The sequence below is a fragment of the Anolis sagrei genome, chromosome 1, assembly GCF_037176765.1.
Source record: "Anolis sagrei isolate rAnoSag1 chromosome 1, rAnoSag1.mat, whole genome shotgun sequence".
Lineage (NCBI taxonomy): Eukaryota > Metazoa > Chordata > Lepidosauria > Squamata > Dactyloidae > Anolis > Anolis sagrei.
This window is the reverse complement of record NC_090021.1, coordinates 325161564-325298930: the sequence shown is the minus strand read 5'-3', so window position 1 is coordinate 325298930 and position 137367 is coordinate 325161564. Positions and strand designations below refer to the sequence as shown.

Sequence of the window (137367 nt, the reverse complement as noted above, 5' to 3'; positions counted from 1 at the left end):
ACTTGGCCATCCTATAAGTAGACCAGTGAATATGATGGTTCATGGGTTCATTGTGGTCAGCATGATCTGACTCTCTATTCTACTTGATAGAGTCAAACAAAGACAGTTTTAAAACAAAATAACAAACATGTGGTAATGTTTTAATACACTGAAGACAATAGATTAAGCCTTGAAAATCCTATTCATTCACAGCTCCCCAAAACCAAAGACAGTTCTCCTTTTGGACTGACTATCTCAGCTGTTATAGGTCTTGAGTTTTAGCATAAGAGGCTGATACAACACACTTATGGCACCTTTGCTTGGGACTTATTGCACAACATTGTGTTGGTCTTGTAGTTGTATTGTGTTTTAATCATAATTAATTTCATTGATGGGAAAAAACTCATAACTGAATCCATTATTATTGTTGTCCCACCACTATTTATTGTACAGTAGTCTCCTTTTTCATCCTACTTGTAGTTTCCCATTTTTCATCCTAATTGAGATAACTGCGTGTAGCTTCTGGTGTAAGGGAATTCTGGGCAAGATCTGCAGAGATCTTGCCCAGGGGACGCCCAGAGGTGTTACCATCCTGTGGGAGGCTTCTCTCATGTCCCTGCATGGGAAGCTGGGGCTGACAGATAGGAGCTTACACCATCTTGCACATTCCAACTGCTGACCTGAAGGTCAACAGTTCAGCTGGCACAAGGCTCCACTTGTTTTTTATTTGGCAGGGTAAAGGGGGGGGGGGGAATTCGCTGGTTGAAATCTTATAAGGTGGCTCAAGATAAATAAACAAACAATGAATCTGTTCTAATAATTCAGATTAAACACATTGAATGATGAGAACAATAAAACAGTGATAACAGCTTGAATTAACCAGCAATAAAGGAATAATAAAAGTGAAAGCCTTAAAAGGGAAATAGTCAATTAAACGCTTTGGCCAGCTATATTATTCTTCATAGGATAAATTTATTAGAGTGACTGCCAAAACAGATCTATTTGAATACTACCTTCCATCTTCTTCAGCTAATAATAATAATAGTAATAATAATAATAACGTGACAGCAGAATTGATGAGAAGCAACTGGAGATACTTACATGATATGAGGATGTAAAGATAGAACTGCAAAGACTCTGGCACAAGTCAGTAAAGGTGGTCCCAATGGTGATCAGCACACTGGGTGCAGTGCCTACGACCTTGGCCTGCACTTAAAAACAATTGGCACTGACAAAATTACCATCTGTTAGCTGCAAAGGCCACCCTGCTTGGATCTGAACACATTAGTCGCCGATACATCACACAGTCCTAGACACTTGCGATGTGTCCGACGTGCATCAAATACAAAAACCAGCAGAGTGATCTTGTTTGCTGTGTATTTATTTATTATTTATTTCTGCTGCTTATACCCCGCCCTTCTCACCCCCGAGGGGGGACTCAGGGCGGCTTACAAAAAGAAGGCACAATTCGATGCCCTTATCCAAATACATACAAATATAAAAACAATTACAATAGTTAAACAATTAACAGATTGTACTAATCTTGTTGTGTATCAAATGATGATGATGCCTTATTATTATTAGTCCTTCTCTCCCCAGAAGGACTTAGGTGTGGTTTACACATAAACAACTAAACATTCAGTGTCTCAAATAGGTACAGACACATCAAATAATATAGAATAATGAAAAGTAACAACAGCTACTCTGAATAAATGTAAGCCATACCTAAAACGGCTTTCACAAAATAGAGAGGATGTTATATTCCAAAGTGGATGGTTGCTGTTAGGGGACTGTGCTCTAAACTGAGGCCCATATTAGGATCTGAAATCAATCATTCCAAAGATCTCTCTTTCCTCTGCGAATGTATCTGATTGATTGATTGTATTTGTATGCTACCTTTCTCCCAGAGTGGGACCCAAAGTAGCTTCCAAGACAATCACCAACAAATCAAACAGGATATGGTGTTCTGAATTTAAATGTTTGGCCACTGATGGTTTGCATGTTATGTCCGGATTGTAGACCTGTCTTGTGATTTCTGAAATTCATGTGCATGCTTATTGTCATTATACCGACTGACACTGTAGATTGGATCGTTGATTATCACATTTCAGTGACACAAATCTACAGAATTTCTACAGGAAGAATACCTAAGCAAAACTATATTCTTGGCATACATCGCTTAAGGTAGCACGATACAACTGCAACATGGAATTCTTCTATTTATCTTAGATGGCTCTTCATAGTTACTATCCCTTAATAATACCCAAGTTCTGATCAGATCCTTTCAGTGACATCTCCTTTTTGCCGTGTTACTATTTGGAAGCACTCTATTACCTTTGGCCCCTTCTACACTACAGTATAATCCAGATTAGAAAAGCAGATAATCCACATTTGAACTGGATTATATGAGTCTACACTGCCATACAATCCAGTTCAAAGCAGATAATCTGGATTTTATATGGCAGTGTAAAAGGGGCCCTAATAATTAGGCTATGATAAGAAGATTTGAAATTGAGAGGTCATATTTGAAATTGAGAGCAGGGAAAATGGAGTCCATAGGATGAGGAGTGAGATGAAGTGAGGAGGGAAATTACGCATCAGTAATAATGTAAGAAATCCCACTGATTTTTTCTCTGGTTCCCCATTTCTCATTTGTATTTAGTTCCTGATTTTGAGAGAAATAATGGTTCTTCCTCCAACACAACACAAAGGCATCAATAAACTCTTTGATTCTGTAGACAAAATCGAAGTAAATATATGGAAGGGGAGGGTGGTGAGATGGGAATGGGAAGTAGATCATATTGTATGGTGTACAGACTGGTTCTCCAGCTCATGTGGAAAAAATTACAAAGGTTTCTCAAAGTAAGAAGTTAATTTCAGAAATCCCCCCCTCCTCCCGAGGTAAAAGTTCACATTGCTTGTGTGTATATGTATGTCTCTTCCCATTGCCTGTGGATATACAATAACCCCATGAATTTTATAGGGAAATTACTCTGAACTAACATTAAAAGTTCAGGAGAGCCCTCAGTGGCGCAGTGGGTTAAACCGCTTAGCTGCTAAACTTGTTATACAAAAGGTCGCAGGTTTGAATCTGGGGAGTGGCGTGAGCTTCTGGTGTCGGCCCCAGCTTCTGCCAACATAGCAGTTCAAAAACATGCAAACGTGAGTAGATCAATAGGTACCGCTCCAGTGGGAATGTAACGGCACTCCATGCTGACCACATGACCTTGGAGGTGTCTACGGACAACACCAGCTCTTCGACTTAGAAGTGGAGATGAGAACCAACCCCCAGAGTCATTCATGACGGGACTTAATGTCAGGGGAAAACCTTTACCTAACCTAATATTAAAAAATATTATTGGACCACAACTCCCAGAATTGTTATCCCATATGACCATTGTAGATATCATCCTCAAAAATGTAGCCTTTGCTACCTCTGTTTAGTAGTTATATATCTTTAGATTAAACCAAAATATACTGACCAGCTTCCATGCAGTTCAGAAAGACTCATGGCAGAGGAATATGAGAATATGAGCACACGGTTTAACCTCAAGTGGCAAGGGCATAATTGTGGAACTCATATTTTGCATGCAAAAGCTCCCCTGTTAAAAAATATTAGGTAGGACTTGTAATTCAACCCTTTCAAATGTATTTAGTTGGAAGGGCTTTTCTTGAGCTTCACCACCTCCCCTCCACCCTATGGATCATTTCAAACTATCTTTAGTATCTTTTCCTTCTTGGCAATGGACTGTAACCAGAAATAGAACGTTCCAAATGTGGGATCGTCATAGGCGATACAATGGGACTGCAGTATGTTTTCTCTGTTAAAGATGACTTGTTCCAAAATGATTCTTGGGTGTGGTGGAGTCTTTTTCCAGGCTGGATCTGCAATCCCAAGCTTGTCACTCTCCCTACCGTTTCCCCACTTAATCCCTTTTAGGGGACATGGGCACCTGAGTGACCTCCTCCTATATGTACACCAGTGGATATGATGGCTCGTGGATTCATTATGGTCAGCATAATCTGACTCTTTATTCCACTTGATAGAGCCACCCAGAGACAGATTTAAAACAAAACAACAAACAAGTAGAAATGTTTTAAGACACCAAAGATAATAGATTAACCTTTGAATATCCTATTCATTCACAGCTCCCTAAACCCAGAGTCAGTTCTTCCTTCTGACTGACTGTCTTGATATCTTGGGTTTTGTCATAAGAGACTGATATAGCACACTTATGGCATCTTTATTTGGGGATTATTGCACAACATTGTGTCTGTCCTGTATTTGTATTGCGCTTGAATTGTGATTAGTCCATCTCTTTTCATTGATGGAGAAAGCTCATAACTGAATCCATTATCATTGTTCCACCACTATTTCCTGTGCAATAGTCTTCTTTTGCTGCAGCTCCAATATTGCAAAGCGGAGCAGAATCTTGTGAGAATGGCAAAACTGTGTGGCTGCATTGTTGTGAGAAAATAAAAGAAAGCACAGCTCACATGCTCTGTGTGGGGCAAACACTGGTAGGAAGGAGGCTGAGTGTGGGACTTCGCATCACTAAAGTGTCAGTATATGTAACTGGAGCAAGTGTGAAAGTGAGCATTTCAATAGTGGTATGGTTTCTATTTGCTTAAACCAGGGGTCCTCAAACTAAGGCCCGGGGGCCGGATATGGCCCTTCAAGGTCATTTACCCGGCCCTTGCTCAGGATCAGCCCTAAGTCTGAAATGACTTGAAAGTACGTAACAACAACAATCCTATTTTATCAGCCAAAAGCAGGCACACACTTCCCATTGAAATACTAATAAGTTTATATTTGTTAACATTGTTCTTAATTTTAATTATTGTATTGTTTTAAAGTGTTTTTTGCACTACAAATAAGATATGTGCAGTGTGCATAGGAATTCATTCATGTTTTTTTCAGATTACAATCTGGCCCTCCAACAGTTTGAGGGACTGTGACCTGGCGTTTAAAACGTTTGAGGACCCTTGGCTTGAACAATGCAATTATGATGAGACTATCTTAGATTATTTTAGGAAAAGAACATCTAGAGGTAGTTTGCCATGCTTTCCTCTGAAACACAGCCTTCAACACTTGCCGTTACTTGTTTGTCATTCATCTAAGTATGAACAAAGTCTGACCTTGCTTAGTTTTCAACAAGATGAGAAGAGATCTGGTACCTTTAAGTATTTAGACATCTAAAACATACCTATGTCAAAATATGATTAAACTATTGTTGTATCGAAATCCTTTGCACAGGAACTACTCATAATTTGGCTTGTTCCCAGCAGCTGGAAGAACACCAGAACACCATCCGAGAATGCTCTTATGTGAAATAAAGTATTCCCTATGCTTACTCGCCAACATTTCACAGCAAACATTTACACTAACTGCTCAATCACCCCTCTCCTTGATGCTTGTGTGGATGACCCACGTTTACATCAACAGAGGTGAAAGCAGCTGCAGGGACCTAGGATGACCCACCCCCTTCTCCTCTGTTCAGCACAGGGATGGGGTGATGGCAGAGTCATTGGGACAGTCAGCACTGTATTCAAGATGAATCCGGGTTTTCTTGTATGTGTAGACGCAAATGAAAATGGGAGAATGAGAGAGAAACTGGGACATTTGAAAAGAAGCTGAAAAAGTAGGATAACAAAGGATTATTTGGAACAGTCTTCCAAACTGGCACAGTTGGAGAGTATATCACTCTATGCAGCAAGCTTCTGTTAATAACTGAGGAAATAATGCATCTGGACTGATATCTGTAACATTTCAATTCCTTCTTTCTGTCTGATAATTTTCAAAGCAATACAATCAAAAATAGTAATAATTTGAAAAAAAAAGAAAAACACCAGAAAAATGTGATTGTGGATCAAAGTGGTTCTTGTTATCTCCAACCTTCCATGCTTCTTTTTTTTTCAGTCCATAAGCTAAAGTCTCTAGGGTAGGATTAACCCTCTAGTCTGCATGGCTCCCATTATATTATTTAACACACACACACACACACACACACACACAATTTAAAAACAGAGGATAACTTCTCGATTCTTTAACTCCCATCCTCACTTTGAGAAATCTGAAAGGTTTAAAGGACAAAAAACAAAACAACCCTGGGCCCAGGAACTGCCCAAGTTGGTCATCCAACTGCCATAAACCAGTGAGCCCAGAAACACTTCCCAGTCACACAGCTTCCTGTACACAAAAACTATAACAAAAACTAAAACTATAACAAGTCATTTAGATTCATGATTTTGTACTGCACAGCTGTTAAGGTCAAAACATGCCAATTATACACTTAACAAGGACAGATGCACAAACAGAGGTAAAGGAAGTTTTTCTGGCATCTTGGAGGCTGTGCTCAACTTCAGCCATGGGGGGTGCTATTGTTCCATCTTCCATGCTGAGGAGCTTTCATCTGATCGATCAATGTCCTTAAGATCACTTTTATTACTTCCCCGCTTAAAGTAGTGCCTATCTGATCTACTCGCATTTCTGCTTTTGACCTGCGAGGTGGGCAGATAAGCTGGGGCTAACAGCGGGTGCTCACCCTAACTCAGGCTCAAACTGCTGGCCTTTCAATAAGCAGGATTTTTCTGCAGCACAGCGATTTAGCCTGCTGTGCTAAGCCCAGTTTAGCTAGTTTTCAAAATCAGTCTGCCAAATTGTTTCTGCCCCGTTTCCCATCAGCCCAAGGACAAATGAAATATAAACCATTGCCTTACCTGGTAGAGCCTCATTTAATTGGTTTAATCATCTTATTTGGTGAGTATAAATGGCGGAATTGTACAAAAATGTCTTTCATTGCTAAGACAATGCCATCTATGTTCTTCCAAAAAGCCCCTAGGCTACCTAGAATAGTCTGATGCTTCAGGGGTGTGGACTTCTGCTCACAATAGGAAGGGATTATTGTCTTCTTCCTCCCCTTCAGAAGAAAAACCGATAATGATCTGCAAAGACGACATGGTTCTAACTGGAATGGAACAAAGCCGCACTGTAGGCTTTGTATAAATTGTTGCCTTTTCACCTTGCATTTTTGACTACTTGTCACTTAAAGAAGGTTTGTTTTTTTTCAGTTAGAGGTATCTGAAGGCCCTTCCACACAGCCATATAATAGGCCTGGGTAACAACGGAAAAATTTGTTTGTAAAATCGATTCGTTTTTTGGGGGTTTTTGCGTTTCGTTATTTAAAATAATTACAAATTTTTCCTTTTAAAAAGTTCAATATTTACAAAATTTCGTAAATGTGAAAACAATTACAAAACATTAACGAATCAATTTCCGAAACAATAACGAATCGATTCGTTAATGGCGGACGCGACCGCAAAATACGCTAAAAAACCTCCAAAAACTTCTGAAACTTCCCTCTCCCTCTGTTGTTGACTGTTGGTGTGATATTATAATTTTTTTCACTAATTAAACAAAAAACAACCATAAAACTTGCCCCAGACATGCGGAAATAATAACGAAACGACCTCAAAACAATAACGAAACGAATACAATAACAAAATACGAAGCATTTACAAAACGTATTTAAAAATTCGTTTTTTTAAAAAAATTGCTCCAGAATGGTTCGTTATCGTTTTGTAATTAAAAAAATTAATGAATTATTAACGAATTACGAATTAACGAAATGAAACCGCCCAGCCCTACCATATAACCCAGAAGGTGGATAATCCACAATATCTGCTTTGAACTGGGTTATCTGAATTCACACTGCCATATAAACCTGGGGAACATGAAAGGAAAAAGGAAGAGGGGCCAACCAAGGGCAAGATGGATGGATGGTATCCTTGAAGTGACGGACTTGACCTTGGAGCTGGGGGTGGCCATAGTTGACAGGGAGCTCTGGCTTGGGCTGGTTTATGAGGACATGAAGAGTTGGAAGTGACTGTACATTTATTATTTATTAGAAACATTTATATTCCACCCTTCTCACCCTGAAGGGGACTCAGGGTGGAGCACAACATATATACTGCAAACATTCAATGCCGGGACATAATACCATAAATATATACAAACATTAAAATAACTTATATCCACTTTAAAATCAATTGCTTAAAAAACATGTAAAAGCCATGCTGTAGTTTCTTTCATTTCTATCCCCAAAATATGTAATGATTAAAAATACACGCACTTCAAATTCTGGATAATATATCTTGTACCTAAAAGTGGACTCTATTAGGAAAGCTTATGCTATGATACATTTTTTTAGTCTTAGAAGGGGTCTTTATGGTTCATCTGAGCAACCAGTTCTTACATGGCTTCCCATTTGGAGAATAGTTCCTGCAATGATCAATGAAAATATTCAGTCCTCCTTGGGATGTCAGAAAGCTGTCAGTCAATTTCCCATGCCTGGAATATTTTGTGGACACATTTCAATCCCCTCCAAGGCATTTCAGAGTGGAACCATCTGCTTGCACCCTCCCAAGCTCAGAATGTACAACTGTGATATAGAATGTGCAAATGTCACAGTACAGCACTCCCAAACTTGGCACCTTCCTAGATATGTTGGACTGCCAATTCCATCATCCTTGGCTTGCATGAATGGGGATGAGCAGATTTGTGGTGGATATATCAGGGTGACATTTAGGGGAGGAAGATTAGTTGAGTGATGTCTATGAAATCACTTATGAGTTAGGGTACGTTTACCTTGTAGTGACATAACATTTTTTAAAAGAAGTTTGTATTTTTTCAGTCTTTTTCAAATTTCCTTAGGAAATGAATCTCCTTGACTGTTATCAGCCCATTAAATATATAATGTGAAGGCAGGCTACTGATGTGGTTTGCTAATATATGTGTGTGTGTGTGTGCATATGTGTGTGTGTGTGTATATATATATATAGAGAGAGAGAGAGAGAGAGAGGGAGGGAGGGAGAGAGAGAGCAGTGGTTCTCAACCTGGGGTCCCCAGATGTTTTTGGCCTCCAACTCCCAGAAATCCTAACAGCTGGTAAACTGGCTGGGATTACTGGGAATTGTAGGCCAAAAACATTTGGGGACCCCAGGTTGAGAACCACTGAGAGAGATAGAGATAGAGAGAGAGAGAGAGAGTTATGAGAGTGAAAACTGGAAAGGGTTCCTGGTTGTGTGTGCCAAGCAACAGCCACTGAAATTCCTTCTTCTACAAGAGCATAAAAGCATTCTAACATTTTTAGTCTGGCAGCACTAACCAACATGAGTACCAACAAACTCCAAATCCAGTTGCTAGTTCCTCTGGAGTAGACATTTTCTATCAGGAGGAGTTCACGTAATAGTTGACTTACTCATAGCCTCCAGTATTTCACAAATGAAAATCTGGAACATCGGTAACATCAGTATATGGCCAAGAAGGCTTAAATTACACAAGCCAACAAAATCAAACTTTTTGTAATCATCAGAAATTAGAGTAGCATAGTTTAAATCAATTTTTGTGCTGATTTTAAATATGTCTTTTATTCCCACCACATCAACTTTTAAAAAACATGACAAGTGGTGCATTACAGTGGACTACTGTAAAGTCTGCACATTTTACATCATATTCATGTAACACAAGATAATAAGTATTTTTCTTCAGATATAATTTTAGATCATCTTATAGAGTTTTTTGTGTGTGCTGAATTCAGATCTGTGTTTATTTTTTCTCTCTCACATGTAGCTTTTGTGAAGAGGCTAATTAAATAATTAATGCATCTATGCAGTGATATTAATAGAATCTAATTAACCACAATCCAACAAGTAATTTTCATCAGATATAATTTTAGGTCATTCTTATAGAGTTTTTTGCACTGAATTCAGATCTGTGTTTATTTTTTCTGTATCACGTGTAGTTTTTGTGAAGAGGCTAATTAAATAATTAATGCATTTATGCAATGATATCAATTAGATTCTATTGATATCAGTGTGTAAATGCATTAATTATTCTATTAGCCTCACAACAGTGACATCTTTCTCTTCTCAGTAGCTTCTCCTCCTTTTTAAAACCAACACACGGATACTTATCCACTGCTGTACTGCTGTTTATGTAACTATCAAAGCTTGCTTGGCTTGCAAAGAGAGGAAACCTAAATTTAGAGCTGTCAGAATCAAAGCTTGGTTCAGAAAGGTCATCGTATCCTGTTTGGGCTACAACTAGGTTGGGGAAAACCTACTGGAGGGACGCTGGTATTCTGTGCAGAAGCATAGCCACTGTTCTTTTGAACTATTAGAATCACCATGGAAAGCAGGCAGAGGGTGGTAAATAATAATGAGAAGTGATAAAAGATTGTTGGCAAATATAAAATAATCCTTTAGTAAATTAAGCTGACCTCAGAGCTAGTTCAAAATATGCTTGTTTGCAGTGTTGAGTGGCAACTGCCCTTGGCATGCTGAGTGCAATGAATACATTAATTACATTTGTGTTCTGGAGAGCAGTGTGTGCTGAGAATGAGAATGGAAAAATTCGCCATCACACGTGAGGCAGCCAACCACATAAAAGAATGGAATTGTTAGTCATAACAGGACAAGGAGAGGACCTGAGGCCACTGCCTACAATGGCCACTTAATCAGAGGCCAGTCTGGACCATTATGCTCTGGTTTGGCCCCAGATCAATAGTGAAAGTGGCCCATGCACTAGGCCAAATCCCCTGTGACACCATGTCGGTGGCCAGCCAGTTTAGCCGGGCCAAGTCCACGTTGGCTTTGCTGGCTTATACCTTGTCCTCTGATACTGCCACTGCGCTTCACTAGTCATTGTGGTCATGAATGCTGAGGTTATAACATAGTCACAATGCAATCAGCAAGGAGGCAGTAAAGCAAACCTCTTCTTTCTGTTGCTTGAACAGGACTAATTTCTGGCCATGGTGGTACATGACTTAGTTAAATCCTGCTGCTCTACATGAGGCTGCCTCTGAACAGTGCTCGGAAACTTCAGCTGGCCCAAAGAGTTGCAGCCAGTTTGCTAACTGGGGCTTGTATAGGGAGTGGACTCCCCCCCCCCTCCATTGCAGCAGTTCCACTGGCTGTTACTGGGCACAATTTAAAGTGCTGGTTATGACCTTTAAAGACAGTTGAGGTTCAGGCTATATGGCTGACCCCATCCCCTTTTATGAACCTGCCCTGAGATCTTCAGGAGAGGGCCTTCTCTCAGTCCTACCTCCATCTCACTTGGTTAGTGGGAATGAGAGAGAGAGAGAGCGGGACTTCCGTCTCAGGGGCTGTCCCACAACTCTGGAGCCCTCTTCTTCCCATGGAAGACAGTATGGCAACCCTCTCTGCTGTCCTTTGAGTGACACGTTAAAACCTTTTTCTTCAGACAGATTTTTAAAGATGAAAGCTTTTAAGATCAATTCAGAAGGTGTTGTAGTTTTTAACTTTGAATAACTTTCCTTAAATTGCATGCTGATGCTTTTATGTTAAGCCACTTTGTGTCTCCTTTGGGAGAGATAAAGTGAGGTATAAATACATTTAATAATAATAATAATAATAATAATAATAATAATAATAATAATACATCCAATATATAACATCCAATAATATATAACTACCCTATATACTCATCTAGAAATTTTATTCAAAAAAATCAAGCCAAAAAAACCTGGATAAACTTATTCAAGGGTTGATCTGAGTAGTTCACTTTAATTCTTATTTTTTTAAAAAGCGAACTGTTTCTGTTCTGACCCCATGCTTTCTTAACTACCTGGAAGGTGAACTGGCTGTGCAGGGAGCAGATCGAAGACTATACAGTTGAATCAAACAAGAATGTATTAACTGACGAGAATGTTAGACCTTCTCTCCTCCTGAGTCTCACTACAAAGTATTTATGAGTAAAGGTCAAATCTTTGAGAGATAGACACAGTTCTGGCCAAATGGAGAATCTTGAATCTTATTTCTTCTTATTGTCTCTTTCTTGTATGGTGTTCAATTGTCTCTAAGATCATCTTAATATTTAACTTTGACTGGACTTGAATACAGCTCCAACTGGACTTGAATGCAGCTCATACAGCTCCGACTGGACTTGCTCTTTGTAGACCTTCAGGCTTTCCGCTCTCTTCACCTTCCAGTCACTAAAAGGCTGACTCTTCCGAGAACCTGAAGTGCCTTGCCTGAGGCTTCACTCCTGAGGGGATACTTAATGGGGCAGGGCAACAGAGGCTTCAAATGTGTAGAGGCTGTCTAGACTGACCCCCCAGAAACTGTACATAAAATATTAATCCTTCTAACTAAAAACGTCTTAACTAGGGATAAACAGTGAGGATATTCATGGGTCACAACAGTCTCCTTTTCTGAGTTGAGTGGCAAAAAGGCAAGCACTTAGTCCATCCTGGGAGAACCCACAAGAAGCTCCGTCCACCTCTACTCTCTCTACCATGACACTGTTTTTGGTCTTTTTGAATGTCTGGATGGGGAAATGGCAGCAGTGAGCCTTGGTTACCCGATCCTCTGCTGGGTCTTTCCCTTTTCTACAGAAAAACCCTTGAGTTAGCCACAACTCTCATCAAATTACACAATTTGGGTTCCAAAGCCTGCCCTCAATTTATGCATGAAGCTGAGTTACACATGAGTGTAAACAGTAATTCTCTCCATACTAGGAACAGCTGTATTTATTTGTTTGTTTTCTTTTTCTAATGAATTTGGTCAGGCAGATGGCTGTGAATTTTTTTGCCTCATTTTTGATAAAAACTTAGCAAGATTAGAAAAATTCTTCACAGATTTGATGATGAGAACCATTTAAAAGAATAGTGAAGACAGAATTAAGAAAAATGAATGGATGAGTCTTTCCCTGAAAGGATCCTATATTTGAAAAAATAAAAATAAAGTTTCCATTCTGCTTTTTAATTGACATTCAGTTGTGCTAGATATTCAGCCATCATTTCATTTAAATCTGCATTGGATTTAAATATTGACCCTGGGATCAATATTATGATCTGCATATAAATGCCTTTTACAAATATAAATAAAATAAATTTTAAAGAATACTGGCAGAAAGTTTGTCCATAGCATGAACAGGTTAGGGTTACTGTCAATCGACTATTAATGTGTGCCTTCAAGATGTTTCCCACTTATGACAACCACAAAATGAATCTATCACAGAGTTTTCTTGGCATGATTTGTTCAAAGGAGCTTTTCTTTTGCTGAGGCTGAGAGAGTGTGACTTGCCCAAGGTTGCCTAGTGGGTTTCCTGGACAAGCAGGAATTCATTCCCCCATCTCCAAAGTCCTCGTCCCAACGCTCAAACCATTACAGTAAGAGTAAATGAATGAAAGCCCCTAATAGCAGGAAAACACTTTCCAGTTCCACACAAAGGCATCCTGCTCTTTGCTGTAGATATAAACAGGAGAGTTTACATCCGAGAAGTTTCTGTTCATCTTTTAAATATCTGTTTTTCTTGATCACATTCCAAGAGCTCTACAAAAGCTTGCCAGGAAATTCTGCAAACATATTGACGGTAGTCTCTGATTTCACTTATATGCGTTTCCTTTAGATTACTGGGATGTGTTGACTACATTGGTTCCTACGGTTAAGCTATGAACAATTTCCTCTCCATGATGCATTACTAGCTTAATCATCAATACTAATGAGAGATTGAAAGAATATTTTAAAATATTCAGGAAATTATTGATTAACATATTTTATTGTCAAAAAACTAGATGAGCAAAACCCTGGAAAAATAAGAATTTGTGTAGTTCAGCACACCGAGGTTGTTTTGTGCAGGGAAGCACACATTGGAAACAATTTTTTTTTATCCAGAAATATTGTTTCTTGTGTAGGAAGAGCTGTTTCTTCTGTAAATTTGCATGTGGTAGATTTATAGAAGAAAGCATTCAATGTGCAAGAAATGGCCTTCTCTGCTATTTTGCCTTATACAGAAAATGCTGTTTCTGGCGTAGAACATGCTGTTTTCTGTGCAAAACAATGTGAATTTTCCAGTGTGGGAAAGTTATTCATAATATATCTGGCTCTCAGTTGTGTAAGCTTCTGTAGACAGAGGAAGAACCTTGAACATGAGCTGGTATCTTCAATGGAGACCATCACTTTGAAGAAATGAGTTTACTCCTCTAGAGGGAAAATCTGGACATTCTTCTGGAAAGATTCATTATTTTCTCGCGAACCCATTTGCAAGTCCTCCCTTCATTAGACATGGGGCCTCTACAGACCAAAGAAGTGATTCATCAATTTCAGCTTTCTGTTTAATGATTGACAGCAAAATGCAGCCGCTGGTTCTGAGGCAAACGGGCATTTTACAAGAGCAGTTTTTCCTTTCATTTGTAAATTTCCCAAGGTCAAATATATTTCAGACATATATCTGGATTCTTGCCTAGTAATCACTAGGAAGGAGGTTGACACTGCTTCATATAACTGGGAAAGTTCTGCAATTCCGCAATACCAACTATTTCTCATTACTACCTGTCTTGATCATGTAATATATGTGTTGAAGTAAAAGGAAACATAAAAACCAATCAACTGTGTAAGCTCCATTTTGGTTAGGGGTGAAATTGACCATACAACAGGCATAGGTATTATGTGAACTCCAGGACCCTTCATGTTATACAAATGTTTGTGTAACTTTGAAATCTATTTTTCTTACTCTAGGCCTCCAGTGCAATTCTATGGCAAACCTCTGGCGGAACTTTCAGCAATTTTGTTAGCTGTCTTGCCAAGGGCTCCCCATGGCTACTCCCTCTTTCTGTTCATAGACAGCAAAAGACAAAAACAAAAATTCGACAAATGTCAAAATCAACAGCTTAAACCAGAACTGGATACATCATGGACCATCATCAACCTGATAGATAGATAACTCTCAGAATTTCCCAGAAGACATCACAGCCCTGTTTCACCATTGCCCTCCACAAGCTACTTCCAGTGGGACAATTAATTCTATGAACAGAAAGATGGCGTAGCCATGGGGAGCCCTCTCAGCCCATTCATAGCAAATTTCTACATGAAACATTTCAAAAAAACAAGTCCTGGAAACAGCAACAAAAAACCCATGACATGGTTCAAATATGTGGATGTTAACTTCACTATTTGGAACCATGGAGAAGAAGAACTCAACAGGTTCCTGGACAACCTTAACAGCATCCACCATGCAATTCACCATGAAAATGGATACTCCACCACAGGCATCAGAAGAACTGTAAGACCAAGAACAAGCCACAAGAATAAAGATAAAGATCCACTCAGAGGAAAAGTATTGTTACCATACATCAAGGGAACCACTGATCGCATAGGGTATGTCATTTATGAACCAGGACTGAGCAGCCCACTAAGCAGAATGCTTTGATCCAGAAGCACTCTTGTTGTTTGAGCAGATGGATTGCCAAATGTCATATCCTAGGGCCAGTTCTCCAGTTCTCAAGACAAGGGGAGGAAATTCAGAGCGAGAATGCAGCCTTCAAAAGTATGTGTTCCTTGTTTGTTAGAATTATTGTTTTGATTTGAATGGTGTACTATGTGCAGCTGTGGTTATGCTTATGGTATCATGCTCAATGGCATCACCAGGAACTGTCCCTTACAATATCAACCTTGTAACCTTGCAGGGGGCTGCTGTGATATCCCAAGGGATTTTCCCTGGGTTTAAGGTTTTGGCCCCAAAATCTCAGGGCCTGGGATAATCCTGACTAGCAACTTTACATGAAACACTGACTACCTTATCACTATACCCTTCTCAGTCAACAAAAAGATATAAGGTGTATTATGCCCAAATGCTCATAATAATACATCTTATATCCTTTTGTTGACTGGGAAGGGAATGGTGTATTATGCCCAAGTAAGGTATATTATGCCCAAATACTAAGGAGCGCCCGGTGGCACAGTGCGTTAAAGCGCTGAGCTGCTAAACTTGTTGACCAGAAATGTCACAGATTTGAATCTGGGAGCAGCATGAGCTTCCACTGTCAGCCCCAGCTTCTGCCAACCTAGCAGTTCAAAAACATGCAAATGTGAGTAGATCAATAGGTATAGCTTAGGTGGGAAGGTAACGGCACTCCATGCAGTCATGCCAGCCACATGATCTTGGATGTGTCTATGGACAATGCCGGCTCTTCGGCTCAGAAATGGAGATGAGCACCACCCCTCAGAGCCGGAAACAACTGGACTTAATGTCAGGGGAAAAACTTTACCTTTACCTATGCCCAAATACTAAGAGAGGATATTTGGTAGCAAGGTCTGTGTAGTTGAGTGAACCTCTGGTGAGCCATTGGCTCTGCCTTTGGTGACATCATTCTTCACCTCTGTAAACTCAATGGGAATGAACAGAACTTGATCACAAACTAAGGGCCAGCTTAAGTGCTTAAGTGGCTGAGGAGGGGAAAGGAAAGTGTTGAGGCTGTTAGGAATGGTGGGAGTTGAAGTCCAAAACACCTGGAGGGCCCAAGTTGGCCCATGCCTGATCTACACTGTAAAACTAATGCAATTTCCTGATGGAATTCCCCCTTAATAGCTGATGACTTGGTGATCTCTCATTCCAGAAGTCACTGTCAATGTGACAGTTGACAAAACAGCAAACCAGAGATTACTTGGGGTGTATGTGTGTAAACACCAGTAAACTGCATCCAGAATGACACAGAATCATACACGCACTGTTTCACACATTCATTGCTACTGCTGTTGCCAGTAAGTGGAGACTGGGGGATTTTTGTAGTGCAAATTTATTCCTAGAAAGAAGGCATACATAGGGATTGCGACTATAAAACAGAGAGAAATGTATAATTTTTGGTTATGTATTTGTAATTGCTCAAGTAGATTCTGTCTGGGTTGAGTTTTCCGGGCTGTATGGCCATGTTCCAGAAGCATTCTTTCTGATGTTTCACCCATATCTATGGCAGGCATCCTCAAATCCAGAACAAAACGTGAGGATGATAAAAAGAGGTCATAAGAAAAATATATCGAGCTATTTCTGTAAAAATGTTAATGGATTACAAACATTGAGGCTATGCCCCATGCAACTGTCTTAGGGGTCAAAACCTAACATTTCAATGTTAATAATATATTTTAAAAGATGGTCTTCTTTATAAATATCACTTAGTCTATTATGGCCCCTTGGTTTGTTGGTGATTAGCTGGCCCTGATTGTTTCTTGTTTGGACTTCCCCTGTTTTTGAGAGTAGTTCTTTATTTACTGTCCTTATTTTAGAGTTTTTAAATACTGGTAGCCAGATTTTGTTCATTTCCATTTTCACCTCCCAACAAAGGATTCTCCCAGGAAGGAAGCAGTCAAGCTTTCAATCTGCAAGGCTATTCAATGCTAATCAAGGTGATCAATTGCAACATTCATTCTTGACTCAAACAGACAAGATTTCTTTCTCCCACCCTGGACAATCCATAGATGTATAACACCACTTTCCTAGTTTCCAACAAACCTCACAAACTCTGAGAATGCCTGCCTTAGATGTGGGTAAAACATCAGGAGAGAATGCTTCTGGAACATGGTCATACAGCCTGGAAAACTCACAGTAACTCAGTGATTCTGGCGATGAAAGCCTTCGACAGCACATTGGATTCTGTCTGTTGTTTGGATACTAAAGAACCCTAAGAACTACAGTATCAAATACCACAAACTCCTGACACATTTGCTCCATCTGGAGGTGTACTCCGATGACACTTTACATGGCTATAACTACATTCTACAAAATTCTGTAATCTGTACAATTGCATTTAGAATTCCCAGCTGGAAAGCTCTAGCATCCAAAATGATAAATCCCTGGACACAGTTAGAGCAGTTAGTCGTATGAATGGGTAGTATGTTGTGTGAAAGAATCCTTGAAATTAAATGAAATGCTGGAGGAAAGATCGGAGCACTTTTTTTCTTACATTCTGTGAAAGAGGAACTCAGACAACTTCCTCAGTATGCTTGTAAGTTTAAGCAGAAGTGCTTTATGTGATGTGGGAAAGCACAAGCCTCACAAAAACAGGAAAACAAGGGTGCTTTGATCTTTGGAAAAAGGGTGGGGTTTGTGATTGTATTAATCAGGTGCCTTTAAAAAAAGAATCCGGTTTTAAAAAATAATAATCTGTTTTCAAAGCATGTCTGCACCTGTTGTGCATCATCTCTGGAGCACTGAAAGTCTAAAAGGTGATTAACAAATATCGTGGGCCCTTGGTATCTGCTGATGTTTTGTTCCAGGTACCTGGATTATCAAGGTCCTTTTTTCTGGGTCATGGACAAAATTCATGCATTTCAGGGTCAAAGCACTGTTTTTTCCCCCCACACTTCTTCCTCCTCTCTCATGAAAAGGTGTTTTATTAACTTGCGTAAATTCCTTTTTCTTGAAACTTAGGTAATTATTTGTCCAGTGTTTGAAAGGTGGAAATTACAAAACAGTATGTTTGTGTGTGTGGTGGGTTCTGCTTTGGGACTTTACAGACCCACCCAGAGATCATTGGAGGTTGGGTAGCTCAGCAGAGAGCTCAACACAATGGTTCTTGCTGCATCTACTGCATTTCCTGGAAGGGAGTTAGGCAATAGTTAAATCAAGACAGCTCATTCTGTTGATCTATGTGGAAATTCTCTGGTTGTCACAAAAAGTGATTTAAAGCACTCTGTTTAAAAAGATTGTTTATTATTACGGTGAGCTAATAGGGAATTCCCAGTCAAAGGTGAGCTTAGTCCTCACAATGTTGGCTTTTAGAAAGGCAGTTAAAATGCTTAGCTTTGAATGTTTTCTGATGTTTGATTAAAGGTTTTAAATCTGTAACCAAGACTACTTGATGCTTGTCTTGGTAGTCTTTATTTGTCTTTATATATTTGTGTGTGAGCAGGCCCGTAGCCAGGATTTCGTTTCGGGGGGGGTGTGTGTGATTTTTTTTGGGGGGGGGGGGGGGTTGGGAGGGGCTGAGGTTCGGGGGGGGGCTGAGTCTGAGTGAAAGAGGGTCTACCCTAGCAAACCTTTTGTATCATTACCCCAATACCCCCATGCATATGGGATATATTGAGTAGGGTGATCAGATCATGATATGAATAAACATAACAGTTTAAGTAATGCACCAGTAAGGCCTTTTCGCGAACCACCATGAGAATTTCGGGGGGGGGGGGCTGAAGCCCCCCTGAGCACCCCCCCCCCCCCGGCTACATACCTGTGTGTGAGAGAGAGCTTTGTTGGATTTTAAAGGTCTTTGTAAGTTAGGAAAAACAGTAACTTCAAGCATAAATTTCTACTTAAATAAGTATTAACTACTGCCTACGTAGAATCCAAATCTTCCATAGCCCAAAGATACAACCATAACCGCTGTGGAGTTCAGCCTGTGATTGTGTCTAATGATAAGGGTACTCTGGATGTTAGGAATTGCAATGAGGTTCATGTATCCAATTTATTTATCATGACAGGAGCACCCAGACAGTTGTATTACATTTTTAACAAAACAAACAGACAGACAAAACACAAAGCTTGCAAGCTTGGTAGTTGATTAAATGTCCTTTGACCAGTATCTGGCCACTTGGAGTGCCTCTGGTGTTGCCGCAAGGAGGTCCTCCATTGTGCATGTAGCAGGGCTCAGGTTGCATTGCAGCAGGTGGTCAGTGGTTTGCTCTTCTCCTGTATCCAATGATGAGGTTGCTATTGATGCAGAGAATGACAATGGGATTCCTGTTCAAAGTGTCTTTTCTGATGAGAATGTTCTTGAAGGGTTTGGGGATGATGATATGGTCCCTGGAAGAGGGCCTGAATTGCTACCAGAGAATTCCCATGACTTTGAGCCTGAGAATAGCTTGGCACCTGGGCCAGCTGCAGAAATTAATGAGTCAGTAGGTAGAAGGAATGTTTTTAGTCAGCATAGGCAAACAACTCAATCTCTTAGGCGTTCTGCCAGTCTGAGAGAGAGATGGATAACAGAGTCAAGGCTGAAACGAAATCTGTTCCTGGCTGCTTGGGACAATGAGTAGATTAGGGGATAAAAGTGCCAAGTACAGAATTTGTAGTTCAGACGAAGCAACATTGAAATTGAATCAAACCTCTTTCCTGGTCCTTGGAAGCCTTGGCTTTGGATAGACTCATGTGTTAAGTGCCTTTTTTTATTCATGATCCAAGTTTTGGAGTTTTACCTTGGAAGTTTCTATATTTGTTTTTCATGAACACTGATGGATTAATTTCCTGGACTATTTGTTCCTGCTTATCTTTCTACCTAATTGGATTTACCTATTTTCATGGAGTGTTTTTACTGCTACTGCTTTTAAAGTATCTTCAATAAACTGCTTGCATTTCTACTCAGCTGTGTGGTGCACACCTGGCCTGGAGTGCAACAACGCTATTATAAAGTTAGGTAGGAGTGAAGGCATTCATAAGTAATTTCCAAACCCCTAGCTGAGGAGGGACCCAGAAAGCCTTTTATCCCAGAAGCATCCACATTTAAAAAATGAAGGTGTTTCTGGGAGGCTGTCTACACCCACCCCAGAAAGCATGTGCTTTCTGGGTGTCCAGATGTTCTCTCAGGACTAGCCTGAGAGAACGTCTGGAAGCCCTCCCCCCCCCTCACCCCAAGCCCCTTAGAAAAGTAATGGAAACTTACCCGTTCTCCATTACAGGTTTCAGCCAGCTCTCCTGGCACATAGAAATGACATGTCAGGAGAGCGGGGTGGGGGGGGGGAGTGATTTTCCTCCCTCCTCCCCCCCCTCCTGGTGCATCATTTCTATGGGGCGGGAGAGCTGGCCGAAACCTGTACTGGAGGATGGGTAAGTTTCCATTAGTTTTCAAAAGGGCTTGGGTGGGGGGTGGGGGGTGGGTAGTCCTTCAGTTTAGCAGGCTGATTTAAACTGTGCGAATACTGTCTGGACTGCAGTATTCTGCAGTCTAGAACCTGAAATAGTGGGTTTAGAAGGTGTGGAATAAACCCACCATCTAATTAATTCACTACAAACCAGGATTGTCTGGACATCCCCTTCTTTATTGCGGTAGATACTGTATGGATGAGCCTTGCGAGAGGATGGACATAATCATTGTAGTTCTTGTTTATAGCTTAATCCCTTAATCCCATCTCAATCCCTTGTGCAATGAAATCCGGGGTTCTGTGGTGGCACCCACTCCCTCTTCTGCAGAAAAAAAAAGTGTTATCATGTATATCTCACAATTGTGAACTGCCTTTAAAAATGAAAAGATAAAATTTAAAGGGGGATAAATGGCATAGTGGGAGGGTAGAATTACACTGTTCATCCAAAGTATGGCTTAGCACACAGCTGTGGTGTTGCAGTTGCATGATGACAGCAGTTGTGCAATTGGAGTTATGCAATAAATAGATGCAATCTTGCATCACAGGAATGCTGTTGGATAGCAGCTTGCATGTAATAATGCCCATAGACACACAAGCACATTAAAGAGGAATAAACAACTGACCTTCACATAGAAGGTAAGAATACCCAGGTATTGTTTTTCTTCTACAATTGCTTTATGTTTGATATTATTTATTTGTATTGCTAAATTTTTTGTATTGTATGACATTGAATATTTGCCTTTTTATGCTGAGTCCCCACGGGGAGATAGGGTGGGATATAAATAAAGTTTGTTGTTGTTGTTGTTGTTGTTCTAGTTAGTTGGTAGCAGTGACTAGAAGAATGGGAATGAGGAACAGCAAGGATCTCTCATTCACGTAGCCTTCGTGACCCTACTCATAACTTTGTAGATATCTCGAAAGTTCATTTATTTTTTCCCCCTGAAGTCCTCAGTTAGATAACAAGCACTTGAAAAATTAATGGGAAAGGTCAATGTCCTTCAATCAAGTAATTATCAAACACAACAAAACAAACACTTGTGACAATGGGGAGGAAGTTCGTCTTTACCAATTGCGTAAGAATTGGATCAGAGATAACCTAGAAGTTGGCTTTTTTCTTGCTATAAAACTTCAATGCTCTTGACCTGCTTCTTCCCTTCGGAACACTAATTGCATTGTGGACGAGCGACATAAAATTCATTCTGTCCTTAAATTTATTACGGCCATAGGAAGGGCAGTGTTACTCTGATCTGGGAACAAGGTGTCCTGTCCTGGCTTTGGACCATTGGCTTTTGTGTTTAATGCAACTCTTTAACTTCACAAACATGTACCATATATACTCAGGTATAAGTCGAGTTTTGCAACCCTTTTTTTGGACTGAAAAAAACTTAGAGTCAAGGTTATTTATTATTTCACTCTGTTATTATTATGATTTTTATTACATTTATTATTTTACTCTGTTACATTTATTATTTTACTCTTTTTATTATTATTATTATTACACTTGCAAAATTTTCTTCTATTATTATTACATTTATCATTTTGCTCTATTTATTATTATTACATTCATTATTTTACCCTATTATTATTACATTTATTATTATTTTCTATTTATTATTATTATTACATTTATTATTTTACTCTATTGTCATTATTTCATTTATTATTTTACTCCATTTATTATTATAATATTTATTTTACTGTATTTTTATTATCACCTTTATTATTTTACTCTGTTACATTTATTATTTTATTCTTTTTATTATTATTATTATTACACTTGCACAATTTTCTTCTATTATTATTACATTTATCATTTTGCTCTATTTATTATTATTATTACATTCATTATTTTACCCTATTATTATTATTACATTTATTATTTTATTCCATTTATTATTATTATTACACTTATTATTTTACTCAATTGTCATTGTTACATTTATTATTTTGCTCCATTTATTATTATTATATTTATTTCACTGTATTTTTATTATTACATTTATTACTTTACTCTATTTATTGTTATTATTACAATTCCATCATTTTACTCTATTATTATTATTATTATTATTATTACATTTATTATTGTACTCTCTTTATAATATTGGAAGGATACGTAAGCCCATTTACACTGAAGAAAGTTAGAATAATGGTTTAATCAGAATTACACAGTCTTATTTTAAATTACATTTAAAGCATTTAACCTCCTGATGCCTCAATTCATGTAATTTTATTAATAACTATTTTTATTTTGAAATTTACCAGTAGCTGCTGCATTTCCCACCCTTGGCTTATAATCAAATCAATATGTTTTTCCAGTTTTTTTTAGTGGTAAAATTAGGTGCATCTGCTTATATTTGGATCGGCTTATACTCGAGTATATACAGTACTCTTCAGGGTAAGTTAGAGGGGTTTTTGAACACTTATTAAGAATCTGAGATCTTTTGCACAGATTAAAATGCATCCGACTGTTTGCTTGTTGCTTAGCTTTCTACTTACCGTTTTATTAATGTGGGATTATATGACTGTGGAAAAAACAAATTTGCCATTCTTGGGAATTGAGCAACCTCTTTTCAGACCAAAAGATATCCTTGGCTTTTTATTTCTTTCTGAGAATCAACCCACCCATCTATTACTTTATTTATATTCCATCTTTCTTCCAGACTAGGACTCAAGGTAGCTTTAAAAAAGGGAGAATATGAAAAAAACAACAACATTTAGTTACTCCAGTCAGAATTAACAATTAACAATAACATTGTAGCCATTGAACAATGGGAATGAATTACTAGTTGTGACCAAATGAGAACCAAATGATTTTGCCTTCAAGAGCAAATCATTCTGTTCATGTCTTTTCACCAGCAAGTGTATAAACAAATGTGGTTTTTACATATTTATTTATTTATAGTATTTATTTTGTGTCCTTCTCACCCCAAAGGGGACTCAGGGCAGATCACTGAACATACATATGCAGCAAACATTCAATGACCTTTTTACATAAACAAGACAGACAATTGTGCATAGATAGAGGTATATATCGTTTCCCCCCATATTCAGCATCTTGAATGCTTCGTGCTTGGTTCTGGCCATGGGGGGGGGGGGGGTGTATTGCTGTCACTCCATCACTCTTTATAACTTCCTCCTTTGAGTGAATCAATGGCATTCCTTATATTCAGAATACCTCCCCACTTTTAAGCAGTAGCTATTTATCTACTCACATTTTGCTCTTGAACCGCTAGGCAGGCGGAAGCTGGGCTAAAAGCTGTGTCACAGCTAGTTAGTATCCAGCTGCATTAAATCACTACTGACTGAGAGATCATGAGTTCGAAGCCAGCCCTGGTCGGAGTAAGCTCCTGAACATTAATAGTCTAGCTTACTGTCGACTTATGAAGCCCAAAAGACAGTTGCATCTGTCAAGTAGGGAACTTAGGTACAGCTTTATGTGGAGAGGCTAACTAATTTACCATGCCATAAAACCTTCCAGCAGCATGCAAAAGAATAAGGAAGTACTCCATCAAAAGGACTTGGTGTCACAAGTGGACTGTAAAGCGGCAGCTCCCAGGGCCGTAGCCAGAAAAAAAATTCGGGGAGGGTTGACAATTTCAGCGGGGAGGGGGGTTGAAAATTTCGGGGAGGGGGTTTGAAAATTTCGGGGAGGGTTGAAAATTTCGGGGGGGGGGGGTTGAAACCTGCCTCCTAGCTCACGCTGAAGCAAAGAGCACAGCAGGGGGCAGAGCAGCCTTCCATAGCCTGCATCTCCGCCCGTCAACCACCTCCACCAAGTCTGGCCTCCTTAATGAGAGCATTCAACACACACACCCCAACTTGGTTGCTTCACTACATTGGCTATTGCTGCAAGTAATGACAGTGTGAATAAATTGTCAATATTTGCCTGAGATAGTGCTTGCAGTTCTGGAGGGACTCTTAATTTTTTGCATCTCATAGACTTAGCATGGGGATTGGGTTGTTGTTGTTCATTCGTTCAGTCGTCTCCGACTCTTCGTGACCTCATGGACCAGCCTACGCCAGAGCTCCCTGTCGGCCGTTACCACCCCCAGCTCCCTCAAGGTCAGTCCAGTCACTTCAAGGATGCCATCCATCCATCTTGCCCTTGGTCGGCCCCTCTTCCTTTTGCCTTCCACTTTCCCCAGCATCATTGTCTTCTCTAGGCTTTCCTGTCTCCTCATGATGTGGCCAAAGTACTTCAACTTTGTCTCTAGTATCTTTCCCTCCAGTGAGCAGTTGGGCTTTATTTCCTGGAGGATGGACTGGTTGGATCTTCTCGCAGTCCAAGGCACTCTCAGCACTTTCCTCCAACACCACAGCTCAAAAGCATCAATCTTCCTTCGCTCAGCCTTCCCTAAGGTCCAGCTCTCACATCCATAGGTTACTACAGGGAATACCATGGCTTTGACTAGGCGGATCTTTGTTGCCAGTCTGATGTCTCTACTCTTCACTATTTTATCGAGACTGGACATTGCTCTCCTCCCAAGAAGTAAGCGTCTTCTGATTTCCTGGCTACAGTCTGCATCTGCAGTAATCTTTGCACCTAGAAATACAAAGTCTGTCACGGCCTCCACGGTTTCTCCCTCTATTTTCCAGTTGTCAATCATTCTTGTTGCCATAATCTTGGTTTTTTTGACGTTTAGCTGCAACCCGGCTTTTGCGCTTTCTTCTTTCACCTTGATTAGAAGGCTCCTCAGCTCCTCCTCGCTTTCGGCCATCAGAGTGGTGTCATCTGCATATCTGAGGTTGTTAATGTTTCTTCCAGCAATTTTCACCCCAGCTTTGCATTCATCCAGCCCCGCACATCGCATGATGTGTTCTGCATACAAGTTAAAAAGGTTGGGTGAGAGTCTGCAGCCTTGCCGTACACCTTTCCCAATCTTGAACCAGTCTGTTGTTCCGTGGTCAGTTCTTCCTGTTGCTACTTGGTCCTTGTACAGATTCCTCAGGAGAGAGACAAGGGATTGGGTTAACCAGTTAAAATTAATGAGTAAACCAGGTTTTTAAAAAAAATCTGAAACATTTCGGGGGGGGGTTTGAACCCCTAAAACCACCCCCTCACTACAGGCCTGGCAGCTCCCCCTGTGGCTGAAATCAGGCATACCCTCATGAAGCGGGAAAAGCTGGAATGCTAAATTGCCTCTATGTCTGTCTATCTATGTAGTATGTCTAAATGGCATTGAATATTTGCCATGTATATGTGCAATGTAATCCGCCCTGAGTCCCCTGCTGGGTGAGAAGGGTGGAATATAAATACTGTAAATAAACAAACAAATAAATAATAAAGGCCAGGATCTTATCCTGACCTGGGCTTCAAACTGGCAGCCTTTTGACTGGCAAGATTTACTGCAGCTGGTGGTTTAACCTGCTGTGCTAAAGCCCGGCATCTTTTAACTGTTGTATGTTTTAATTGATTTTAAAATGTATGATATTATTTTCGGAAGTTGCCTTGGGTCCCATCTGGGTGAAAGGTGGCATATAATAATACATGGATAAATAAAAATAAAATTCATCTATCACAGGGTGTCTAAATGCTGCAAGAGCACAAGACTGCTGTTACACGGAACAGCAGAGAGAACACATTTTATGCAGGTTAGCTGGATAAACATGCAAAGTAAGGAAAGCCCAGCTCCTGATGTGGTTGAAATCCCCCTTTAATGCTACAGGCATTCTGCATTGTATGTGATCACTATGGTAATGGACTTCTCTCCTGTCCTGATGAAAGCGCAGGAAATCCTACCTCAATTTATTATGAAAGATTTCAGGAAATCCCCCTGAGAAAAGCTCTTTTTCACTCTTTGTGACCATGTATAACCTCTCTCAAAGCCCTTTTGGAGCAAATTTGGAAATCACCATCGACCAAAAAGGGAGGAAGGGGGAACTGGTGACAGGAGGGACATCAAAACAAAATTATTCTCACTTTTTTTGTCATGAAATAACACAAGTCCTGACTCTTAATGGATTGACTCAATAAAGGAAGCCATGACCTTCAGTTTGAAAACCCTGAACAGAGTGGTTCATAACAGGATCCTTCTGAGGTTTCTCTTTCATAGAATTGCCATATGCAAAAAGGTTTTTTAAAGTTGTGTCAGAAATAAATTGAGAATGTTTTGCAAGCTGCTTCTGGTGTGAGAGAATCGGCTGTCTACAAAAGCATTGCCCGGGGGATGCCTGGATGTGTTACAAAGACATTGCCCAGGGGATGCCCGGATACCATCCTGTATGAGGCTTATCTCATGTCCCTGTATCTGAAGTTGGGGCTCACCCCATCTTGCAGATTTGAACTGCCAACCTCCAGCAGTTCAGCCGGCACAAGGCTTTAACCTATCACACCACTGTGAGCTAAAGTTGACTAGACAGCACATAACAACAACAGCAGTAACAACAATTTAAGATCCGACTCGTCCTATAGTTAAGATTATTCTTAGTACCCCAAGTTCATCAGATTCCAGGTATATGGTACCCAATGCCAACAAAGTTGTTTGTGTTCATGAAGCAAAAAATATCTCACAAGCATATCTTCTTCTAGCTGGCAATAAACATGCAACAAATAACTAGATATTTTCTAACTCTTTCAAGATATCTAGAATTTAATGCCTCAAGCAGCCCATTTATATATTGTTCTTAATTCCAGTGCCAATAGTTACAATGGAGGAATATGTTGAATTTCCTTGGATTTTTTTCTATGTGGACCAAATTGTTTATTTGTTAAGTTGATTACGGTCTCACTCTGATCAGCAAACATTTCATCAGAAGAATCTTGGAATCTCTTGGTGTGTCTCTCCAACTCAAGGGAGAGGGGAGGTGAGAGAAGACGTGCTCGGAAACTGGAAGTGTCATCTTACAGAAGCCAAAGAAAACACAAAAAGAGAACCATGAGATAGTTTAGTACATTGGAGGATCTGATATGGTTTGTGTGGTCAGGTGCAAGATCTGCTCTGAATACAATACAAAAACCAGAATGAACCTCATGACTTGGAGAAAGAAGGACACAATATTATGTGGTTACAACAATGACTGGCCCACATATGGGTTTGGATCCTGTACTTATGGTCAGGATGTGCTGTATTCAAACCCATATGCTGGCTCCAGACCGACTGATCCAGCCTGGTGCCTAACCCAATAGGGATAGCTGAGGAAATGTATGCTGGGTTGTCCCATAGCAGGTAACATTCTCTGTCATTGTTGGCTTTGAGTTTATTATTTCTCTCTCAAGTTTCAGGGCTTCTTGGCTGTAAAGTATGAGCATTTATTGTCTCTGAGCAGATCTTTTGGCTGTTATGGTGAACAGTTTTGTTGTTTTATGTTAAAATCCATGCTCCATAACTGAAATGTGGCTTTGTAGTGGCATATCAGAAAGAAATTTTTATTATGCAAGCGTTGACCAGGCTCTTGTCCATACAATAACATCTGCTGCTGCAGCAAACAAAACCCCCAAACAAAACCATAATATGAAATATCACACACACACACACACACACACACAAAGAGTTGGTAGAAAATTGTCAATCAAAATTTAATCTAAAAACTCTGAAAGCTGATGCTAACTTTGGCAGCACATGTCCTTGTATAACAGAGTTGGAAGAGGTTTGACCTTCTGGGTGTTTTTGGACCACAATCCATATCACACCTCTCTTGTCCACCCTCGCTAATACTAATGGGAGATTAAAATCTTTCATTTGGAGGGTTATACATTTTCCATTTGTGTAGATTATTGAAGAACCCCCCCCCCCCCTTTTTGAGGCTTCTAGTAGTAGTCACTTGACAGAGCTTGGTGAGCTTCCTTTTTTTGCTCCAGTTAAAAGGTTGTTAACTGCAGCAAGTTACAGGGAGCAGTTAACCCCCCTGTTTAAACAGCTTCACTGGCTGCCGATAAGTTTCCGGTCCCAATTCAAGGTGCAAATTATCACCTATAAAGCTCTAAACAGTTCAGGACCTGCCTATCTTAGTGACTGCATCCTCCCCTACGAGCCCACACGTTCCATAAGATCTTCAGGAGATGCTCTTCTCTCGCTCCCACCCCCGTCTCAGGCATGGTTGGAGGGGATGAGGGAAAGGGCATTCTCGGTGGTGGCCCCTCATCTCTGGAACTTCCTCCCCAGGGAGATTAGGCTGGCACCCTCCCTACACATTCCGTAAGGAATTGAATACGTGGATGTTTCATTGTGCATTTGATTGACGATTCCTTGATAGATTGTCCTTAACCAGGATCTGAACTCAAGTTCCTATATTTGATTACTACATATTAGATATTTGATTACTACATTTTTATGTTAAGCTGAAATAGGCCTGTTATAATTGCTCTATTCCTATGCTACTATTTATTCTATCCACCTTTTGACCAGCCTATCCTCTAACTCGTTTGCATATTGGTCCCCCCCCCCCCCCCCAAAAAAAAAAATGAGACAAGAGGTATCTATGTTGTTGCTTATGATGCTTGGTTATCTTTTGATAGAGGACAAAATACAAACAAAATCAAAAAACCAAAATCAAAAACAAGACTAAATAATTACTTGGCATTGATAGTTAAATCATTAAAAAAAAGCAATTGCTGTTTCTCATACAATACCCTGGGCCACATCAAAACGTGACTCTTCTGTGCTCTTATAGGCAACTTTAAAAAATTTTCTTTCACTGCCTCTTTATGTCTGATCACATGTTTTCCTCTCTTCCTCAAGGAAACCCCACTGTCATATGCTGTGCATGTATTTTAACCTCAATGATTTCTTCTTCCTCTGTCTTTGGAAATAACCTAGGAAATAAAGACACCAAAGTCACTATTCAGACATGTTGGGGAATTGAATGCTTGCACACAAATACTGCCAAAAAAAGGGAGAATAACTGGAAGCATTTGATCAAGATCATTTCTTATACCTGATTCCAACCTGTACTCCAACATGTGAGGAGCCTCCCTATAAAGAAAGGGTCCAGGGTTCATGGCATTTTAAGTTAGAGAAAAGATGAAAAAAAATAGGACAAATTATTTCTGATTTACAGCAACCCTACAACAATCCTATCATGGGATGTTCTTTGCAAGATATGACATTGTTTTCTTCTGAGGCTGTCCAAGGCTGACCACTGGGTCTCCATAGCTGAGCATGGATTTGAACCCTGGTCTCTTGAATCATAGTCACAACATTTTGTTGTTTATTCATTCAGTCGCTTCTGACTCTTTGTGACCTCTTGGACCAGCCCATACCAGAGCTCCCTGTCATTGCCACCCCCAGCTCCTTCAAGGTCAAATCAGTCACTTCAAGGACAACATCCATTCATTTTGCCCTTGGTTGTCCCCTCTTCCTTTTTCCTTCCATTATCTTTTCCAAGCTTTCTTGTCTTCTCATTATGTGGCCAAGGTACGTCATCTTTGCCTCCAACATCCTTCCCTCCAGTGAGCAGCCAGGCATTATTTCCTGGAGTATGGACTGGTTTGATCTTCTTGCAGTTCATGGCACTCTCAGAATCTTCTTCCAACACCGCATTTCAAAAATGCCTATCTTCCTTTCCTCAGCCTTCCTTATGGTCCAGCTCTCGCATCCATAGGTTACTATGGGGAATACCATTGCTTTAACTATGTGGATCTTCATTGTCAGTGTGATGTCTCTGCTCTTCAGTGTGATATCTCTACTGTTCTTTGAGATTGGTCATTGCTCTCCTCCCAAGAAGTAAATGTCTTCTGATTTCCTGGCTGCAGTCTGCATCTGCAGTAATCTTCACACCTAGAAATACATCTGTCACTGCCTCCACGTTTTCTCCTTGTATTTTCCAGTTATCTGGTTGCCATAATCTTGGTTTTTTAAATGTTTAACGGCAACCCAGCTTTTGCACTTTCTTCTTTCACCTTGGTTATCAGGCTCCTCAGCTTCTCCTTGCTTTCAGCCATCAAAGTGGTATCATCTGCATATCAAAGGTTGTTAATCTTTCCTCCAGCAATTTTAACTCCAGCCTTGGATGCATCAAGCCCTGCACGTTGCCTGCTATGTTCTGCATACAAGTTGAATAGTTAAGGAGAGAGTATACAGCCCTGCCATACACCTTTCCCAATCCTGAAGCACTCTGTTGATCTATGGTCTGTTCTTACTGTTGCTACATGGTTGTTATACAGATTCCTCAGGAGACAGACACCATGACTTGGTATCCCCATACCACAACATAATCAAGCCAATATACTTTTCTGGCTTTGGGTAGGAAATCCATGCAAAATGTGGAGGTATTGGAAAGAGATTTTTTTCCTTTTCTTTCTCATGATACTAGAACCCAACCCATGAAACGGAATGATAGGAAACTCAAGTCAGCCAAAGGGAGGTGTCTCTTGTAACAGTGCATAGTTTAGCTTTAGAATTTGCTATTACTAAATGTAGCTTTCATAGAGAATTTGGAAAAAAAAATGTGGCTTGTAATCGAAACGGGTATGGAGCTAAAGTCCTCATGTCATTTGAGAGCTTTATAGCAGAACCTAATTGGCTAAGTTGGAGCTTAAGGCTGGGCTAAAAGGTAATTTGGTATGAGACTCATCTTGGATTTTTATCAAAGACTGTTCCAAGCGTGAAGGAGTCTTGGACATGCTGACTTGTGATGTTCCTGCGGCTTAACCAGTTACAGTGTTGAGCAACTGTATCCATTTTAATGGGTTCCAATGTCATATTGTTATTGTGTACCTCCCATCCTTTTTCATCCTGTGGTAACCCTAAGGACAGGAGCCCCCGGTGGCGCAGTGGGTTAAACCCCTGTGCCAGCAGGACTGAAGACCGACAGGTCGCAGGTTCGAATCCGGGGAAAGGTGGATGAGCTCCCTCTATCAGCTCCAGATCCTCATGTGGGGACATGAGAGAAGCCTCCCACAAGGATAGTAAAACATCAAATCATCCGGGCGTCCCCTGGGCAACGTCCTTGCAGACAGCCAATTCTCTCTCACCAGAAGAGACTTGCAGTTTCTCAGGTTGCTCCTGACATGACAAAAACAAACAAACAAACAAAAAACCCTAAGGGCAATCCAATATTAATTTTTCTTGGCAAGATTTGTTCAGAAGAAGCTTCCTTTGGGGCTGACTATCACTTGCACAAGGTGGGTTTCATAGTGGAGTAGGGATTTGAAGCCTAGTCTTCGGAGTCATTGTCTAATTGTCAAACTGCTTCATCATCCTGCAAGGCAATGTCAAATTGTGAAATAGCAATCTTGGGGGCCAGATACCTGTACAAGAGGGTGCATCTGGGTAGATGCTAGCAGTGGCCATGGCAGTTCCCCAAGGATACCATAATCTGACACAGAGTTTCCTGTGGAGCAGGTGTAACGCAGAGCTTTGAAAACTGATTTTGTAGGAAACAAAACTGTCATTTCCTTCAATCACCCTGCTTATTAAAAAGAGTGTTTTTGAAAGTCTGGCGTGTAAGAAGCAACAGTTTTTAATTTTTCTTGTTTTGCATGATTAATTAACAAATGACTCACTTGCTGACACTTTGAACTTCCTTTCCTGAAAAAGTATGCGATCTCAATGCACATGATCATGAGAAAGTGAAATGAAAGCTGTGTTGCTTGGTCGACTACACCACAGATTTGGCCCCACCTAACTGAAATTACTAGAATGATGTTGGTTTGTGTATTTAGAGTTCTTGCTGGAATGTACCACTGCAGACATAAAACAGTACTACTGATTTCTTCACCACACAAACCAATGCTTCTCGTAAGTTACTACATCTGGGGGACCAGCAATGACTGTTTGCAGTGTACCTGGATCTGGGACTAGATTTGTACCTATCAAAATTGTTTATTTTTTTCTTCTTCTTGAAAATGCAATAGCTTTGTGAACCAGAGCCAGTGTAGTGTATAGGTTTGAGCGTTGAACTTTGGACGCTAGGGTTAAAATCCCTGTTCAGCCATAAAATCCTGTTGAGTGACCTTGGGCGAGTAACACTCTCTCAGAGAAAGATAGAGACAACCCCATTCTGTACAACCTGGATCAACATGGATTTATCAAAACAAAAAAGTCATGCCAGATTAATCTGATCTCTTTTTTTTATAGAGTTGCAAGCTGGGTAGATGCAGGGAATGCTGTGGATGCAGCATATCTGGATTTCCATAAGGCCTTCGACAAGGTCCCCCATGACCTTCTGGCAAACGAGCTAGTCCATTGTGGGCTAAGCAAAACTATGGCTAGGTGGATCTGTAATTGGTTAAGTGAACGAATCCCGATGGTGCTGGCCAATGCTTCTTCATCCTGAAAAGAAGTGAGGAGTGGAGTGCCACAGGGTTCCACCCTGGGTCCAGTTTTGTTCAACATCTTTATTAATGACTTAGGTGAAGGGTGAGAAGGCATGATCATCAAGTTTGCAGATGGCACCAAATTGGGAGGGGGGATAGCCAATACTCCAGGATACACAAACAGAATTCAAAACAATCTTAACAGATTAGAGAGATGGGCCAAAACTAACAAAATGAAGTTCAGCAGAGTCAAATGCAAAATACTCCATTTAGGCAGAAAAAAAATGAAATCCAAAGATACAAAATAGGGTATGTCTGGCTTGCCAGCAGTACATGTGAAAAAGATCTTGGAATCCTTGTGAACAACAAGTAAAATATGAGTCAACAATGTCATGCATCAGCAAAAAAAGCCAATGGGATTTTGGCTCGCATAAATAGGGCCTCCTTCCCTCCCTCTCCTTTTCTCTCTCTCCCTCCTCCAACGATGGCATGCATCCCCAGCCACGGACCTTATTTTAGGTCTTGCAGCCCATGAATGGGCCATGGCCCACAGGTTGGGAACCACTGGTATATAAGGTACATACACCAGTAGACCGGTCATTTACATAATCCTGGCCTTTATATTCTACTCTTCTTCCAAAGAGCAAATGGTGGTATACTTGCTCTTCTTCATTATATCGTCACAACAATCTTATGGGATAACTTTGTTGTGAGATATATTGAACAGCCTAAGGCAAAAAGCATACTTGATGAGTAGAATGTGGACCAGTCTCATTTTTTTTTAAAAAAAACTGTTATTTCACATAAAACACTCTTCCCAACCACATACACGGATTGGATTTCAACTCAGTTTAAGAATCAGGTCGTTTCATTTTTGTTTTTTCAAATGTTATCAGTGTCTGACTCACGCAAGACATGCAAATGCATCTAGAAATTATTATAATTACTAAATTCAAGAAGGACTATAGTTTTAGCAATAATATACATGCTTTATTATGTATTTATCATTCCTGGAATCTTCTACTAAGAGTGTACTGAAAAGTAGAATGTAAATTACCTTCTATCTGGGTGACTAAATCAACAAGAATCACAATGATCTGTGTCCCCTTCCCTTTGTCACTTTCTTTGCATTGCATATCTTTTAGATTGTAATCAGGGACTGAGTAATTATTTATTTTAGTAAATTGTCTATTGAAAATCTTGCTGTTTGTTTTTAGTCTGAAGAGCAGGATAAAAGAGTAGGAATAATTCAATAATATTTTAAGTTAATAAGATATTTACCAGAACTTATTGGAGTGCAGAGCCTATCATCCCCCACTCTTGCCCATGCTTACTGAGAATGATGGGACAGACCTTGAAGGAGCTGGGGGTGGTGACGGCTGACAGGGAGCTCTGGCGTGGGCTGGTCCATGAGGTCACGAAGAGTCGGAGATGACTGAACAAATGAAAAACAACATAGTCCAATATATACTGAGAGTACACAGTTAAAGAAATTTAAGACCATATACATTTCCTGTATTGACAAAGGAATTCTGCAATAAGCACATAATGATTTTGAGCTATAGATTTGTACTTATGTGCTATAGTTTCATACTGCCCAATAATCAAAGTTCTTGTGAATCACAACGTAGAAGCATTGAGTCATATCATCTTAGTGCTGTAAAGTACCACAAAGGCCATCTAGTCCAATCCCTGCCATGAAGAAATCCACTACTAAAACAGTTCTGAAGATGCCCATGCAACCTTTGTTTGATCATTTTGAAGGAGAATGCACCATAGTCTAATAAATAACAGTATGGAGTGCTTCGGTTCATAGTTGTCCAGCTGGAGGCCTCGCTGTACCAGGAAAATCTGTCAACATGTTATGGTTTGCTTTGCATAAGTCTGCATTTTATGCCAACTCAATGTGCTTATCATTGATTTATTATGTGGTACCTTTTCCCCTTGAAGGAATTTTTCTTCTCAAGAATCCTTTTCTATATTTCTGAAAATCTCATCAGGGTTTCTCTGAACCCTTTGATACTTTTTGCCTTTGCAGAGATGGTGCCATTTCAGCTACATATAGAACATTTCTTGAAAAACTAAAGTCATGATTACCATGTATTAAGAAAAGAAACATACAGTGATTTTAACTAGCTCTTTCTTTCTGATCTTTTTTGCAGACAAAGTAAAGAGGGCCCCTTTACATGTTATGTATTTGTTGGAGTCACTTAGCAAAAACTGATAATAACCTTTGTCCTGTTTCTTATCTTCTCTGAAGGTACTATTCTGTACATTTTATACCTTGCTGCCATGGTCTTGCGATTGAAAAATAAAATTATTTGCTGTTGAAAAGAAACTTAGTGATACATTTCACTGCGTATGTGAAATTTTTTAAAAGCACCGGATGGTATTTTGAAGTTCAATTTCAGCAAAGAGTATTTTATCAGATGCATTTTCTAATTCTTCTGGAGGTCCATCCATTTGGTCAGTAATTGAGTTTCTCTTTTTTCTCCCTGTTCCTCGGAGGGCAAGAATAGCTGAGATGTGTTCCTTTCTGCAAAGTACAAGAAAAGCTTGGGTTTTTTTTGTTGTTGTTGCTCACAAGGAAACAAAATGGACATGGAAAACAACAAACACAAGTAAACTGAATAATACACAAGATACCTCCAACATTTCTTGGCAAACATCTTCCAAATTATCATGGGACAAAAATGAGCATTGACCCTCAATAATTTTCTTTTGCATGTCTAAAGAAAATCTTGCAAAGATTGTTTCTCTAGTCTCACATCCTTCCGAGATGAAAGATGTCTAGGAGCTGTCAACATCGTTCAAGAACTGATGATGTGTACAATATCAGGGGCTCGTAAGAAGTATCCTGAAAAAGAATTCAGCAACTTGCTTCCTAAAGAGGTGATTTGAGAGGAGTGTATGCAAACTATATAGCCATTCCTCATCCCACACCTGCAGTTATGACTTCATAGATTTGATTAACATGTTATCTCAAGAAATGCATAGGTTCTCCAGCATGATGTTATGACTTCCTTAGGTAATTCTGGAGGATCTAGTGATTTCTAGAGAGAACATATGTTCCAGTGTGATTTTGAGGTCAGCTTTCACTGGGAGGTGAGCATAAAGTTTGCTGAGAAACCTAGAACTTTCTAAAAAGGTGGTCTACTGGGTAAAAAAACTTAGCAATTTCATTGTATTATTGAAGGCTTTCATGGCCAGAATCACTGGGTTGCTGTGAGTTTTCGGAGCTGTATGGCCATGTTCCAGAAGCATTCTCTCTTGAAATTTCACCCACATCTATGGCAGGCATCCTCAGAGCTTGTGAGGTCTGATGAGGATGCTTGCCATACATGTGGGTGAAATGTCAGGAGAGAATTCTTCTGGAATATGTCCATACAGCCCAGAAAACTCACAGTAACCCAGTAATTTCATTATTTGCAGTTTTCATTTTCATGGGAGACCTGTGCTTCAACCCCAGCGAATGTGAAGGAATGACTGCCGAGATTTGATAGAACAGTCCCAATTAATCCACTGTCACCCCTCTTTTCTGATTTTTTAAAAAATGTCATAGTTTCTTTCTCTTCTTCAGATAATTTCAGTTGCTTCAAACTGATTTTGAAGTGCAATCTAGCTTGCAGAGTTAACTCAGCAGGGAGAATTAACAGTTTCTCCTAGTTTGCATGATCTTCCTAATTCATAACTTGTCACATCTTTTGTGCTTACCCCTTTGGAGTTGAACTACTTTTGTACTTTAAACTCAGTTTGTATCAACTGAAATAATCCTGTCTATTTTCATTGGTGAAATGTTGTAGGATTTCCACTAATGTAGCTTGCATTACTTATGGATTGTCTACAGGGGCAGACATCTATCTATCTATCATCTAATCTATTACACTCATTCAATACTGACACAACACACAATGGTTTTGAAGATTTCAATGTGATATTTTAACTCAAATTGAAACTCACTCAAAGATTTCAAGTTACTTCAAAATATTGATCTATCTTTTGCACTTTGGGGGGGGGGGTATTATTTTATGCGTGCAGTCCAAGTCAGCCCCAGCATTAGGTAGGTTTTTGGGTGTGTGTGTGTGACACAAGTAAAGTTCCCTTATTTCTTCCTATCATGAAATGCTATAGATTTCCATTTTTCCTAGACACCCTACTTTATGAGCAGGAATGGTGTAGCACCACACTTATAATCTGTCACTAGAAAGACAGAAAACACACACTTCCAGCTATTCTTTTTGAAGAAAGTTAGGACAGCATACCTCATGTCTGGATAATTCTGTGACAAGTCCTTAAGACAGTCTTTGATTTTTTGCTTCTTCTTCTCCGCAATGATGTTAGCAATGCATGGAATGGCAGGAAGGAGCCAATCAGCAGCTGAACCCTAGGCAAATGTTAAATTACATGGTAAGGGCATTTCATTTAATGATCTATATTTAAGATGAAAGTGTTTAGGTCTCAAAGATAGAGACGTATTCCTGTATCATTTTTTAAAAACCCATTATGATACACAATATGCCGATGATGACTTAGTCTGTGTGCATTCAGAGGAAGACCTACAAGTCACTCTAAACACCTTTGTAGAAGCAAACGAGAAGCTCAGCCTCTCAGTGAACACTGAGAAAACCAAAGTGCTCTTCCAACACACCAGCCAATCCCTCTGCAATGCCAGAAATTCAGCTTAAAGGTGTAATGTTAGAAAATGTTGACCATTTCCACTACCTTGGCAGCCCCTCTCCACAAAAGTCAGCATTGACACTGAAATATAACACTGCCTGAGCTCTGTGGGCGCATCATTTTTCCGAATGAAGCAGAGAGTGTTTGGGAATTGGGACTTCTGTAGGGATACCAAGATGATTGTTTATAAAGCAATTGTCCTCCCAACCCTGTTATATTCCTGCAAAACGTGGACTGTCTGCAGACATCACACTCAACTCCTGAAAGGATTCCATCAGTGTTGCCTCCAGAAAATCTTGCAAATTTCTTAAAAAGACTGGTGGACAAATGTGAGCATGCTGGAAGAAGCAAAGACCACTAGCACTGAAGCGATGCTCCTACACCATCAACTCTTCTGGACTGGCCACGTTGTCCGAATGCCCAATTACTGTCTCCCAAAGCAGTTACTATACTCCCAATTCAAGAACAGAAAACAAAATGTTGGTGGGCAGGAAAAGAGATTTAAAATGGGCTCAAAGCCAACCTTAAAAACTGCTGCATAGACACTGAGAACTGGAAAGCCCTGGCCCTTGAGTGCTCTAACTGGAGGTCAGTTGTAACCAGCAGTGCTGCAGAATTCAAAGAGGCACAAATGGAGGGCGAAAGGAAGAAATGTGCCAAGAGGAAGGCACCTCAAGCCAATCCTGACCGGGACCGCCTTCCACCTGGATGCCCTCACTGTGGAAGAACATGTGGGTCAAGAATAGGGCACTACAATACTTATTAGTGTTTGCCTTCTCTCAATTCTGGAAAACGACAGGCATCCCATTGAGCAATTACAAGAACACATGCTAAAATTATTTGATGTTGCATTAAGGAATGAAAGGATCAAAGATATACATCTCTACACCAAACACAGCTCTTCTCAGCACTTTTCTTCTGATTTCAACCACTCCAGTGTTTTCATTTCAAGCATTTCTGCATCGCCTTTCCCACATACAGGTTAGGGTGTGTGATGTACAAACATAATAATATTTAAAACAATCAAAATAGCAGCCTATATGGGAAAGGATTAATAAAAGCAAGCAATAAAATAGAATCATAGAATCATTGAGTTGGAAGAGACCACTTGTTTGGAGTCTTCTTGTTGTCCATGAGGACTACAAAAAACAAACAAACTGTTATTTGCAGTGGAATGGAAATTATGTGACTTGGATAACTTGGTTAGACATCTTCTCTCATCTTCTTTAATCTCAGCATCTTTACTCAATTCTCAGTTTCCCCATGAGTTAAAATATTATTCTTAGCCAAATTCTCCCTTCCCTTGTGCAAACTGGATTACAAACTGTTCTAGACATTCCGAGCTTTCACATTCATTCAGCCATTCAATTGCATAGACTTTGCTGCTAGAATCAAAATTATATAGACAGCTGGAAATTAAAATTGGTCTGAAATGTCTCACCCAATTTCTTTGGAAACATTCCATTTAGAAGTGTAATGCCTGGTAATAATATCAGCACTGACATGATAAAGCTGGAGTAATTTGAGGAAGTTGAGAAGAGTTGGCAGAGACAGAACTGATTGTCCTGAAATATTGGAGGAGACACCCTCCTTTGGCTTGGTTCACAACTCACTTGGACCTCATCACATTGGCTTCTTAGAATCATAGAGTTGGAAGAGATCTTGTGGGCCATCCAGTTCAACTCCTTGCCAAGAAGCAGGAAAATTGCATTCAAAGCACCTACAACAGATGGCCATCCAGCCTCTGCTTAAAAGCCCCCAAAGAAGGAGCCTCCACCACATTCCGGGGCAAAGAGTTTCACTGCTGAACAGCTCTAACAGTCAAGAAGTTCTTCCTTATGTTCAGATGGAATCTCCTTTCCTGCAGTTTGAAACCATTGTTCTGCGTCCTAGTTTCCAGGGCAGAAGAAAAGAAGCTTGCTCCCTCTTCCCTATGACTTCCCCTCACATATTTATACATGGGCCTCATCATGTCTTCTCTCAGCCTTTTCTTCTGCAGGCTAGACATGCCCAGCTAGACATGTGATGAGGTCCTAAGTGTATGAAAGAGGATGGTGAAGAATAAAGGGGTGCTTGTCTGATGCTTCATCTCACTCCTCTATTCTGTATCCTCCACTTTCTTCCTAGAATGTACTCAGCCCTTCCTAAGCCAGGCTTATCTTTGGTATCAGAGCTACAGTTTAAAGCAAAGGGCCCATCTACATTGAAGCTGCACGTTATGGTCAGTGTAGACTCATATGATGCAGCTGCATCATATGAGTCTGCACTGAACTGCATTATATACGTTTACATTGCACTGAACTGCACTGAACTGCATTATATACGTTTACCTTGACCACATAATGTGTAGATAGGGCCAAAGATACAAGAAAACATCACTGCCAACACTAGCTAATCCAGGAAGTGGTCATCATATAGCCAAAATTTCACAAGAGTAAACTGTTAGAAAGGGAACTCCCTTGTTTGCAAAAGTACAAAGTGAAACAAAACAGCTTAACATTGACTCCGTTTTTGCATCACCCATGTACATGCAAGCTAATGAAAACCCTAAACCTTTTAGAAGTCCAAAAGAAAACCCTTGAAAAGCCTTAAAGGATCAGACCCACTTAATCAACAGGAAGTTTGAACAGACAAACTTTAATGTATTGTCGAAGGCTTTCATGGCCGGAATCACTGGGTTGTTGTAGGATTTTCCGGGCTATATGGCCATGTTCTAGAGGCATTTTTTCCTGACGTTTCGCCTGCATCGATGGCAAGCATCCTCAGAGGCAGTTTTCCTTCGTTTCCTTTTTCCATGGTGAACTGGATGTTTGGGTGGATGCTGTTAAGATGGTCCAGGAACCTTTAACATAAACTGAATTGATTTACACTTATATTGATTCCATGTCACCTTGTCGTGGTGAGGGGGCTTGCGCGTTCCGATGAACCTGTAGGCACAACAACTGGAGTCGTGCACTCCCAGGAGTGGCCGCGGGGGAGGTTCCAGACCAAGCACAGTCCGAAGACCCAAAGACCTCAACGGCGGAGCAGGCGGAGGATAACATGGTACATGTTACAACGGCTGCGAAGGCGGAAGAAGGCTGCAACAGACTGAGAAGCCACGGTCATTGTGTTAAACTACATCACCAGTGGAACCTCACTCTGTGAAGTCTGTGTGTTGATCAGTTGTGCACTGACCTCCACACATTAAAAAAACCCACGCACAGGCGTCTTCCAAAGAAAATAAAAACAAACCAACCAAAGCCCCATGGCGATCAGCGAGTGGCGACGGGGGCAGGACTGTGAAATCTGGAAGCCCCTAGTCACAGACTGGCACATGGGCGGTGGGTACAGACTCAGTTGTTCTACCTCAAGGTCCGAGGCAGTTGAGTAGTTCGGCAGCTGTATCCGCGACTGAGCAGCCCTTTTGAGGACCCACTCTGCTCACCCCACATGGGGAGGGTGCTAGAAAAGGTGCCCTAAACATAGTCTGCCTCACTTATCCCTGACTGGACTGCCACGTCCAGTGGGGTCACCACCCTGCGGCCAAAAAAGGAAAATGAACTTTGGTACGTGGAACGTACGGACTCTGATGGACAACAGTGGCAGTGAACGCCCCGAACGCAGAACTGCCATCATCGCAAGGGAGCTGGGACGCTTCAACATCGACATAGCAGCCCTTCAGGAGACCCGGAGAGCAGGAGAGGGACAGCTGAAGGAAGAAAAAGGAGGCTACACCTTCTTCTGGAAGAGACTGCCCGAAAAAGACCAAAGAATGCACGGAGTTGGCTTCGCTATCAGAAATGACCTGATGAAACATCTGTCCGAAGCACCCTCTGGCATCAACGAACGACTCTCAACCCTCCGAATCGATCTTGCCAAAAACCAACGGGCAACCATCATAAGTGCCTATGCACCAACACTAGATGCTGACGAAGACATCAAGGAGAAATTCTACTGTCAGCTGGATACCGTCCTATCGGGGATACCTAAGGAGGACAAAATCATCCTCCTGGGGGACTTTAATGCAAGAGTCGGGCGAGACTTCGACCTGTGGCCAGGAACCATCGGAAAAGACGGGGTTGGAAACAGCAACTCAAATGGCATCCTGCTTCTCACCAAATGTGCGGAGCACAACCTTGTCATCACCAACACGCTCTTCCGCCAGAAAAACAAGTTCAAGACATCATGGAAGCACCCCCGGTCAAAGCATTGGCACCTCTTAGACTATGTAATCACACGTGCCAGAGACCGCCGTGATGTGCTCCTCACAAGAGCCATGACAGGTGCTGACGACTGCTGGACTGACTACAGGCTAATTCGATCCTCGATGGCTATCAAGATCGCTCCCAAGCGCAGACTCCAAGGAAGGAAGGCAAGGTGCAAAATGAACACCCAAGCCCTTCAGGAGCCCTCCAGACGAGCCCATCTCCAAACAGCACTCAAGGACCATCTACCCACAGTACACCACGAAAATGTTGAGGAACATTGGAACAAACTGAAGACCCCCATCATTCAAGCCTGAGAAGAAACTATTGGATACCAAACCAAGAAACATCAAGACTGGTTTGATGAAAATGACATCGAGATCCAACAGCTAATTGACAAGAAAAGGAAAGCCTTCCAAGCATGGCAGAGAGACATCAACTGTGCTGCTAAGAAAAAGATCTATGCCAGTGCAAAAGCTGAGGTCCAAAGAAGGACAAGAGAACTCAAGAACATCTGGTGGACAAAGAAGGCCGAAGAAATCCAACACCTGGCAGATACCCATAATGCTCAGGGATTTTTCAAAGCCACAAAGGTCATCTACGGACCAAGAAACCATGGCATACAGCCTCTACGCTCATCAGATGGACCAAACTCCTGAAGGACCAAAACTCAATTGCACTACGTTGGAAAGAACACTACCAAAGCCTCCTGAACCGCAGCTCCAATGTGGCCGAAGAGGTCCTCTCACAAATCCCACAACAACAAACCAGGGATGAGCTTGCAGCACTGCCTAGTTTGGAAGAAGTCAGCAATGCCATCAGCCAACAGAAGAATAACAAAGCCAGCAGACCAGATGGGATCCCTGCTGAAATCTTTAAAGAGGGAGGACCCGAGCTGACACACCAACTCCACCAGCTCATAGAAAAAGTGTGGGTGACCGAGAAAATCCCAGCAGATTTCAAGGACGCCACCATCATCACCCTCTTCAAAAAAGGGGAAAGAACACACTGCGGAAACTATCGAGGTATCTCCCTTCTAACCTCCGCTGGGAAAATCCTCGCAAGAATCCTTGCAAACCGCCTTCTGCCCCTCTCAGAAGACACCCTCCCAGAATCTCAGAATGGCTTCCGCCCCTCCAGAGGAACCGTGGACATGATCTTCACTGCACGACAGCTCCAAGAAAAATGCAGGGAACAAAACCAACCTCTGTACATGGCATTCATCGACCTTGCAAAGGCATTCGACACAGTGAATCGCAGCGCTCTCTGGACCATCCTCCACAAAATCGGGTGCCCTAACAAAATTGTGAACATCCTGCGGCTCCTCCATGATGACATGATGGCAACAGTCTTGGACAGCAATGGCTCCCAAAGTGACCCATTTAAAGTGGAATCCGGTGTCAAACAGGGATGTGTTATTGCCCCAACTCTATTCTCCATCTTCATCGCTATGATACTTCACCTTGTTGATGGGAAGCTTCCCACCAGAGTGGAAATAATCTATCGGACAGATGGCAAGCTATTCAACCTCAGCAGACTGAAAGCCAAAACCAAGGTTACAACAACAGCTGTTATAGAACTCCAGTATGCTGATGACAATGTCGTCTGTGCGCATTCAGAAGAAGATCTACAAGCCACTCTAAACACCTTTGCAGAAGCATATGAGAAGCTTGGCCTGTCACTGAACATTGAGAAAACCAAGGTGCTGTTCCAGCAATCACCAGCCAATCCCTCTCCAATGCCAGTAATACAGCTTAATGGCGTAACATTAGAAAATGTGGACCATTTCCGCTACCTTGGCAGCCACCTCTCCACCAAAGTCAACATCGACGCTGAAATACAACACCGCCTGAGCTCTGCAAGTGCAGCATTTTCCAGAATGAAGCAGAGAGTGTTTGAGGACCGGGACATCCGTAGGGAGACCAAGGTGCTTGTCTATAAAGCTATTGTCCTCCCAACCTTGCTATATGCCTGTGAGACGTGGACTGTCTACAGACGTCACATGCAGCTCCTGGAACGTTTCCATCAGCGCTGCCTCCGGAAAATCCTGCAAATCTCCTGGGAAGACAAGCGGACAAACGTCAGTGTGCTGGAAGAAGCAAAGACCACCAGCATTGAAGCGATGGTCCTCCAACATCAACTCCGCTGGGCCAGCCACGTTGTCCGGATGCCTGACCACCGTCTCCCAAAGCAGTTGCTCTACTCCGAACTTAAGAACGGAAAAAAGGAATGTTGGTGGACAGGAAAAGAGATTTAAAGATGGGCTCAAAGCCAACCTTAAAAACTCTGGCATAGACACTGAGAACTGGGAAGCCCTGGCCCTTGAGCGCTCCAGCTGGAGGACAGCTGTGACCAGCAGTGCTGCAGAATTTGAGGAGGCACGAGTGGAGGGTGAAAGAGAGAAACGTGCCAGGAGGAAGGCGCGTCAAGCCAACCCCGACTGGGACCGCCTTCCACCTGGAAACCAATGCCCTCACTGCGGAAGAAGATGCAGAGCAAGAATAGGGCTCCACAGCCACATACGGACCCACAAGGAAATCCATAATGGAAGACCATCTTACTCGTCCAACAAGGGATCGCCTAAGTAAGTAAGTAAGTAACTCTAATGGGGACTACTAATTAAATTTTGGCAGAAAATCGAGAAAACCTTTTTAAAAACCAAACCAAAACCTGCCTAATAAAAAGTGAACCAGTTCCATGACAATAAAATGCTGATGGGGTGCCATGGGGAGAGCAGGAATTAATTGGAGCATCTTGAATACTGGATGGAGATACTCTGTGTTGCAACATTAGCCAAGATACTGGAAGTTTGAAACCTAAAGTTCTGCTGGGAAAACAATGCCATGTCTCCTGTGTCCATCCTCCCTGAAACCAATCTTTCATGCTATCTCACGAATACATCCATGGAGTGGCCAATGGAGAATCAAGGACAGTGACAATAGCCAGATGAACAACAATGACATCATCTTCTAAAGCAGAGGTGTAAAATATGAGGATAAAGGAAGGCAGCTTGAAAAGGTAAATTTTTAGGGGAGTTTGGTCATTGTGTGAAGGAGCCTCCATAAGGAATGAATCTCTCTAAAACTTACACAGTATATAAGTTACACTTAATGCCGCCATATCCTTAACAAAATATATCTGGACAGTTGGAGGGTATGTTAATGCAGTCATACCTCCACATTTGCTGGGGTTGAAGCATGGAAATGAAAACTGCAAATAATGAAATTACTTACTTTTTTTTACCCAGGAGACCACTTTTTTTTTTAGAAAGTTCTAGGTTTCTCAGCAAACTTGATGGTCACCTTCCAGTGAAAGCTGACCACAAAGTCACAGTGGAACACATGTTCTCTCTAGAAATCCCTAGATCCTCCAGAATTACCTAAGGAAGTCATAGAATCATAGAATCAAAGAGTTGGAAGCGACCTCATGGGCCATCCAGTCCAACCCCCTGCCAAGAAGCAGAAATATTGCATTCAAATCACCCCTGACAGATGGCCATCCAGCCTCTGTTTAAATGCTTCCAAAGAAGGAGCCTCCACCACACTCCAGGGAGGAGAGTTCCACTGCTGAATGGCTCTCAGTCAGGAAGTTCTTCCTCATGTTCAGATGGAATCTCCTCTCTTGTAGTTTGAAGCCATTGTTCCGCGTCCTAGTCTCCAGGGAAGCAGAAAACAAGCTTGCTCCCTCCTCCCTGTGGCTTCCTCTCACATATTTATACATGGCTATCATATCCCCGCTCAGCCTTCTCTTCTTCAGGCTAAACATGCCCAGCTCCTTAAGCCGCTCCTCATAGGGCTTGTTCTCCAGGCCTGTTATCATTTTAGTCGCTCTCCTCTGGACACATTCCAGCTTGTCAATATCTCTCTTGAATTGTGGTGCCCAGAATTGGACACAATATTCCAGGTGTGGTCTAACCAAAGCAGAATAGAGGGGTAGCATTACTTCCCTAGATCTAGACACTATGCTCCTATTGATGCAGGCCAAAATCCCATTGGCTTTTTTTGCCGCCACATCACATTGTTGAATCATGTTTAACTTGTTGTCCACGAGGACTCCAAGATCTTTTTCACACGTACTGCTCTCGAGCCAGGCGTCACCCATTCTGTATCTTTGCATTTTGTTTTTCCTGCCAAAGTGGAGTATCTTGCATTTGTCACTGTTGAACTTCATTTTGTTAGTTTCGGCCCATCTCTCTAATCTGTCAAGATCGTTTTGAATCCTGCTCCTGTCCTCCTGTCATGCTGGAGAACCTATAAATTTCTAGAGAGAACATGTTAATCAAATCCATGAATTCATAACTGCAGATGTGGGGGGAGGAATGGCTGTAAAGTTTGCATATATTTCTCTCAAATCACCTCTTTGGGAGGTAAGTTGTTGCATTCTTCTTTTAAGCAGAGGCAGGATGCCATCAGTCAGGGGTGTTTTGAATGTGATTTCCCTGCTTTTTGGCAGGGGTTGGACTTGATAGCTCTGTGATTCTATGATTCAATTGTTTCAAGTCCCATCAGTCCATGTCAAAGTGGGCAAATTGTGTTAATGTAAAATTATTATTTTTATTTGGCCACCTTTATAAAACAGGAACAATTTAAGAACACACAAAGAGCAATGCTGGATCAGGCTACATAACTAGAAAAAGACTGGAAGAAAGCCATGGAATGAGAGACCACCCTTGATAGGTGGATTAATGAAGAACATATGAAAGAAACAGAACATTCTGCCTTTAAAAACTTCCCCACCGCAAAATTACACTTGAAAACTGAAACTTATAATCACTATAATCCATATATTTATTTCTCCTCATTTCCTTTGTTGTGCTCCCCATTGTGCTCCCCATCTCCGGAGTCCTTCTTTTCTTCATGGTTGTATTTTGTAATGAAATGGAATAGAAATGTAAAAAAAAAAAATAATAGAGAAAAAGAACAAGAAAAAAAAGAACACCGAGATCTTATCTTTTAAATGTCTTTCTGGCTATAAAATAATAGAAAGCAAATACAAAAGTCAACACAAGATTTTTCTCTAATAACTCTAATAAGAGGTTGCACTTTGTTTCTTCCTGCTTTTAAAGCCAAATAACCTATGGCCTCTTTTTCAATTAAATATGGGCTGACAGCTCCAGCAAAGACTGTGGCCAGGAAATCAGAAGACGCTTACTTCTTGGGAGGAGAGAATGTCCAGTCTCGATAAAATAGTAAAGAGTAGAGACATCAGACTGGCAACAAAGATCCGCCTAGTCAAAGCCATGGTATTCCCTGTAGTAACCTACGGATGTGAGAGCTGGACCTTAGGGAAGGCTGAGCGAAGGAAGATCGATGCTTTTGAGCTGTGGTGCTGGAGGAAAGTGCTGAGAGTGCCTTGGACTGCGAGAAGATCCAACCAGTCCATCCTCCAGGAAATAAAGCCCGACTGCTCACTGGAGGGAAGGATACTAGAGACAAAGTTGAAGTACTTTGGCCACATCATGAGGAGACAGGAAAGCCTAGAGAAGACAATTATGCTGGGGAAAGTGGAAGGCAAAAGGAAGAGGGGCCGACCAAGGGCAAGATGGATGGACGGCATCCTTGAAGTGACTGGACTGACCTTGAAGGAGCTGGGGGTGGTGACGGCCGACAGGGAGCTCTGGCATGGGCTGGTCCATGAGGTCACGAAGAGTCGGAGACGACTGAACAAATGAACAACAACATAGGCTGACAGATTTATGTCATGGATGGATACCAAGAAGAATGCTTGGGCATAACAATTTATTTCTTGTTTGCTTGATAGCCCACAATTGAATGGTACTCCACAATTAAACTAGATATGAAAGAATTCCTGTGTAAATTTTATTGCATTTAGTTACCATAGGCATTTAAATAGGAGTGAATTAGTGGATGTTGTAGACTGCCAAAACTAAAATAAATGAGTGTGAAAGAAATTCAAGCCAAAACTCTTACTTACACTGAGACGTACCATGAGAAAACAGGTGTGTCTGAATGTGCCTTTAAATCCCCTGTATACTTGTGACAACCCCATGAATTTTATTGTGTTTTCTTAGAACATGAAGAGCAAATTCCAGGTGGACTCAGTCAAGAAAGTCATAGCCCTGAGTAGGGCTGTTGAAGATAGGGTGACTTGAAGGTCTGTCATTCATTGAATTGTCACAAGTCAAAGTTTGCTTTATGGCAGTTAACGACAAACACCCAGTCCCAACATGCAAAAGTTCCAAAATGTTACCAGGAACAAACCATTTTGTATAATTTTATGTGAAACAAAGGATATGGTCTGATGGGTGCTGGTTATCTCTCTCTCTTTCTTTTGATGCCTTATGTTGGAAATAGTAACCTTCTCAAGCCTCCACTAGTTATTTGTTATGTATATAATTGCTTATTGTATTCTACATGTGTGTATTGGTATGCAATTTTACCTTAACTCTTTGCAGTGGGAGGGGCTGCAGACTATTTGATCGGGTTTGGGCTTGTTCAGGGCTCAGACTCCATGTTAGAAACAGTTCAGCTTAGAGACTTCATTAGAAACAGATGTATGATTTAAGAAGTTAGTTGAAACAGACTACAGAGACTCTATTAGAATCTCAGAACTTTAGATTATGGAGTATTGATTTTAAGAAAGATGCCCTGTGTTACCTACACAGGGAAACTACTTCAAATCCTATTTGTAACTGGGTCGATATGCAAAGTGCCTGTATGCTGAATACATGAAGTTTGTGAGTAAACCAACTATGTTACTTTTAAAGAAGTCTACTTATTTTTGTCTCTTGAGAGAATGATTTAAACCAAGAGGTTTTAAGGGAAAGGGGATGTTTTTGAGCAACTAAAAAGGAACACTTCTGAAACTCTGCTCCATATATATGAATGCTGGTGAATGCCATTTTCCTAAAAGTTTGATTCTAACAGGTCATGTGTTTAACAAGAGGTTATGGGATCATTCTCAAAAAGGCTATGACTTCTAACAAGGTCATGCCTTTCCAGAGATTATAAAACTTCCAAAAGGATCTGGATATTTCCATTTTCCAAAACTTTAAGCTGTTTTAGTTGCAAACTTGATACCTTCTCTCTGAAGTCAGAAAGACAGATTACCACTGGAGTATAGTCTATATTTTCCACTTTTAAAATAATCCTTTATTGCTTTTCATCACCTCATCTATAATTTGAGTACATTTTCTGTTGTAGTTCAGCATGATGGTAGCGTTGCTACTACTGGTAGGAGGGAGAAAGGGTCTTGGACCTTTTTCAATGTGTTGGGCTTCTTTAAGGCTTCTGGGTCTTGACATTTTCAATATTTCACATCTTTGCGTATTGTTTCAGGGGCTCAATCTCAAAGTTCAATAAGGCAAAATATGACAGTATTTTTATTTTAAATTACTTTACTTATTGAATTTTCCTCCTGGGATGGGATCAAGAGTGGCTTACAGAAATATAAACCAAGATTACAGGCAGTCCTCGAGTTACAAACATCTGACTTACAAAAGACTTATAGTTAAAGACAAGAGTGAGACAACAGGAAGTGAGAGAAATCTACCTCTCGGAAGAGAAATTCACTCCTGAAAGAATTATCATGGGGAAAAGAGGCCTCCACTGAAGCTTTCTCACCAATCCTTGTTTCCACAAGAAGCCACTTTTTTTAAAAAAAATCCAATTATCACAGGGACAGAATGTAAGGGGGAAATCTTCTGACCAGGATAAAAGATAGCAAAATAAACACCACAGGGCTGTTAACCCTTCCCTATGCTATCCAAAGCATGTATGTACAAATTCAACTCAAGGACAAACCAGCAGAATCTATCTTGGTTGTAACTTGTGGACTATGTGTACATTTAAAAATATTATATTATACAAAGGGTTTTAAAAAATCAATTGAATGCTGGTTGTGGCACTTGGAGAGGTGAAAAGTAGCATGGCTTTCACTTTTGCCACCTCTGTGTTATGGTGACCAATGTTTCACATTTCCTCTAAAAGTGTTAAATATTTACACAGAGATTTTAATATACATTTCTGGTTACATAATCTTAATGACCACAAGCCCAAAAAGGGTTTATTTGTTTACATAGTACTCTGTTAGCATTAGACACTTCAGTCCACTTCCACGCTAGAGATACCAATTTGTGGAATTTACTCACCAGATTTTGCATAGCGTAATTTATAGTTGCAGCTTCACAGTGCATTATGTTGCTGACTTCTTCCCTTTTTATTCTTCTCATTCTGCGTCTTGGTCTGAGGATTTGTGCGATATATTCCTTAACTACACACCTGTGAACTTCATTGAGAAAATCCTGTATACCCAAAACCAGGGGGAAAAAATCATAGATTGATTGATGGGTTGGCTACAAAAGGCAGAGATGGAAAATATATCATTCAGCCGGCCTCTCAATCAAGGAGAAGGCTGTTTCTGAGACTCCAAGCGCGGAGGGGAAAGCAGGCATGCTCAATGCATGGCAGCGTGATGCGCATGTGCAGACAAGGGAGAGCGGCGGGGCCGGAGGAGGATCATGCCAGTGAGTTCCTTCAAGGCATGGTCATTCTGTGTGGGAAGTTTAGTCCAATTCTATCATTGGTGGGGCTCAGAATGCTCTTTGATTGTAGGTGAACTATGAATCCCAGCAACGACACCTTGCAAATGTCAAGGTCTATTTTCCCCAAACTGCACTAGTATTCACATTTGGACATATTGAGTATTCATACCACCTTTGGTCTAGAATCATCGTTGTTTGAGTCCACAGTGCTCTCTGGGTGTAGGTGAACTACAACTCCCAAACTCAAGGTCAATGCCCACCAAACCCTTCCATGTTGGTCATGAGAGTTCTGTGTGCCAAGTTTGGTTCAATTCCACCATTGGTGGAATTCAGAATGCTCTTTGATTATAGGTGAACTATAAATCCCAATAACTACAACTCCCAAATGACAAAATCAAAATCAAAATCAAAGGTTAACTATAAATCCCAGCAACCTTAACTCCCAATTGACAAAATCAATCCCCCCAACCCCACCAGTATTCAAATTTGGGCATATTGAGTATTTCTGCCAGGTTTGGTCTTGTGAATGAAAATACATCCTGCATATTAGATATTTACATTACGATTCATAACAGTAGCAAAATTACAATTATGAAGTAGCAACAAAATAATTTTATGGTTGGGGGTCCCCACAAATGAGGGGTCGTGGAATTAGGAAGGTTGGGAAACACTGTTATAATATCTTGAATTTAATTACCTTGTGCATGGGATCCTTCAGATTTGTTAGATCTTTAGAAAAATCCTCAGCAATTAACAAAATGTTTGTAATGAATGAATCATAAGTTCCACCCTGTGAAATCCAGGCTCGGCTGAGAATCTTCTTCAGCATTGGCTGGAAAAACAATACAAACATATCATAATTAAATCTGATTGTTAAATCACACCTTTTCATTTACAATATTCCCTCTTAAGATCAAAGTACCAATGATCATATGTCACTTTAATTAGCTTTTACTTTACTGCAAGCTTTCAGTCATTTTTGGTTACTCTGGCCACAGTTATCGATGTTGCGAAGTTTCCTGAACAGATTGTGTTATTATGTTAAATACACTGTCACCCTTACAGATTGTCAGAATATAATAGTTTCTGCTGTGAAAATCGCTTATAGTTTTTTGTATGCAACATTGCAAGTTCGTATTTAATCTCTGCTATTAAGAGTAAAGATTTTTTTTTCTGTTCGTTTTTACTCGTCTGTGTGTCTTGTGCATGGGACGTGGCTAAGATCCGCTAGCTGCACAACACAAATTGGACCCAATTCTGCTATCTACACTGCCCCAAAGCTGTGGGATATCCCAGAGTTTCAAGCAAACTTTGGTGCATCAACTGACTTTTACTAAAGTGGAGCACAACTGGAATAATCTAGTTTAATCTAAAATGGAAGGGAGGAATGGAAATGTTATGGAGACAGCCAGGAGCCACCTTAGGCTGAGTTTGAGTTTTAATGTAAACAAGTTGTGAGATGGCTATTCAAACACTACCTCAAATTTCTCTAGCAATGGCAGCCCAATGCTGCCATTAAACAATGTGCAAGTGTATTTACATTCCTCACAAAGGTTAACTTTCCCTCCATTCACTGTGCCCAGTTACTCAACTGTGACATTACTCAACTGTGGGTTTATGTTTCTTTTGTGAAGCAGCAGAGAAGTATCTGGAATTCCCCACTGCTGCAAGCTGTGGTTTTGTGGGATGATCCAACGTGGTCCCAAAAAATTCATGCTTTTATCTCCAGGGTGGAGTCACTGCTCAGATATATAAGTGAGAGAATCAGGGTTGCATAGGATGCCTGTACTCCAGCAGCCATGGAGAAATGGTTGCATTCAACACACTGCGTTAATATTTCAAGATGTATCTGGTAGGCAGAGTGGGGCAACTGTCTCTTCTCAGTTGAATTGGGATGTCATGAAATGAGCTTAGTTATTTGATTTGTTAATGTGGTATTGACTCCTACGGCAAGTGGCTTGTGGGATCCCCCCCCCCCCCAAAAAAACCAACTGGACTGGCCATTATCCATCTTCACTTTGGCAGAGAAGCATTCTTTGCTGTTTGGCTTCTCAGTATCTCAGGTAGCCTTCATTGACACAGTTATGAACAAAACCAGAGTTTAAAAACTGGCCCTGATTTTTATGAATCTTTCCATGAACACTGACGAATTTCCCTGTTGCTTTAATAAAACAGGTGTGGACAGAGGGCAGCCTGTTGCTACATATGGCCCTCTAGGACTGCTTTTGCGAATGCCACCAATCAGATTTCTTATGCCTGAAAATGCCCTAAAGACAGAGCAGGGGTTCTCAAACTGGCAATAATTTAATAACGGATACAGCCCTCCAAGGTCATTTACCTGGCCCTTGTTCAGGGTCAACCTAAGTCTGAAATGACTTTTTTTTATCCATCTAAAACACAGACATGTGCCTTTCACCTTAAGAACAGACAAACATCCCGAGCTCTGAGGATCACCTGGGAAAGAATCCCACTGGAGCATTGCAGCACACCCAAATACCTGGGAGTCACTCTGGACCGTACTAACCACAAAAGTGGCACAACAAACATAATGTGTGCATATGCATACCAGGTTCTGGTTCAACTTGCCTGTCTGAACATATCTCCCTCTATGGGTCAACTAGAGCCTTAAGAGCGCTCCATGCAGTCATGCTGGCCACATGACCTTGGAGGTGTCTATGGACAATGCCAGCTCTTTGGCTTAGAAATGGGGATGAGAACCAACCCCCGGAGTCGGACACAATTGGACTTAATGTCAGGGAAAAACCTTTATCTTTACCTTAGAGCCTTAAGATCCGCTGGGGGGGGCTCTGCTCTCAGTCCCATCCCCTTTGCAAGTGTGACTGGTGGGGATGAGAGACAGGGCCTTTTCAGTGGTAGTCCCTCAGCTGTGGAACTCGCTCCCCAGTGACATCAGATTGGTCCCATCCTCCTGGTCTTCAGGAAAAAGCTAAAGACCTGACGTTGTACACAGGCATTCGAGGAGTAGCATAATATGGAATCCAACCTCAATCTAGCAACTTGAATAATGACTATAGGAAAATCAAGCAGTATGGAAAATCTAGACTTGGCACTAAGTATGTTTTAAGCTGTTTTATTGTATTTATATGATTTAATTGTCTATATGTCTTTAACTGTTTTATAATTTTATATGGTGTATTTATTGTTGTGTGTATGATGTGGCATTGAGTTTTTGCTATAATTTGTAAACTGCTTTGAGTCCCCTTCAGGATGAGAAGAGCGAGGTATAAACATAGTAAATAAATGAGGGTTGAATGAAAAGTAATGCCTCCACCTTTGTAACTCCTCAACAGTTGCAGTACTGGTATGCGGCAGGTACTGGCTTGTTCAGTAGACTCTTCTCTACAGTTCCATTTTGGCGGGAAGCCTTAGCATTGAACGGCTGTGTTGTTAAAGTGCAAAGTATGCAATCCTGTACAGACAGCTGATCAATGTGACTTAAACAACGTGCAGTCATTGAATTCTTGACAGCAGAAGGTGTCACCCCAAAGGAGATTCATCAGAGAATGCAAGCTGTTTATGGTGATTGTGTTGATGTGAGTACTATGCATCATTGGGCGAGTAAGTTTAAAGATGTTGAGGTGGGAATATCTGACTTGCATGACAAACAAAGAGTTGGACAGCCTGTGACAGCAACCACCAAGTTTCACAAGCAAAAGGTTGACAGATTGATTCAGGATGATCGTCATATCACTCAGAGAGAAATTTCAAGCACAATCAGCATTTCTCAAGAACGTGTGGGTCACATCATTGCTTTGCTTGGCTATCGGAAGAACTGTGTACAATTGGTTGTGGAAACAGATTGTTGACTTCTTCTGTGACGGCTTCAGAAAACTTGTTCATCGTTGGCAGAAATGTATCCAATTGTCTGGTGACTGTGTGGAAAAGTGAATAGTGGTGGTTAAAGAGCACCTTCTAAGGGCTATTTATGTGTTTGGTTTATTAAAATATTCCCATCCAAACCCAATCAACGAAGGTGGAAGCATTACTTTTCATTCAAACCTCTTAAATAAATAAATAAATAAATAAATAAATAAATAAATAAATAAGGAATGCAAGATCAAGGAAACAGTCCAGGAGTGCAGAAGGGGAAAAGCTTAAACTGGAAAGACTGTAGATATTTCCTCTAATTGTCAAGGGTGGTATGTACACACATTTCCAGTATATGCCTCACTTAATTAAGGGATTATGCATGGCTGGAAAAACGCTTTCCTGTATTCTGTTTTCTTCTAATCCCCAAACTGCATTTCCCTAGATAAATATAAACCCGTTCCACAAGCTGGCAATGGTGTGAAGGAGGCAGGGACAAATTAAAATGTAAATCAAGGGAAAACTAAGTGGAATAGGAGAGGAGGTCAATGAGCTGTGGTAAATCACTTTGAGACACACAGTGTTCTTGATATCCTGCCCGAGATCCTCAGATTTTTTAAACTAGTGAAAATCTGTTTCCACCATAATGACAAGCAAATACTGATATACACTGACTGAGTATTACCAGGCCTGTGGTTCAGAAGAGCATGAAGGTGGAAAGGGATACCCAAAATCAATCTTTTCCATTACGTTTATCAAGAAAGGAATCTAGATGTGTTAGCTGAAAACCCTGCAAGGGAGAAGTATGTGACAGATTCATAGAACAGCATAAATCAAGGAGGGATAATATTTTAAGGAAAGTATGCTACAGTGTCTAGGCTGTTTTTTGGGCTATGATTCCCACAATCCCTGGGCATACTGGTTGTAGTATGTGGAAGTTGAACTCCAACACATTTAGGGCCATTTTCATTTCACAATTATAGTATTACGATTCTATTTTAATTAAAAGTAAAGGTAAAGGTTCCTCCTTGACTTCAAGTCTAATCATGTATAAATATGTGAGAGGAAGTCACAGGGAGGAGGGAGCAAGCTTGTTTTCTGCTTCCCTGGAGACTAGGACGCGAAACAATGGCTTCAAACTACAAGAAAGGAGATTCCATCTGAACATGAGGAAGAACTTCCTGACTGCGAGAGCCGTTCAGCAGTGGAACTCTCTGCCCTGGAGTGTGGTGGAGGCTCCTTCTTTGGAAGCTTTTAAACAGAGGTTGGATGGCCATCTGTCAGGGCTGATTTGAATGCAATATTCCTGCTTCTTGGCAGGGGGTTGGACTGGATGGCCCATGAGGTCTCTTCCAACTCTTTGATCCTATGATTCTATGATTCTATGAATCATATCCGGGTGGTGCTCATCTCCATTTTTAAGCCAAAGAGCCTTCATTGTCCATAGATACCATATTTTCAGCAATTTTAACTGTTGTAAATTTTATCCATCTATGTGTCTAATCAGTCGGCTGTTGTTAATCTTATTAACCTTGTATACCTTGTACACCTATGGAGAAAAAATGGTCTTTGGACTATAATAAAATGTTATTATTGTTATTATTATTATTATGTTTCATTTTAGCATGTGTTGGCCTCTAATAGCTTCAATCTCAGTTGAGTAATGACATACTCCACCTTTCTGCCTCCTTCCTTCCTTTTTGAGTGAGAGTAACTTATCAAGAAAATCAGCAATGAACCACTGCTGCTGAAATCTCAGCAAGTGAATTCTATTTGTCTTGCAGATGATTTTCTCTTACCTTTATTTTCAGCCCGAATGTACTGGAAAAATATGTCTTGTATCGCAACATGAGGCTATCCAGGGTCTTCTCCATTTCTTCACAGTTGGCATTCCACCTTGTTTGCAAACCTGTCCTACAGTGAAAAAGCCAACAATGTAAGTGTTAAGTGTTAACCATATTTCTAATGAATTACATATTTATAGAAAAATGTGCTATTTTTCTTAACCTATGTCAGCCATAAACACAAAAACCTTTGAAAAACTGCTTTATGGACTACAAGCTCAAAAACTGACCAGCCACTGAGGGCTTCTGGAAGTTGTAATCTCAAAATAACTTTTCCAAGCACTTCATTAAGAGTTACCAAAATATGGAGATCTCCATTAAGGGTGCATCTACATGGTAGAATTCATGCAGTTTGACACTACTTTGACAGGCATGGCTCAGTGCTGTGCATTCTTGGACGCTGTAGTTTAGCACAGTACAAACCCTTTGGCAGAGAAGGTTAAGATCTTGCAAAATTACAGCTATTGTGATTCTGTAACATTTAGCCATGGCAGTTACAGTAATGTCAATCTGCAATAATTATATGATGTAAATGTACCCTCAGTGTAGGAAGCCATTATTGAGTAACTATTCTCCATTTTCTTAAGGAGATCAAATATGAGTTTGCCATAATCCAGGGGTTTTTCTCCTCTATTTCTCTATTGGCTGTCTTTCCATTTATTTTAACATGTTGCAAATAAATGGTTATATGTTAAGTCTAGCAAGAGGGGCAACATGCCCCTGAATACCATTTCCTCAGAAACGGAGTTGTATCACCATCAAAGTCTTTCCATGAGCATTTCAAGAGGCATCTGTATGGCCATTGTGGGGACAGAAATACCCCCATATCTTGAGCATATATGTTTTTGGACTTACCATGGAATTATGAAACTGTGGGAAATGGCAAACCCTATTGAGGCGACCTGCATCCAGTGGAAGCATACCATACACTTGCACTGGAGGACCTAGAAAATACCTAGATAGAAATCTTTTGCACAACTATAATATCAACTTCCAACAGGAAGAATAGAAAATGTCTAAAGAGAATAATTTTTTGAATGAGTATGTGAAACCATGGCACAAGCCCAGGATATACAGTAGGCATGGGCGAATCCATTCAGAAGTTGGAACTAAAGTCGGATGTTTCCTACTTCCATACTGAGTTCCGACGTCCAATGGCGAGTCAGAAGTTCCCTTTAGATTTGAATCACCCTGAGCCATTGAAATTGATGGCTTGGAAGTCGATTTGGATGTGTGACTAAGCTTTTGGGGTGAAAGTAAGCCTGCTGAGAAGCGCAGCCTAAAGTGCTTCCCTTCCAGCCAACTAGGGCATCCGAAGATTCGGAAGCTTTGGAAAGTTCCATTTTTTTGTTTTTGAAAAATTCAGAAATGACTTTAGGATCGAATCACTAGTGCCCCCTACTTTTTTTAAAAAATAGAACCATTTTTTTTATCGCCCATGCCCAGGCCTGTAGCCAGGATTTTGATTCCGGGGGGGGGGGGGGGGGTGAGTCTGAGCAAAAGAGGGTCTACCCTAGCAAACCTTTTGTATCGTTACCTCAATACCCCCATGCATATGGGATAAATTGAGTATGGTGATCAGATCATGATATGAATAAACATAACAGTTTAAATAATGCACCAGTAAGGCCTTCTCGCGGACCACCATGAGAATTTGGGGGGGGGGGGGGTGCTGAAGCCCCCTAAGCCCCCCTCCCCCGGTTACATGCCTGCCCATGCCTAATATATAGTAGTAGTCTTTTTTTTTATTTGGCCATGTGCCATGCTGTTGAAATACATGACATAGAATCATCCTGGAGTGAACAAGATGGAACAACAGAGGTCTTGAAATCGGTCATCACCAGACAGAACAAATAAATATATCACCCGGGTCTACTGAGATTTGTTGTTTGCAAGAGAGATTTAGAAATCTCTACCAAATAACTCTAGTGCCTCTCCAAACTGTGAACTCCAGAATTCCATAGCAGGTAAAGTGGAATCAGTGTGTTATAACTATGTAGTATGGAAAAGTGTAAGCAATCAGGCTTCCTGACTATGGTGAGATATGTTACACTTCAACATTCCACCTCTATATGTAAACACTCATGATAATCTTCTGCATTAAATTTCTACAGGTTTGTGAGGAGTGGTGTAGAAGGTTTTGCCCCCCCCCCCCCCCTTTGTTGGCTTTCCAGAGGCAGCTGGTTGGCCACCCTGGGAACAGGATCAAATGTGACTTTGGGTTGATCCAGTACTTTTTACGTTTCTATGCTTCCCAAACATCCAAACTGATTTTACCACCTCTGCCTTCATTATAAGCTGCAACAAGCAGGAACAGAATAGGAGGTAAAGTGAAAAGCTTTTAATTAAATTGTGCATTTTCTTCTTGCAAATTGGTTACCCGCCAGGCTGATTACAGTACACTGGTACTAATTAGTACAAAGCAAGGAAAAGGCGAGGCAAGGAAAACATAGCAGTGCACCAATTAAATAATACTCCTCAGTTTATTATTTGGCTTTTCACAGAGTAAAAAACAAAAAAAAAATGGTATGTGTGTCGGGGGAGGGGGGGATCTGAGACTTCAGCATAAGTGCACTTTAATATGCTGTTTAGTAGTGGTTCTCACACTTCCATAATCCAAATATTCCAGGTTTCAAGTCCATGAAGCTCCAGGTATTTATTTATTTATATTCTAGTTTTTCTATTCTGTCACTTCTCTACCCTCAAAGGTGGACTCAGGACAGCTTACATATAGTAGCGATGCAATGCCATTACCTAACAATTACAGTAATAAAATCACAATTAAATACAACAGTAGGCATTAAAACAGTAATAGGACCCTGACAAATAGTAACAGATTCTGGGAACTGAGGACCAAAGACATAGAGCCACTGAGATAGTTTGCCCTCTGGATCCACAGATTCAGCATCCATGGATTCAACCATCCATGGCTGAGATTGGTAGGAATTCATAGCAAGTATTGACAAATTCATGGATTGTGAAGAATGAGAGTAATAAGCAAAACCATCTAAGAAGTGCTGTGCAAATTTCTTGTATGAGGTAGATACAAGTTATGTATCCTTGATCCAAAAAACTTGGGAGCCAAAGTATTCCAGATTTCAGATATTTCTGAATTCTGGAATACTTGCATATATGTAATGAGATATATTGGAGATGGGACTCAAGTCCAAACATGAAATTCATTTATCTTTCATAGCCACCTTAAAGACATAGCCTGAAGATAATCCTATACACAGTATTTGAGAATAATTTTGTACATGAAAGAAAGATTGTGTATATTGTGTATACTGAACCATCAGAAAGCAAAGGGGTCACAATCTCAACCATTCACATGCACAATTTTGGAATACAATATATATTTGCGTATAAGACAACCCAAATATAAGCTGAGGCACCTAATTTTGCCACAAAAAAACTGGGAAAATGTATTGACTTGAGTATAAGCTAAGGGTTGGAAATGCAGCAGCTACTGGTAAATTTCAAAATAAAAATAGCTACCAATAAAATGACATTAATTGAGGCATCCATAGGTTAATTTTTTAAAATATTTACATAAAATTTTAATTTAAGATAAGACTGTCCAACTCTGGTTAAATCATTATTCTAACCTTCAATGTAAATGTACTTATCTATCCTTGCAATAATCACCATAGTTTATTTTAACTATACATTTTGGGGGAAATGCCGCATGTTTATGAATAAGGAAAAGTGGGAAAGACTGGCGTGGGAAGGGGGTGGGAAAGAAGAACTGGAAACATGAAAAGGTTGGAATGAGAAGGGGTGGTTGAAAAAGTGATAAATGAGGTTGGAAAAGGAGTAGATGGAAAAGTAAGACAGATTGGGATGAGAAGGGGGCAACTGGGGAAGGGGGAACAACTGAGGCAGCAAAGAGAGTTGGGAAAGTGGGAAAGACTTGAGTAAGAAAGAGGGGCTGAGAAAGTGGGAAACTGCCGTGAAAAAAGGGACAAGAAGGAAACAATGAAAATGAACAAAATCTGGCTACCAGTATGAAAAAAACTCTAAAATCAATTCCAAACAAGAATCAACCAGGGCCAGTTAATGTCTGCCAACAAAGGAATTGCAAGGCCATTCAGTGCTAATCAAGGTGGCCAATTGCAACATTCACACTTGCCTCAAGCAGTCAAGAGTTCTTTCTCCCACCCTGGACATTCCCCAGATATATAAACCTCACTTGCCTAGTTTCCAACAGACCTCAAAACCTCTGAGGATGCCTGCCATAGATGCAGGTGAAACATCAGGAGAGAATGCTTCTGGAACATGGCCATACAGCCCAGAAAACTCACAGCAACCAAATATTTAGCTTGCTTTATTTTATATATTGGAAAGTAAACACTGGCTTATTTTGAGATGCTTGAGCCCTTATCACTGAAACAATGGGAGATGTGGGCTAATGTTCAAACACAATCAGCTGCAAAAATAGAGTACAGAAATTCCTTGAATGTACCCGTGAAGACTGAAAGTGAGTGCTGCCAATCCTAAATTCATTTCCCAAAGAATACTGTCATGGCAGGGAGAAGTGTGGCCTGAACTCATTTTGATGTGTTAATAATATTTGGCCTTTTATTCCACACTAATAAGGATATAAAAGCAGAATAATTATCCTGTTGAATCAGACCAAATTCCATCTAAATCACCTCCTTCCTACTTTCCTTGTCCAAGTAGCATTTAACTTCAAGAATTAGGATAGAAAGACTAATTTCCAATGTCATGCTGTTCGTAATTTTACCATTATTTCCATCTGTAGGCTGTGGGTTTGTTGTTTTGTATCCTGCATGCAGGCATTCACATTTGCACCTTATATCTGAATTGGTATTTCTTAATGATCTGTTTGTGCTGTTATCATCAAGCACGCCAATGAGCAATGAAATGCTTTAAATATTTCCTACAGTCTTTACCCTAAGTAACCCACCAACTTTCTAGAAGGGCCCGTAATCTTCAAAACCCCATAAATAAAACAGTCAGGAAGAAGACAGAATGAAACTCATCAGGCCTGTCATGTGCAATTCAGGGGAATTGAAAAAGGAAGTATTATGGGGAAAATGGTCTCCGTGAGTCTTGAAAGTTAAAACACAGAAATTTTAATCAATGTCCTAGAAAAACGGATATTTCCAAGGAAAAAGGTTCAAAAATGCTGGGGCGGTAAGGCAGTAAATCAGGGATTACAGGTGTTCCTGTTAATAGCTCAGAGTTGTACAAATGCAAGTATGCGATTGATTTAGGAATGGTGTAGAAATAATTGCTAAGTAATGCCAGGACCAGATTCCCCTTAAAAACCCCTAACAGTTGACCACAGAGAGGAGATCTTTTTGTTCACACTGCATAGTGGTAAACCATTTCTAAGCATCTTGAAAACCATCCAACAGGAAAAAACAATTTGGATATATTGTGCATTTGAGATGACAAAGGTCTAGGTCAGTAACTACAGAGGTTTTCATTTATGTACCACTTACAAGATACCAGACATTTCCTCTTTCCTATGTGTACACAGTTTTACGTTCCTTTTCCTCATTCATCTCGGAACTCTACAAAGGATGGTGAGAGCTGTAGTTCAACAATTTTGGAGGATCAGGCATGTCTTACGATATACTGCATAATTACTGCAGGCTACTACTCTTGTCAAAGGAAGGGAAAGAAGCCAGGGGTTGCATGTTGCTTTGCCAACCTTAGCTGCTAACATTTTACATCCACCTGAAGGTTTGGAGAGGGGAGCACATGTGGTCTGGACTTGAATAAGCTAGTACACAGAAACCAAATTCAAACTACAGAATCCATGTCAATTAACACTAGACTTTAACTAAACTCAAAGAGGGAAAATAGCTCAGAGTTTGATGTTTTGCAAACAGAAGTCTCAATGGGTTGGATAAACTTAGCAATTTAGCTCTTATGCATGCTGTACTCCCTGTCTACATGTCTCTGGCCAAACTGCATTGTCCTGTATCAACCCATCTGAATGTTTCCTTCCAAGATGTAACAGCTCTGCTAAATTGGCATCACTTCAAGATCTTGTTCCCTGTCCTGTTTTCGCCTTCCTGGCCCGTCCTGTTTCTTACATCAAATTTCTCCATGCTCTTTAATCACAACTTAGCATTACGACTAACTTAAATTAACCACAGTTGATTGTGAAGTCTTGGCTCTGCCTTTTCCTCTCCTCTGCTTCAGTTCCCCCTGTTCATAGATCTTTCCAATAGTGTAGATACATTCCTTTGTATTACTTTTTGGGTGGAACATAACACCCCCCAGAGGCCAGCCTTAGTTGGTTTATTCCATTTGTCTGTATAGAGCTCTCTTGCTGGACTCCTCCCTTTTCTACAGACACTAGAGCAGCAGCTCTCAACCTCTGGGTCCCCAGATGTTTTGGCCTTCAACTCCCAGAAGTCCTAACAGCTGGTAACTGTCTGAAATTTCTGGGAGTTGTAGGCCAAAACACCTGGGGACCTACAGGTTGAGAACCACTGCACTAGAGGCTTGGGCATTGTCTGGTAACCCTAGGCCCAAGCAATCCAAAAAACAGGCATCCTTAGCACCTGCATTCAGCAGTATTATTATACCATCAGTCTAAAGGACAACAGAAGCTCATGATCAGCTTAAGCTTTGCAAGAAAGAAATTTGAAACAGTTTATAGGCAACAACTTGTAAACCATCACTTTGCACCAGAGGCAGAAGACTCCAGAGAGATGACTGCAACCAGCAAAATCTCCTTTTGTAATGTATTGTTTTAAGTTACCTTATGATAGTCCCAGGTGGAGTTAACCCTTTATTCATCTTGTTTGCAGTAAACTTATTTTGGTTATCTTCTCACCTTGCCTAAAGTGCCTCTGTGTGCTAAGGGTCTTGATCTTATCAGAAGGTACATGGATAGCCCTCGAGTCAAGCCAGACACTATTGTTTTTCCAAAGGCTCGGGTGTGCCATCATATTGGTTATGCTCCATTTCATACTGCACAAATATATCACAAGGAGAGGGCCATTCTGGCTTCTCAAGGCAGGGAGTTCCAGAGTTGAGGGGCAGCCACTGAGAAGGAAAGCTCGCTCTCTCCCTCATTTCCATCAACCGAGGTGGGACTGAGAGAAAGGCTTCTCTTAGAGATCTCAGGGCCCAGGCAGGTTAGTACAAGGTGATGTGGTTGGCCAAATAGCCTGTACCTGAACCATGTAAGGATTTAAAGGTTATAAACAGCACTTTGAATTGTACCCAGAAACAGACTGGCAGCCAGTTAACGGGGGGGGGGGGGCTGTTCATTCCCTGTAACCAGCCCTAGTTAGCAACCTGGCTGCAACACTTTGGACCAGCTGAAGTTTACAAGCACTCTTCAGAGGTAGCTCTACGTAGAGTGTGTAATCCAGACAAGATGTAACTAAGGCATTCCTATAGATAGGAATCTAGCTTTTGAAACATGAGTCCACACCCTTAAGTCTGCTTAAGTGGCACCATTGTACTAAATTTTGCATCAGCCACAATAATAGAGTAAGAACAAAGAGCATGTGGACAAAATTCTTTATTCTCTTATGACTCTTCATCTTACAGGTTTTATTTTAGGAAGTGAGTAACATCCATAGATTCTTGACTAGGATAAGCCAGAGATTTTGCAATGAAGCTGTATTGCCCAAAGATATTCCTGTAACTACATGTTTATTACACGAGCAAACTTCTTTCCCCAACAAAAATATGTGTGTGAATTAATGGCAAATAAAATTGGTGGGGCATTTGAATTAAATAAATGTCTAATAAGATGATAATGCTTAATCCTTTCTCCGAATACTAGTTTTCTCCTCCAGTGCCTCACGTTTAAGATGTTTGATTTGCAAAAATATATTGTTTTGCTCTAGCTAGGTTTGGAGTCCCTCGAGGTGCAGTGGGTTAAATCGCTGAGCTTCTGAAGTTGTTGACCAAAAGGTCGCAGGTTCAAATCCAGGAAATGGACTGAGCTCCTGCTGTTAGCCCTAGCTTCTGCCAACCTAGCAGTTCGAAAAAATGCAAATGTGAGTAGATCAATAGGTACCACTCCAGCAGGAAGGTAACAGCACTCCGTGCAGTCATGCCGGCCACATGACCTTGGAGGTGTTTAAGGACAATGCCGCCTCTTCAACTTAGAAATGGAGATGAGCACCAACCCCCAGAGTTGGGCACAACTAGACTTAATGTCAGGGGAAAACCCCTACCTTTACCTAGGCTTATTTCTGGTCCCATATCCAAAGAAAGGGGTAGGCAATGAGAGGCGTCCCCAATCTCCTCCTGCTCCATGGTCATTCCCACTGATTCTCCCTTCCACACCTCCATCACTTTTAGGAAGCAAACAAGGTACAAGGATGGAAACAAACTTCTTGGACAATCCTATTACATTTAATGTGTCCTTAAATACATCAAGAAAACCTTATTTGTTCATTATCTATTGATTTTTATTTCAGTGGACATAAAATTCCTATCAACTTGACATTGATTTGCTACTGGCAGCTCACTTATAAAGTTTGTTGGTTTTGTGAGCTCTATTAAACTGCTTTTTGAAATTAATGGTTTTGAGGGACTGAAGAATTATGGATGTGCAGCTGTTTGGAGCTGCCGGATTGTTGCTGCTGTACTGCAAAACTTTGGAGGCCTCGGTACTTCTAGAATCATTTCACATTTGGCTACAAGGCTGAAGCTAGGTCTTTCTGTGATTCTTCCTGCTCCCCATGAAACAGGGAATGCTTAATTTAGATATGAAGGCCTTCCAAGTGTAGTGTCTTGACTGTGGATATGTAGGTCCCTGTAGAGCCCTATTCGTGACCTGCATGTTCTTTCACGGTTTCCAGGTGGAAGGTGGTCCCGGATGGCTTGACATGCTTTCCCCTTGGCACGTTTCTCCCTTTTGCCCTCCATTTGTGCCTCTTCGAATTCTCTTGCAGCTGACCTCCTGCTAGAGCACTCAAGGGCCAGGGCTTCGAAGTTCTTGGTGTGTATGCCACAGTTTTAAATGTTAGCGTTAAGCCCATCTTGAAATCTCTTTTCCTATCCACCAACATTCTGTTTTCCATTCTTGAGTTTGGGAGTACAGCAATTACTTTGGGAGATGGTTATCGGGCATTCAGATAATGTGGCCAGTCCAGCAGAGTTGATGGTGTAGGAGCATAACTTCAATGCTGGTGATCTTTGCTTCTTCCAGCACGCTGACATTTCTCTGCCTGTCTTACCAAGATATTTGCAGGCCTTTATTTATTTTATTTTTTTGGGAGGCAACTCTGATGGAATCGGTCCAGGAGTTGAGTGTCATGTCTGTAGACAGTCCACGTTTCACAGGCATATAGCAGGGTTGGGAGGACTATAGATTTATAAAGAAGCACCTTGACCTCCCTACGGATGTCCTGGTCCTAAAACACTCTGCTTCATTTGGAAAAATGCTGTGCTTGCAGAGCTCAGGTGGTGCTGTAGTTCAGTGTCAATTTTGACTTTTGTGGAGAGGTGGCAGTTGTGGAGGAAGAAAGGACTTCAGAGGCAGATTTGTAAATCAGGGGGGTGGTGTATGGCTCAGTGTAGCATAGTCTACTGTTTTCAGAGCTACTGTATGGTGCTGAACCATATAAAATTACAGACTATATGAGTTCCTATATGCCATAACAAATCTTGTATTTTTGTGGCATCCCCTTCAAGTTTGAGAATTAGAAATCTATCGACTTGCCCTGAAGATAGTCCATATATCTGCATTCATTTCTGGAAGTATTTTTGGGCATGAATCTTTTGTCATGGGACATTCATGCATTTACCATGAGCAAGCAATCAGGAAGAAATTAGTCAAGAAGTCAGAAGAAGACTTGTACGTGGAAAGGCATTTATGAAAGACAAGATCTTGAGGTGTCAAGATACATAACTGAATGTTGAAATTAGGGTGGTCCATGTCTTTTTAGACCACATTTCTATATATGGTTGTGAAAGCTAGGCAGTGAGGAAAGCTGATAGGAAAAAAATTCATTTTAGATGTGGTGCTGGAGAAGACTTTTGCAGCTACCATGGACTCCTAAAAAGACAGATCAATAGGTGCTAGAGCAAATCAAGCCCGAAATTTCCCTAGAAGCCAAGATGATGAGACTGTCAGACTTTGTCCATATTATGAGAAGACACGGATCTCTAAAAAAGACCATAGCATTTGGCAAAGTGCAAAGCAGTAGGGGAAAAAGAAGGAAAAACACTTTAATGATGGATATACTCCTTAAGGAAGGCATGGCCCTGAGTCTATATTACTGGAGAGGAGGCCTCAAAAGTCTCTCATGCATAGGATCACCACGAGGTAAAGTTGATTTAAAGGCAGTTTACAACAATAACCTTGGACCACCAGAAGATCCAACTAGTTCATACTTCAGGAAATAAAGCCTGACTGCTCATTGGAGGGAAGGATAGTAGAGGCAAAGATGAAGTACTTTGGCCACATAATGAGGAGACAGGAAAGCTTGGAGAAGACAATTATGCTGGGGAAAAATGAAGGAAAAAGGAAGAGGGGTCGACCAAGGACAAGATGGATAGATGGCATCCTTGAGGTGACTGGGTTGATCTTGAAGGAGCTGGGGGTGGTGATGACCGACAGGGAGCTCTGGCATGGGCTGGACCATTAGTTCACGAAGAATCAGAAATGAGTGAATGAATAAACAACAACAACAACAATAACCATGAGGAATAAGAACTCAATATGGTGCATCTGATCTTGTGCCATCAATGAATATGCCAGTGTGTGTTGTGAAATGAAGCAGCCATTGTAGTTAACAGGTTCCCATGGTGCCTTACTCCAGGGTGGTGGGATTACACCTCTCTCTGCTTGCTGTGGAATATGGAGGAAAATACTATACATGGACTGGCTCCCTCTGATAAGATGAAAAAGGGGAGAACATGCTTGCTTTAGATATAGAACATCCAAATGTCAAGTGTTGTCAGCTTCAGGTAGAACTTGGAAAGACAACTGCCTGAAACCCTGAAAGTCCGCTGCGAGTCAAGGAAGACAGGGATTTAGGGCCAAACTTGATATTAAAGGGAATGCATTTTTGGCATCTAGTTTTACTTTTTATTTAATTTATATGCTACCTCTCTCCTAGAGCAGGCCCAGGTTAATCGGTTATGCTGGTGTAAGTTAAGGTTTATGATTGCATAATCATTTTAACTCAGTTTTATGACTGTAGTACCATTGCCATGATCACAAATGCCCTTGAAAAACCCACTTTAAATTTGGTCCAAACAATGGAGTTGGTCACTAGGGCTCTGCAGGATGATGTGACCAGACAGGTCCATCTTGCAGAGCCCCACTTTTGGGCACTGCAATTTTTTCCTGGTGGGATAAGTGTGATCATGTCATCCTGCAGTGTCCTGCTCTCCAGCACCACAGACCTCTTTTTATTTGGGATAACTGACTGGCTTTAAGGTGCGTTTCAGATCAGGAGTCAGATCCTCTGGTCCAAGATCTTGTCCTTGGCTTTACTTCCAACAACCAAATTTCCTTGCCGATGTAAGCCTCAATCAGACTTGCAAAGTAAGTTATGCCTACCCATAATAACCAACCATCCAACAAAAATAGTTAGGTCAAACAGATGTCTTTCTCTAATGAGGGAGGATCTGAAGTAATGAAGGGCCTTTCTTCTAGTCTGATCCCCCAGATGAAACAACAGTCTGATTCAACAGAAGACAAGTTCCTCCATTCTTTCGCTATTCAGATAGTTCTGAGACAATCCACAAGAGGCCACTAGAGTCTGTTCTGTGGCAGAGTGATTGGCGCTGTCATGTTGAACATCACTTTTCCAAAGACAAACAGCTCCTTGGGTCATTGCCCATGTAGGGACAGAAAACTATCATAAGTGTTTCCAGCTTTGATAAATGCAGCATGTACCCTGAACATTTGACCTTTCCAGAGAACTCCATAGATTAAATGTGTGTGATTCAATGATGCCAAAACAGCTAACTTAAAAAAAAACAGCTTTGACACAGCAATTACATGTTTACCCGAAGAAACCTATTTCTGCACAGTGTGAATTCTTAGCGTATATGTGATTAAATGTTTTTGTAACAACAACTGCTCAGATGTCTTGTCAGGAAAAAATGTGTTATGAAAGAGTTGGATTTCCCAGCTACAGCCTTTCCTTTCTTGCTAATTACTTGTTGTATCGTGCCATCTAGAGGTGATATAATGCCAGTACTTAAATTCTAAAAGCATAATCCCAGATTTTGATAATTACAGAGAGCAAACTTTGATTTTGACCATTTATATAAGGGACACCATTTTATTATGCCACTGTATAAAATGGAACTTGAGCATCCACACATTTTGTATGTGTTTGTGTGTGTGAGAAAGAGAGATTGGTTTATAAAGCAACCTCTCTGTGTAGGTAGAGAAGCGTATTTACTGGTCAAGAGTTGTTGTAGAGGTGAAACAATACCTACTGAAAGAGAGAGTTTCTGAATGACATCTTTAAATATTTTTTGGAAAATAAGAACCATTTGATTATATTTTTTGTGTGTGTCAGGAGTGACTTGAGAAACTGCAAGTCGCTTCTGGTGTGAAAGAATTGGCTGTCTCCAAGGACGTTGCCCAGGGGGTGCCAGAATATTTTACCATGCTGTGGGAAGCTTCTCTCATGTCCCCACATGAGATGCTGGAGATGACAGACAGGAGCCCACACCGCTCCCCGGATTCAAGCCGCCAACCTTTTTGGTTAGCAGTCCTGCCAGCACAAGGGTTGAACCCATTGCGCCACCTGCGATGAGATCATACCAAAGAGTATCTCAGTGCTAGGCATCCTGATACTATGAGATATTTTGGATCAGTAGTCCTATCATTATTGTCCATTGGGCATCCTGTTTGGGTTACTGGGAGTTGTTGCACAAACATCTGGAAGGCTGATATTTTCCATGAACTGCCATGCAGATGTCTGCTGCTATGATTGCATGAGCCTGAACACACCTTGCAATCTTAAAACCATGCATTTATGAACTTGTACATTAATAGTGCACCAAAAATATTCAATAAATGTAAGTTTGAAATATGTACATCACAATATATACATTTTAAAGTTGTGAGCTAATGAACATTAGTTAGTAGGATGAATGAGACAACACCATAGGACCCTGGATGGAAGTTGATGTAGATCCATCTTAATAGGACGACTGACCACTGTAGTTTTATATATAGTGTTTTTAAAGTTGTTTTTGTAATTGTGATATATGATATTTTAATGAGTGTATATGTTTTTATGGCTGGAAACCGGGCTGAGTCCCTCAATGAGGTTGAGAAGCTCGGTATAGAAAACTGTGAAATAAATAAATAAATAGGAGGAAATCCAAGTTTTCAAAATGCACACAGAATGCATACTTTTAGAATGATACTCATGGAAAGTAATACAAGCTAGTCTCCTTTATCCAGCAATTCAATGTTTGAAACACTCCAAAAACTGAAACTTTTTTGCCACCAGTTGCCTATTTTTGCATTTGGGGAAAGGGGGCTAGGCTTCTTTGCTAAAAGACAACCCTTGAAGAAAAACTCAACAGATATTTGATGTGTTAGTAGCCACTTCCCCATCTCTCATTCTTTATGCAAATGCAAATATAATTATTCAGCAACTGAAAAAACTAACATCTGAAAACCTCTGATCCAAATAATTTCAGATAAGGGAGTGTCAATCTGTGTACATTTCTGTGAAAAGTGGGAGGGGGGGGGGCTTGAAGGTGGAACCCTGATAACCATAGGGAACTGTAGTTTTGTTTGTTTACACACTTCTGATAGTCTTAATCCCCTATAAATTCATCTAATCCTCTTCTAAAACTTGTTCAGCTGATGAAACAGAACCACACCCTGTAGGAACATTTCAATTGTTTGAATATGTAGGATTTGGAGACTCAACTGAGAGCTGGAAACAGAGACCAAACCAATATATCTTATTCAATAACATACATATGGAGGAGGCGTATCAGTATTTACCAGCCTGATGTTCACTGTGAAAGGCCCCTTTCCCCTGCTATTGTCTAGAAAGGAAGTCAGGCAACTAATTTTCAGTTGATGTATCTGTATGTTGTGAGTGCCAGTGTGGAGTAGTGCTTTGAGGATCAAATGATGAGTACAGTACACTTATATAGCAGAATTAATTAATTTTGACACAACTTTAACTGCCATGGCTCAATTCTGTGGGATCCTGGGAGCTTCTAGTTTGCTGAGGCACCAACACTGTTTGGCAGGGAACGCTAAAGACCTTGTAAAACTACAAATCCGAGGGTTCCATAGCATTGAGCCATGACAGTTTAGGTAGTGTCAAACTGCATTAACTCTGCAGTGTAGATGCACTCTAGGACTCCTCCTTCAGCCATGGAAACTTTGGCTCTGTCATATTCTCTCATCCTAAGAGAAAGCAATGGCAAAATTTGTGTTATTGAAGGCTTTCATGGGTTGCTGTGAGTTTTCTGGGCTGTATGGTGATGTTCCAAAAACAGGAGATAATGTTTATGGAACATGGCTTCACAGGCCATAAGCTCACAACAACCCAGTGGCAAAATTACATCTTTTAAAGTGGCAATTAGTTTGCAGTTTTATGATTACTTTAGTTTTTGAAAAATATTTCTTTCAAATTAGTATACTGTCCAGTTACTCGTGATGTCCTATTAAAAAAAAAAGAAATTACTTTAAGCCTGGTTCATGTTGTAATCTTAGGCTCTATCAACACTGTCATATAATCCAGTTTCTGAATCCCAATTATCTGCTTTGGACTGAATTATATGGCAGCACACACTCATATAATCCAGTTCAAATCAGATAATCTGGATTCAGAAGCTGGGTTATATGCTACTATAGGTCTAGCCTAATTTCCCAGTGTTGCAAGCTTGGGAAAATGTAACATTGCTGCAATAATATCTCTACACATTCTACACCAAAAATGCATACTGTAATGATTTTTTGCTTTACCAACATGTAAGATCTGTCAAGTTGGAAACAAGATTCAAACAGCAAATTTACCTCAAGTCATGGAAGTTGTTAATATAGGCCACCATCATTGATACAAACCGGGGACTATCTGTAATGTTCTCCCAGTCCAGAAATGTTCTCCCAAAGCTGTAACAGAATTATATATATTAAAAATGACTCACAATCTATCATAAACAGAGCAAATGATATGTTATTTGTATTTGAAATTTGCACATTTCAGAGAAATGATATGCAATATGCATAAAACCATAAAACACTAAAATTCATCCAATTGAAAAACATTTTACTCATTTGGAAAAAATGTATACAAAAATCCATTTAGGAAGACTGTGTGATGGAAAAGTGCATGTGAATTTTCATGCAGAAAAAAAGGCAAAGTTTCCAAATTTAATATAACATGAGAATGAAGTTACAATTCACAGTTCTTTTTTCACATCTCTGAGAAGTATATAGTTTAAAGGTTTAGTTACATGAAAAAATATCTCTTTTAAGCATTAAGGTTTTATTATAGCTGTACAAAATATAATGTGTTTTAGATTTCACTAAAGCTCTTTTAATATATCAGAGGTTAATCACACCTAAAATCCAAATTAAAAGTAGGATTCCAGACATGGAAATTCAGCCTGTTTTGTTAATTCAATTGTGCCTTTGTAACCTCAGCCACATTTCAGAAATGATATGTTCATGATCCAGGTGAGCAATTTCCTTCTATTTCACCATGCTTTATAAGGTAAAGTATTAACTGCAAACAACTTACTTCACTCAGCTTTTTGGGGGCTAAATTCCAAAGTTCAAGGCAAACTTGTTTTAGTTTCATTTTGGATGGGATTATTATTATTATTATTATACACTGTATTTTTTCCTAAAAGAGACTCAAATGGTGAACAGTGGTAAAAACTAGTGATGTGCATCTAGGGTAAACCTTGACTTGTTTCTATCCTGGCTTTTGGTGGGGGCCCAAAATCGGGAGGGTTATTTTTGGTTCCCTGAAAATTGGACCATTATGGGAGGGGAGGCTTTCCACCCACTGGCTCCCCTTCCCACCATGTGCTTTCATTCTTCTTACCTGGCACCTGCTGTTTCTACTCTAGAGAAAGAGATGCTCAGCTGCAGGTGTGCTCCAGGCCTGCCTGCACACTCTGCTACACTCACACTCTTGAAGAGTGCATGTGTGGTGGGGCGTGCAGACATGCTTGCTTGTAGAATAAGAGGTGCTCAGCTGCAGATGCGCTCTGGGCCTGCCTGCATGCCCCGCCATACACGTACGTTCAGAAAGTGCATGTGTGACAGGATGTGTAGGCAGGCCCAGAAAGTACACGTGCCTGCCTGCAGCCAAATGCCTCTTACTCTAGTGTAAGAGGCACTTAGCTGAAGGCACAGTCCAGGCCTGCCAGCATGCCCCACCACACACTCATTCTCAGAGAATGTGTGTGTGTACCTGCAGCCGAGCTCTAGGCCTGCCTGTGCGTCCCACCACACACACATTCTCTTTCCAAGGAAAGGAGGCAATTTTGGCTGCAGATGAAAGCAGGCTTTCGTCCAGGGAGGGGGCTTCCCATTTTTTGTTTTCATGAAAGAAACGGTAAAAATGGTAGGAACCAATTCTGCACACAACACTAATAAAAACAATACAATATTCAAGTTATCTATAGACATTAAAATAGAATTAAACTTAGTACTATTTACTCTGAATATGCCTAAGCTCTCATGAGCACATTCCTTTCTATGACTAAGTTCCATTTAGAGAAAACCAATAAAAATAATAGGGGTTTTTTTTCAAAAAGAAAAAAAATGGGAAGAGGTTGGAGAGAAATGGCTAAGGGGCTAAGAGGTGCTGTGTGCTTTTAACTAAGTGGTTATAATAGCTTGCTATAATTTTAAATTGCATTTTATTATTTTACTGAGGGGTGAATTGTTTTCATTCAATAATTCTACTTTAATATTCCCTTGTTATATGTTCTTAATTGTATTTTTCTTTTTTACATTGTGGGTCCCCTTGAGTTCCAATTGCAATAAAAGCAAGATATAACCACAACACCAATAGCGGCAACAGTAATAATTACCATGGTAAGAAATCTGTCACTTCTTTGATGGAAATTTCAAGAACTTCCTTTTCCAGCTTTTTGCAAATGCTTCCAGTCTCTATCACATGTTCGCTAATGAACTGCAGAAAAAGGGGACAAGGAATTTAACAGATGCAGAAACAAGAATTGTGCTTACTACATTAATATAATAGTTTTGACGTGATCCACTTTCTTGAACACATTTTCATGGGAAAAGTGGAGACTTGCACTGCAAGAGAACAGAGGCCGCCTATGTGAAACAAGCTATAGGTGAAAGACCTTTTCATGCCACACTTTAAATGCCATGGCAACCTCCTATAGAACCTGAGAGTTTGGTGGGACATTAGAAATCTTTGGCTGAGAATGTTAAATGCCTCTTCCTAACCTGTGCTTTATGGATTATAGCAAAGCCTTTGATTGTGTACATCAAGAAAAACTTGGGATTGCTCTTAAAGAAATGGGTGTGCCAAACATTTGATTGCCCCAATGCATATCTTCTATTCTGGACCAGAGGCAACTGGTAGGACTGAACATGGAGAAATGTAACAGTTTCCAGTTGGCAAGCAGATCTGGCAAGACTGGAATTTTGCACTCATTTTTGAAAATTTGCATGCTAAACATATCATATGTAAAGCAGGATTAGACTCAGAGGAAGGAGGCATGAAATTGGAGGAAGGAATATCAACTACAAGCAGGAAATAGGAAAGACTTGGAATGATTAGTGAAGAAAAGTCAAGGAAGAAAGTGCAAAGGGAGGTTTACGGTTGAACACTGAGAAAATAAATAATGACCTCAGATAATTAACATCACTTTAAAGTAAATAATGAAGACAGTGATATACTACTTAATCATCATTGAGAATGAATTCACTTTAAATCTGGTTTCTGCCTCCTGCAGAATTCTGGGGTTTGTAGTTTAGTGAGGCTGTTAAAGGCTCCTCCCGAAACTACAAACCACAGAATTCTGCAGGAGACAGCAACCAGATTTAACGTGGATTCATTTTCTAGTGTGATGAGATTATATAGTTCCAGATTTCCTCTACTTTGGCTCAATCATGAATCAGCCTGTAGATAGCAGTAGAGAATTCAAAAGATGGAGGGGCACATCTACACTGACCACTTACATCAGTTGGGAACAAGTTTGACAGAATCCTGTTTTGCTGTGCCGATGATTAGGGTGGATCAGGTTTGTTGCATGCTTTGGTGGTGTGTGTTTTGTAGCCACTGCAGTTGGAAGGCATTGACATTATATGGTCAGTAGATGTGCCCTAGAACTTTGAAGGAACTAGAAAAGACCCTGAAGTGTCAAAATAGCTCACTAAATACTAAAGTTAGTATTGTCTGAGCTACCGTATTTCCAAGCTCTATGCATGGTTGTGGGAGACGGATAGTGAAGAAGGTGGATGGGAAGAAAATAATCTCCTTTGAAACATGGCCCTGGAGAAGAGTTCTGGAGATCCTGTGGACTCCCAAAAATTGTCCTAGAGCAAATCATGCCTGAATTCTCCTAAAAAGCTGAGAATATCTTACTTTTGACATGTCATAAAAGACATGACTCACTAGAAAAGACAATAATGCTTGGTAAGGTAGAGGACAGCAGTAGGAAGAAAGGAAGAAGGCATTCCAGATGGGTTAGATTCTTTCAAGGAAGCTATGGCCTGAATCTGCAAGACTAGAGCAGATGTGTTGATGACAGAGTGACTAAATGGTCTTTCTTTCAACCTATTTAAAATGTGAGCAGCAATTCACTTTTTAAATAGGTTGCAAGCAGGTTGCAAACAGGAAATGCACTTCTTGTTTCAAAACAAGAAATCAGCTTCTGACCCATTCTGCCCTTCTTTCTCTGGCCATTCTTAGCATTTTTAGTGAATCATGCATTTTTGTAAAAGCAAGATTACTAATAGGCATAACTAAACTTAAAAATAACACAATGACATCCATAACCTTTAGAACTGACATGAAAAGTAATCTCATTTGAACTGAATATTCAGCGGGGAAGAGGAATTCATTGCTATCTGTCTATCAAAATCTTTATTAATATAAAAAAAAAACAATTTCTTTAGGACATAGGAAGCTGTCTTATGTTTAGTCAGGCCACAGGTCTAGTTAGCCAGTATTGTCAAGTTTGACAGATGGAGTCTACACTGTAGAGTTAATGCAGTTTGACACCACTTTGACTGCCATGGCCTAATGCTATGGAATCATGGGAATCTGAGTTTTACTAATCTTTATACTTCTCTATCAAAAAGTGTTGGTGCTTCACAAACTACAAATCCCAGGATTCCATAGCATTGAGCCATTGCAATTAAGGTGATGTCAAACTGTATTAATTCTACAAGTAGATGCATTTACTCATTCACTCTCTCTTGGATCGTTTTCTCTGTGTGACTCCAAGAAATTAAATGGATCTGAGGACACATCACTTTAAACAACTACTTAAAATCACACAGCCCATAAGCATATTCCAGGAGCCATTCCAATTTTCATTGTTCATTATTGAGAAATCGTTGTTGCACTGGGAATCATTGGGCAAATGCTTGGTCCCACAACTTTCTTTCTGAAGGTCAGGAAGGAGGGAGCTGATCTAATTTCCTTGGGGAGGCAGTTCCAAAGCCAAGGGGCCACTATTGAGAAGGCCGTATCACTTGTCCCACCAGTTGAGCCTGCAAGGGGGGTGGGTTTGAGTGCAGTGCCTCCCCAGATGATCTTAACCTCAGATGGTTCATAGGGGGAGATAACATTTGGACAGGTAAGCTGGAAATCAAGAAATATTTTATGCTAAGAATATTAGAAGAAGTCCTACTATTTTAGGTTCAATCAGTCCACAGGTGGTGTGTCTGGCCACCAAAATAAATCGGCAAATTACACTGCCAGTTCTTGGAAATAAATCACAAAAAAACATCATTGAAAATTAGTAATTCTTTTCATAACTTAGCAATTTGCTGTTGAAATTCAGTAGCATATTTGCTATCAGGTTTCAGTGGTATATATAGGTTTGAAGCCTTGGGAGCCCCGTAATGAGATCTAGGCCAAATGTAAGGCATTGACCACAATTTACATGCCCCCGATTTTAACATATTTCCTCCCTAAAATGAGAAAGCTCATGGGGAGCCCCACAACCAACACATGCTGAAAATTATTGGGTGACTCTATAAAGGACCCAACATACCTTCTAACACAATCCACAACTGCTTTCCTAGCTATTGAAAATGTATTATAATTCCATGAAAGAGAAACAGAGTGTGTGTGTGTGCTCACATACATAAATATACCTTCCCACCTAAACATTTTTTTCCCTCCACTACCTCGCAATCCTTTTCTTGTGTTATTTAATTGAAATGACTCAGCCCCCTGAATACTGTGAAAATTAAGTCCTTCTGGCTTCATTATTTCTCAGTCCCTCAAACTATAAGGCACTTTTGTTTCCTTCTTACTGTTTAAATGTGGGTGGCCTTCATTCTGGCTGTAGTCCCTTTTTCCTTCTTTTTCTCTTTTTGAGGTTGCCACATAGGCCTGGGAGCAAGTGGATTTTACCCCATTAAATACCTTTTCTAATAAATCTGTTCTTTTCTATCGAAAATGAAATGAAAAAAAAATCAGATGCCTATTATGTCTGTGACACAATTGACAGCAGGCTTAATTTGTACCTAGGAAGCAAGTGGTGGCAGTGTTAAAAAGTTGTAATAAACTCCATTTTGCTAATACGCTCTACAAGTACGTGACTAACATAAATTAGCACAGTGGGTGACTCCTACATACCAGAAGGTAATTTTTCTGTTTCCTTGGAATCAAAGAAAAGGCAAGTACTACACACACACACACACACACACAGGCAAATACCTGTTGAATATCAAAGGAGAGGAATGACTCGTATGGGCTTTGCAGAGCTTCCGGCTGCTCTTCTTTATTCCACTTTTCAGTCTCCAGGCATTGAATATTCTTCAGATAGTCCTTTGTTTTTGACTAAATGTTAAGATAAAGGCAAATAATGCAACTCAACATTATCACATACTGTACGCATATATTTATGTCCTTAGTGTGTATGTTGATCTTTGATAGAATCACAGAGTTGGAAGAGACTTCATGGGCCATCCAGTCCAACCCTCTGCCATGAAGCAGGAAAATCGCATTCAATGCACCCCTAAGAGAGGACACATTCCAGCTTGTCAACATCTCCCTTCAATTGCGGTGCACAGAATTGGACAAAATATTCCAGGTGTGGTCTGACCAAGGCAGAATAGAGGGGGAGTATGACTTTTTTAGCCTTTGACAAGAAATGTGCTTGTATCTTGAAATACATGAAGTTATCAGTAAAACAAAACTTGTTATCTTTAAAAAGAAGTCTGCTTGCATCATTGTCTGCTGAAAGCATCAAACAGAAACAAAATATCTATATTCCCAGTGATCATCCAATACCAAATAAACTCTGCTACCCTGATTAGGCTGTGATCCTAACAGTTCATGATCTATACCCCGATGGTCAGTGATCCTAACAGGTCATGATCCATTCGCCCCAACAGAATCCCCTTCGCCATTTCAAAGGCTCAGGTTGACAGGGCACTCTGGACCGTTAATCAAAGCAGACCAGAGCTGGAGAACCTCTGTCCCTTGTGATGATCTGGACTTCAATTCCCATAATTTCTTACCTTTAGTCATGCTAGGTGGGTCTAATGGGAGTAGAAGTCCAAACCATTTGGAGGTCCAAAGGTCTCCCACACCTACAGTGGAGAGACTTATCAGAACTACAGCCAGAACTGATTAAAAGGCAGCTTCTTATTTTTCTGTCTCTTAAGAGCTGTTGCTAGGAGACATGTTGAGAAAGAAATATTAATGAATGGAAACTATTCTAGCACGACCAAGAAGTGGAACTCAACTTGAAGCTTTCAAGAAAAAAGAGGAAAGCTCAGTTTGCAACATTCCCTATGGAATTATATGAAGTGAAACTCCTGTTCAGGCATTCGGTATCTCTGGCTGCCAATCATGTGACGGAGATTTTGAGATGGCAGCTGGCTCACCTCGTCTCCTGGAAACTGATGCATTTGATACTATGCCTCTGGCCACGCACACTCTCATTGATCTAAAAAGTGTGTGCCTGCATAGGTCTGTGCATGATAGTGAGGCAGTGAATCCACTCTGGAGCTTAGTCCAAATCTTCGAATAATGATCCAAGGGTCTGAAGCAACTGATTGAACAGAGTGCTGCATCTTGGATACAACCTAGGATGCTTTTACCCTGTTTTGGGGACGGAGCCCTACGCTGGCCATTACACGACGTTGTGTAACTTCTGGAGGAGGCTCTGCCTCCAACTGGAGTGGAAATGATTTTGGAGGCTTATCCATCTTCATTGCTATGATACTTCATCTTGTTGATGGGAAGCTTCCCACTGGAGTGGAAATCATCTATCAGACAGATGGCAAGCTATTTAACCTCAGCAGAGAGCCAAAACGAAGGTTACAACATCTGTTATAGAACTCCAGTATGCTGATGACAGCGTCGTCTGTGCACATTCAAAAGACCTACAAGCCACTCTAAACACCTTCACAGAAGCAAACGAGAAGCTTGACCTGTCATTGAATATCGAGAAAACCAAAGTCATCTTCCAGCAGTCACCGGCTAATCACTCTCCAATGCCAGAAATACAGCATAATGATGTAACATTAGAAAACGTTGACAATTTCCTTTACCTTGGCAGCCACCGCTCCACAAAAGTCAACATTGACACAGAAATACAACACAGCCTGAGCTCTGCAAGTGCAGCATTTTTCCGAATGAAGCAGAGAGTGTCTGAAGACCAGGACAGCCGTAGGGATACCAAGGTGCTTGTTTATTAAGCTATTGTCCTCCCAACCCTGCTATACATCAGCAAGACGTGGACTATCTACAGAGTCACATGCAACTCCTAGAATGATTTCATCAGCATCGCCTGTGAAAAATCCTGCAAATCTCTTGGGAAAACAAGCGGACAAATGTCAGCATTCTGGAAGAAGCAAAGACCACCAGCACTGAAGCGATGGTCTTCCACCAACTCCACTGGACTGGCAATGTTGTCCAGATGCCTGACCACCGTCTCCCAAAGCAGTTGCTCTACTCCGAACACAAGAATGAAAAACGGAATGTTGGTGGACAGGAAAAGAGATTTAAAGTTGGGCTCAAAGCCAACCTTAAAAACTCTGGCATAGACACTGAGAACTGGGAGCCCTGGCCCTTGAGTGCTCCAGCTGGAGGTCAGCTGTGACCAGCAGTGCTGTAGAATTTGAAGAGGCACGAATGGAAGGCAAATGAGAGAAACATGCCAAGAGGAAGGCGCATCAAACCAACCCCTGACCCGAACTGCCTTCCACCTGGAAACCAATACCCTCACTGCGGGTGAAGATGCAAATCAAGAATAGGGCTCCACAGTCACCTATGTACCCACCACCAGTACACCGATCTTGGAAGACAATCCTTCTTGGACAACGAGGGATCGCCTAAGTAAGTAAGTAAGTTCTGGAGGAGACTCTGCCCCCAGCCAGGGTGGAAATGATGTTGGAGGCTTATCCTACAACACAGGAGACTTTCTTGTTGTGCTGGCTCCAATGGAGCCAACACGGGTCCTCTGCAGAATGGCAACACTTCCTTGTGTTGCTGCTACTATGCCATGCCAGACACAGATCTCCCTGCTCCTTTGGTGTGTGAGCCTCTCCTTCTGGTTGGTTGCTTGGGCACCCATTCTAACCTTAGCAGATGTGGCTGTGTGTTGCACTAGAGTCCTGAAACACCTTTTCACCACAAACCACACTATATCCAGATAATCCAGTAAGTAAAAGTTTATTTAGAGAAGAGTATATAAAAACAAGCAAATCTAAAAAGGAGAATCAAAGTTCAAAAAGTGATTCCAAGATAGCCAAAAGTCCACAATCCTTCAAATACAGTCTCAAGAGTCATTCCACAAAAAACATCCATAAACATGATAGCATGAATTCAAGGCAGGTGATCTATGCCACACATGAAGTAGCAACAGGAAACAAACTTAGAAATTTGAATACACGAAGCCCACAAATGTAGGACCAAGATTTGAACCTGAATACAGCATTGCTCTCAGAAAGGATTGTACCAGCAGGAACCACTTTAAAAGGCCTCTATCCCTCCCATGACATCATTCCTCAAACACCTGCTTTTCCTCTCCTTATCTCTAAGCCTCTGGGAAAAGTGAATCTGTCTTTGTTGTATGCTCTGCCTCCAAAGTTCCTAGCGCCTTGACCTAGACAAACATTAATCTTCCACATTTCTCTCAGCCTGTACTTCTGGCAGGTTATCATGCGAACTGATATCACTTTCTCAAGTCTCATGGGAACTGCCAGAAGATTCCAAAACAACTCTCTCCTGGCTACATCTATCCTCCTCTGGACCCTTTAAATCTACCTCAGCATCCCCTTCCTCATCTTCTGAGCACTCAGAATCTGACCATGCTATAACACTGTGATTGTTAGGCTCTTGCAGGGTGCAGCTTGACAAGTGTAGTGCAGTGGAAGCCATATGAGGACAACCCATTCCCTTTCCTGTACTGATCAATGCAGCAGAATGGTAGTAGTAGTGATGTGTATGTAGACAATGGACTGAGCAAAATGGAACCCAATCCAGCTGTTCACACAACCACATTACACATGTGCAATTGTATAGTAAAACTGTGTCCCTTATATAAAATGGCAAAATCAAGGTTTGTTTTGCGGAATTTTGGGGAATATTTTCAAACCAGAGAAGACTGAATCCATTGAAGCAGAATCATTGATATGGAGGGTCAACTGTACATGCATCTTTACATACTTGAGAAAGAGGCAGAGAAGAACACTGATCCTTGTAATTATAATTTCAACCAAAGCAAGTTCCATTTTTACTTCAAAACAAGTTTTAATTTGCTTTGAAACCAAATCCCTTCTGTGTAAAAATGCCCATATTTCCTAACAGAATTGCAGAGACTGCCCTGGTTTAGGTCTGCAAGAGTCATCAAAACTGAGGGAAGATATGTTATTTGAGGTTAATATAGTTTTGAGAGGAAGCAAGTTCTGGTCCTAAATATGGAATTAAACCACACTTTCCCACCTGTTCCCATCATTAGCAGCCTCTTGAAGTGGAGGGATGGATTCAGAAGCTTATTCCCCATTGCGAAGAGTACCTTACTGTGAGTGGTCCCACTGAAATCAATTTAAATCTTGGAAACCATCATGCAGCTGTGTTATACTTAGGAGTGCAATGCATGGTGGGAACACACAGATGTGGTTACAAGCCGACTCACTTATGAATCAATATTGTATGACTTAAATCTGGATTGGCTTGGTGTACAAACTGTTCTGTTTGATAGAGGACACAAGTACAAACAGATTGGCCATGTTTTATGCTTTCATGCCTCTGATTTCTAAATTTTGCCATGTTGTTTTAGATGCAATCATTTAATACAGCTGGAAGTACAGGATAATCAGCTGGCCACATTTTTGAGGATACAGCAGCTAAAATGTTCTTTTACTTTTCATGCTATCTAGTGGATTTCACTAGCATGCAATGGGAAAGAGGCAATGGATTCCTTCCTGGTTCACATCCTGAAAAAATTGCAGATTTGTTAGAAAGGCAATGCATTGTTTGGCACTGCCTGTTCAAAACCAAAAAAAATTGTGTGTACAATGGATCCTTTAAGAGGTCGTGTTGCCTGATGGAGTGAACTTGGAGCTATTGGTAATTAGGGCACCATACTGGCTCATGACGAGAAACTTCATTGTATGGCAGTGTAGATCCAGCCAAACTGAAACTTCCTAAAAGGCTGCTGGAAATACAATCATAACCCTTCCCTTCACTGAACTAATGTATTTTCAGTCATTTTATTCCCTGTATCTCCTGGAACAAGTGGTCTTGCATATTATTTGTCCCCACCCTACTTGTACTCTAACAATCCTGTGTGATAGTTTAAGTTGAGAAGTTGAAATTGGCTTTTGGTGACCACATGAGTTTATGGGGAAATGGGATTTGGGATTGCCATCCTGTAAATCTAGGATCCTAGAATTATACAGATGGAAGGGGTCTTCAGGAGTGATTTCATCCAAGCCTTTGGCAGTGCAGGAATCCAGAGATATATGATGCCTTTACTGTTCCATTTTGTGACTCCAACTTAAATAGGACATTATGAGGCTAGGGAAACAGAAGAAGGACTTAACTGTATGGCAACTCAATAGGGGTTACCCAGCAAAAACTGAGTGCTCCTCTCTTGTTGTGTGTACCTTCACATCACTTATGGAAATCCTAAAACAACCAGGCTGTGGTGCAGCTAGTTGGGAGCTAGCTGCATTAAATCACTACTGACCGAGAGGTCATGAGTTCAAAGCCAACCTGGGTCGAAGTGAGCTTCTGGCCAATAGTTGAGCTTGCTTTCGACCTATGCAGTCCCAAAAACAGTTGCATTTGTCAAGTAGGAAATTTAGGTATTGCTTTATGCAGGGAAGCTAATTTACGACACCATATAACCTTCCAGCAGCATGTAGAAGAATGAGGAAGTACTCCATCAAAGGACTCAGTGTCACAATGGACGGTGAAGCAGCAGCTCCCCCTGTGGCCGGAATCGAGCATACCCTCATGAAGCCGGAAAAGCTTGGGCACAGCTAGCATGTTAAATTGCCTCTGTGTCTGTCTATATATGTTGTATGTCTAACTGGCATTGAATGTTTGTCAAGTGTATGTGCATTGTAATCTGCCCTAAATTCCTTGTAGGGTGAAGAGGGCGAAATATAAATACTGTAAATAAATAAATAAATAAATAAACCTATCACAGGGGTATTTTTTGCAAGAATTGTTTGTCTTTGACTTCATATAAGGCTGAGAAAGTGTTCAAAGTGACCCTATGTGGAATATTCTAACCCTGTTCTTAGAATTGTAGTTCAGTGCTGAACATTCAGTTTGGACCCTCATTTACAAATTCATGGAACTGTCACAAGTCAACAGGTGACTTGAAGTCACAGACACACAACTTTGTCCAGGCAAAGTAGTGTTGCTAGTAGAAAGTGTCTTGGATCAGCATAATTCAGTTTCTCCACTAGCAGATCTTAACTAGCAGAGCAGTTCTGCTGACAGATTGTTGCCTCAAAAGATCTTTAAGACTAAGAAAGAGAAGAGAGGTCACAAGGGCATTTTTGCCAACATCTTGCAGACACATTTTTGTGCTATGTTTGCACTATAACTTCATTTTAAAGAGAGGTGGAAAATTCAATGCACCGGAACAAAGAAAAAAGGAACATGCTGTTTAACAGATTACAATTCCCCTTTCTTTGATTTAGCTAAGACTGAACAGGAAAGAAAATGAAGTATTACCTTGAGAGAATTTATGTAGTCCCTTTTCAGTTTATCCAAAATGCCCGGAGGTAACAAACTGGACAGGCCTTCTGTTGTTATTTCTGGTTTAAGATCCGGGTGCTCTAATAAATCTTCGCTTTAATAAAAAAAAGTAAAATTATATTTCTTGATGTACCTACATTATGAAACTGGTAGCTGTTGTCCTACCACCTACAATCATTTCCCTGCTTCGTTTTGTGAAAAGTGAATTAGAGAAGCCAAAAGTAGCCCTTGATTTTCTGTTTAAGGCTAAGGGAGAATCTACATCAGGCAACTTGAAACTGCAGCCCTTCAGCTGTTTGGGCCTCCAAGTCCCAGAAGCCCTAAGGGCTTGTTCAATTGTCAGGAATTCTGGGAGATGAAGACCCAAACAGCTGAAGGGCCACAGTTTGAGGATGCTTGATCTCCATGATATACAGTGACAGCAAATGCAAATCCCATCTTTTCTTGCCTCTGGAAGCTCTAGAGAATCTTGAGGCTTCACAGCAACCTGGATAATTGGGTCATTCTGATTTGGTCCAATTCCCTGCCCAGATGTGTTTATCCTTTATCTGTATTGATTAGTGCAAGGGAGGACATGTCACCCCCATATCACCACTGCTACTCCCCTCCAGCAGTAAACTGGTAGTGATTGGCCCCTTGAGACAGCACTGTCACATTCTCCTATTTGCAGAATGACCCACAATATAACCACAAATCATATCAAAATCCATAATTTGAAGTCAACACTCATATGTACTTGTGTATAAGTTGACTAGATATACTTGTGTATAAGTCAAGGGCAGGTATAAGAGCCAAAATTATGGATTTTGATATGACTTGCAGATAAGTCAAGCATTATCCCACAAAGAATTGAAAGCACCAGCAATGCCTTGCAGAGAGTAATCATCCCTTGCTGCCACCCAGGTGTTTAAAAAGGCCAGAAGTAGTGCCAGTGGTGGAGAGAGTAGAGGGGTTGCCGTATCTTCTAGATTAGTGGTTCCCAACCCGTGGGTCCGTGGATGATTTGGCCTTCAACTCCCAGAAATCCTAACAGCTGGTTAATTGGCTAGGATTTCTGGGAGTTGTCAGTCAAAACACCTGGAGACCCACTGGTTGAGAACCACTGTTCTAGATTGTCCCAGGACAGATTACGGTGTCATATTTTGCCACTCTACTCAAAGAAGGGGATGGTTTTGAGTTATCGTACAGAACTTACATTGACTCATGGATAAGTCAGTACAGGATTTTGTGTCCATTTTTTCACTAAACTTTCTAGACTTACTACCTTGTCTCACACACACAGCCGGAATCGCACATTGTGGCAATCCTAGCAGCGCCTGCCCAGGAGGCATGGGGTCCTATTGTCCTGCATTTTGCACCGTTCTGGCTTCCTCCCTCCCTCATTACATGGGAGGAAATGTCAGCTGGTCAGTTTATCCCATTGAGGGCAATGCAACACCTTGTGTTGCTGCCACTGGCTTTTTTTTCGGTGGCAACTCTGGTTCTGCCACAGTTTTGGCACAGAGCTGCCTCAGAAGTATTTCTCCCACATGTAGTGAGAGCCGATGGGCTCTGTAGCAAAGCTGCAGCACAACTGGAGTTATCGCCCAAATTTACCACATATGATGTGGTTGTTACACTGGTATATCAGTACGTTTGTACTCCTCATTCTTTTTTATTATTTAGAACAAGTACGTAGAGTATAGTATAACCACTTTTCCTCAAGAGGAAGTTTAGAAGATAACATAAGTGACTTTTACAGAACATATATTTTAACAATTTAGCAAAAAAGAGATTTAAAATTGCATATGTAATTGCTCTCATCTCCTACTTGTTTCCATCCATTTCCCACTATTTTCAACCCCTCCCCCTCCCTCTGGGAAGCGTCATACATTTCCTTTATTGTTCATTTGCCTTCAAATAAGGCTGAGAAAGTTTTCTGTTTGTTAGATTGTAAGGATAGTCTGGTTTAATATTTTATATTTTCTATTGCCCTTAGCCTTGGTTATCAGTTTTCCCCATTTCTCTTCCTATTTCCCTTTGGGGTATCCATCACTCCAAAAGGTTTTCAATGTGCTGCTCTTACTCGAACTGCAACCCAGGTGTTTGCAACTGATGGGCAAATTCTAGCCCCCCAAATGTTTCTTCTTACAGTTCATGGTGATCAAACTGAACTTCTAATAGAGTGCCCTTCAAACAAAAAACTAGCCTCTGCAAAGTCGATTACTGACCATGCTAAGTTCAGGGCACCCTGTTCTGGCACACATTTAGAATAAACCTGAAGCAGACTTAAACAATTTGTCTGACCCATCAGTTGAATGCAGCCCACACAAATAATATTTCGGGACACAGTAACCTCTTGTTTGTGCTGCCTGGAAGGAAGAACAAAATGGGTTGCTGTCTGTGTTATTTGGTCAGAAAGGGAAATCGCTACTAGTGCCAATAAACAAATTCCCTCCTGGGTAAAATAGTAATTAGTCAAAGGGGAGATATTTATTGGGCGTTCATGGAAGGAAGGAAATGTTTAACATCCCTCAACAAGGACGTGGACTATTCAATTCCTGATATCCCCAGAGATCCTATTTTTAAGAAGATGCAGGAATATTTTAATATATAATGTCTGCCTTATATTTTACAGTTTACTGCCTTCCCTGATAATTTTAAAGCACATATCTACAAACACATTTGATGCACTACATTGAACATGGGGTTTAATGGAACATGAATTTCGTTCTGATTTAGATCTTGTTCCAACATTACTATCCATATTCAGATGATGCCCAATTGAAAAAGGTACTTATTTCCCCAATCCACATGCCACAACTTGATAATTAAAATGGATCGAAGCATTAGGCTGCACCACATGCTTCTGATTTCGCCTGGAAATGTTTCCTAGCAGATGCGGAGCTTTGCAAAATGTCTCTTCTGTGTTGGGATGGGAGGGTGAATGGGGAGGATAAAGGTTCCTCAGAATCGAATTGGAAAGTGAGCCTTAACAATTTATCAGCAGAACAATTCAATAAGGAAGGTGGGAAGGAGTTGCTGAACTCAGCCACGGAATCACGTGGTCCCGGCATTCTCTTAACTTCTTCCCATTTGCCTTTTCTGAATACAATGCATTTTGCTGATGCCCTGGCAATTTTCACTGGCGTCATTTCAAATGGGAAACTGGAGATAAGCGAGCTGTATCCAAAGCTTCCTGTCTCCTAACTCATGCCAAGTTTTTTTTAAGGCAGGGGAAGAATGATATTTGAAAATTTGAAAGTGGCTTACTGTATATATGTATGTGTATGTCTAGAAATTTCTGTGAAAAATTAATCTCCAAAAACTGAGCCAGCATATCCAGAGGTCATGTAAATACTTCCTCTTAACAGTTATCAAAAAGGATCAGCCTCCTTTTCTGAGTAGAGTGTCAAAAGGTTAAGACCTTAGTTAATCACAGGAAAATCTAAAAGAAACACTGACCTCTCTCCACTGTGGATTCATCTACGCTGAAGAATTTATGTAGTTTGATACTACAGTAGAGTCTCACTTATCCAACATAAATGGGCCAGTAGAACGTTGGCGAAGCAAAAATGTTGGATAATGAGGAGGGAAAAGCCTATTAAACATCAAATTAAGTTATGATTTTACAAATTAAGCACCAAAACATCATGTTTTACAACAAATCGACAAAAAAGCAGTTCAATACATGGTAACATTATGTAGTAATTATTGTATTTACGAATTTAGCACCAAAACATCACAATGTATTGTAACAGCTGTGGGTCCAGGCAGGAGGCAGACTGCGTTGGATAATACAGAATGTTGGATGAGCAAAGGTTGGATAAGCGAGACTCTACTGTACTTTAATTACCATGGCTCAATTCTATGGGATCCTGCAAATTGTACTTACAGAATTACGGAAATAATTTCCATGATTCCATAACATTGAGACAGATCAGTTAAAATAATGTTAATCTGCATTGATTCTACAATGTAGATGCAGCCTAAGATAAATGGAGACCCAGCATTTGTTTGGGCCTCCCCATGTCCTTGTCATCTTGCATTATTATGATTGCAGGTCATTGTAAAAATTGTATTCTAAAGGCATTTGATTCTATCTGAATTTGAAAGCTAATTCAGTCCTAGTTAGTACTTGGATGGGAGACACCAGTGTAGATCAAGTGCTTTTGGCAATATTTTAGAGGAAGTAACTGGCAAAACGACCTCTGATTATTACTTGCCTAAGAAGATCGTATGGATTTCATGGAGTTGCAATGAGTCAATAAGGAACTTGAAGACACATATATAAAAATGGATTCACACAAGTCACTACTGCAGACATCCATGAGCCAGCATATCCAGAGGTCATGTAAATACTTCCTCTTAACAGTTATCAAAAAGGATCAGCCATGACAAATATAAGACAAGAATGAATATCTGGAGCACAGAAGTCATGGTAGTTGAGCAAGAAGTTCTGTCATGCTCACACACATACTTCTGCATAATTCACACAATGGTCAGCTTTTTGTAAGAATATTAAGATCCTTGTTTATAAAGCTATTGTCCTCCCAACTATTGTATGCCTGCAAAGCTTGGACCATCCACAAACATCCCTCTTGATTTCTGGAAAGATTCCATCAGTGTTGCTTTCAAAAAAAAAATCCTGCAAATCTCTTGAGGCAACAAGTGGACAAAAGTCTGCATTCTGGAAGATGCAAAGACCACCAGCACTGAAGCCAATATTCTCCACCATCAACTTCTCTGGACTTGCCATGTTGTCTGAAAGCCAAATCACTCCCAAAGCAGTTACTTTATTCTCAACTCAAGAATTAAAAACGGAATGTTAGTAGACAGCAAAAGAGATTTAAAGATGGGCTTAAAGCTTTAAAATGTAGTATAAATATCAAGAACTAGGAAGCCCTGGCATTCCAGCATTCTTACTAGAGGTCAGCTGCTACCAAAGGCGCTATGGATTTTGAGGAGGCACAAATAGAGGGAAAAAGGAAGAAACATGCTGAGGGAAAGGAGCATCAAGCAAACCCTTACTGTGATTGCCTTCCATCTGAAAATCTATGTCCTCATTGTGAAGACCATGTGGATCCAAACAGGTCTCTATAGACAATTACAGAACCATTCCCAAGATTCTATCCTTAGAAGACAATTATACTCTGCCACAAGTGATCACTTATATAGATAGCCACCAGCAAAAAGAAAAGCCACTACATCATTCTTGGTGGATAGCTGTCCAGAAAGTAATGCCTGAGTAATGCTCAGATTCATTGACCTATTGACATAGGAATAATCCTGGAAAAACAGGATTCTAACCTAGAATAATCCTGGAAAAACAGGGTTCTGACCCAATATTGACACCAATCCAGCCAATGGAACTCTAGTTGAAACAAACCAATAGGATTCAGACCAGAATGTATCAATGCTGCAGTTATAGCCTTTTGCTTCCAGTTTAACTAGCACGACTTCATCCTACAGATTCCCAGGATAGTAGATTGATGAAATGACTTCAATACTAGTGAGCTGTACTGCTTTAGTTCAAGGAAGAGGATTAGACCTCTCTAGCAAAGTTAAACCTAACTACCTCATGAAACTTCAGAATTTCAAGACTTCATAGCATGTCATCTTAGCAGTTGAAGTAGCATCGAACTTTTGTAAGGATGCAGAGTAAATACATTTCTCATTAACATCTGTGGGTAGAAGGTGTACCAGGAGGGAAGCTACAAGAATGGGGGGGGGGGATTGAGAACATTTTCTCCCAGTGTGGTTTGTGCCCCCCACAAATGAACTTTCCTTCAGTTTCTAAATTTCTAGCAATGCAACAACCTAGAACTTCTGTAGACCATATGATGTATTTCATTGTTTCTAAAGTGTACTTTTTTACTTTTTCCTATATACACATTTCAAAAAACAAAGTGCATCTTAGAATTGTAGGTTTACACGCACACACACATATATATTCTACTAGTGGTATTGAAATCATTGTGAGTCTTAGAATCAATTAAATGTGGTACTTTAGATATCCAAGGCACAAACAAAGTGACCGAGGGAATGCAATCACTTCAAATGTCTGAGTTTTAGAAGGGAATGATTTTCATTGTCTGAAAGATATTTTCATGGGGGAGGAGAATTCTCATTTTGAGGAGCAAATGCCCAATTTTGCTTCTCCTCGTCCCCCAATAGCAACACTCTTGTAGAAGAACAGCAATAGAGAGGACTACATCTAGCTTGGTTCACCTTATACTAGCTTTTCCAAACATAGAATGATTGCAGAAAGCTAAAGAGTTTAAAGAATAGAAAACTAACCTGTAGTATACGTGAATGACCCAATTGAGCAATGCATGGAATTGCCTGAACTCTAGGCAGCTCGCTTCCTTTTCCAGAATGCTTTGTAAGCACAAAGAGAGAGTTTCATGGAAAACTTTCAGGTATGTATCACATACATGGTAATCATGTGGATAGAATTTTTGTATGTAGTGCTTGATATTTAACAAGTCATCTCTTATGACTGTTTTGAGAAAACCTAAATATACAGACAGCCAAGATGGATTGTCTTCTTTCAGTGGGATGGGTACTTTATGGATTCTCGTTTTCACACTGTCTTTAATGGCTCTTTCCCAAAGTTTTCTCCAATTTCTGGCTAACCCAAGTTGCTTCACAGGGTCAAGAGGCACAGGGATAGTTATTGCCCCAGCATGAATCTTTTCCTCCTCTTCAATTAAAGCCACCATCTCTGGGATTAATTTCTTCATCTCCACACTGGGAAGGTCCAATGTTTTTTCCACAATCTGTTGGATTTTTTTAGAGAGGGAATCATAGAGTAAATTAACATCTTTTGCTCTTCTGGTGTCTTCTTTGGAGACATCTTCACATTTCTTGGCATCTCTTTCAGACAGGAGTTGTATTTCCAAAACTTTGATATTTTTAAAAGCCTCCAAAAGCTGATTTTCCTGGATAATTCCAAGTATTTCCAGCACTAAGAAAACAAGAGGGGGCAGAGAGAAAAGGAGCATGAGAACATAAAACGCTTGGAATGGTATCACGTTCGTTCAGATAACAAAAGACTGGGGACACCATAAGAAGAGAAATAAAAGATCATTTTCAAAGACTAAAGCAATGAACTTGAGCTGTTTTCTTTTGGAAAGTGCCTTAGATGGCTCTTGGATTGTGTCTTCTTTGACAAGTAATGGAACATATAACGAGAAATCAGGTGTTAGTAGTAGTAATAATAATAATAATAATAATAATAATAATAATAATAATTTATTTGTATTCCACCCTATCTCCCCGAGGGGACTCAGGGCAGATTCCAACATAACAACGGCAAACATTAAATGCCTTCGTAAAATAAACAAATAGTGACATAAAATCCCAGATAAACCCTGCATATGAAAATAATATTAAAACTTAACATCAAATTAAAGTCTAACATCAGTAAATTAAACCATTAACGGTACCAGACAGGAAATAAGAATGGAAAACCAAACAGTGACAATGCAGCCAATAAGCAGATAGTTTTTGAACTAGAGTAACCTAGAGCTTATTATTATGCTAAAATGCATGCCCAGGGAAGAGATGTTAATATATGGTCACTCCCCATGATTATTATAGAATGTGACTATTAATATGCATGCGCAAAGATATATGAGCTTTTAGCAATGATGTAATGTGATGCAGATGCAAACAGTGATGACTATTCTTCTAATTTTCATAAGAAAAGATATATATCTACCTCCTGTTATGCTGGCAGTATGCCTGTTTTGGAAAATATTCCTTTCACATAGAGAGAAATAAAAGAGGGTTGGATTTCCTCTCTAATGTGTTTGCTAAAATGCAATGTCCAGAAGCTGGAATATTCATAGTAGTACATGACATTAGAATCATAGAATCATAGAATCAAAGAGTTGGAAGAGACCTCATGGGCCATCCAGTCCAACCCCCTGCCAAGAAGCAGGAATATTGCATTTAAATCACCCCTGACAGATGGTCATCCAGCCTCTGTTTAAAAGCTTCCAAAGAAGAAGCCTCCACCACACTCCGGGGCAGAGAGTCCCACTGAACGGCTCTCATAGTTAAGAAATTCATCCTAATGTTCACATGGAAACTCCTTTTTTTGTAGTTTTGAAGCCATTGTTCCGCATCCTAGTCTCCAGGGCAGCAGAAAACAAGTTTGCTCCCTCCTCCCTATGACTTTCTCTCACATATTTATACATTAGTGCATTTGTGAATTGCAACAATACTCAACCAGATGTGCAAAGGTGAAATGTTGTGTGTTTTGCTATCTGATGGACATCACTCTGCTCCTCCTAACAGACATCTCAACTTACCATTTGAGGCATTTTGTGGGGCGGATGGGGGAATAGAGTTGGGGCTGGCCATGTGCACAGCCTGAAAACAATTTAGTTCAAGTGGCAGCAGCTGGCATGGAAGTTATTGGCAGCATTCCATGAGATCAAGCCACTGGGGTTAGGTGCTATTGTTCTGGGGAAGGGGGAGGCTGACCTGAGTGAAAACACCTCAATAGGTCAGCCTTCAGATTATTTAACCCTCTGCTGTATTCTCTGCAGGGCCTTTGATTTCTATCTACCCTATGTAGTATGTTTTACCACTATATCACAGCTTAGAGGGTGGTTGGCATGGTTCTGGATCAAGGAAGTGGAACTGCTATGCCTGAGAAAAATAAGTGGCATCTTAGGTGGGGGACTCAGGGGATATACAGTGAAGACAGCTTAGGTGGCCAGGCTACTTTATGGCATCTCCTTGTGGAAACGAAGGCCATATAATAGGGGGCTTGTCTCTCAAACTGTAGCTTCCATTGTCATCCCAAGGCTCTGGCTTGGATCTTTGTGGGTCCATTGATCAACAGGCAGGTTGGTTGATGCCTGGATCCAGAAACCATGTGGTAAAGCCAACCCTATTCCAGCTGTAAACAAAAGAATGGTTTGATGAATGTTTTGTTATTCACTGAAGGACATCACTCAATCCACACAAGGTACCATCACCCCGAAAAAGGCCTCTCTGCAACATTCAGCAGTAATGTCCCATAAACGTACTGTTGACTTGATTTATAGTGCTGATGTTATCTAGAATGATGGAAATATTGCTCAACCCAGTTTCACAGGTTTGTCCTATTATGGTAAATATAGCATACTTTATTATACAGATTGTGCATCCCTTATCCAGAATTCCAAAATCTGATATACTCCAAAATCCAAAATTATCAACATGGATGGATGAGATAGTGATACATTTGCTTTGTGATGGTTCAATGTACACAAATGTTGTGTCATGCATATTTTTATAAAACAAAATATAAAATCACCATCAGGCTATATGTATGAGATATACACAAAACGTAAATGAATTATGAGTTTATACTTGGGTTGTTTCCAAAATATCTTATTATATGCCATATGTATATGCAAATACATGTATGCCAAAATCTGGAAATATCAGAAATCCAAAACACTTTTAATCCTAATAAGTACTCAACCTGTACTCACAAAAGAATGCTTACTCAAAGTTGCTGTTCCAGCATCTATGTTTTCTCATGTATCTCAGAACAACCTAACCAATAGGTAAAAGAAACATTAGTTTCTTACCAGACAGTGGTTCCCTCAAAACACCTTCTTCTTCAAGCTCCTCATTCTTTTTGGGATGGCTGTTGCTTGCTTTCTTGGCCTGGCCGTTATCTTTTCCTCTCAATGAAAAACGTTTATTGAATTTTGATGCAGTTGTAGCTGGTGTTTTCCCTGTGCCAGGCCACCAGGTCATAAAGGTATGCCTTCTTGGAAGGCTGTAGATGACAGTTTTGGATTCAGTATCTGACAGATTGTTCAAGGGTGGAGAAGTTGTAGGAAGACAATTGTCATTCTCACTCTGCTTGCATTTCACCAGAAGTTCTTGTTCCGATGGCAGCTCTGTTTTCTCGTTGTTTCCCATTATTTCTGTCTTATTCTCATCCATCTCCACTTTAACCAACTCATCTTTGGAAGATGATAGTATAGTCTCCCTGAAGTTGAAAATTAGACTGTGATCCTTGGATAATGTTTCTGGCTCATTTTCCTCTTCATTCTGTAAAGACAAAGAAGTTTTAATATGATCACTACTATCTTCTCCCTCCATACATTTTTCTGTCAACGATGAAGCCAACAACAACTCAGTTTTCCCTTCTGCTTCTTTCTTCTTTTCACCCATCTTAGTTTCAGTTGAGTTCTCCTTGACAGATGTTACCACACCCTTTCTGAAGCTCAGCATGGATTTGAGGGTCCTGGTGAGTGTTTTTGACTCATTTGTCCCTTGGATGTTGAAAGGTTGAGAATTTGGGGGAAGACCGCAACCATCTTCACTTTGTATGTGTTTTGCTGGAAATTCTGGCTCTGATGACAACTTTGTTTTCTCGTCAATCACTTCCATTTCTATTTTATTTTCATCCAGTTTAGCTTCACAAATGACAACACGGAAGTAGTCACTGCAGTTATTGGGGGAGAAATCAAAGTTATGAAATGTAATGTTATAGAGGGTGAGATTGAAGAGCATAACAATAACAAGGAGACTCAAAAACATACTGAAAGCAGACCTAAAATACAAAGAAAAGGGCAGCTGTGTGAATTTATTGTTCCCAAGACTGTTTTTTGAGCATCTTGGATTAAGCAGAAGTTGCATACTCCTCAGTAGCTTTATTTTTATTTTTCCTTTGTAAAGGTTTAGAACCAAATTGGGGTTGCTGATCCCTTAAAAAACAGGTTAGACATTAAGTCCAGCTGTGTCCAACTTTGGAGGTTGGTGCTCATCTCCATTTCTAAGCTGAAGAGCCAGTGTTGTCCATAGACACCTCCAAGGTCATGTGGCCGGCATGACTGCATGGAGCACCATTACCTTCCCGCCAGAGTGGTACCTATTGAGCTACTGACATTTGCATGTTTTTGAACTGCCAGGTTGGCAGAAGCTTGGCCTAACAGCGAGAGCGCATACCACTCCCTGGATTCAAACCGCTGACCTTTCAGTCAGCAAGTTCAGCAGCTCAGCAGTTTAACCCACTGCACCACCGGGGGCTCCTATTATATCATATTACACATTTATTATTATTGACTTTATTTTTAAGTCACCTTTCTCCTGATATGGGAACCCAAGGTAGATGGCAACAAACATAAAACAATTCATATTAAAACAAATTAAAAATACATCAAACTCTTTAAAAAAAAACAATTGAACCATTTGTGTCATTAAAATCTATAAATATTAAAATATTACATCAATCTCCACACCCCAAAATCCCAATCGCACAGTTCTTTTTTCTTCTCTTAATTGTGGGAGGAGGGATTCAGATAAAAATTGGAGATGCATTTGCTAAACACAACTGACTCAAAGTATGAAACCAGGCCTTTGGACGTAGCAGCACTTTGGTTATGGAATTGAATTGGAATGGCATTACAGCTTTGACAAAATGCTTTTAACTGCTTTTAACTTAACAATTTATCTATTGTTTTAAACTGTTGCTATATTATTGTTTGCTTATATGTATGGCCTCGAATTGTTGCCGAGTGTAGGCTGTCCTGAGTTCCCCTTCTGGGGCTGAGAAGGACGGGATAGAAATATTACAAATAATAAATAAATAAAAGTGTGATCTGGAAGCCACACTTGCCTTTGAGGTCAGTAGCTGGAACTTTCTAATGTGAAGCCATTGCCTTTTGAAACTTACAGTCTCGGCAGCCCTTGTATGGCCAGCTTGATATTGTACCCTTCCTCTGCCCTTGCATTCCTGAAGATGGCTTGGCTTGAAGACCAATTACTCATCATTGACAGTCATTCATTGCAGCAGAGCTTCTTCAACATTATTTTGCTCGCAACCCTTATTTAACCAAGAAATTTTTGCATGACCACAGGTATATAGGTATACAGAATAAACACAAAATCAAACATTTACAGAAAATAATTCAGCATTTGAAAGGTTTGCTAAGCAGGCTGATTTACCTTCTTTTGGAGTACAGTCGAAGCATTTTTCTGTAGACTCCACTGTGAATACTACACATTGCTGCTAACAAATTTGTGTAAATGGGTAGCGTTCAGAGACCTTTTACTGTTGCCAATTTTTTTGTAACCCCAACATTGAGCTAAGGGGGTCAGATTTGGGGTCAAGACCCATAGTTTAAGAAGCAGGGCATTACATAACCTCCAATTGTTCTGATTTGGTAGGGAAGGTCCTTATTTATCCTCTGTTGTCCCACTTTTTCAGCTGCTTTGCAAATGTCAGCTTTAATTGGTGTGAACAGAGTTCAAAGAGCAAAAGTAGTTTGAACTCAATTAACTCAACAGGTTAGAAGAGAAGAGGGTGGACTCTTGCCCTTTGTAAGCAAAATCAAATGAATGCAGCCTCTCCAATCTGGTGTGTTTTCCCTCATTACTAGTTTCTGCCATCTTGACCACACTCTGATATTGCTTGGTGAAATGTACCCTAGTTTTCACCTGTGAATGTTAGAGACTATGAGGCCAAAAGAGCCACTCAATAAAACTGCATGAACTGTTCTGCACAAACCAAGAAATACAATATGATTTCCATATTCACTGGCCTGGTCTCCAGTATTTTATTTCTCCACAACTGACAAAATAGGATTTCTCCAGGCATTTCTACTATCTCCAGCATGACTGAATGATACTATTGAGCCAGAAGTCCTTCATTTCAATAGGCTTCATTCTTATCTGTGGTTTTGCCTGCCCACACAAAGTCTGGAAACATATCTCCCCTGGATATGGGATATACTGTACAGCAGCAGTTCTCAAAGTGGGCTCCGTGGAGTCCTTGGGGCTCCGCAAAGCATACTGCGGGGCTCTGTCGTTCACTCCCCCCTTCTTTCTCCCCCCTCTAAGATTTCCCTCCTCTTTCCTGCTTCTCCTCCTTCTCCCGCCTCCCTCTACCCCAAAAGCTTTCCCTCCCGCCTCCCTTACTACCCAGATCCTTTCCCCTTGCCTTTCTTGCTTCCAAAATCCTATTTCCCTCCCACCTCTCAAAGGATGCTTTTATTGTGCTGTTCATGCATGTCAAAAGGGAATGAACTGGATGTCCCCCGGGCTTCTGCTATTATTATTATTATTATTATTATTATTATTATTATTATTTTGCTGGAGGTCCTTTGTGCTTTTTCTGCATGCCAGAAGAGAGTTGGACTGGATAGCCCTAGGGGTAGCTCCTATTATTATTATTATTATTATTATTATTATTATTATTATTACAATGGCTAGAGACATCTATTGGGAGTACTTCAATTGTGCTTTTCCTGCATGGCAGAAAAAGTTTGGACTGGATGCATATAATATATAAACATTTCTTGGGGCTCCAAAAAAAAAAAAAAACACCTTTGGTTCTCGGGGCTAAAAAAGTTTGAGAACTCCTGTTGTATAACAGGCTCTAGAATCTTGTGCAATGTATGGCATTTCTTAGCCAATGTATCAGCATACTTTCCAAGGGTTTACAGACAAAAACTGGGACATGTGGCCAAGCAAAACCAGATTGTAGTCAAGTGGGCAAAAAATTGGAATGGGAAAGAACAGAAAAGTCAGAGATGAGACATTTGCCTTTAAAATCTCTCAGTTTCTGCTTCTTTCCACTTCCCGCCCAGTTTTCACCTCTGAAATGTCTCAAGGTATGTATTACTGGTGAGTACCCTTCTGTAAAAGACTGATAGGAAGGGCCCAACATGTGAAGGCTGAGTTAACAGGTTTTTTTATTCGGTTTGAATGAAACAGAATGGATTGTTTTAATTGTCTTAACTGCCTAATTGTTTAATTACTGTTTATATGTTTTATTCTTTTACCTTGTTGTTGTGCCGGCATCGAATTGTGCCTTTTTGTAAGCCGCCCTGAGTTCCCCCTCGGGGGTTGAGAAAAGCGGGGTAGAAGTGTGAGAAATAAATAAATAAATAAACACGTGGAGAGACAAAAAAGATACCATAACGAAAAAGTGGGGGTTATTTATATATTTTTTAAATTTTTAAAACTGATCAGTATAAAAATAGCTATTTTCCTTTACATTTCTCTCATAAGGTATATCTTAAAATAGAGTGCAGATTTAGAAAATACTTCATTTTTTTTATTTATTGAATTTTCCCATTTTGCCTGAATACAGAACATAATGGGGATGAAAAAAAATCTCCTTAAATAAGTAACCCATGTTTTTTTTTTCTTAAAGGATGGAAAGGATTACGACTTTCACTTTCCACTCTATGAAATGACAGGCAATAAGACTCCCTTCGTCTCTGTCAATTTCTTGAGTGGGGATGATGATAGAAAATCTTCCAGGGTATCAAGCAGGTTAAGGCAAGTCCAGGATAGATTTGTACCACCTCCTTTGTTCTCTCGGGTCGAGTCAGTACTTGCGCCTGACCTCATAATATAAGCCTTCATTTGCAAACTCTGCTTGGGTTAAAGAGAGTCCACAGGTGTTACTCTATTGCTTTTCGGAATTGAGTTTTATTGAGGCATTCATGCTTGAATTGCCATGGTTACCACTCTGTAGATTGAAAACATATATTGCCATTGATGTTCAGAAGGCAATGTTTGCTGGGCCAGCCATGTATGCAGAGGAGGCTCCCACGTTTTTAATAATTTTGCAGAAGCAGACATTGCAAGCAAGGCTTTAGAGTTGGAAGGGACCACGTAATTGTATTTTAATTGAATTACCTTATAAACATTGTTTAGATACTCATAGATAGCTGTAGACATTTTAATAAAATAGAACCCCAATAGGTCAATCTATCTTTAGATCAATATAAGTATGTGTCAAGATCTTATTTCTAAAAAAAACCCCACTTCTTATTCTAAATCAGTGGCTCCCAATCTTTTTTTGACCAGGGAGCACTTGATCAGGGACAACTCTCTAGCATTAATACCAAAAGGGTTACAAATCAGTTTTTGGTCAACTTTAGATTCCGTTTGGTGATTTGGGGTGCTGATTCAGAAAATTGCATTGGATAGACCACATCAGCTTTAGTTTCTGATACAGAACATATGCCATCCAGTTGTCGCCATCTGCTCACCCACAGAAAACCATATTTAATAACCTAGAGCTGATGTGGTAGTAGTTATCTTTCCCCCTCCTGACTTCCCTGATGGCTTGGCACTATAAGAGGGTTCGCAAGGCCACTTGTTCTCATTGCCAAGTGGTTTCGAGGGAATGGGGTAGCAATGGTGAGGCTGCTGACCATATTTCCATTCTTGTGGACTACTGATGGTCCATGGACCTCAGGTTGGGAACCACTGTTCTAAATAAATTGGCAAAAAGTGGGACTCTAGTCCAACCTAGGAAAACCTACAAGAAATACCATGGTCATATCAAAATCCATCATTTTAGTCCCCACTTGCCCTAGACTTATACATGAGGATATAAAGGTAAAGGTAAGGGTAGTCCCCTGACATTAAGTCCAGTCATGTCTGACTCTGGGGTGTGGTGCTCATCTCCATTTCTAAGCCGAAGAGCCAGCGTTGTCCGTAGACACCTCCAAGGTCATGTGGCCAGCATGACTGCATGGAGCGCTGTTACCTTCCCGCCGGAGTGGTACCTATTGATCTACTCACATTTGCATGTTTTCGAACTGCTAGGTTGGCAGAAGCTTGAGGATATATGGTAGTTGAATTCTATTTTAATACCGTGTTTTCCTTTTGTGTGTTTTTAATGACATTGTCTTTTCAATCTTTGTTCAAAGATGGTTCAATCTTTGTTCAAGACCACCAGAGAGTGAGTCTACTGCCTCTGAATCCTATTGTCAAACAGTTCTTACCATAAAAGGGTTCTTCCTAATGTTTAGGAAGGTGATACAGACCTGTACCTACTGACGTTTCTTGTAAAAAAAAAAAGTATGCAAAACTCACTTTAAAAAAAAAAAACTCCATCTGCTCACCCTGCTACTTTATCCTCCAGTTGTCAGTACCATTCCCAACATTTTTCTGGCAGGTTATCTGTGCTTTCAACAGTGCCATGACGGTAGGAATCCAAAAGAGGAAGCTTCCCAACTGCCAGTGCCATTCATTGCTGCCAAGAAAAGCTCTACCCCTAAATATCTGCAAGTCCAACAGCTGTTAGAGGCACAGAAGTCTTGCCAGAAAATAAAATTGGCAACTATAGTCACAAAACTGACCACAGGAAAAGAAGGGAAAAGGAGCAAAACTACTACTTTTAAAGCTCTCCTGCTTGTAAAATACATTTGGAAGGGTGGAGATGGGGAAGAGGAATATGAGGAAGTGAAAGAAAATATAGTGAGGCAAGAGCGTTTCCATTCTCAATAAAACACGGACTCCATTTAGGAAATATTAGACAGTGTATCCACACATCCATGGGTGATGATTACTCCTTTGAGGTGGTGTTTATTTGGCTCAATACAAGGGTTTTAAGCATACATAATAAAGTTATACATTTATTTGCTTTCACATTAATGGTCATTTTAAATCCTGGTTCTTTGTCTCAGTGTAACCCTTGCTTTCAAATTAATGGTCACAACAAATCTTGATTTCTTTGTAACTTGACCACACATCCAGAAAATGAGTTTAGTATATGAGAGTGTATAAGAAGAACAGGCTAAATGAAGGAGTGGAAAGCATTATCCTGTGGTCCATTGTTATTTACTACCAAATCCATTTTAACGAGTGGCAACCCTATGAATGCAAAACCTCCAAGAGCCCTGGTTATCATTCCTTGTCACTTAGTCATGGACATGGGATCAAGATTGTTACATATGCTTCAAGATCACGTACAACACAACCTCCATATCCATGGTACTGAGACCTGGGGCTTCATTTACCCGCGTCTGACAAAATGTATCCTCCCTAGGCATTTTCTATATTTTCCAGGTGATTCTACAGTTTGCTTCTGTGGGAAGAGTTGCACTGGAGGATTTAGTGATGCCTAGATTAGAACTTCTTAAACCCCAAATATGATTGCCACAGCTGTATGTTGGGGTCACCTTTCCTTTTTTTTTACTCCAGGTACCAGTCTCCCCACCTTCTGCTCTCTCTTGTGTGTATCTCCCTGCTACCCTCCTCTTCTGCATGTCTCTGCCCTTCCTTCCATCCTTTATATGCCTGGGGTCGCATAAACATCTCCAGGGCAAAAAGGGGTTGCAAGTTGAAGGAGGTTAAGAAGCTCTAGTCTAGTTCACTTCATTATCGTCATCAACAACGACAACGACAAAAACAACCACAGTGGATCAAAGTCAAGATCCTATTTGACACTAGTAGATAATAAATTTCCACCAGAATGTTTGTACAGAAATCCTGGAGTTCAGTGACTATTAGAGAGAGAGGTGTTAGTTTGGGGGTTCTCCAGATCCACCCCAATAACCAGTCAGTAGTTGTTTGGGTCAGGAGGCAGAGCTGTAGCTGGGTATTCTCTAGCTGACACTGCATAATCCAGTAAAAACTGTAGTGTACAAGGAAGTACTAAATAATTCCTTATGCAACACTGGAAAAATGAGTCATGGACCACTGATGCCATTAGCATAACCAGGGGTTATAATGATATATCTCCTCACAAAGGGAAGTTTAGTCTAATAAATATCATTTTGTGCCCTTAGATCAACTTTTGGAGACACTTACCTGGATTTAACTGGTGATTTCACGAACACTCCTTAAGACACACCCCTCCGTAAATGCAGAAGGATAAGATCACATTCTCTGTCTTTTAGAAAGCCTTACTGAAGCCTTTGAGAAGTGTAGCAGTGGCAGTTCAATCATATTAGGAGAAAGCTGAAACTTCTTGTTATTGTTTGCAGAATAAAGAAACAAAAGAGGAAAATGCTCCGATTTCACTTTCTGTTTCTAGTTCTGCAACAGCAAATAGAGGTTGGGATTATGAGTACAAAGGTTCTCCTGGGGAAATTCCAATAACTACTGGTTAATAATTTACTTAGGACCGAAGAAAGAAACCTCACAACTCCCTTTCTCCAATGCTCATAACATCTGTCCTTCTTTTATTCAAATTCCACACAGAATTTGATATTACAAGTGATATTACTTGTATTTGATATTCAAGTGATATTACAGGGTTGGCTTTCCCCGAGGCAGAATGAGGTGGTTGATTCAGACACATGACTTACTGGTAGAGAGATCTGCTTGATATGTATATACTATTACTATACTTGGTCACACTCTAAATCCAATCTGCTGTTTGCTGTCAATGATTGTTTGGAAAGCCCCATGATGTAATGCTACATTAGCATAGCCCTGTGAAATTGCAAAGCAAATAGCAATGACAACAAGAACAGGAATATGTTCTTGGCTGGACTGTGATTACCTAAAACCACCTATATGACTGAATGCCATTAAATTATTTTAATTCCAGTCCCAGCATTCCATAGAGTTTCACTGGAGGACCCAGAGACGATCTCTAAATATAGTAGATTCTCAAACAACTGGCACAGCTGGTTAATCAGCAGCAGCAATAGATCTTTCCCAACCAAAGGTTTGGCAGTTCTAGCCTGGGTCGGGGTGAGCACCCAACCTTCAGCCTGGCTTACTGTCCACTTAAGCAGTGCAAAAACAGCTGTGAGCTGTGAGTAGAGAAATTAGGCACTGCTTAAGTGGGGAGGTATTTTACGGCACCATAAAAATGCTGACAATCAAAGAACAGGAGGAAAGTCTGTGATCAAAAGGCTCGTCATCATAGAGGATGGAGTTACAGCATCCCCTGTGGCTGGAATCGAGCATAACCTCCATGATGCCAAAGCTGGAAAAATGCCAAGACATACCTCTGTTTGTCTGCCCTGTATATATAAGGGCATTGAATGTCTGCCATGTATTTGTTCTGTGATCCACCCTGAGTCCCCTTCAGGGTGAGAAAAGTGGAATATAAATGCTGTAAATCAGGGGTCCTCAAACTAAGGCCCGGGAGCCGGACATAGCCCTCCAAGGTCATATATCCAGCCCTCGCTCAGGGTCAACCTAAGTCTGAAATGACTTGAAAGCACACAACAACAACAACAACAACAACAACAACAATCCTATCTCATCAGCCAAAAGCAGGCCCACATTTCCCATTAAAATAGCAATAAGTTTATATTTGTTAAAATTGTTATTCATTTTAATTATTGTATTTAAGTGGGGTTTTTTGAAGTACAAATAAGATATGTGCAGTGTGCATAAGAATTCATTCATTTTTTTTTTCAAATTAGAATCCAGCCCTCCAACAGTTTGAGGGTCTGTGACCTGGCCCTCTGTTTAAAAGGTTTGAGGACCCCTGCTGTAAATAAATAAATAATTAAAAATATAACAAAGAATAAATAAATACACCTGAAATAAAAAAGCTGTTTTTATACTACAGTAAAACTATGTTATATGAAGCTATGTTTGTCTTTGCTAGCCTTAATTTGCTTTTAATTATTGTATTAATATGTCAATAGAGAGTGTATGGTATGGTGTAGTATGGGATATTGTATTATTTAAAAGCCTATTTTTAAATAAAAGCTCTCAAACAAGAAGAAACTTCATTGATCCGGTATTTACCCATGCCCATGAGTTAAGTGAGTCTACTGTATTTGCTTTGTCCTCCAATGCAAATTTATGGCACTGTCTGGAAGAAGAATATCATAGAATCACTTGGAGCATCTAGCAAATTCCTACACATCATTTTCCCCTGAGGTTCTGAAGATACCATGGACTACAATGGATCCTAGAACAGATCAGTCCTGAACTCTCCCTAGAAGCCAAAATGACTAAACTAAGGCTATCATACTTCGGCCATATCATGAGAAGAGAATTTTTACTAGGAAAACATGATAATGCTTCGTAGAGGACAGGAGAAAAAGTCTACATTCCAGACAATCTGTAGGACCTGAGCAGGATTGTTGGGGACAACATGACTCTCATTTATAGGATTGCCATCACTCAAAGTTAATGTGAAGACAGTTAACAACAAAGGCAGAATTTATCTTAAGGGAGGCTGTTATGTTTGCTATAATCTGTTTGAGTATGACAATTTTCCTGAGCAAGAGACCTGCTCATCAAATGCACGAGGTGTATGAGAGATGCAGGATGCTGCAACTGCTGACGCACATAGAGGCAGGGCCATGGATGATGTAGGCGTCGAGAGATGACATGTTCCATGTGCTACTGCAAAGCAGGAGAGTGCTCTTTACCCACAAGCCCCTTTGTCATCTGCATTCATGTAGGTGGGAGAACTTGGCAAAGGAAGTGGATGGTAGCTAGTACTGTTGTTGACGGCATGATGCCTGGCATTTTGCATTTTCTTATCCATGGGGTAGGTTAACCTATAGTTCTTCCATTTCTGTTTCTTCAAGGGGGTCTTTCAGCTTCCTTCTTTCCCCATCTCCCTCCCTCCTTGCTATGGGTAGGAAGTTCAACATGCTGTGGAAATGGCCTTGTAGAGTTTCCATAGAGACTGTGCCTGTATTCAGATTGAAAAGGTTCATTTTCAAAGAGGATCTCTTTCATATTTTTTTTTATAAAAATAAAGTCTTCCTAGATGTAGATTTGCCCACTGGGAGGGGATGAATTCTCTTTCTATCTTATGTTATCATCACTGCAGGAAGGGTTTAGTAAACTAAACATTATCTTCCATTATCCTGCCACAATGCCACTGGTTTACTGGTCCTCTCGGTAAGCCCTCAGTGTGCCGTCAGCAGGGCTTTCGCAGGTCAAATGCATCTTTGCTTCTTGTAAACAAATGCTCTTGATAGTCTGCCATTGTGGGACTTTCTGCCTCCCACCTAAATATCATTATTTTTGTAAAACTATATCTGCCGTGAAGAAAGCAGGTAAGAAGGAAACAAACTCGTTTGAAATGTGGTGCTGGAGGAGAGTTCTGCAGATTTTTATTTATTTACAGTATTTATATACAACTTTTCTCACCCCTGGGGGGACTCCGAGTGGTTTACACAAAAATAATGAAAAAATTCAGTGTCTTACATACATAAACCAAATCACAAATCAGCACAATCTAACTAAGTAAGCATAAAATCTATAGAGCAATTCACCATAAGATAAAATAAAAGGGCATTTAAAGTATGAAATATAAGAATTAAAACACCTAATAAAAACATTAAAATCACATGATCCAAACACATAGACCAGGCTATTCCAAATGTCGATTGTACATATTCCATATTTGCTTCTTGTATTTTGTTACTTTACTACTCAAAAGCTTGGATCCATAACCATGTCTTTGTTCTCTTTGTAAAGGTCAGGAGGGAGGGTGCTGATCTAATCTCACTACAGAGAGAGTTCCAGAGCCGAGGAGCCACCAGTGAAAAGGCCCTGTCTCTCATCCCTACCAACCGCACTTGCTATTCAGGTGGGACTGAGAGCAGGGCCTCCCCAGAACATCTTAACCTCCTTGATGGTTTAAAGAGAGAGATATGTTCCAACAGGCTAAAGCCAGCACTTTGAATTGTGTTCGGTAGCAGACTGGCAACTAGTGGAGCTGGCGTAAGAGGGGGATTGTGTGCTCCTTGTATTCCGCTCCTTGTATCCGCTCCAGAAACCTGGCTGCTGTCCATTGGATCATTTGAAGCTTCCAAACAGTCTTCAAAGGCAACCCCATGTAGAGCATGTTGTAGTAATCTATTTGGGATGTAACAAGAGCATGGACTACTGTGGCAAGGTCAGACTTCCCAAGGTACGGATGTAAATGGCACACAAGCTTCAGTACCATGGACTGCCAAAATAAATGGGTTCACAAGGAAAACAAGCCCATGATGACTTAATCTGTGCATTGAGTATATCATGAGGCAACATGACTCATTAGAAAAAAATAATAATGCTTGGGAAAATAGAAGATAGCAGGAGGACCACACTCCAGATGGACAGACTCAATTAAGGAAGCCACCATCCTGAATCCGTAGCATTTGTTTTTGAAGATAGGATGGCTTGAAGGTCTCTTATTCATAAGTTGAAGTTGACTTCATGGCAGTTAACACCAATCTTGTTCTTCACTGGGGCTTTCTGATAAGAAAATAATAGACAGTCAGTCTATTGTTTTGAAATGCACAGTTTAATAAACAATTACCCAATTGAAGGTTTTGCAATCCCATGGTGACCCCATGAATTTTATAGGGTTTTCTTAGGCAAGGAATACTCAGACTCATTAGAAAAGATAATAATGATTTCCTTGATTGAGTCTATCCATCTGTAATGTGAGCTTCCTTTTTTCCCCTACTGTTTTCTACTTAGCACTGTTTACAACAGTGGTTCATCTTTATTAACATCATTATCTAACATCAACAAGGTCCATCTCCTATAATATCACAAATCTCTGGCTCAGTCCTGACCGGGTAAACTTATCACATATCACACTAGATTAAATTCAATGACCTATCCATTCTCCTTCCTTCCTTTTTCTCATGAACATCTAACCCAGCTGTGAAAACTGGTGATAGCTCCTGCACATTTAATGATTGTATAAAGGAGGGAATTTCACAAGCTGCTGTTTATTACCTGGTTGAACAACAAACAACACCTGCTGAAACCCATAACTGGACACAAGTCTCTCCAGTTTTCACTCTAATAACCCTGGTACTTCCAGATGTATTAGACTGTAACTGTAGATGACTGGATCAGATCTGATTCAAATATATACTGAAAGTGCCCTGAGATAGAACTCTAAGACAACCTGAAAAAAAGAGATGAGTGTGACATAATGGTGTGCATCTTCAAACACAACTCAGATCCCTTCCAGACAGGCCCTATATCCCAGATTATCTGGCAGTGGAGACTCATATAATCCAGGTTAAAGCAGAAAACCTGGGATCAGATCCTGGGATATAGGGCCTGTCTGGAAGAGCCCTTAGGTTTTTGGGGGGGTTTTTTGTCGTGTCAGGAGCGACATGAGAAACTGCAAATCGCTTCTGGTGTGAGAGAATTGGCCGTCTGCAAGGACATTGCCCAGAGGACGCCCGGATGATTTGATGTTTTTATCATCCTTGTGAGAGGCATCTCTCATGTCCCCATATGAGGAGCTGGAGCTGATAGAGGGAGCTCATCTGCCTCTCCCTGGATTCGAACCTGCGACCTGTCGGTCTTCAGTCCTGCCGGCACAGGGCTTTAACCACTGTGCCACCGGGGGCTCCAGGGCCCTTAGTTGTAACAGCACTATTGCCCTTGATACGATTTCATTTGAGATGAAGAGCCTGGATCATTAATCACAATTGCTATTCTTGTGTAGAAATATCTGATAGAGTAAGCAGAGCATAGCAAGTCTGGTGGTATATTAGTAATTACTTTGGATGTTCTTGCAAAGTTAAGAAAGATGTTTATATTTTCAGGAAATCTATCTTAGGATAGTAAACGAAGTTGACCGATACTTAGTTAGAAGGGCCACTAATGGCTGACTTTCATTTGTAAATGTAAGGCCCCATCTACACTGTCATATAATGCAGTTTCATAATTTATTCATGATATAAGTCAACACGGCCATATAATGCAGTTAAACTACATTATGAAACTGCATTATATAGCAGTATAGATACGTCTTTATGGATGCTCCCTATATATATAACCTGACACATTTTTAAAATGCTAGCTCCATATCATTATCTGGGAGCCGCGGTGGCGCAGCAGAACTTGTTGACTGGAATGTTGGTGGTTCGAATCCGCGGGGCAGGATAAGTTCCCATAGATAGCTCCAGCTTCTGCCAACCTAGTAGTTCGAAAACATGCAAATGTGAGTAGATCAATAGATATTGCTTTGGCGGAAAGGTAATGATGCTCCATGCAGTCATGCTGGCCACATGACCTAGGAGGCATCTACGGACAACACTGGCTCTTTGGCTTAGAAATGGAGATGAGCTCCACCCCATAGTGTCATAGTCGACTAGACTTAATGTCAAGGGAAAACCTTTTCCTTTGCCTATCATTCCCCAATATCAACAGTTTCAATACAATTATCATACTTTTTCAAATTTATTGAACCTATAGTCTGATCTACTTTGAAGAAGTGGTTTTTAGCTTTGAATATGTTTTTAATGGATTTTAACTGAATTTTTGAAATACCAATTATATTTAATTCTTTTTGAATGTCTGTATATTTGTAGATTTTAAATTGCATTGAAATGCTTTGAATGTAAGCTGCTTTGATGATGATGATAGTAATGATAATAATGATAATAATAATAATAATTTTTTTTGTTGTGTCAGGAGCGACTTGAGAAACTGCAAGTCGCTTCTGGTGTGAGAGAATTGGCCGTCTGCAAGGACGTTGCCCAAGGGACGCCCAGGGGACGCCCTGTCGGTCTTCAGTCCTGCCAGCACAGGGGTTTAACCCACTGCGCCACCGGGGCTCAATAATAATAATAATAATAATAATAATAATAATAATAAATAATGTATGGCTCTTTCCTTCCTCATTTTATTGCTATTGACTAACAACCCTATGAAACAGGAAAAATTAAGAGAAGGTGGCTGTCCTATGGGTGCCTGATGAGCTAATCCAAAACTCTAAACCAGAGATGGAAATCATGTGGCTACCTAAAGCCATGTTTGTGTTTTGCACCACTCCTGGGAACCCTCAATTGCTCCCAATCACAATTTTGGGGTGAAAAAAAACCACCCAGAAAATCATTCTGCTAGAAGCCACCAGGGGGTAGAGTTCTCTTGTGAAACTCCCTTGTTTTGCGCAAAGAAAACAGAATTGTTAATAAAGCGGCTACTGAAATGGCATGGTATAGATTCAGTGGATATGACACAGTTCTTTGATATTCTGCCAGTCTCTACCAAATCCCAGCACGGTACTAAATTTTCAACTTTCTAATTGCTAATGCACAGAAAGTTAAAAAGGATACATGAATTCAGTGGTAGTACAAATTAATCCCCTCACAACAGCCAAAGTGCAATTTATGTTCATAAGAGTGTTTCCATTTGCTAGGGATGTGGGCGCTATCAGACTCGATATGGTGAATAGCCAAAGTTAATAAGCCAATTGTTACTGTAGTTTCTGCACTTTTCCCCCCTCTGACCAATCTTTCTACAACCCCACTCCTACAAATGTGTAATCTGTTTTTTGAAATACTAGATTACACTTTATGTAGGAAATGGACAAATGTTTGTCTAATTTTACTTATATTCTGCCTTTCTTCCAATACAGGACCCAAGGGGCCCACAATACAAGTTAAAACAACCATATTTTAAAAAATCATGGTAATTTAAAACAGTTTTCATTCCCAAAAAGCAAGGTCATAATATATGTAAAATTGGACATGAAGGAGAAGAATATGCTGCCTGGGAGTATAATGAGGTTTCTTTGGAGTTTTTAAACAGAGGCTGAATGACCATTTGTTGGGAGTGCTTTCATTGTGGATTCCTGCATGGCAAAGTGTTGGACTAGATGGCCCTTGTAGACCCTTTCAACTCCAAAGTTCTTTGAGAAGACTTTGTCTATCCCCAAAACCACTGGTTTATTGGCAAAGCTTTCTGCTTCATCAGAAATCAAATAAGATCTTGGCCTTGGCTGTTTTTGCTTCAACAGACTAACATATCAGCTTCATTGGAAATTATTCCCATTATCTCTTTCTCACAAGCCGAGTTGTCACTTGGCTCCCTGAGGCCGAAGTCAAAGGAAATCTTAAATGGTGGCTGTCAGACAACTAATTATCACATCCACCAGTCTTATTTCCTACTGTGTGAACTGAATTGAATTGAACGGACTTTTCTTCCAACAAGGGGGCCACTGTTTAACGCCTTTTGTCCAGTGGTGTTGACAGCCGATTAACATTCAGGATCTCTGTAGGCTTCTGACACATCAATTTTTAGGAACCTATATATTGACTGGTCCAAACAAGTCACCCGTGTTGAGTGGCTGTCATCCTCAACTCCATGAAAATTGTTTTGATTATGCTCTACAGTTAGCTTGGTTCTGAAAAACAGAGTCATTGTAACAGAAAAATGATGAAGTTGACTACAGAGTCACAATGAAGGACCAAGAGATTCCCAAAGAAGACATATTTGCAGAGGTTTTTGGTTGGTTTTGTGCTTTTATTGTAGTAGTAGTAGTAGTAGTAGTAGTAGTAGCTATTGTTGTTGTTGTCATCGTTGTTGTTATTCCTACTATAGTCTGGTTCCCATACACAGGACACCAATATCAGTGATTTCACCTACCTGCATCCAATAAACAATTTCCAGTGGAAGTTATTCATTTACTATTATTCATAGTTTCTTATTTCCATGGTAAGTTCAGGAATGTATCCCCCATAGGATACTGGGGTGTTGTTATTGTTGTTGTTGTTGTTATGGTTTGTTTGTTTGTTCTGCAAATTGAAGGCTTAAATCATGTCAACTTTCAGGGAATTTAATTCTCTTTGAGCCTTTAAAATATATTGTACTGTTCTTTTATCCTCTCCAGCACTGCTATTTACAGGTTTTAGAGAGTTGTGTGCAAAATATCCTCCACTCAGCACTGTTTTCTGCCCTTGCACACCAGCAGGTCTGCTTGTTGGAAGTGGAGTAATGCAAGTTTGCCTGAAAAGTGATATATCCTGGAATTAAGAGTAGAGGCAAAGGCAAAACACAGTGCCTGTATCTGCAGGGGAAATGTTCACGGGCTTTGCATAGATATGCAAAACGGTGGATAGTATCAAACCCTATTGAAATGAAGGACTTGTGCACCAAGTATACCATAGGCCATTGACAATGGCAACCCCAAATGGGGTCTCCTTACCTCAGTGTTGGCGGTCACAAAAATTTGGCAACAGTAAAAGGTTTCTGAACCCTACCATTTTACACAAATCTGTTAGCAACAATATGCAGTGTTTACAAAGGACTCGGCAGAAAATGCTTCAGCTGTACTTCACAAAAAGGAAAATCGGCCTGTTTCAGAAGCTTTGCAAATACTGGTTTATTATCAGTCAATATTTGGTTCGTATATATATTTTATATACCTGTAATCCAGGGGTCTTGCAAATTTTGTTGGGTGGAAAGGGTCACAAGTGAAAAAAATTTAAGAAGCCCTGCCATAGACTCATACTGAAATACCTAGAAATGCTTGAGAGGGGCATATTTTGCAGAATGTGGATATATGAAACTGCGGATACTGTCCCATGAATATGGGGATCATCCTGTAATTAAAATTCCTGGTATTCTCTCTGTAACTTGTCTAATTCTGGTCTCCTTGCCTATGGACGGATATTCCTTACCCTAACTTCACGTCCTCTGTCTCCTCTTTCTGCAGTCTATGTCTCAGTCACGTGGCCTTCTGTGTCTATCACATATGTAATCCTGTCAATAAATACTTTCATTTAATGTCGTTTTTGATACTCTGTTTCAAGCAACCAATTTCCACAAAAAACCAACTTTTTTGTGTGCTGTTCCATTAAGCCATGAAACAATGGCTAACCGAGTTTTAATTTCCTCTTAATCTCCCACAATACTTCACTCAGTCAGAGGCATTATGTAGGGATTCAGTGACCTGGCACTGTTCAATGTGTTGGATGGATGGCAGGAAATCAAGATAGCTTCAGGGTAGGCATATACAGTGAGCCCTGCATATTATACATATTCAGGGATGTTTTTGCAAAACACTTTTGATAAAAAGTAGACCCCCAAATTATCCAGATATTGTTTTCTCTCTATTTTACCTTTTTTTCCATTGATTGATAAATTACAATAATAGAAAAATACATATTAAGCATTGAAACAACATGAAACCACAAAAGAAATAATAAAACCAACATCATTATCATCAGCGTCTCCTAGTTAAAAACGTTGTCCAAATTCCATTGTCAAGTGATTCCATTTCCTATGTCAGTTACTCTACATTTGTAAATGCTTGCTCATATAACCATGTCTTAACTTGTCTCTGAAACATTAAGAATGAGGGAGCCAATCTAATCTCCTTAGGGAGGGTGTTCCATAGCCAAGGGGCCACCACAGAGAAGGCCCTGTCTCTTGTCCCCGCCAGACGTACTTGTGATGAGGGCGGGATCGAGAGCACGGCCTCCCCGGACGATCTTACAGTCCTAAATGGTTCATAAGGGGAGATGCGTTGGGACACGTAAATTGGGCCAGAAGCATTTAGGGCTTTATAGCAAAAGCCAGCACTTTGAATTGTGCCCGGTAGCAGACTGGCAGCCAGTGGACCCTTAAGGACATCGATCAGAGGAAAGCTCCTTGGCCAGAAATAAGATGGGAAAAACTGCCTTTACCTCTGTTCGTGTTGTCTGTACTTGTTAATTGTGTAATCTGTACTCAACATTTCCTGTATGTATGTTCTGTAAGCCTCTCTGAGTTCCCTTCAGAATGAGAAGGACGGTGTATAAATACTGTAAATAAAATAAACAAACAAACAATCTACTCTGTAAATATTTCTATTTTAAAATTAAAGTGGTTATTAATAGCTCCTTCCCAATAAATAGGCAGACATGGAATGAAGGATCAGAGGTGAATCTACTAACCGACTTTCTGAGTCCAACTGATTTGAGAATAATATTTATTGAACATTAGTTTATTAGAGACAGAGAAGTTTCAATGGAGCATTTCCAGATCAGGAAAACAGTGTGGCATGCACGCCTTTCAATATAAACACTGCTATCATTCTCCCATAAAGGATAGCAGCATTCCGCATGGCCCTGTATGTGTGGGACCAGTTTCTGTAATTTCATATATCCATGTCCTATAAAACATGTTCTCTCTATAAATGTTTTCTAGGTCCTCCAGTGATATTCCGGGTCCAGAAGTCCTTAAATTTCAATAGGGTTCACTATTATATGTAGCTTTGTATATCCACCATAGGTCCAAGCAGGCCCGTAGCCAGGATTTCGTTTCGGGGGGGGGGGCTGAATTTTTTTTCAGGGGGGGTTTCGGGGGGGGGGGCTGAGTTTCGGGGGGGGCTGAGTCTGAGTGAAAGAGGGTCTACCCTAGCAAACCTTTTGTATCATTACCCCAATACCCCCATGCATATGGGATATATTGAGTATGGTGATCAGATCATGATATGAATAAACATAACAGTTTAAATAATGCACCAATAAAGCCTTTTCACGAACCACCATGAAAATTTCGGGGGGGGGGGGCTGAAGCCCCCCGAGCCCCCCCCCCCCCCCCCCCCCCCCCCGGCTACATGCCTGGGTCCAAGAATGTATTCCTTGTAGATACGGGCATCGTAGTATAATCCTAATCTCATGTGACATGTTATGGCTTGTAGAAAAGTAGAGGTGCATCATTTTTCTCCTTTTTGTATTTCATAGGTACTTGCTGTGGCAAAAAGAATGTGACAAGGAGTAAATGATGACAACATCAGAGTGCAAGCATCGAGATGGCAGTTTCACGCTTATGGGTGCAATTAATCTCAATGTTCAATTGCTTGCATCATGTACATATTGTCATCATTAGTGACAATGTGTGACACGTGTGCTTTCAAACACTGTAGGTCATTTCTTATCTAGAAACAGACACAACCCCCCCCCCCCCCCGAGAAACTGTGTGATGAAAAGTCCTTTTAAATGAATCTTTTGAAAGATATTGAGGTGTCCAGAACTCTACCCTAAGCTTTTGAGCAAAGAAGGAAGATCTAGTCAACCAGGAGCTCTTCATCCTTTCTTATGTGCTTCCCGTGTCTTCTTCTCACATTTTACTGTGGAAAATGGAGTAATAAATAAGTGGAAACTGTTACAGTAAGTCGTAGCAGGATCAAGTGTGTGTTAAAGGAAAACCTCATGATGTTAATTATTATGTGCAGCAGATAATGTAGGTCAGCCAGCATATTTGGGCCACACCTGGTGGGGTATAACTGTAAGGATTTTAGAATACAGTTTGGAGAAGCAATATGCTGCTCTGAAGGAGATGCAATATGCTGTAATGCTGCTATTCTCTAACAGTGATGTTCTTTGCTATGGTGGAATAACTTTACTCAGGGTTTATATTTTGCTCTCTCATTTGAATGAAGATGAAGAAGCCTTTTTCTGTGTTACTTAGAAGGACTATGTAAGTTTGTTGCACTGTTTGATTTTGTATGCAACACTGCAAGTTTATGTTTTGCCTCTGCTGATAAGAGTAAATTTTTTCTGTTCCTTTTTCTCTCTTGCCTGTGTGTCTTTTGCATTGGACCTGGCTAAAATCTGCTTCTGCATGTTGTGGTTCAGCACCAACTTGATGGGAATGGGAGTGAGGAGAGTGCTGCTGGGAATGATAGTGCAGATGTGGGCTCTCAGTTTTCTTCCCATGAATTTAGAGACAGGCAATTTAGAGACAGGTCTGTGTCTTCAATGTTTTCACAAGATTGGAATGTGGTTGATAAGACAGTTGCTGGGAAGCAAGGTCAGACGGTTCCTGGGTTGCAAGGCCGCGCAGGACAGGTGGTGCGAAGGAGTGCGCGGCTGGCAGAGAAGTGTTGACCTCATCTGTGGGAAAACTGCTAGTTAAGGCTTGTTTGATGTTTGCTGTTTTGATGTGTAACGTATAAGTAATCTGCCTGGACATGGATCCTGTGTTAGTTTCAACGTTGCAAAATGGCTTGCAGTAGCTCCAGTCCGGGGGCTAGGGATTTAGAAACGGCCTGCTTCATGTAACCTCAAGCTGCTTCCTGGTCTTGGCTTCTTGCTTTGCTTCATGTCTCCGGCTTAAACTCCAAAGGATTATAATGAACTTTTTACCTTGTAACCACTGAATTTTTACTGCTTTTACTTTGATTGTTTCAATAAACTTCCTACTTCTCAAGATTGGCTGGTTTTGTCAGAGAAAGCAAGGTGAATCTATTCTGAGGCACAACAGTTTGAAACTAACCCCAACAAAGTCCTTGCTTCTCACAGCCACTATGAATCCCGCTGAAGCTCAGGCGATGCAGCAACAGCTGGTGACCCTTCAGCAGCAGATAGCAACGATGCAAGGGCAAGCAGCAGCTAACCCTCCGGTTCAGCCGCTAAGGACTCCCATGGCGTTGCCTAACAAGTTCTCGGGAGACAGCCAACGGGTCAAGGACTTCCTGGGGCAGTGTGATGCCTATCTCACCGTGCGGGCAGCGGAGTTCCCGGATGAAGCCGCCAAGGTGGGCTTTGCCTACAGTCTGTTGGAGGGCCCGGCCCTCTCCTGGGCCACCGCGTTACGTGAGGCTGCTTCCCCTGTGTGCAACACCGTCAAGGCTTTTATGGATGAACTGCACAAAGTTTGGGGAGGCCAAGTGCACCGGGAGATGGCGGATCGTAAGTTGCGAGCTCTCAAGCAGAAAGAAGGGCGTTTGGCCGAATACATCTCAGAATTTCGTGTTTTGCAGCGGGAGCTTGCCTGGAATGATGCCGCCTACATGAGTGCTTTCAAGGCGGGGCTCACCCAGGAGATGCAGTTGGAGGTGGCCCGTTCTGCTGTTCCAGCCGATTTGGAAGAGTTGATGTCCCTGTGTATCCGGGTTGATGGGACTATGACTACCCAACGCCATATCCTTGCCGGCTCTCGGCCAGTTGGTCGAAGGGGGGCCGATGCAGGGGTACCACGTCGCTTGGGACCGCCGCCAGCTCATGTGCTTGATGCAGAGGAGCCCATGCAGTTGGGTTCCATGCGCCCCAAAATCGATGCGGCGGAAAAGGCGTGAAGACAACGGCTGAACCTGTGTTGGTATTGTGGGGGCAGTGGACATTTTTCTCGGGAGTGCCCAGTAAAGAAGAAGACAAGTCCTCGCCTGGCGGGGGCCTTTGATTCAGCGGAGGCCGTGGCGCCCCCGGCCCAGAGTTCGGGTGAACAATGGGCCGAACAGCCGGCGGGGGAAGGCAACGACCGAGTTTAGCTGGGCTCGCTGACTCGGTCTCCATCCCGTTTCCAGAGCCCGCGACTGGGGTGCTGTTCTTTCTCTTGGTTTCGTTTTGTGTAGCCCAAAAGATTCCCATGGCGGTGCACGCCTTGGTCGACTGTGGGGCCACTAACAATTTCATGGACAGTCGGTTTGTGGAATACCTTGGATTACAATGCTTAGACCTCCAGCCTCCCCGGGATGTACAAAACTTTGATGGGCGCTCGCTGAAAGCCGGGCTGGTGGCTCGCTATACGGCGCCCGTACAGATGAAGGTCGGGGACCATGTGGAAGAGGTCTCCTTTTTGGTCACGGACCTTCCACACGCTGTGGTGTTGGGAATTCCATGGCTGGCCAAGCACAACCCGACCATTTGGTGGTCCCAGAAACAGTTACGGTTCACTTCGGCCTTTTGCAAAGACCATTGCGGCGGGGAGCGGAAGTGTCGGCTCGCAGAGGTTGCCGCACAGGCTACGGGCCAGCTGCCCGCCAAATACCAAGATTTCTGGGACGTTTTCAGTGAAAAAGAGGCGGAGAGACTTCCTCCCCACCGTCCGTACGACTGCGCTATTGACTTGATTCCGGGCGCCCCGATTCCGCGTGGGCGGTTGTATTCTCTCTCGGAACCAGAGCTGGCAGCTCTCCCGGAGTTCTTGGATACCAACCTACGCAAGGGGTTCATTCGTCCCTCGCAGTCGCCGGCCGGCTCCCCAGTTTTGTTCGTCAAGAAAAAGTCAGGGGAGCTGAGACTCTGTAATGACTATCGGGCATTGAACAACATCACGATCAAGAACCGTTATCCGCTTCCCCTCATCCCGGAGTTGCTCAACCGGTTGCGAGGAGCTCGGATTTTCACCAAATTAGACCTTAGGGGGGCTTATAATTTGGTGCGTATCCGGGAAGGGGACGAGTGGAAGACAGCCTTCCAGACCCGTTTCGGGAGCTTTGAATACAGAGTTATGGGTTTCAGACTCTGCAACGCTCCAGCCACGTTCCAGCACTTCGTCAACGACGTCTTCCGCGACTTTTTAGACCGTTTTTTGGTCATTTACCTGGACGACTTCCTGATTTACTCGACGAATCCCCGTGACCACACTCAACAGGTGCGTGCGGTGCTTCAGCGCCTGAGGGATCATGGACTGTACGCGAAGCTGGAGAAGTGCGCTTTCGACCTAGAGGAAGTAGACTTCCTGGGACACCGCATCTCGGCGGAGGGAATCTCCATGGACCCCACTAAAGTCTCCGCGGTGTTGGAATGGAAATCCCCTGGGAGCAAAAAGGACATCCAAAGATTCATGGGGTTCGCCAATTATTACCGTAAATTCATCCCAGACTTTGCCCGCTGGGCGGACCCCATTACCCAATGCCTGAGAGGTAAACGGCCGTTCCTATGGACTGAGGCGGCTGAAAGAGGGTTTCAGCGGCTCAAGGAACTTTTCACTTCCCAGCCTATCCTGCAACATCCTGATCCTACTAAGCTGTTTGTGGTGCAGGCCGACGCGTCGGATGTGGCGGTCGGGGCAGTATTGCTACAACCTGCGGGGGATCATCTCCAGCCCTGTGCATACTTTTCTCGACAGTTGACTGCCCCAGAACGGAACTACACCATTTGGGAAAAGGAGCTCCTAGCCATCAAGTCAGCGTTTGAGACTTGGAGACATTGGCTAGAGGGTGCTCCCCAACCAGTGGAAGTTCATACGGATCACCGCAATCTGGAATATCTTCGTACGTCCCGGAAGTTAAACCAATGACAGCAGCGTTGGGCGTTGTTTTTTGAGAGATTCAACTTCCGAATTTGCTATGTGCCGGCGGCCCAAAACAAACAAGCGGATGCTTTGTCGCGCAAGCCGGAATATACTCGGGGCCAAGAAGACTCCTCAGAGTCCTGTATTTTGCGGCCAGAAAACTTTGCATTCACCAGCACAACAAGGCCCTCTTCGACTCTGGCTGAAAGAATCCGGGCGCGGCAGCAAGAGGACTTGTGGGTGCAAGAACAACTGGAGGCTGGATTAAAGTTCCCATTTCAAGAAATAGATGGGATGTTGTGTCATCGTTCACAAGTCTATGTTCTGCTCGGCCCCGAGCGGGAGGAAATCTTAAAACTATGCCATGATACCAAGCCGGCAGGACATTTTGGGATTTTTAAAACAATGCAGCTAATACTGAGGGACTTCTGGTGGCCCAAGATCCGGCGAGAGGTCGAGAAATATGTCAACGGCTGTCCTGTTTGTCACCGCGCCAAGAATCCTACTGGCAAACCGGCTGGTTTGCTACAACCTCTGCCTACTCCGAGTCGGCCCTGGGAGATTGTGTCGGCCGATTTCATCACGGATTTACCGGAATCCCAAGGTTTCACTACCATTCTGGTGGTGGTGGATCTTTTTACCAAGATGGGACACTTCATTCCCTGTGGGGGAGTGCCTACTGCCAAAGAAACTGCCGATTTATTCCTAAGCCACATTTTCCGTCTGCATGGACTTCCAAAGAGTTTGGTGACTGACCGTGGGGCTCAATTTACCTCGCACTTCTGGAAGGAGATACAACGACAGTTAGGTATCGAGAGTCGGATGTCGTCAGCGCATCATCCACAGTCTGATGGCCAGACCGAGAAGACCAACGCCACCCTTGAACAATACTTGAGATGTTTTGTGAACTATCAACAGGACAATTGGGCATCGCTTCTTGCTGTAGCCGAGTTTGCCTACAACAATGCTACTCACGGGTCGACTAAAGAAGCCCCGTTCTTTGCTAACTATGGATACCACCCCCGGTTCTTTCCCTCCGTGATTGGGCCTGGGGAGGTCCCTGCTGCTACCACTTGGCTGCAGGAGCTCTCAGCGATTCAAGAGATCTTAAAGGCTCAGCTTGAGCAGGCAAAAGAGGATTACAAACGGATGGCTGATACCCATCGTCAACCAGGTCCACCAGGTCAAGTGGGAGATCGTGTTTGGTTGTCCACTAAACATCTGCCTATCCAACGCCCCTCTCGAAAGTTAGACGCACGTTTTGTGGGACCGTACCCAGTGGTGGAACAGTTAAATCCTGTGACCTTTAAACTAAAACTCCCACATGGTATGCGGATTCATCCAGTTTTCCATCGATCTTTGCTACGACCCGCCACGGAAGTCCGGCCGGATGCTGGCGGGGCTCCTCTGCCCCCCCCCCCCCGATTCTACGCGATGGCGAGGAGGAGTTCGAAGTAGCGGACATTTTAGACTCTCGCCGTCATCGCCGCAAGTTACAATACTTGGTGGACTGGGTGGGCTATGGGCCTGAAGAGCGCTGTTGGGTGGATGCTCGGGATGTTCATGCTCCTCTCCTTATGGGTGCAATTAATCTCAATGTTCAATTGCTTGCATCATGTACATATTGTCATCATTAGTGACAATGTGTGACACGTGTGCTTTCAAACACTGTAGGTCATTTCTTATCTAGAAACAGACACAACCCCCCCCCCCCCCGAGAAACTGTGTGATGAAAAGTCCTTTTAAATGAATCTTTTGAAAGATATTGAGGTGTCCAGAACTCTACCCTAAGCTTTTGAGCAAAGAAGGAAGATCTAGTCAACCAGGAGCTCTTCATCCTTTCTTATGTGCTTCCCGTGTCTTCTTCTCACATTTTACTGTGGAAAATGGAGTAATAAATAAGTGGAAACTGTTACAGTAAGTCGTAGCAGGATCAAGTGTGTGTTAAAGGAAAACCTCATGATGTTAATTATTATGTGCAGCAGATAATGTAGGTCAGCCAGCATATTTGGGCCACACCTGGTGGGGTATAACTGTAAGGATTTTAGAATACAGTTTGGAGAAGCAATATGCTGCTCTGAAGGAGATGCAATATGCTGTAATGCTGCTATTCTCTAACAGTGATGTTCTTTGCTATGGTGGAATAACTTTACTCAGGGTTTATATTTTGCTCTCTCATTTGAATGAAGATGAAGAAGCCTTTTTCTGTGTTACTTAGAAGGACTATGTAAGTTTGTTGCACTGTTTGATTTTGTATGCAACACTGCAAGTTTATGTTTTGCCTCTGCTGATAAGAGTAAATTTTTTCTGTTCCTTTTTCTCTCTTGCCTGTGTGTCTTTTGCATTGGACCTGGCTAAAATCTGCTTCTGCATGTTGTGGTTCAGCACCAACTTGATGGGAATGGGAGTGAGGAGAGTGCTGCTGGGAATGATAGTGCAGATGTGGGCTCTCAGTTTTCTTCCCATGAATTTAGAGACAGGCAATTTAGAGACAGGTCTGTGTCTTCAATGTTTTCACAAGATTGGAATGTGGTTGATAAGACAGTTGCTGGGAAGCAAGGTCAGACGGTTCCTGGGTTGCAAGGCCGCGCAGGACAGGTGGTGCGAAGGAGTGCGCGGCTGGCAGAGAAGTGTTGACCTCATCTGTGGGAAAACTGCTAGTTAAGGCTTGTTTGATGTTTGCTGTTTTGATGTGTAACGTATAAGTAATCTGCCTGGACATGGATCCTGTGTTAGTTTCAACGTTGCAAAATGGCTTGCAGTAGCTCCAGTCCGGGGGCTAGGGATTTAGAAACGGCCTGCTTCATGTAACCTCAAGCTGCTTCCTGGTCTTGGCTTCTTGCTTTGCTTCATGTCTCCGGCTTAAACTCCAAAGGATTATAATGAACTTTTTACCTTGTAACCACTGAATTTTTACTGCTTTTACTTTGATTGTTTCAATAAACTTCCTACTTCTCAAGATTGGCTGGTTTTGTCAGAGAAAGCAAGGTGAATCTATTCTGAGGCACAACACTGCACAACAGAAACAAATCCACTTTTCCCTTCTCTCTCCTTGGGAAAGACTGAATCTTATTTGCTGAGTAATCAAAGCATCCATAAGGTCTACCAGATTGGCTTGATGGGGAATCTTTTATCTAAAATAAGAAGGATTAAATCAGGTTTTAAGGTATCATAAAGTTTAGAGCTCCTCTCTCCAGCATTGGATTACATTTCTGGAGACAAGGACTTGAATCTCTGCTTAGCCATGAAATCTACTAGGTCTTGGGTAATCCACATTCTTTCCAGTTCAGAAGAAGGCAACGACAAACCTCTTCTGAACAAACATTGTCAAGAAAATCCTATTATAAGATTGTCTTAGGGTCGTTATAGGTCAGAAATAACTTGAAGACACAACAACAACAACAACAACAACAACAACAACAACAACAACAACAAAGTAAACCTATCACCAAATGCTCTTGCCAAGATTTGTTCAGAGAGGGTTGGACATTGCCTTCCTCTAAGGCCAAAAGAGTTTGACTTGCCCAAGGTTACCCAGTGGGTCTCTGGTACAAAATTCCATTAGTTCCCCTATCTACTATTTGAAATTAGTAGTCCTGCCAACAATAATAAGCACAGTAATGGTAATATTATTTGCAAAGCCAATTTTTCTTGACGAAATCAAGTGTAAGCTTTCAAGCAATTACTTCTACGCAGAATGCACTGCAGTAGGTGGGTTGATTTCAAGTAGTTTCAGCCTGCGCATTTCACAAATACACTAACAATGAAAAGATTTCCCTCACTTCATCTCCTATAAGCAGATTTGAGAGTATCAATGGGCACTTAGTAGTGGTTGAAGCAGCAGGTCATCTCCCAGGTGTTGATGGTATCATGAAATGGACAGCAAGTATTCTGCTTTGTACTGGCTTTGCTTTTGCCAAGCTGAGAATTAGATGAACTCAGATTGCCAGCTTCTACTCAACACGAACAGTATATTATTTTCAAAAGGAATACCTCGCTCACACAGGACTTTCTATTTCCTTTCTTCATTTGATGAAACTGAGTGCATTTCACATGTGTGTAATTACAGCAATTGAAGCAATCAAGGGTACTTCACAGACATTATCTCAGCGACCTTCATAAAAACCTTTGCATCTTGTTGCAGGCGGAGTCTGCAAAGAGTGTGGCAAAGATTTATACAGTATGATCCCCCATATCTTTAGGAAATATGTTCCAACTTTAACCCTACATAGATACTTGAAACCATGGATAAAACAAATCAGCTTTTTAAAAAACTATACTTGGGATATTTTAAAAAACTATCCTTGGGAAGTCTGATTTGGCCATGGTGGTCCACGCTCTTGTTACATCCTGAATAGGCTATCGCAATGCTCTCTACGTGGGGCTGCCTTTGAAGACCACTCGGAAGCTTCAATTAGTCCAACGGTCAGCAGCCAGGCTACTCACCGGAGTGGCATACAGGGAGCATACAACTCCTCTGTTATACCAGCTCCACTGGCTGCCGATCAGCTTCCGAGCACAATTCAAAGTGCTGGTTTTAACCTTTAAAGCCCTAAACAGTTCTGGCCCAGATTACCTGTCCAAACATTACCTGATGGGTGGGTCCAGACTTTTGTACTGGGGGGGAGGGGGCACAGGATGGGATGGGGAACTGTTTCATGCCCCCCTAATGAAACAAATGGAATGAAACAACTAATGAAATGGGAGAAATAGGTACCGTTCACACCTCTACTCATTATGTATGTATATGCAGATATTCCAAAATCTAGGGGGTGGGGGTGGGAATCTAAAATTCAAAATATTACTGTCCTTAAACATCTGAGATAAGAGATTTACAACCTCTATTTGTCTGTTGGTGTCTGTTGTTCACATAATAAGAGGACAATGGGTAATCTAAGGCCATCAAGTGAAGCTGTTGTTTGAGGCAATATTTGAACCGGTGATATATTGGTGTCTAGTCCATATCTTTTGTTGCATCAATAACGTCAAAAGTACAAGGAGGCCAAGATGCTGCACTTTACATTTCATCATATGAAGTTATGCATTGTGTTGAATGACAATGATATCTAGCTGAATCAATATACAGTGTCTTAGTGTCCTTCTGGGACTTCTTGGAAGAACATCTGTAGAGAGTCACCAAGGCGTCGATAGAATCGCCAGGCTCCAAAGCAGGAAGAACCCCAAGATTCCTAAGGAATCCATCCGGATCCATCAGTCTCCTAGGGCGGATCATTTTAATCTGTCCTCCACCCCTGCGGAGGTTGAGAGTCGCAGTAAGTCTAAAACTGATCAGATAATGATCAGACCATGACACCGGAAGGATGTTTTGTTCTTCCACTCTAATCATTTCGCTGTCCGCCACGAAAACGAGATCAAGTGTATGTCCAGCTTGATGGGTGGGTCCAGATATTATTTGTGACAGTCCTATGGTCGTCATGGTGGCCATAAAGTCCTGAGCTGCGCCAGACAGGGTGGTCTCAGCGTGGATGTTAAAATCTCCCAGCACCACCAAGCGCTGGGAAACCAAGGACGAATTAGAGACCGCCTCCGCTAGCTCAGACAAGGAAGCTGCTGGGTCGCGGGGTGGGCGGTACACCAGCAGGAACCCCACATTGTCACGGCTCCCTACCTTCAGGTGGACACACTCAAACCCAGAAGCCTGCAGAACAGCGCATCTGATCACGGCGATGGATTGCCGAAAGACTACTGCGACCCCTCCTCCCCGCCCCCCCTGTCTGGCCTGCTGATGCACATTCAGCGAGGTAAACAGGGTGTATGAATGTCTGTGTGAATACCCAAATGCAATACACAAGAGACATCATTTAAAAATGCGTACGTGCATATTGCATGTGCAAATCTACGTACCCAATCTTGAACTGTTTTGCGTTAATGAAAGTGTCTAACTCCTTTTTTGGTGACCTTACTCATAAAAAGACACCAACAGGATTCTAGCCCATGTTCTGACCTGGCAACCATAGCTGTATATAAGCAATTGAGAATACCTGTTAGAGGAGCCATTAAACATGGCATTTTTGTAAATCATGCCGAATAATTTATGGGGGGGGGGGTGGAGAGGCATTTTTTGTTCCCATCATCTACTCAAAGGAGTATCATGCTGTGTTGCTTCTAATTAGCAAACAGTCCTGAACGGCCTTTTATGGGGTAACCTAACTGAACTGTTTGGGTTCTACATTTGTCAAGCTGCTAATTTGCAAGTAAAGCGTGACTTATAAGTCTGCTTTTTTGCAGAACATGACCTTCCTGCCTTGCTCATCCAAACGATTTTGACAGAATGGTTTGCACCCTCTGCCACTTTGCATCCCACTGGGAAAAGTGCTTTGATTGCATCTCTTTGACAAGTTGGTGAAACAGATCTTGAAGGCTTTTGCATTTTGTACATTATAGAGATGCCACGTGTTAGGAGTCCTGCCATTTCCATCAAATTTCTTTTTCTTCATCATCACCACTCTCCATCTCTTTCAATTAAACTGCCAGAGACGGCAGATTTTTGGACTAAGCTCAGACAACTGGCAACTGTTCATTTTGTGTCGCTCAAAAAGTAGCACACTTTTATTTATTTCCTTCCAAAGGGCTAACTTTAATTGTTAATCGCAATAATTACAGAGCTACTGAATTACCATAATAAAAATGGATAATTGTTTACTTATCAAATCCCATTGATTTAATGGGTCCCCTCTCTGTGTTGTGTGTTGTACTATGTGCCTGAATTCCTGTTAATTCATGGCAACTCCCTGGATTCCATAGGATGTTCTTAGATAACTAACATTCAGCAGTAGTTTGGCATTAGTTTCTTCTGAAATACAGCCTGCAACACCTCGTAATCATTGGTGCTCCCCCATTCAAGTACTTCCCAATTATTATTATGGTGTTAGATACCTACTGTTACACAAAAACCAAACAAAGAATGTTGTTGAAAAGTTACATTGCTTGCATCACTGGTACTTTTCTGAAAGGCATAAAACTTAGGGCTGATAAGAGAATGACATGAAATTTGAAAATTTCTGCTAAAATGTCTCTTAAAAGTACAATTTCCCACTGCTGCCACCAAATTCATAGAATCATAGAATCATAGAATCAAAGGGTTGGAAGAGACCTCATGGGCCATCATCCAGTCCAACCCCCTGCCAAGAAGCAAAAATATTGCATTCCAGTCACCCCTGACAGATGGCCATCCAACCTCTGTTTAAAAGCTTCCAAAGAAGGAGACTCCACCACGCTCCGGGGCAGTGAGTTCCACTGCTGAATGGCTCTCACAGTCAGGAAGTTCTTCCTCGTGTTCAGATGGAATCTCCTCTCTTGTAGTTTGAAGCCATTGTTCCGTGTCCTAGTCTCCAGGGAAGCAGAAAACAAGGTTGCTCCCTCCTCCCTGTGGCTTCCTCTCACATATTTATACATGGCTATCATATCTCCTCTCAGCCTTCTCTTCTTCAGGCTAAACATGCCGAGCTCCTTAAGCCGCTCCTCATAGGGCGTGTTCTCCAGACCCTTGATCATTTTAGTCGCCCTCCTCTGAACACATTCCAGCTTGTCAATACCTCTCTTCAATTGTGGTGCCCAGAATTGGACACAATATTCCAGGTGTGGTCTAACCAAAGCGGAATAGAGGGGTAGCATGACTTCCCTAGATCTAGGCACTATGCTCCTATTGATGCAGGCCACAATCCCATTGGCTTTTTTTGCTGCCACATCACATTGTTGGCTCATGTTTAACTTCTTGTCCACGAGGACTCCAAGATCTTTTTCACACGTCCTGCTCTTGAGCCAGGCATTGTCCCCCATTCTGTATCTTTGCATTTCGTTTTTTCTGCTTAAGTGGAGTATCTTGCATTTGTCCTCGTTGAACTCCATTTTGTTAGTTTTGGCCCATCTCTCTAATCTGTCAAGATCGTTTTGAATTTTGAATTATAGAAGACTTCTTATTTATTTCAATTTTATTATTATTTAAACACACACTCTGCTGCCACCAGAATGTGAAAGGATTATTATTGGAAATTAAACTAAGTTGAGGTCACACTCAAGGAACTCAGGATTGATTAGGCTACCACCAAAATTAAAAAGGATTATTTAAGGTTTAGCTGGTTTATGTTGAAGTAAACTGGAGTAGTCTGAATTCGAACTCAGGGCACAGAGTACAGAGGGTATAAGGAACAAGGTTTTTCAGGTAGTGCTGCCAGCAATATTAGAACACTCTTCCCCAGTCTTGTGTATGGGGATACTTTGTAAGAGAGGCATTGGTTCATTAACAACAAAGAAAGATGTTTATTTGTTTACTCTGAACAGGCATTGAATCTTAATGGTTGCAGAATGGTATAGAGCTTGATGGTTACTTCAAATAGTTCAATACTTCAAAACCTTAAGTTCCAATTAACCTTTCAAATAACACAGGAAACTATTAGATTTCTGCCCCTTATTTCTTGGGAAGGGGAAGAAATTGTCACTATTATAACTTCTTCTTTTCCCAGTACAGCACCTCCCTCCTGCCACCTTCAGTGCTTTCTTATTTTTTGTAACTGATGCAGGCCCAAACCAATGAGAGAAATATAGTACTTCTGATTCCTGAATCTAAATTCAGATTGAAGGTCCAGATCAGAAGGGATTGGATCCAGGCGAAACTGGACAAGTTCCACATCATCTAATCAGATTTTAAATTGAATCAGGGCTGTATGTATAGCCCCAGTTTTCACAAATACAATGTCACAGCAGGGGAAAACTCAGGGTGAATTCAGCACAATCCTGAAGATTCTGTTAGCACTTTGATTTGTATAGGAATACAAGTATATATAGTATATATGGAGCCCCCGGTGGCGCAGTGGGTTAAAGCACTGAGCTGTTGAGCTTGTTGATCGAAAGGTCACAGGTTCAATTCCGGGGAGCGGCGTGAGCTTCTGCTGTCAGCCCTAGCTTCTGCCAACCTAGCAGTTCGAAAACATGCAAATGTGAGTAGATCAATAGGTACCGCTCCGGCAGGAAGGTAACGGCGTTCCATGCAGTCATGCCGGCCACATGACCTTGGAGGTGTCTACGGACAACGCTGGCTCTTCAGCTTAGAAATGGAGATGAGCACCACACCCCAGAGTCAGACATGACTGGACTTAATGTCAAGGGACTACCTTTACCTTTACCTATAGTATATATATTCTGCTGCCAATACTGTATAATGTAGAGTACTTTTTAAATATTTTTAGTACTGCAAAGACTTTTCTAAACATTTCAGGCTTAACAACATGTACTTCAACTCAAATTACAAGAAAAGAGATTCCACATAGACATTGGGAAGAACTTTTTGAATGCAAGAGCCATTTGACAGTGGAACAGATTTCCTCAGAAGGTGTTGGATTCTCCTTCTTTAGAGTCCTTAGAGGTCGAATGGGTATATTTCAGAAGTTCTTTGTTATGTATTCATACATGGCAAAAGGTTGGAGTAGAGGTGGTTCTGGGGAAAAGAAGACTTACATTTAGCATTCATGGTTTTTATAACAGTGCATTTATACGTACCTCTCCTCAAAAGTCAGTTTGATAAAATCAAAAGGGAGTTTTGTCAAGAGGAGTAGATATAGGATTACATTTATGACATTTTACTAGCTCAAGATAAAAAAAAACTAGCCCTATTAGAGCTCCTTTCATATAACAAAATGCTACTACATAGCACTATGATTCCATGGCAACATCTGATAAAATCTTGTGGTTTTTGTCTTGGTATGGCACTGCTTAGGTTTGGCTGAGAATTTATGTATGTATTTACTATATTTATATCTATTTATGTATGTATTTACTATATTTATATCCCGCCTTTCTCTACCCCGGAGGGGACTCAAGGCGGCTTAAAGATAGGCAATAATTCAATGAATTAATATACAGTTAAAATAGCACTAAAATTAAAATTAAAAATTAAGCATATTAAAACATTATAAAACCTTACTGTCACTATAAAACCACACAATCCGCAATCATAATCCAGGTCATTCCAGTAGTACATAATTCCAGTTAATCTATTGCACAATGGTTCTTCTTTGAAGGCTTGATCCCAAAGCCACGTTTTCACTGCCTTTCTGTCAGTACTGGATTCTCCTTCTTTTGAGTTTTAGAGGTTGAATAAATACTCTATGAAGATAGCAAATTGCAAGATTCTATGGGATGCAAGCATGGCAATATACAGGAGAATCATAGCACTATAATTGGGTAGTGTAGAAGGTTCTAAGTCGTATTATCTACTCTGAGAACTTTCAACTCAAGAAGGGCCCATTCACACATCACAATTATAGTGCTATTATTCCAATTTGGCTGCAGTTTAGGGAACCCTGCATTTGGAGTTTGGTTAATCACTAGGGCTCTCAGGTTGAGAAGGATAAATACTAGGCCTGGGTAACAACGCAAAAATTTGTTTCTAAAATCGATTTGTATTTGGGGGGTTTTTTTGTTTCGATATTTAAAATAATTACAAAATTTTCCTTTTAAAAAGTTCGATATTTACGAAATTTCGTAAATGGTAAAAAATTAACGAATCGATTTCCGAAACAATAACGAATCGATTCGTTAATGGCGGACGCGACCGCGAAATACGCTAAAAAACCTCCAAAAACTTCTGAAGCTTCCCTCTCCCTCTGTTCTTGACTGTTGGTATGATATTATAATTTTTTTTCACTAATTAAACCATAAAACTGGCCCAAACATGCGGAAATAATAACGAAACGACCTCAGAACAATAACGAAACAAATACAATAACGAAATACGAAGCATTTACAAAACGTGTTTAAAAATTCGTTTTTTAATGATTGCTCCAGAATGGTTCGTTATCGTTTTGTAATTGGAAAAATTAACGAATTATTAACGAATTACGAATTAACGAAACGAAACCGCCCAGGCCTAATAAATACCTTTCTCTAAACTGCAGATCTGAAGATCCAATAGGACAGAACTATGCCAGTTATAGGCAGGATATTAGCACTAAAATGCTGTAGTGTGAATGTTACCCTGGACTAACACACTTCTCTCCCCAAAAAGGGGAATACCTGACATGAAATAATCAGGGCCAGCTAACACCCTCCAACAAAGGATTCCTCCAGGCTTTGAAACTGAGAGACTATTAAATGCTAATCAAGGTGGCAAATTGCAACATTCACACTTTCCTCAAGCAGACAAGAATTATTTCTCCCACCCTGGACATTCCACAGATATATAAACCTAATTTGCCTTGTTTCCAAGAGACCACACAACCTCTGAGGATGCCTGTCACAGATGCAGGTGAAACGTCAGGAGAGAATGCTTCTGGAACATGGCCATACAGCCCGGAAAACTCACAGCTACCCAGTGATTCCAGCCATGCAAGCCTTCAACAACACATAATCAAAACTATCTAATGCACAAATGAAGCCAGTAAAACTCTTGCAAACCTCCACAAAGTGAGTTATACATCACTTGTGTTAAATGGCAATGTTGTACAATCAGATGTCTTTCTGAATGAATGCCCAACCAGGAAGATTCTCAACAAATTTCAGAAGGGGCAAACAGATATTTATTAGTTAAGAATGAGCATGCATTGGTTAAAAGCATGCTAAAGCTCCACTTCCATGATTTTGAACTGAATGTAAATGTTGCACATTGGGAAAAATATCCAACTATTTCTGTATGGGGAATGCCCACATGTGTAAGACACCAATGGGCTTCTAGCCATTATTCGCAAGAGGTTGAAACGTCTGAAATGTTTGGGACCAGAAGTCTTTTGAATCTGGGTTTTTTTAATCTAGGATTTTAGATTACCTGTCCTTGTGAAATGAGATATCTTGGAGATGGGACCCAAATCTAAACAAAACATTAATTGATGTTTCACATACAACTTATAAAAATGGCCTGAAGGTAATTTTATATACAATATTTGCAGTAATTGTGTACATGAAGCAAAACATGTGTCCACTGAGCTATCAGAAAGCAAAGGTGTAACTATCTCAACCACCCATGTTGACAATTTCAGATTTTGGAATATCTTGGAATCCTAGATAAGGGATGCTCAATCTATATCATCTGGAGAGATTGGCTGTGGCTCACACCACTCTTATTGTGTTATCAAGTGTTTGGGGAAAAACCCAGGGAGGGCCATACACCAGCTTTGTATTCAAAAAGATATATACAGTTCTGTTTTAAAATTCGCTCTGTGTGTGTGTGTGTGTGTGTGTGTGTGTGTGTGTGTAGGGGCTACGACCGAGCTTTAATTACAGGAGAAATAACAGGTGCTATTATCATGACACAAGTTTTCGTGTTCCTGAGGTTTTGGTTAATCATAAGAAATGACAGAGACACAATGAATCGCCCACACAGGGGTGGATGCTGCCCATCCCTTGGGTGTGTTCAGGAAAAAATACATATGACACTTTATAGAAAAGAGTCCCACTCATTGGGAACTGTAGGCAGCAGAGAGTTACTTCCCCAGCCCATCTGCTGCTATTTGATACCTGTCATGATTGTAGTAACTAAAATAAAACAGTAGTAAACCACAGTTTCTACTCTTATAATACTATTTTTAAGCCTGTGTTGCTCAACCAGGGTTCCCTTGAATCCTAGAAGATCACAGGGGTTCTGTAAGGGATTGATATTTTAAAAAGTGAATGTATAAAGTTGTAGATATAACTGCCAATATCCTAAATCAGCTACTTAGTTATGCCTCTGTTACCAAGGGTGCTTCCAGACAGGCCGTTATCCCAGGAGTATCCACAAAATATTCCCGGGGGTCCATCTACACCAGGGGTCCTCAAACTAAGGCCCGGGGGCCGGATGCGGCCCTCCAAGGTCATTTACCCGGCCCTCGCTCTGGGTCAATCTAAGTATGAAACTACTTGAAAGCACACAATAACAACAACAATCTTATCTCATCAGCCAAAAGCAGGGCCACACTTTCCATTGAAATACTAATAAGTTTATATTTGTTAAAACTGTTCTTAAGTTTAATTATTGTATTGTTTCAAAATGTTTTTTTGCACTACAAATAAGATATTTGCAATGTGCATGATTTTTTCGAATTATAATCCAGCCCGCCAACAGTCTGACGGATTGTGACCTGGCCCTCTGTTTAAAAAGTTTGTGGACCCCTGATCTACACACACCCCAGAAAGGGCATACTTTCTGGGCTGGGTGTCCAGATGTTCTTCCAGGATGCCCCAGAAGGACACTAGGACACTGTAACCCCCTCCCCAAAAGATCCCAAAAGCCCTTTAAAAGAGAAAAATGCCAGTCCAATTGGGGTTGGACTGGATGGTCCATGAGGTCGCTTCCAACTCAGTGGTTCTCTGATTTTCCTCCTCTTCCCTATTTTCTCCTGGTGCTTCATTCCAAGAAGGTGTGGAATAAACCCACTATCAAATTAATTCACCCCAAACCAGGGTTTTCCTGGTTTGTGGCGGATTAATCCGGGTTTATCCAGAATGTCGTCTAGACAGCCCCTTTTTTATTGTGGAAAAAATATCGTGCATTGCTCTTTCATCTGAACTTAATGTGTTAAACAGAAATGCTCAGCCAAAGGAGGATTACCTTTTCATCACAGCATAGAAAACACTCATCCGTGTCTAGTTCCTCTTATCCATTCAATGTACCTTTTAAATAAGTTCAATTTGTTTCAGTCTATAATGAAACCTGAGTAGAGGAAAACAGGGTTTTTTTCACATAGAGGAGCCTGTTTTTTCAGTATAAGTTTTAATTAAACACAAAGATTTTAAAAAATCTGTTAATGTTTCTCTAATGCTGGGATTATAACGGGCCTTTAGTTACCGGGTACACAGCTTCAAATGAATTACACAGTATGTATCATATGGCCGATCACGATACCAATCAGGAGCTTTGTTAGCAACTACAAAAAACCTTTGCAGCACTGTGTATTAAAGCATAGTCATCCTTTCCACATTTATAGTGTTGGCTTTTGCAGATTTGACTATTCATGGATTTGATGAAAAACATTTTACCTATGAAAACATAGATCCTGCAGTGTGAATCTATGGTCAACTTGCTCCGTTCATGCTGGAGGACTTAGTGATTTCTATAGAGAACACTCCTCTAGGTGCCTCTAGGTTCGCCAATGTGATTCTATGGTCAGTTCACCATAGTATTCTCTAAGGCTTTCATGGTCGGAATCACTGGGTTGTTGTAAGTTTTTCAGGCTGTATGGCCATGTTCTAGAAGCATTCTCTCCTGACATTTAGCCTTCATCTATGGCAATCATAGACCTCCCAACTCTGAGGATGCACAATTGAGCTTCCTATAGAGCTGTTCTCTCCAGAAATATCCAATCATTTCCTGTTGGTGACACACTTTTAAAACATCCATTATTCACAACACAATAATTCAGTTTTACTAGAAAATTGCAATAACAGAATGTATGAGGATGCAACATATCTCATGAAAAACTTCCATTTATTTTTTAAAATATATAATTTATTGTTTATTTCACATAAACTCAGAGATTTTTTGTTATATTTGTGTGACACAAGTATGCGCTGCAGCCAAAACCCTAATGCAGATGTCCTCAAACTAAGGCCCGAGGGCCAGATGTGGCCCTTCAAGGTCATTTACCTGGCTCTCACTCAGGGTCAACCTAAGTCTGAAATGACTTGAAGGCACACAATAATAACAACAATCCTATCTCATCAGCCAAAAGCAGGCCCACAGTTCCAATTGAAATACTAATAAGTTTATATTTGTTAAAATTGTTCTTCATTTTAATTATTGTATTTTTTGGGGGGGGGGGGGAGGTTGCACTACAAATAAGATATGTGCAGTGTGCATAGGAATTCATTCATGTATTTTCAAATTATAATCCATCCCTCCAACAGTTTGAGCAACTGTAACCTGGCCCTCTGTTTAAAGAGTTTGAGGACCCCTGTCCTAATGTGTCACTACACACTATTTGGAAAACTCCGCTCTAGGTCCTCCAGCATGACTCTGTGATCAATATCTGGTAGAAGTTGATCATAGACTCAGGCTGGAAAATCTAGACATTCTTAGAGAGACATCTTGATCAAATTCATGAATAATGAAACCCACAAATGTCAAACCTGTAACTGTGATGGGCTGACTGTAATTGTTTTGCAAGTTGTCATAGATGCAATGCTAGAAATTTGGGAACTGAAGGACAATTTCTTATAAGGAATGGCAGAATTTCTTATTTGTGGGAGAAATACTCTGATGCCCCCCAGCTATATTCGTTATGTCCTGGATCCACCATGCGCCCCACTGTCAACTATCGATTTGAAGAAAACTATCAGGAATAGAATCCTTATCCTTTGCCCTTCTTCCTCCTCCTCCTCCTCCTCCTCCTCCTCTTCTTCTTCCTCTTCTTTTTCTTCTTTTTCTCCTTTTTCTTCTTCTTCCTCCTCCTCCTCTTCTTCTTCTTCTATTTATTTATATCCTGCTTTATCCTTCCTGAAGGGGGCTCAAAGCGCCTCAACAAAAGTAGGCAGAGACCTAGGACCTTACCGCACACACACCAGAAAACACATTTTTAAGTACGCATCCCATTGTTTGAGAAATCTAGATAAGAACTGGATACCTACTCACCCCATCTCACATGCTTCTCTCCATTCCATATCTAATAAGGACCTCACAACACTCACCACCGGAATCATCATGGATTGTGGCAAGTCTGGTGGTGCCCAGCAGGGTGTGTGGGACTCATTCGCTCCAAGGGGTGAAGCGTCTGTTACCCAGCTTCCCCCATTGATCACTATTTGACATGGGAAGCCTCCAGTCTTGCTGCCACCAGCTCTGCTTCAGTTTTGCCATGCAGCATGCTGGAAGCAGATGTATGTCATTAGCTGGAAGCTGGCAGGCTCTGTGGCAAAACTGAAGATGTACTGTTGCGCACTGCCTAATTTTAACTCGTCTAATGGTCGTATAATATTATGAATTAGATTTATCACACAGCCAAGTAACTGCTCCTCTAAACCCATGCCCCTATTTTATTGTTTTCTTTTTGGAATTTTTGTTTTGGCAAACCTTGTGTAACCATGCAGGTCTGTGACTTTTATTCCAATGAAGAAATGTAAAAACATTTTTGTTCCTACAAAGTTGGACGGTTTCATTGAAAAAAACACCAATAATGGAAAAAGTGGGAAATGGTCTTTCTCTGACTGCCACCAGAAGTGTACTACTGGCCATTTCAGCAATGGAGAATTGAATGGGATGAAAAGACTATCCCCAAAACATGCCCCAAAAGACATGCCACTGGCACAGAGGATGAACTGCAGATGGGTTAACCCATCATACAGAAAACAATGCTTCTGGCATACATGGAGAAATTAACAATGAATGAAGTCAATTGTTTCCCATTTTACAAAAAAGTACTCATGGCAGTTTTTTGGTTTTTTGTTTTGTTTTTTTTGCCTATGAGTGTCCAATGAAACAGACCTTGCATCATGTGATAGGACCCACAGACAGCAGACAAAGAGTGTCAGAGATGGGATATAAGACTGTGTGATAAGGTCCTTATTCTCTGGGGTTTGATCTGATTTCCAACCCATTTCATGACTGCAACATTTCCAACAGATCTGGAGACCAGGTACAGTTATGTGAATTTTCTCATTCACTCGGTAGGAGGAAGTGCTTTCTAAGACACTTCACATTCAAGGTGGGTAATCTAGCAATTTTAGCACTCACTGAGCTATTTCAAGCAATGGAGAGATAGAGTGGAGAATGATATTTATCTTCTAGTTTCATGGTCTTTAAATTGCCTGTCGCTGGTGATGCTTTTCACTCTCAGTGTGCTTAGTAGCTTTAAAAATAACTTCACTTTTAGTCCAAAGTTCAAAGCAAAGATAATTCTACATGCTTAAGAACATACACATATATGGAGATGCCAATGTGGGGTATATATGATAGGCAGCGTTCAAACTATGACCCTGGAGATCAGGGTGACCTTGGGCATGTCACACTCAGGGGAAGGCAATGGCAAACTTCCTCTGAGTAAATCCTGCTAAGAAAACTGTATCATAGGTTTGTATTAGGGTCTCCATAAACTGGAAATTATTTGAAAGCTTATGACAACAACTAGAAATATAGCTAAAGTCTTTTCCTTGCTATTTTGACCCATCTCAGTTTGATAATTCCACAATTTGTTATCTACATCCATTAAAGCAGAGTTCCTCAACCTGAGGGTTGGGACTCCTGGGGATGTTGTGAGGGGATTTCAGAGGGATCATCGAAGGCCATCAGAAAACATCTAATGGTCTTAGGAACCCCTTTGGCAGAGATGGCTGAAGATCTATCCGCCTATCCTACTCTTCCTTTTTGGAAAAACACGGCGAATCCTCCCATCAAAAGCCCTCCTGTGCTGTGATTGGCTGGCCTCTCAGCCAATCACAGCACAGGGGAGGGCTGTTTCTGAGACTACAAGCAGGGAGAGGAGAGCAGGCATGCTCGGCACATGGCAGCATGGTGCGCATGTGCGATATTGGAGGGAGGTTTGTGCCAGCTAGTCCCTTCAAGAATTGGGAAGTTTGGCCCAATTTGGGGTTCAGAATGCTCTTTGTAGGTGAATTATAAATCCCAGTAACTACAATTCCCAAATGTCAAGGTCTATTTTCCACAAACTCCACCAGTGTTCACATTTGGGCATATTTAGTGTTCTTGCCAACTTTGCTCCAAATCCATCATTGTTTGAGTCCATGGTTCTCTCTGGATGTAGGTGAACTACAACTCCAAAACCAAGGTCAATCCCCACCAAACCCAGTATTTTCTGTTGGTCATGTGTGCCAAGTTTGGTTCAATTCCATCACTGGTGGAGTTCGGAATGCTCTTTGATTGTAAGTTAATTATGTATAAATCCCAGCAACTACAATTCCCAAATAACAAAATCAACCCCCCCCCCCCCCCACTAACTCCACCAGTATTCAAATTTGGGCATATCGGGTATTTGTGCCAAATTTAATCCAGCGAATGAAAATACATCCTGCATATCAGATATTTACATTACAATGCATGACAGTAGCAAAATTGCAGTTATGAAGTAGCAATGAAAATAATTTTATGGTTGGGGGTCACCACAACATGAGGAACTGTATTAAGGAGACGTGGCATTCGGAAGGTTGAGAAATATTGCATTAAAGCCTTTCAGAGTAGAAGAGCTGTGAAATTGTTTTCTAAAATAAAATAAAAATAAAAAGTAAGATTCTCAGATTACCGGATTCCATGCTGCAGGACACAAAGTTTGAAAAAGTTTTTACATTTCTGTTAGAGTACCTCTCCTGAACCTAAGAGCCAGCATAACTACTGGATGTTGTGTTCCGAAAAAGTAATTTTTCCAAACTTCATTAACAACTAGATATTCACAGCAAGGCGCAAGGTGCCATCTTGTTTGCAATCCCACCCCATACTTTTAACCAAAAATTGCTCTTCTGCCTATGACTGACAGAACAGAACTTGCTATTCCATTTAAAGCTATACCTTATGAATATAAACAAAACTATTGACACCATTTACTGTCTAACTTGGAGGCATAAGCCACCTCTGCAGCTTCCAAGCTCCGTGAAGCGCCAAAACCTCAAGGGTTGCTGCCAAAAAGCATTTCACAAGATTGAACGGAGCGACTGTTTTGCTGCTTATTAACGGCTAGCTGTGGGGAGAGATGGGCTCAGCACACAAGCAGAGTTTTGATCTATAATGATGGTGGAAATTCCCCAGTGGCCAAATCCCACCACTTTGTAAAATTATTTCTTAGGGTGAAGCAGGATGGAATACAAATTTGTGATGATGCTGGAGAGCAGGCATCGTCCCTATTGGCTCCACTGGTTGAGGATACTGGGGATTGTAGTCCAACATGTGCGGAGGGTGTTGTTTATTGTTGTCTTTGTCATCACCTGACTCAAGACTGCTAAAAAATTAAAATGAGTAGAACATATTCAAAAACATACACAAACATTAAATTATAATTTGACTATTAAAATATTAGTTGTAATCGTTAGTCCTAAACTATACAAACTATACTAAAAGGGTGCAAATCAGTTAAAACAGTACAGTTTAGACCAGTACAGCATCTTTTCTAAGCTCTTTTCTTAAATGCCTCCAGTTTAAAAGTCTCTGAATAAAACATATTAAGCAGCTATCAGAAGGACACAGACAGATCAATTTAAGGCCCCACCTACGATTTTCCTGTTTCTTGGCAGCGGAATGGACTGGATGACCCATGAAGTCTCTTCCAACTCTATGATTCTAAAATTCTACATTGCAATATAATCCAGTTCAAAGCAGATAATTTGGATTCAGAAACTGGATCATATGGCGGTATAGATCCAGCCCTAGACTCCTTGGGAAGGGAATTCCAAAGTCCAGGGGCAGCCACCAAGAAGGCCCTATCACTTGCTCCCACCAACTGTACTTTTGAAAGTAGTGAGAATGAAGGAAAGAGTTAAACCTGTGGATTTCAGAGTCCAGGCACATTCATAAGATGATATGTGGTCTGTGAGATATGTTTTAAAACCTAGGTTGGGCATTACCGCCTTATATAGGATCACAGAGTTGGTGGAGACTACAAGAGACATTGTGTCAAAACCCCTGTCATGCACACAACCAAAGCACCCTCAACAGATGTCCATCCCACTCTGCTTAAAAATCTCCAAGCCAGCATATTACACTGCCTAACAGCACTTACCATCAGAAAGGTCTTCCTATGTTTAGGAAGAATCTTAGAATCATAGAATCATAGAGTTGGAAGAGATCTTGTGGGCCATCCAGTCCAACCCCCTGCCAAGAAGCAGGAAAATCACATTAAAAGCACCCCCAACAGATGGCCATTCAGCCTCTGTTTAGAAACCTCCAAAAAAGGAGCCTCCACCACACTCCAGGGCAGACAGTTCCACTGCTGAACAGCTTTCACATTCAGGAAGTTCTTCCTAATGTTCAGATGGAATTATTTATTTTATTTATTTACCGTATTTGTATACCACCCTTCTCAGCCCGAAGGCGGTTCACAGTTGGCAACATTTGATGCCTCAACAAATAAAATAATCATAAAATACTGTTAAAACGTTTAGCATAAAATATAAAAATATAAAAAAGACAATCTCTTTTCTTGTAGTCTGAAGCCATTGTTCTGCATCCTAGTCTCCAGGAAAGCAGAAAACAAGCTTGCTCCCTCCTCCCTGTGGCTTCCTCTCACATATTTATACATGGCTATCATGTCTCCTCTCAGCCTTCTCTTCTTCAGGCTAAACATGCCCAGCTCTTTGGGCCGCTCCTCATAAGGCTTGTTCTCCAGATCCTTGATCATTTTAGTTGCCCTCATCTGGACACACTCCAGCTTGTCAACATCTCCTTGCAATTTGAGTCCCTTGCTCTTTGTCCTAGCCTCGTAGCAGAGAAGAAGCTCATCCAATTTTCCTTGGAAGCTGGAACTGATTTACTGCTCCCCAGCCATTGTAGCATGGCCTCAGTGGGACAGGGGCAGCCCCCATTAAACTCACTGTATTTGAGATGATTTTGTTTATTTCCCCTCCTTCTTTCCCCCTTGACAGTCAACTTATTTCAATTGTTGTCTATTGAGTTCAAAGCATGAATAGTTTACATTTAATTTCGCTGGAGGGAGAGGACGGGAGGGCTGGAGCCACATCTTTCCTAAAGTCACTATATAAACTCCAAGGTTTCTCTGCTTAAAATACTAGTTCTGGATGTTCTTCCTCATCAATACATGTTGCCTAGCTGCAACATTTTGACCAACTCTGAAGT

General features: G+C 41.0%; 2 protein-coding genes across 2 annotated transcripts; one reads left to right on the top strand and one right to left on the bottom strand.

Annotated features, from left to right (window-relative positions):
* Window positions 1-33505: 33505 nt before the first annotated feature.
* On the bottom strand, window positions 33506-102690 carry EXOC3L4 (exocyst complex component 3 like 4). The gene is made up of 13 exons (XM_060755105.2): window positions 102687-102690; window positions 100782-100812; window positions 92801-93669; window positions 89505-90174; window positions 83202-83319; window positions 76713-76835; window positions 72874-72974; window positions 70841-70936; window positions 55825-55939; window positions 50895-51029; window positions 49805-49957; window positions 37093-37214; window positions 33506-35366 (listed from the first exon to the last, which is right to left on the bottom strand). Exons 1-13 carry the CDS (start codon window positions 102688-102690, stop codon window positions 35204-35206), a joined length of 2700 nt encoding a protein of 899 aa, XP_060611088.2. The 3' UTR covers window positions 33506-35203.
* Window positions 102691-114998: 12308 nt separating this feature from the next.
* RTL1 (retrotransposon Gag like 1) lies at window positions 114999-118106 on the top strand. Its single transcript, XM_067468353.1, is given in 1 exon segment — window positions 114999-118106. A coding segment is annotated over 1 exon segment (3108 nt).
* The last annotated feature ends 19261 nt before the right edge of the window (window positions 118107-137367 follow it).

Excerpts from the sequence above, each read along its gene's own strand:
- EXOC3L4 (XM_060755105.2), bottom strand. Across the intron at positions 76,836-83,201 it reads ACTACATAAATTCTCTCAAG|TCAAAAACAAAGGACTATCT; the intron begins GTAATACTTCAT and ends CTTAACATTTAG. Across the intron at positions 72,975-76,712 it reads TCTCCTTTGATATTCAACAG|TTCATTAGCGAACATGTGAT; the intron begins GTATTTGCCTGT and ends CTTTTTCTGCAG.